The sequence below is a fragment of the Hypanus sabinus genome, chromosome 27, assembly GCF_030144855.1.
Source record: "Hypanus sabinus isolate sHypSab1 chromosome 27, sHypSab1.hap1, whole genome shotgun sequence".
Classification (NCBI taxonomy): domain Eukaryota; kingdom Metazoa; phylum Chordata; class Chondrichthyes; order Myliobatiformes; family Dasyatidae; genus Hypanus; species Hypanus sabinus.
The window spans coordinates 43,596,398-43,740,576 of NC_082732.1; the positions used below are offsets into that span (position 1 = coordinate 43,596,398).

General features: G+C 42.9%; 5 protein-coding genes across 11 annotated transcripts in view; 3 read left to right on the forward strand and 2 right to left on the reverse strand.

Annotated features, from left to right (window-relative positions):
* Positions 1-8,083: 8,083 nt before the first annotated feature.
* On the forward strand, positions 8,084-53,121 carry LOC132382273 (trypsin-3). Of its 7 annotated transcripts, XM_059952351.1 has the most exons (8): positions 8,212-8,349; positions 19,513-19,597; positions 27,201-27,262; positions 27,392-27,472; positions 44,545-44,695; positions 44,799-44,940; positions 49,542-49,808; positions 50,498-53,121. In XM_059952351.1, exons 3-8 carry the CDS (start codon positions 27,211-27,213, stop codon positions 50,642-50,644), a joined length of 840 nt encoding a protein of 279 aa, XP_059808334.1. In that variant the 5' UTR covers positions 8,212-8,349; positions 19,513-19,597; positions 27,201-27,210; the 3' UTR covers positions 50,645-53,121. The 7 variants fall into 7 exon arrangements, with proteins under 7 accessions (XP_059808331.1, XP_059808332.1, XP_059808334.1 ...); XM_059952348.1 differs by lacking the exon at positions 19,513-19,597 and having other exon boundaries at positions 8,084-8,349; XM_059952353.1 differs by lacking the exon at positions 27,392-27,472 and having other exon boundaries at positions 8,219-8,349.
* zmp:0000001088 (trypsin) lies at positions 8,358-23,467 on the reverse strand. Its single transcript, XM_059952356.1, has 5 exons — positions 19,769-23,467; positions 19,427-19,574; positions 19,193-19,337; positions 13,548-13,814; positions 8,358-12,032 (listed from the first exon to the last, which is right to left on the reverse strand). Exons 1-5 carry the CDS (start codon positions 19,824-19,826, stop codon positions 11,883-11,885), a joined length of 768 nt encoding a protein of 255 aa, XP_059808339.1. The 5' UTR covers positions 19,827-23,467; the 3' UTR covers positions 8,358-11,882.
* A 5,820-nt stretch (positions 53,122-58,941) lies between the features above and the next one.
* taf10 (TAF10 RNA polymerase II, TATA box binding protein (TBP)-associated factor) lies at positions 58,942-70,301 on the reverse strand. Its single transcript, XM_059952357.1, has 5 exons — positions 70,143-70,301; positions 66,716-66,864; positions 65,539-65,603; positions 63,680-63,794; positions 58,942-59,857 (listed from the first exon to the last, which is right to left on the reverse strand). The coding sequence occupies exons 1-5, from the start codon at positions 70,198-70,200 to the stop codon at positions 59,768-59,770; spliced, it is 477 nt and encodes a 158-aa protein (XP_059808340.1). The 5' UTR covers positions 70,201-70,301; the 3' UTR covers positions 58,942-59,767.
* A 3,789-nt stretch (positions 70,302-74,090) lies between these two features.
* On the forward strand, positions 74,091-103,822 carry ppih (peptidylprolyl isomerase H (cyclophilin H)). The gene is made up of 9 exons (XM_059952358.1): positions 74,091-74,186; positions 82,292-82,356; positions 82,459-82,482; positions 85,026-85,070; positions 89,863-89,905; positions 95,247-95,339; positions 95,455-95,542; positions 99,976-100,016; positions 103,353-103,822. The coding sequence occupies exons 1-9, from the start codon at positions 74,121-74,123 to the stop codon at positions 103,419-103,421; spliced, it is 534 nt and encodes a 177-aa protein (XP_059808341.1). The 5' UTR covers positions 74,091-74,120; the 3' UTR covers positions 103,422-103,822.
* Positions 103,823-124,125: 20,303 nt separating this feature from the next.
* Positions 124,126-144,179, forward strand: part of ybx1 (Y box binding protein 1) — a 25,876-nt gene continuing 5,822 nt past the window's right edge. Inside the window, exons 1-8 of the mRNA XM_059952359.1 lie at positions 124,126-124,339; positions 127,414-127,477; positions 127,693-127,726; positions 133,665-133,754; positions 134,020-134,139; positions 136,171-136,362; positions 142,710-142,804; positions 143,089-143,254. Of these exons, the coding sequence (XP_059808342.1) occupies positions 124,141-124,339; positions 127,414-127,477; positions 127,693-127,726; positions 133,665-133,754; positions 134,020-134,139; positions 136,171-136,362; positions 142,710-142,804; positions 143,089-143,254 (960 nt within the window). The 5' untranslated portion in view covers positions 124,126-124,140. The remainder of the gene's footprint in view (positions 124,340-127,413; positions 127,478-127,692; positions 127,727-133,664; positions 133,755-134,019; positions 134,140-136,170; positions 136,363-142,709; positions 142,805-143,088; positions 143,255-144,179) is intronic.

Below are 144,179 nucleotides of genomic sequence, written 5' to 3' on the forward strand. Positions count from 1 at the left end.
GTTCCTCTGTACACATGTATACAGACAAACAAAACAACGTTCCTCTGTACACATGTATACAGACAAACAAAACAACGTTCCTCTGTACACATGTATACAGCCAAACAAAACAATGTTCCTCTGTACACATGTATACAGACAAACAAAAACAACGTTCCTCCAGACCAAGGTGCACAAGACAGTACATAATACTCACACTCAACACATTAAGTAACATTGCCACAAATAAATTAACAAATAACACAGTGCATTTATGACACAAGTTAAGAAATGAAAAATATTATGCTACAGGTGCTTCATACATAATGGGATCTAGTTGGCGGTAAGGTGAAAGAGTGATTGAGGATGAGAGGTGACTTGATTGAGGTGTACAAGATGATGAGAGGCATAGCTCAACTGGACAATCAGAGACTTATTCCCAGGATGGAAATTGCTAATACGAGTGGGCCTAATTGTAACGTGATTGGGGGAAAGTATAGGGGGGATTACAGAGGCTGTTTTTTACACAGAGGGTGGTGGGTACATGGAACACACTATCTGAGATGATGGTAGAGGCAAATACATTCATTTATTCATTCATTATATGTTGTATGATATGGGTGATCGTGGTCTTTCCATGACCATGATTGTTCCTGGCAAATTTCTCCACTGAAAGTCGTTTGCCATTGCCACCTTCTGGGCTGTGAAGTCAAGAGTCCATCTTAGACAAAATGGAAGAATGGGCAAAAAAAAAGCGGCAGTTGGAATGCAGTGTTGGGAAATGTGTGATAATGCATTTTTGTAAAAGGAACAATAGTGTGGACTATTATCTAAATAGGGAGAAGTTTCAAACATCAGAGGTGCACAGGGACTTAGGAGTCCTTGTGCAAGACTCCCAGAAGGTTGAGTCTGTGGTAAAGAAGGCAAATGCAATGCTGGCATTTATTTGAAGGAGAAAAGAACATAAAAACAAGGAGATAATGCTGAGCCTTTACAAGACACTGATCAGGGCTGCACTTGGAGTATTGTCAACAGTTTTGGCCCCAATCTCTTAGAAAGGATGTGTGGTCATTGGAGAGTCCAGAGGAGGTTCACGAGGTTTATTCTGGGAATGAAAGGGTTAACATATGAGAAGCGTGTTGCAGCTCTGGGCCTGTATTCACTGGAATTTAGAAGGATAGGGGAGATCTCATTGAAACCTACCGAATATTGAAAGGAATTGATGAAGTGGATGTGGAGGGGATGCTTCCTATGGTGGGGCTATCCAGAACCAGAGGGCACAACCACCAAATTTAGGGATGACCCTTCAGAAAAGAGGTAAGGAGGAATTCTTTTCAGCCAGAGAGCAGTGAATTTGTGGAATGCTCTGCCACAGGCTGCGGTGGAGTCCAAGTCTGTGGGTATATTTAAAGTGGAAATTAACAGATTCCGATTAGTCTGGGGACCTAAGGGTATGGCGAGAAAGCGAGTGTGTGGGCCTGAGTGAGATTCGCAATCAGCCATAATGGAATGACAGAGCAGACTAGATGGGCTGAATGGCCTAATTCTGCTCCTATGCCTTATGATCTAACACACCAACCTATCACATAACTAGAGTACTCAGGCACATATATATAGCCAGGGTGCCTAAGACTTTTGCACCGTACTGTAGTAATTTTATATATTGCACTGTACTGCTGCCACAAAAAAACCAACACGTTCCATTTTGATAAACCATTCTGTTTATTGGGGACTGAATGTGGTAAGGGGGCAGGGACAAAGGAATGGTGGTTGGGAGAGGGGATGGAGCCGAAAGCACCAGAGAGACATTCTGTAGTGATCAAAAAAGCAATTGTTTGGAATCAAATGACCTAGCCTGATGACCCTAACCCTGGTATTCCTTCTCTGCCACCTGTCCCACACCCTCCACCCTCACCATTCCCAACACCGTTTGTTCCTGCCAGATTTACAAACTCACTCTCCGCTCCATGTTGACAAATACAGTGCTGTGCAAAAGTCTCAGGGACCCCAGCTGTATATGTGCTGATGACTTTTGCACAGTACCATGTTTTTATATAATCACCTGTAAACATTTAATTCTTTAGTGAATTTTCCTGAAATGATGCTACAGTTGACTCTGATTTTTCTAGAAATTTCTGTCTTTCTGAAGCAAATGCCATGCATTGAATCGCTCTATTTGATAGGTGAATTAATGAAGGCAGAGCAGTAAGTATAGTGCATATGGATTTCAGCAATGCATTTGATAAGGTACCCCATGCAAGGCTTGTCGCATGGGATCCAAGGCGACATTGCTTTGTGGATCCAGAACTGGCTTGCCCACAGAAGGCAAAGAGTGGTTGTAGACGGGTCATATTCTACATGGAGGTCAGTGACCAGTGGTGTGCCTCAGGGATCTGTTTTGGGACCCTTACTCTTCTTGATTTTTATAAATGACCCGGATGAGAAAGTGGAGGGATGGGTTAGTAAATTTGCTGATGACACAAGGTTGGGGGCATTGTGGATAGTGTGGAGGGCTGTCAGAGGTTACAGTGGGACATCGATAGGATGCAAAACTAGGCTGAGAAGTGGCAGATGGAGTTCAATCCAGATAAGTGTGAGATGGTTCATTTTGGTATGTCAAGTATAATGGCAGAATATAGTATTAATGGTAAGACCCTTAACAGTGTGGAGGATCAGAGGGATCTCGGGGTCCGAGTCCATAAGACGCTCAAAGCTACTGCGCAGTTTGATTCTGTGATTAAGAAGGCATACGGCCGTCATCAATTGCAGGATTGAGTTTAAGAACCGAGAGATAATGTTGCAGCTATATAGGACCCTGGTCAGACCCCACTTGGAGTACTGTGCTCAGTTCTGGTCACCTCACTACAGGAAGGATGTGGAAACCATGGGAAGGGTGCAGAGGAGATTTACAGGGATGTTGCCTGGATTGAGATGATGAGAGGCATTGGTCGTGTGAACAGTCAGAGGCTTTTTCCCAGGGCTGAAATGGCTAACAAAAGAGGTCACAATTTTAAGCTGCTTGGAAGTAGGAACAGAGGAGATGTCAGGGGTAATCTTTTTATGCAGAGAGTGGTGAGTGTGTGAAATGGGCTGCCGGCAACAGTGGTGGAGGTGGATACGATAGGGTCGTTTAAGAGACTCCTGGATAGGTATATGGATCTTAGGAAAATAAAGGGTTATGGGTAACCCTAGTAATTTCTAAGATAGGGACATGTTCGGCACAGCATTGTAGGCCGAAGGGCCTGTATTGTGCTGTAGGTTTTCTGTGTTTCTATGAATTGTTGTCATTGGGATGTTGTTATCTCCAGTCTGAGTATGAGTTGACCACGGTTGTTTTCTCCTTTATCTTTGTTCTTTCGGATCCTCTTTCCTGTTCATTTTCCTCTTTTGTAACAATCGCAAGCAACATGTTCTATATCTCACTCTTGACTTCTGAAAAACTTTAGATTGCAAAGACATCAGGATCCAGCAGGCAGATTTATAAAACTTGGTGCAGGTGAGTGGGAACGTTCCGAGTCTGGTCTGGATTTATTAATGTTTACACATTTGAACTGTGCTGAAATTTGAAGTCAATTGCTAGGTGCCAACATTAGTTTAATTGTTAACTTCTTATTTATACAAATGGATAAATAAGTTCATTAAGAGTTAAACATACATCACTTCTGATTGCTTGAGCTCTCCATAGAGTCTCAAGTTTCACCGCAATCATTTCTCAGAATGACTGTATTGACTTAAGGCAACAAATTTTACTGAAAGCCCTTGTTCTCAAGGTATCAGATATCAGCGATCTTCCTGGCTAATGGACGCAGGTCTGAATATAGAGTGTGAGTGGGCACGGACACTGACGCAGAGAGAAGATCTTGCTTTGTGCGCTCAAGCAGTGATTATGTTACAATCTCCAATGACTTGCTTTGAAAATTGTCTCGAAATAAAAGGGTTTTTTTGGATTCCTGAGGGAAATGACTTTTGGGTCAGCTTTATTGATGTTTAGATAGAATGCTAAATGCACCTCGGAACCCCTCCACCCCAGTGAAGTTACCACGACAACGTGCATCTTTTGTACAAAGTCCAAAGACTAAATCTGCCACCTAATTGGTCTTTCCCAATGATTACTCAATGGAAATGCAATTTTAATTCAAACTGTTCCACTGAACCAAGTCTTCTTTCTCGACATCAAACCAACCTACAGTTGTGAAATTCTCATTATACTGTACATAGAGCAGTCCTGTGAATTCATTGCTACAGAGGACTATGGAGGCTAAGTCATTGGATCTATTTACAGTGAGGGTTGATAGGTTCTTGATTAGTTAGGGCATCAAAGGTTACTGGAGAAGGCAGAAGAATGGGGTTGAGAGGGAAAATAAATTAGCCATGATGGAATGGTGAAGCCAACTAAATGGGCCATTAAAACCCATGTCTTATGGACCTGTGAACATGCTTCTCAGAGAGATTATACAGATTCACTTTCCCCCTCTCCTGGGAGTTATTCATCATGAATTCCCTGTGGCTGGACAAGGACATCCAGCATCGTGTCAGTGAGAGACACCCTTCGGCCTGCCCAAAGCTTCTTGTTCTGCCAGGACAGTGGAACACCATTAACTGGACAGTCTGGGCAGCATGAGGACGTGCTGAGGGATGCATTGAACCCAGTGCAGCCACCACGAGGGCTCGTCGGTGAAGGACCACAGTGTAGGGTTCATCTGCTCGGATGAAGAGGGGCCAAAGTGGGCGAGGAAGCCCCTCAATTATTGTAATAATGAATTATCCCAGGGGATGACATTGCTGGCAGCAGTACTAATGTTTCTAAGGAATGTTATAGAACACTATTTAACATGTTAACTATGAATGTAAGAATGAAAAGACATTGCATGGTTTATTCTTGTTAATAATTTTTATTATGAATAAAATTTTGCTTAATTCTGAAGAAGATCCAACGTGACTGAGCTCAGTACAGGCCTCGAGTTTGTCTGTCATTGCGAATGAATTCTGTACACCTGATTCATTCATTTCCATCCCTCGCCCACCAAACTTTGGCAATGTGGTAGCGTGGAAGTTAGCGCATCAACTTACAGTGCCCGCGATTGGGCTTCAATCCCTGCTGCTATCTATAAGGAGTTTCTACGTTCCGCCTGCAATTGTGTGGATTTCCTCCAGGTGCTCTGGTTTTTTCCCACATTCCAGGAGTATACAGGTCAGGCTTTGTAAACTGTGGACATGCGGAGTTGGTGCCAGAAGCATGTCAACACTTGTGGGATGACCCCAGCACGTCGTTGGACTTTGGACATACTTTGAACTTTATAATGAGGCGGCCAGAACTAGAGACGATATTCCAAGTACCGTGACGGTAAGTAAAATGATTGATTGTATGGGAAAGCTACATAAAACTGCAAAGAGGAAAATTGTTGACGTGGTGCTTAGGCGCTATCTGCAACAACATTAGACCCGGGGCGTCTGGGATTTGATTTCATAATTCACTGCATTATTAGCCAATGCTGTTGTTAATATTTTCTTTGTTCTGAACCATTACAGACTGAGGTTAAAAGTGATTTCTGTTCAGGAATGGCTTGTTGCATCCCCTGGAAATGGGTTCAGTCTTTCTTTGTCCTGATTCATTGCTGCTATCTTATATTATAGTGAGATAATAGAGGGCTGTTAATGGGAACGTCTCTATGACAACTCGGCTTTCTCTGGACCTGAAAACACCCATTAAAGAGGTTTCACCTTCATCAAAAAGTGTTTGTTAAACACATGACACAAAGGCTTAAATTGTGTCAAAACACAGCCTCCCACCATTTATAGCAGGACATTATTATGACAAAAGTCATCCTCTCACTTGCCAAACAAAACGATAATCCTACCAAACCCTTTCCCCTGGACTCCATTTGGTGTTGCATTGTACAGGCGCCAGCTTGTGACTATCTGCAATTACTGGCAGAACACTTTGAAGTTTGAGAACAGTTAGAGCCCTCAGCCTATGATACCACGCTTAAAATGGTCACACGGAGACAAGGTGAATCAAAACAAAATTGACAGATGTAGGACTATTGACTGTGGCAATGGGATCAATCTAAACTGCACTTCCTTAGTATTAACAAGATGGACTTGTACCATCAGGTTCAAGAACAGATACTACCCCTCAACCATTAGGCTCTTAAACAAAAAGGGATAACTACACTCATCTATTGAGATGTTTCCACAACCAATGATCTCACTTTAAGGACTGTTTATCTTCTACTTCATGCTCTTGTTATTTATTGCTATTTATTTATATTTGCATTTGCACAGTTTGCTGTCTTGTATGCTCTACTTGATCTTTCATTGATCGTGTCTATATATTTACTGAGCAAGCTCGCAGGAAAAAGAATCTCAGGGTTGTATGTGGTGACGTGTATGTACTCTGGTAATAAATTTTACTTTGAACTTTGAACCCCTGCGGGGTCATAGGCTGCTAACAGTAGCTCGCTAGAGTCCTCTGTCCTGGGCCAATCTCCAGGTGCAGCCCATCTTCTCGACGAAGTTCCTTCCCCTCCCAGGGGTGAGACCTTTGCAGTTTCTGTTGGCATTTCTGTCGCTCTGGGTTTTATAGGATGGGGTTACTAGCTCCATGCCCAACCCTCTTCCTCTTGCAGCCGGGCTTGGGACCGTCCATAAGTGGAGTTATGGATTTCTGTGATGATTCTATTATTCTCGGTGATAGTTAAGCTGAATTTAAGTAAGAATTAGAATCTAGGTGAATGGGAGGTAGGAGGTACAGGGGTTAGAAGACCTGCAGTGTTTTACAAACAGCTTCTTCCCCACTGCCATCAGATTCCTGAACCATTCATGAACCCGCGTACAGCAGCGTAATGGTTAGCACAACGCTTTATAATACTACTGGTTTGGGTTCAATTCCCTCCATTGTCTATAAGGAGTTCTCCCTGTGATCTCGTGGGTTTCCTCCAGGTGCTCCAGTTTCCTCACACAGTCCAAACTCGCACCGGTTAGGTTACTTGGTCATTTTAAATTGTCCTGTGATTAGGTTGGGGTTAAGTTGGGGGAATTGTTGGGCAGTGCAGCTATTCTGTGTGGTATCACAATCAATCAATAAATAGATAGATAGATAGACAGCCAAGACCCATGTACACTCATGTGTTATTCTTCTTTTGCATTTTTTTTGCAATTTATCATATTTTTTATGTCTTGCACTGTACAAGAACTGTTAGGATGGGAATCAGCTTCTTCCTGCAGACTGTGATACAACAGAGCTCCCTGGCACCGCCCAGCTCTCATCAGGTATGAAGCTGCAGTGGCGTGGTAATGTTTACTTTTTAACGTGTGTTGTAAATGCACCTTATTATTTGTTCATTTACTAGTGGTAATATTATTTTATGTGTTGTGTGTGAGTTATATGTACTGTTTTGTGCACCTTGGTCCAGAGAAATGCTGTTTTGTTTAGCTGTCTGTATACAGGTTGAATGACAATAAATTAAACTTGAACTTGGCACGGTAGTGTGGGTTCAATTTCCACGGCTGTTTATGAGGAGTTTGTACATTCTCCCTGTGACAGTGTGGGCTTCCTCCAGATGCTTCAGCTTCCTCTCACCCTCCAAAGACCTTACTGGTTGGTAGGATAATTGCTCATTTTAAATTGTCCCGCGATTACGCTAGGATTAAATTAGGGGATTGTCAGGCGACATGGCTCAAAATACCAGAAGGGTTATTCCGTGTTGCATCTGAATAAATAAAAACTTGAGTTTAATTGTTGAAATATTATTGTTGGGAGGATTGGAATTCCTATATTTTGCGAACATCTATTTTCATATCACTTTTCATTCACTGACACCAACTCAGAAATCTGAATTCCTGGAAAGAATTTCAGATTATGTTGAAGGGCTTTGGCCTGTAAGATAAACTGTTCATTCCTCTCCACAGATGCTGCTTGACCTGCTGAGTTCCTCCAGTATTTTGGGTATTTTCCTGAAAGAGATGTGTCTTTAAAGACCAACTAAGTGAGTCACTGGATCGGATATCTTAAGTGAAGAAAACTCTTGTGAAACCCAATCCCAGCTCGATTTAAAGATGAAAGGTCAGTCTGTGAATTTGTGTTGCATTTTCATGTCCTGGAGCCTAAAAAGCATTGATGTCGAGAGTAAATGATTCATTAAGGATTGAGTTAATTGCCAACTCTCTCAGTTGCAACATTACACTACCAGATGAGGAAAAGGATGTGTGGAAACTTACAGGTTTTGTTGATCCAGTTTCTTGGGGTATTTTCAGAGCAACGTACACTGTCCACAGGACGCTCTGCAGCGACTCACCGAGGCACCTCAGACAGAACCTCGCAAACCCACCTCCTCTACCAAGTGGAAGGACAAGGGCAACAAAAGCACGGTAAGACCACTTGGAATTTACCCTCCAACCGCACACTATTCTGACGTTCCTTCACACCATTGTTGAGAACGGAAGGTGTGGCCAGTGGTGGGATCTCATTAAAGATGGCAGAAGTCGTTAAATGGTAAATTGGATTATTATTGTCACTTGCACCAAGGTACAGTGGAAAACTTGTCTTGGATACCATTTGTATAGATCCATTTATTACAACAATGCATTGAGGTAGTACAAGGGAAAACAATAGCAGAATATAGAATAAAGTGTTACAGTTACAGAGAAAGTGCAGTACAGGCGGACAATAAGGTGCAAGGCCATGACAAGATGGATTGTGAGGTCATCATTCCATCTAGGAACTTGTCAATGCTGGAAACTCGAGTCTGGAGCTGCATGCTTTCAGCCTTCCATATCTTCTGCCTGACGGGAGAGGGGAGAAGGGAGAAAGTCCGGGGTGGTGGGGTCTTTGATTCTGCTGGCTACTTTACCAAGGCGGCAGGAAGTGTAGACAGAGTCCACGGAGGGAGGCTGGTTTTGTGAAATGCTGAGCTGTGTCCACAACTCTCTGTGGTTTCCTGCGGTCACACAAAGGATGATAAATGACAAGGGATTATGTACTGGGTGTGGAGGCTGACGGGGAGAAGGTTCAGGAACATTGGAACTTGGTTCTGTCTGGGGAGAGGCAGGGTGAGGGCAGAAGTGTGGCAAATGGAGGAGATGTGGGTGAGGGCTCCATGGGCTGCACTCAGGGGAAGCCATGTTTTCTCATCAGATTCTTAATGCTTGATTGAGGGATGACCATCTGAAAAGTTAATACAACTCTATCCAATGTTTGAAGTAAATTTATTATCAAAATAAATACATGTCACCTTATACAACCCTGAGATTCATTTTCTTGCAGACATTCACAATAGGGCAAAGAAATACAATAGAATCAGTGAAAAACTACAGACAGAGACTGCCTGACAACCAGTGTGCAAAAGAAGTCAAAACTCTGCGAACACAAAAAAAAAATAAAACAGTATAAATAATACTGAAAACATGAGTTGTAGAGATCACAAAAGTGAGTTTTCAAAACCACCCAGTCTATCTTTTATCATTTCCCTATTCTAATCATACCCAGAAAATCAATAAGGAACATTTGATTGATTAACTGAGGAGAAATATCGATACATGAGGAAGGATCAAAGGGGTGGATTCCCAGAGATTTGAAGTTCTTGGAAAGATAAGTTAGAGTCGAAGGCAAAGTTTCTGATTCAGATTCAGACAATTTATTGATCACATGTACATACATTGAAACATACAGTGAAATGCAACTTCTGCGTTAACAGCCAACACAACCGTAGGGTGTACTCGGGGCAGCCCACTAGTCTTGGCACAAACTCTGGCACCGACAGACCTCACCCATAATGCTTGGCAGAACACGACAATGCAGAACAACAGCCAAACAAAACTGTTATCTTTCACCCATGCGCGCACTTGCACACTCCGATGGTCTGCGTGGGTCAAAGGGCCTGTATTCACGTGCTTTGTCTCTAAATAAATACTTAAGTGCTGTGATGCTAACTCAACCCATATTGTAATATGTAAATACACTCAGTGGCCACTTCATTAGGTACACCTTGTATCCCTGCCCGTTAATGAAAATATCCAACCAGCTGATCATGCAGCAGCAATTTAATACATAAAAGCATAAATGTTGTCAAGGGGTTCAGTTGTTGTTCAGACCAGCCATCAGAATGGAGAAGAAATGTGATCTGAGTGACTTTAACTGTGGATTGCTGGTGCCAGACGGGGTGGTTTCTGAGTATCTCAGAAACTGCTGATCTCCTGGGATTTTCACGCACAACAGTCTCTAGAGTTTACAGAGAATGGTGCGAAAAACAAAAATCATCTGGTGAGGGGCAGTTCTGTGGGCAAATGTGCCTTGTCAATGAGAGAGGCCAGAGGAGATGGCCAGACTGGTTCGAGCTGACAGGAAGGCGACAGTAACTCAATAACCACACGTTACAACAGTGGTGTGCAGAAGAGCATCTCTGAATGCTCAACACGTTGAAGTGGATGGGCCAAAGCAGCAGAAGACCGCACCGGGGTCCATCCTGTATCTAATGAAGCGTTCATTGATTGTAAGTGCAAATGCAAAGCTTTGATTCATGTGACTCCAACAACATACAGATATGTCAAGATTAATGCCCTTCTGTGTAAAAATTGAAATAAGAGGAAAGTTTTATCAAAACAATTGAAGAAAACTTGCTTGTAACAGACACTTTATTTTCACAAAATTCGATACAAAAGTCACCCTGAAATACAACATAAGCTCCATAACTAAATGAAACTTCAGCAATGTCAAGACAATTGATGTGACTTTCTCAGTCAAAAGTAAATCTGCTACCTCCAGTTTAATTTCAATTAATTCTGCTTTGAATCATTAATATTCAGAATCCTTTTTCCACAAATGCGTATTTTCAGTTGTGGCATGTTAATGGGTACCACCGCACATGACTTGAATAAAACTTTCCAACTATTGACACCATTTCAGTCTCAAGAGGCAGTACAGCTGCCTGGATGGTTTCAACAAGGATCTGTCTCGAATCCAAAAGGCTGAAATGGATTCCTCCACCTTGAATCAATCTATAATAATATGGTACTTTCAATCTGAGGCAAACTGACATAATGTTGTGGCTTTATAAGCTTTTGTTCAGCTTACGTTTGGAGTATTGTGAGCAGTTTTGGGCCCTGTATCAGAAAGGATGTGGTGGCATTGGGGAGGGTCCAGAGGAGGTCTGCAAGAATGATTCTGGGAATGAAAGGGTTAACGTATCTGGAGGTTTTGATGGCTCTGGGCCTGAACTCACTGGAGTTTGGATGAATGGGGTTGATGTCATTGGAACCCACCGAGTGTTGAAGGGCCCAGGCAGAGGGGAAGATGTTTCCTGTAGCAGGGAGACCAAGACCAGAGGGAGCAGTCTCAGAATAGAGCCTTAGGACAGAGATGAGGAGGAAGCGAATCTGCAGAATTCATTGCCACAGGCAGCTATGGAGGCCGAGTAAAGCCGAAGTTAATAGCAGGGTTTCAAAGGTTACAGGCAGAAGAATGAGTTGAGAGGGATAATAAAACAGCCATGATGGAAAGGTGGAGCAGCCTTGATGGGCCAAGTGGCCTTAATTCTGCTCCTATGTCTGTTCTGTCTTCACCCTCTATCCCACCCCTCCACCACTATTTCCTGTTCATCTAATGTACAGACACTCCTGTGCCTAGCGTCACTTTATGGACATACAATCAATCTCTGTATAGAAGCTATCTTAAGTATTTATAGTGATTGTATTTTTATTATTATTGTGGTATTTATCTTGTTGTGGTTTTTTGTGCTGCATCAGATCTGGAGTAACGATTATTTACACTTGTGTACTGGAAATGGCATTAAACAATATTCTTATATAATAATCTTGGTCTTATTTGAGCAGTTAATTGTGTAAATATTTTGTCAGCCAGAATGGGAAGAAATTTAACAAAATTGACAAGAGGGGTACAAATTAATTTATGATCTGTTGATGGTTCTGATAATCCAGTCACGGAACTTTGCCACAGCTGTATATACCCCAGGGTATCTCCTGTCTCCGCAATGCTTGCCCCATGATACTATCCCGTATATTCTGCCCTTACAGACCAAAGGACCACCAGAATCCCCCTGTTAAAGAAAAAATAGAATACCAGGAATGAGTTAATAGGCAGGACCCCGGATGGACATTAGAAAACAGCAAACACACAATGGCAGAACTTGCGGAGAGTAGGGAGCAAGAACGTCTTCCTTTTGCAGATCCCCCATTCTCAACTTGCTCCTGTGTCACCTTCCTGTGCTAAGTGAATACAGTCCTCACACCAGCAGAGTCTTACATGGTTGTGTCATAAAGGAGTTAATCCCATAGACACTAATTAGTCCATAAGAAAGCAGCATCCATGATCAAGGACCCTCCCCCTCCCACCGCCACCATCCAGGCCATGCTCTCTTCTTTCAGGTGCAATTGGGGAGGAGGTTCAGGAGCCTCCGGTCCCACACCAGCAGGTACAGGAATAGTTACTACCCTCCAACCATCAGGCTCATCACCCACCCCAACTCTGAACTGATTCCACAACCTGCAGACTCACGTCCAAGGATTCTGCAGCTCTTGTTCTCAATATTTATTTCTTTCTCTCTTTATTTACTTATGTATGTATGTTTGTATTTATTTGTCTGTTTTTTACTTGCACATTGGTTGTCAGTCTGTGTAGTTTTGCATTGATTCAATCGTATTTCTCTGTTCTATTGTGAATGCCCGCAAGAAAACAAATTTCAGGGTAGCATATGGTGACATATATGAGCTTTGATAATAAGTTGACTTCGAACTTTGAACCACGTGGAGTATTGTGTTCATTTCTGGTTGCTTATTAATGGAAGGATGTGGGAGCTTTAGAGAGGGTACAGAGAAGACTCACCAGGATACTGACTGGATTACAGAGCGGGTCTTATGAGGATAGGTTGATCGAGTTAGGGCTTTTCTCTTTAGAGCAACAGACGATCAGAGGCAACTTGATCAAGGTGTGAAAGAAACTGAGAGACACAGCTACACTGGACACTACCTCACTATTTTTCCCATCTCTTTTTGTACTACTTAGTTAATTTAGTTTTTTATATGAACTTCTTACTGTAATTTATAGTTTGCTGTGCTGTTGCTACAATTTCACAACATATTTAGTGATGTTGAACCTGATTCTGATTCTAAATCTAAAATATTTTTGAAACAGCTAAGAGCATTAGAGCCAATTCGATTAATTCAGAACCATGCTCACGTTATACACACTCTCCCAGCTGCAGTACATCTCTCTGCGTCAGTCCTAACCTGGTGTGGGTCCCCAGCATTAGTGATGGCAAATTGAACCAGTTTGTTGACACGCAAGGGATGGCAGATGCTGGACTCTGGAACAAAACGTCATCTGCTGAGCTGGAGGTCCCTATAACCCTGTCCCAAGCCCGGCTGTGAAAGGAGGAGGGTTGGGTATGGGGCTAGCAACCCCATCCCGTAAAAACCCAGAGAGCTACAGAAACTCCAAAGACCTCACCCCTGGCAGAGGAAGGAGCTTCTAAGATGGGCTAATATTGGCCCAGGACAGAAGACTCTGGCAAGCTACAGTCAGGCTTAAGAGAAGCAGAAGGAAAGTCTTGTACCTGGCAGGAATCCTTGCCTCCCATTTTGAATCCAGCGCAGATCATGTTGGCTGTGATGTTGCCGTTGTATGAATCAGTGTGGTTACACCGTGAATTGGACACGATGGGCAGTCTAACTGCTCTCAGCATCCTGGGTATGAACTTCCCATTCGGACTGACGAAACCCCATCCTGATACTTGGCATAATGTGTCTGCCTGCAGACTCGATCTTCGGCGGGGCAAGGGTACAATACCCACAAAGTAGTTCAACCTGGCGGGTCGAGACAGCTGTTTATGAGACAGGACATAGTATGGTCAGACAGTGACATCGTTCTCAGCTGGTGTTAGTGATAGAAATGTGTGTGGGCACACACACTTGGGTGAGAGAGAGTGAGTGTGTGTGTGTGTGTGTGTGTGTGTGTGTGTGCTAGTGATCATTTTGTAAGCTGAATTTAAGTAACAGTCTTTCAAAGTGTTTGACAAAAATATTACAAACAACACTTGGCAGCGCGCCATGTGATGTTTGTTGAACAGACATTTGGACAGGCACTGGCCATGGACAGGTACTCTACATGGACAGGTACTCTACGTAGACAGGCACTGGCCATGGACAGGTACTCTACGTGGACAGGTACTGGCCATGGACAGGTACTCTACGTGGACAGGTACTCTACGTAGACAGGCACTGGCCGTGGACAGGTACTCTACGTGGGCAGGTACTCTACATGGACAGGTACTCTACGTAGACAGGCACTGGCCATGGACAGGTACTCTACGTGGACAGGTACTCTACGTGGACAGGCACTGGCCGTGGACAGGTACTCTACGTGGACAGGAGAGCTTTCAAATTTGGGTCCAACATGTGCACATGCATTAGGCTCAGACAGCAGTCTTGGTCAGCATTGGCAGGTCGGGCCGATAGGCCTGTTTCTGTGTGGTGTGACTCTAGAAGTCTAGGATTTGATGGATTACAGTCAATTACTATGCAAATTGGCAGGCTTGAGATGTGAGCATCGCAAACAATGTGTGCAGTTAATTAACAGGCTCTTCATATACTGTCGCTGGAACTTAAGACCAGAAGACCATGAGGCACAGGAGCAGAATCAGGCCATTCAGCCCATTGAGTCTTCTCCATTATTCCCTCATGGCTGATTTACTATCCCTCTCACCCCCCCCCCCATTCTCCTGCCTTCTCCCTGTAACCTTTGACACCCTAAATAATCAAGGACCTATCAGCCTCCACATTAAATATAACCAACCTGGCCTCCACAGTCAGGACTTAGACAAGATTAAAAGAATGGGCAAAGAAGTGGAAGATCAAAGTGTAAGGTCATGCACTTTGGCAGAAAAAATAAAACCATAGACTATTTTCTAAATAGAGGGAAAATTCAAAAATCTGAGGTGCAAAGGAACTTGGAGCCCTTGTGCAGAATTCCCTGAAGGTTAATTTATAGATTGAGCCTATGATGAGGAAAACAAACATGATGTTAGCATTTATTTCAAGAGGATTAGAAATATAAAAGCAAGGATGTAATGTTGAGGCTTTATAAGACACTGGTGAAGCCTCGCTTGTATTGTGAACAGCTTATTGTGAACAGCTTTAGCCTCCTCATCTGAGAAAGGATGGGCTGACATTGGAAAGAGTTCAAAGGAGGTTTACAAAAATTATTCCAGGATTGAAATGCTTTTTATATGAGAAGAGTTTAATGACTCTGGGCCTTTACTCACTGGAATTCAGAAGGGTCTCATTGAAATCGAATGTTGAAAGACCTCAATAGTGGATGTGGCAAGGATGTTTCCTATTGTTGGGGAGTCTAAGACCAGAGGACACAGCCTCAGTGTAGAGGGATGTCTACTTAGACAGATGATGAAGAATTTCTTTAGCCAAAGAGTGGTGAATTTGTGGAATTTGTTGCCATGGGTAGCTGTGGAAGCCAGATCATTGGGTATATTCAAAGCAGATGTTGATAGCTTCTGACTAGTCCGGGCATGAAAGGTTACAGGGAGAAGGCAGGAGATTGGGGCTGAAAGGGAAATGGATCAGCCATGATGAAATGATGGAGCAGATTGATGGGCCAAATGGCCTAATTCTGCTCCGATATCATGTAACCTATTGGGTTGTTGAAGTATTGTCCATCTCTGAGTGAGACATCAAGAACACCAATCAGTCAAGCCAAAAATATCTTCATTGTGGCTGTGGATGGCATAGTAGTGTTGCAGTCGACACAATCCTCTGCAGTGCCAACAATCCACATTCAATTCCCACCTCTGTCTGTACGGAGTTTGTATGTTTTCCTCATGGCTGTGTGCAATTCCTCCCACATTCCAAAGATGATCAGGTTAGCTTTAGTAAGTTGTGGGAATGTTATGTTGCTGCCAGAAGCACCGTGACTCTTTTGGTCATTGACACAATACGATGCATTTCACTGTGTGTGGTGAACTACATATACCTGTCTGGACACGCCCCCTGCTGACTGCTCCTGTGGCTCCTCCCACAGACCCCTGTATAAAGGCGATTGAGACCGGAACCTGGCCTCTCAGTCTCCAGGATGTAGGATGGTGGTCACTCACTGCTTGTTCCTTCTTCCAGTCAATAAAAGCCGATATCTCACCTTTACGTCTCAGAGTTATTGATGGTGCATCACTGTGTGTTCTGATATTTTGTTGTACCAGATACCAAAGAAATTTAGCAAGATGTGTGGTTGAAGAAGAGAGTGGAGCTGGTTTGTGCCCTTTTCTATTTGATTCCCCCTTCTCCAGCCCTGTATCTCTTTCACCAATCAACTTCCCAGCTCTTTACTTCATCCTTCCCCCTCCCGGTTTCACCTCTCACCTTGTGTTTCTCCCTCCCGTCCCTCCACCTTCTAACTCTGACTCCTCATAGTTTTTTTTTCTCCAGTCCTGCTGAAGGGTCTCGGCCTGAAACATCAACTGTACTCTTTTCCATAGATGCTGCCTGGCCTGCTGAGTTCCTCCAGCATTTTGTGTGAGGAGCTGGGTTAAGTTGAATTTGAGTCTTGGAGTCATAGAATACTACAACACACAATATGTCCTATGGCCCATCTAGTCAGTACTAAATTGCTACCCTACCTTGTCCCATCAACCCACACCCGGACCATTGGCCTCCGTACCCCTCCTATCCATGTACCTATCCAAATTTCTCAGAAATGTTACAATCAAACCCACACCCACCACTTGTGCTGACAGCTTATTCCACACTCTCACCACCCTCTGAGTGAAGAAGTTCCCCTCATTTTCCCTTTAAACTTTTCACCCTTCACCCTTAACCCATGGCCTCTAGTTCTAGACCCAGCCAGCCTCAGTGGAAAAAGCCTGCTTACTTTTACTCTATCTAAACCACTCATAATTTTGTATACCTCTATCAAATTCCCCCTCATTCTCCTGTGCTGCAGGGAATACATCTCTAACCAATTCAGCCTTTCCCTGTAACTCAAGCCCTTAAGTCCCATCAGCATCCTTGTAAATCTTCTCTGCACTCTTCAAATATTACTGAAATCTTTTTTGTAGGCACACAAAACTCCAAGTTAGACCTCATTCAACATAACACCCCGACTCCTATACTCAATACTCTGATTTATGAAGGCCAACAGACTAAAAGTTATCTTTATGACCCTATCTACCTGTGACACCACTTTCGACAAATGATGGACCTGTATTCCCAGATCCCCCTGTTCTACCACACTTCTCAATGCCCTACCACTCACTGTCTAAGTCCTACCCTGGTTTGTCCTCCCAAAGCGCAAAACCTCACACTTGTCTGCATTCAATTCCATCTGCCATTTTTCCTGCTGGCCCAGATCCCACTGCAAGCTCTGATAGCCTTCCTCTCTGTCTACTTTGCTTACATGGGCATATAAGTGAAAACTGATGGCCTCAGTCCTTGATATAAGGAAATATCTAGCAATATTTTATAGTGTCCTAACCATAATGCATACATATGCCAGGTATATTGGTCCTCTGGCACTCCCTAGCTTTCACAGCTATTGGATGCTTTCGTCCAACCAGTAACCAATGAGGCATTGCATTTAAATTAGAAATTGAGCATCCTAGATGTGAACGAAAAGGAAGCAGCCTCCGAAGGCAATGCCACCTGGCCAGGAAGTTTACCCACACCTTCAGAACCAACGCAGGTGAGTGAAATTATGTTTATACCTTCGATTTGAACAAATGTGCCACATTCAGAACGTTTGAGTGTTTACTTGTGCGTCTGTCAGTGCAAATATTTCAAACCCAGACCAGGATTTGGAGATTTTTAAACAATTATTTAAGTAATCTTACTGTCCTGATGATTATAACGAGGCATGGGTTTTCCAGCCAGCAGTGTCCAAAGACAATACTGATTATAATTGTTAATGAAGGGAGAAATAAACATTTAGTTCAGATCAGCAGTAAGGCTGATCAACACCTCCACCCACTAACCCACCCCTCCATACCCCCAAACACCACTACTTTATCATTTCCTGTCAGAGTCACCTTATGTAGACACTCCTCTGCCGAGCATCACTTTATGGACATACAATCAAATCCATTAGATATAACCTATCTTATAGATTTGTATTTAATTATGTTTTTTATTATTATGTTCTTTATCTTATTGTGTTTCTTTGTGCTGCATCAGATCCAGAGTAACAATTATTTTGTTCTCCTGTACATGTGTGAACAGGAAATGACATTAAACATTATTGAATCTTGAATCGTGAATTAATATAAATCATAAATCAGTACACAGAGGAAACTGAGTACACAGAGTACTCTGGCTTTGGGCAGTTCTCGTGAACTTTTCCACAGAGATAACAACTCAAGTGAAGAACCCTTCAGTTTTAAGCAGCATGCAAAATGTGGCGGAAATACTGACTGAAAAGGCCAGTTCAGTGGAGAATACATATTATGCAGCTCCACGGATTGATTACACCGTAAATAGGTCAGCAGAACCGGTTGTCTGTCCCTTCATCCTTTGAAAGTACTGTGGAAGTTTTGCAAGTTGCCCCACTGTAAAGTTATGCTTACTTACAAAATCACTGCCTGTCTAAAGATGATTAAAACTCACTTATCCAGATGTTTGTAGAAGCTCTGGATCTTTGTAACAGACCATCCTGAAGATAAGTGACCAGTGCACAAAAGGAAAGACGAATGATTTTAACATGTTTTTGTGACAGATACATCCCCAGGTGATAGTATGTGCTGAGCAACACTCACAAAACTCTGGAGGAACTTAGCAGGTCAGGCAGCGTCAATGGAAATGAATAAACAGTTGATGTCTTGGCCCAAAACAGCAACTGTTTATTCATTACCGTAGATGCTGCCTGATGTGTTGAGCTCCTCCAGCCTTTTTTTGTGTGTTGCTCTGGATTTCCAGCATCTGCAGAATCTCTTGTGTTTATGATTGTGTATCCTGGATTGTGACAATGTGTGCTGCGTGTGACTTTATGTTCTGTCTTTTGCACAGAGGAACAATGTTTACAATGTTTTGTTTAGCTGTATAATTGTGTATGGTTGAATGAAAATAAACTTGAATTTGAACTTGATTATATTATCATAAATTAGAACCTTTAAGATTGCTCTGCAGCTCGTAAACATGAGGGTCATTCACCATTTAACACTTCCTAAACTTGAACGCTCCGAAACTTCACACACAAAAGATGTACCTTAATCAACATGATGTCAGAATCTTTGCTCTCTGGATCATACCGAGGATGTGGAATCATCTTAGATGGGCAAAACGTTTGTTCGGTCCCTTCATATCTGGTGATCGAGTGCTCCCCTGCAACTATCTGTACAGACTCAGTCCCTCTGTAATGAGACATGAACACACAGCCATGCGTTAATGCCACCTCTTCATTCCTGTGGTTGGAAGGTGTTTAGTACAGAGATCTACAAACCCAACTTTGCAGTGTGCGGCAGTCACAACCCATCGGCGATGAATCAAAGAGCCTCCACAATAATGAATTCCTCCCGGTCTTTTCAGAGACACCTGGTACCTGATGGAGTGAGGCAGTACTGAATACCCACCAACAATTCGCAACTGCCCTGGAGGTGAAAGAAACTGCCAGGTTATACCGTTTATCATATTCTTACAAAATCAGCAGATACTGTATATTTGAGCTAACTTATTATGACCCACCTCTGCTTGAAGTTGCCCACAGATGTACTATCGTACATCAAAATCTCTCCATAGCAGTGGATATATTATAACATGTATAACTGAATAAGCGAACACTCACCATAGGTTGCAGGTGATTTCAGGAAGAGCAGGAGTATATAAAGGTTGGAGACATTCATTTTGTGTTCAGGGAAGAGCAGGGCTAAAACTACTGCACCTACCGCTGCTTAATAGGAAAGTCACTGACTCAGAGCTGTAAGCAAACAACAGAATGTCAAGTGTTCTTTTATCCAGTTACTGAGTTCCCTCCAGCAGCTTTCCTGGTAACATTATATATTGTAATTAACTTTAAATGGGAATCATTGAAACTGAAATCACGTACAAACAGCAGAGGCCCTATTCAGCTGCCTGTGTGTGTTAGAGCTGAAAGTGATCACGTTCAGTTTCACATCAACACCGACTCCATTGGAATTAATTCCTTAAGATCCAAGATTAATATTATCAAGGATTCCTCACGTCTGTCCAATAATCTCTTTGCTCCCCCCCACCATCAGGCAAGAGGTATCATAGCATGAGGGCAGGAAACGTCAGGATGGGAAGCAGCTTCTTCCCCCAGACCATCAACTCCCCGCCAACACGCAGGTCTCATCATGCAATAAGTGCCAGTAGCATTATACTGTTCATTTTCTAACTTGTGTCATAAATGCACCTTACGTTAAACATCAGTCTTCTGGAATATACTTTATTATTTGTTAACTTATTTGTGGTAATCACACTTTATGTGTTGTGTGTGAGTTATATTGAAAAGGTCAGGGTGTCAGGGCCAGAGGCGAGAAACGGGCCAGTTCACCTCGCTACTCTGCGAGATTTACGCTGAACTGAGGCTGTGGCCTGTAACTGGACCAGCTGCAGTGATGGCTGGCTTTGTAGCTGTGAACTTGTTGATTACTTGCTTATATCGTTTACATGATTTGTACTTTTTGCACATTGCGTGTTTGACAATCTGTTTTTTCAATGGCTTCTGAAGGGTTTCTTTATTTTGTGGCTCCCTGTAAGGAGACAGATCTCAGGGTTGTATACCCACATGTGCTTTGAACTTAGTACTTTGTTTATGAACTGTGTTGTGCACTTTGGTCTGGAGGAACGTTCTTCCATTAGGCAATATACATGTGTGCAGTCGAGTAGCAACAAGCTGAACTTGAACTTGAAGATTGTTTATTGGCATTCTTCAGTGATGGGTGTATAGGAGAACAAAATGATTGTTGCTCTAGCATAACAAACACAATGAAAACTCCACAGCTCGTGTTCTCAAATGTTATTTATTATTTATTTATTATTGTAATTTTGTTTTACTTTTGTATTTGCACAACTTATCATTCTTTGCACATTGGTTGTTTGCCCGTCTTTGTGTGTTGAATTTCATTGATTCTATTGTGTTTCTTGGATTTACTGAGTATGTCTGCAAGAAAATGAATCTCAGGGTTGCATATGGTGACATATTTGTACACTGATAATAAATTTGCTTTAAACATTTGAAAAATACTATAAATATCAATCTAAAATCAATCCTATAAAACACAATGTACAAGTAATTGTTATATACATACACTGATTGTATGACTTCCTGTCCACCATAGTGCAGTTTCCGTACCATACAGTGATGCAACTTGTATAGTTTACATTAATTGAATTTGATAGTTTAATTTATACTTTTAAACTTTGCAAAATAGAAGAATTTTCATGTACACACAATCAGTGGCCACTTTTTTAGGTACACTTGTACTGTATCCAATCACGTGGCAGCAACTCAATGCATAAAAGCATGCAGACATGTTCAAGAGGTTCAGTTGTTGTTCAGACCAAACATCAGAATGGGGTAAGAAATGTGACCTAAGTGACTTTGATCATGGAATATAGTTGGTATCTCAGAAACACACCTGTACCTGATTGCCTGGGATTTTCATGCACAACAGTCTCTAGAGTTTACAGAGAAAGGTGTGAGAAACAAAAATCATCCAGTGAGTGGCAGTTCTGTGGGCAAAAATGCCTTGTTAACGAGATGAGATGCAGCCCTCTTCCCCCACCCCCACGTTTACAATCTGGAGTGATTTGCTCTGACATGGGAAAATCTCCTTCACTTTTCAGTTGATGTCAGTCAAAATGCAATAGAAAAGAGCACAATGCGTGGGGAAAACTAACTATCTGTTGCCATGGTAAACCTGCTTCATTACTTAAACTACAGGCCAGGAGTCAGCCTAAGGCTGGAAGTGACAAGAAAGCAGAAGACTTTCAATAAAATACTGGTTGATGGTGTGAAAGCAACTGAAGTGTCTTACCGTAACACGCCTTTGTAATGGCTGCTTTGGCCACTCTTTCACTTGTATATTATACTGACAGTCTACAGACAGACTGACAGACACACTCACACACACATGGAGACACAGACACACACACACACACACACACACACACACACACACACACACACACACACACACAGGCACAGACAGAGACACACACACAGACACGCACACGAGCGCATACACACACACACGGACAAAGACACGTGCACACACACACACAGACACACACACACACACACACACACACACACACACACACACACACAGGCACAGACAGAGACACACACACAGACACGCACACGAGCGCATACACACACACACGGACAAAGACACGTGCACACACACACAGACACACACACACACACACACACACACACACACACACACACACACAGGCACAGACAGAGACACACACACAGACACGCACACGAGCGCATACACACACACACGGACAAAGACACGTGCACACACACACACACACACACACACACACACACACACACACACACACACACACACACACACACAGGCACAGACAGAGACACACACACAGACACACACACGAGCGCATACACACACACACGGACAAAGACACGTGCACACACACACAGACACACACACACTTGGACATATAATCTGTGACCACTTTGCACTAAACTGGACATTTTTGTTCTTCTTGCTTGTTTCATTGTGTACAGTGCATGTTTATGATTTTCCTGTGACCATTGTGTATCTGAAGCGTGTGCCTGTGAAACTGCTGCAAGGAAGTTTTTCATTGTATCTGTGCACATGTGTATTTGTCCATGTGACGATAAACTTGTCATTACGTGGCTGTAATCGCCAAATTTGAAAGTTCACCCTTGACTTCCGAAGAACCTTTGGATCCGATAAACACAACCTCTCACTCCGCAAGGTTTGTGGAGTTAGGCACTGAATAACTAACGTCTGCTGCTGGCTGACCCATCCCGAGCCAGTGGACCAGGTTTCCAGATGTGTAGCTGGGTCAACAAGGCTGGGCCTGGGGTGACACCCGGCGTCAGAACCGGAAGCCCCATGATCGGCAAGTCCTGGGGTCAATTCCAGAGGTGGAAGACCTTACGAAGTAAGTATAGAAGGCAGGCCTCAGGATGGGGAGGCCAGAAGTCAAAGGCATGATGTCTCTGAGTTTGGGCCAGGGACAGGGTGCTGGGGCTCAGAGGTTACCTGTCCCAGGGTAGGGGACCTGCCTGGGTATGTATGAGTGAGTGGGTATACTATGTTAATCTATCAAACACTGTGGGTATACTATGTTAATCTATCAAACACTGTGGATACACTATGTTAATCTATCAAACACTGTGGGTATACTATGTTAATCTATCAAACACTGTGGATACACTATGTTAATCTATCAAACACTGTGGGTATACTCTGTTAATCTATCAAACACTGTGGATACACTATGTTAATCTATCAAACACTGTGGATATACTATGTTAATCTATCAAACACTGTGGATACACTATGTTAATCTATCAAAAACTGTGGATATACTATGTTAATCTATCAAACACTGTGGGTATACTATGTTAATCTATCAAACACTGTGGGTATACTATGTTAATCTATCAAACACTGTGGGTATACTATGTTAATCTATCAAACACTGTGGATACACTATGTTAATCTATCAAACACTGTGGGTATACTATGTTAATCTATCAAACACTGTGGATACACTATGTTAATCTATCAAACACTGTGGGTATACTATGTTAATCTATCAAACACTGTGGGTACACTATGTTAATCTATCAAACACTGTGGGTATACTCTGTTAATCTATCAAACACTGTGGATACACTATGTTAATCTATCAAACACTGTGGATACACTATGTTAATCTATCAAACACTGTGGGTATACTATGTTAATCTATCAAACACTGTGGATACACTATGTTAATCTATCAAACACTGGGTATACTATGTTAATCTATCAAACACTGTGGATACACTATGTTAATCTATCAAACACTGTGGGTACACTATGTTAATCTATCAAACACTGTGGGTATACTATGTTAATCTATCAAACACTGTGGATACACTATGTTAATCTATCAAACACTGTGGATACACTATGTTAATCTATCAAACACTGTGGATACACTATGTTAATCTATCAAACACTGTGGGTATACTATGTTATTCTATCAAACACTGTGGATACACTATGTTAATCTATCAAACACTGTGGGTATACTATGTTAATCTATCAAACACTGTGGGTATACTATGTTAATCTATCAAACACTGTGGGTATACTATGTTAATCTATCAAACACTGTGGGTATACTATGTTAATCTATCAAACACTGTGGATACACTATGTTAATCTATCAAACACTGTGGGTATACTATGTTAATCTATCAAACACTGTGGGTATACTATGTTAATCTATCAAACACTGTGGGTATACTCTGTTAATCTATCAAACACTGTGGATACACTATGTTAATCTATCAAACACTGTGGATACACTATGTTAATCTATCAAACACTGTGGATACACTATGTTAATCTATCAAACACTGTGGGTATACTCTGTTAATCTATCAAACACTGTGGATACACTATGTTAATCTATCAAACACTGTGGATACACTATGTTAATCTATCAAACACTGTGGGTATACTCTGTTAATCTATCAAACACTGTGGATACACTATGTTGTTGAGATCAATAAATCTGAATCTGATTCCTAAGTATTGTCTGGAGTTATAGGAAGAGATTGGCCAGGCTAAGTGTTCATTCACTGTAGTGTGGGAGAATGAGGAGTGACCTTCCAGAAATATTGAAACGATGAGGTGTGTAGATCTGGTGGATGGTAACGGTCTTTTCCCTGGGGCAGAGGAGTTCCGATCTGGATTCTTCCACGCATTCGTGAAAGAATGGAACTTAGAAATAAACTCACACGCCAATCCTCAGCTGTTGATTGGCTAGTGACCCTCTATGAAGTCAGACACACACGCATTGCAGTACATGATAGAATTCTCATCCCAGCCTATTATACATTTTATTTTTTTTCCCGAAATAATACTCCCCGCCTTCACACTTGGGAATAAGAGGATGTAACTCTAGAAAGCTGTACATTTATGAGGGTCCATTTGAGTTTGTTTAGCCTGAGGCTACCCTGACCAGGGTGGGAACAAAAGGGTTACCCTGGTAATGCCAGAGTGTAGAGTTACTGACATATATAATGCAGCAAGTATGAAGCTTGTCGGCTTTCACATCAGGGTAGCTCTCAAGGAGGCTGAAGGTGTGCTTGCCGGTTGGCCATAGGAGCATCATCCTTCCCTTGAGGTATGTCTAACTCATAAACAGGATTTAAATCAAGGGTTGCCAACCTTTTTTATACCATGGAGACTTACCTTTAACCAAAGGTGTGTGGACCCCAGTTTGGGAACCAAATGGAGATTCATTTAATATTGTTGTATTATGAAATACAGTAAAGAACACTGGCTCGCGATAAGGCACTGATCTCCATGGATTTTGTTCTTGGTATATTTGACGGGATTTGCTGGGGTCCACGGCATTGGAAAGTAAAATGCTTTTAGCGGCTAATCGCCTCAACTCTGAACTGATTTCACAACCTACAGACTCACTCTCAATGAATCTTTACAATTCGTGTTCTCAGTTATTTTTAATTCTTACAATTTTCCTTGCTTTGCACATTGGTTGTTTGTCAGTCTTTGTTTTACTTATGATTTTCATAAATACTATTTATTTTTATTTTTCTGTGAACGTCTGCAGGAAAATGAATCTCAAGGTAGTATATGGTGACGTTTACATAGTTTGATAATAAACTTTGACTTTGACCATTAAATGTAACCGAGAGTTTGAAAATTCTGTGAGGGCTGGGTATGCAAATTTGACTTAATTCTATTTGTATTATTTGATTTTTAATACAAAGCCTAGTTTCCTTCTTCTATAGCTCTGCTAAACTTCTTGCGGATTACCTGGATCTTTTCCTCAGGTTTATCGCACTGAGTTTAGGCATGTTTTTCTCCAATCTGGGGCAAAAACCCCTTCCCACATCAAAGTACTGGTTAGAAAGCAAGATCAGGGCTTCAAAGCTGAAATAATTACCCTAAACAGAATAGATTCTGCGGATGCTGGAAATCCAGAGCAACACACACAAAATGCTGGAGGAGCTCAGCAGGTCAGGCCATTACTTTGGAGAGGAATAAACAGTCAATGTTTCGGACTGAGACCCTTCAAGTTTGATTGTCTGTGTTCAGCTGACTCAGTGTGAAATGAGGAACTGCTTTGTGCTTGTTCTTGCAGAAACACGGCTCCAGGACAACATCCCGTGCACCGTCAATCTGCAGGCCATAACACTCTAGGACATGCTAATATTACTTTGTGACTGTATGTGCTATATGTACCGTGTGCTGAACATTTCTGTATGTACTGTGTTTTGCAGCTTGGCCCCAGAGAAAGCCTGTTTCATTTAGCTGAATAGGGTATGTGTGTATAGTTGAAAGACAATTAAACGAACATAATAATTTTCCTGGGCTTAATCCAGAACTAGTTTTTCAATTTTATCAAAGTCATGCAGGTCTGTAATGCTCATCTGCTGATGAGAGATAATAATTATGGAGCTCTTTCCATACAGACGATGTAGTTTAAAGTGTTTTACAATGTGATAACTTGCAAGCATAAAAGCAAAAGGCAAAATGATATTAGCTAAAAGTAAAGTAAAAAAAAAACAGGTTTTGATCTGGCTTTTAAAGGTGTCAACTGAGTCTGCATCCATTATGGTTATAGAGTTCCACAGATTAGGAGCAGAGTTCAAAAAAGCTGACTTGCCAATTATCTGCTGAGGGAGATTGTTTAAATTTAAGAGACTGGCTGAAGAAGAGCTGTGAGCTTGAGCAGGATTATAAAACAAAAATGATTTTGTGATGTACTCCAGTCCCAGACCATTAAGAGCTTTAAAGACGAGTAAGAGAACTTTAAAATCAATTTTAGAAGATACAGGAAGCCAGTGCAGAGTAGCTGGAATGACAGTGAAACTTCATCCTGGTTTTGGTTAGAAGTCTAGCAGCTTGACGGAGGTGAAATTGAAGTTGTAGTTTGGATGAAGTTTAGATGAATTATTGAACTCCTGGTGTCTGAACATATCTTTTCTGTGCTCGTTACAGATACCACACAATGGGATCTCTTACATACATCAAGATTCTGGTGTTAATGGCTATTGCACAAGGTAAGGTCAGATTGACAGAGTCTGATATTGTGAAATGCTTGGCAGAATTTAGTTTTTATTATTTAATAATTTCTTCCATTTGTTTTTATTTTTTCACCATTCATTTTGCTTTTTTGCTGATTTATACAGATCTGCCCAGACTTCAGGGCAGCCACAATGGCCCAGCATTATTTCAGCTCAGGTCGTCAGAGTTCAATTCTGGTGTCATACGTAAGAAAGTTTGTACTTTCCTCCCGTGAGCATGTGTCTTTTCTCCGGGTGCTCCGGTTTCTAAAGACATGTGGGTTACTAGGTTGATTGGTCATGGTAAATCATCCTATGATTAGGCTCGGATTAAATCAGTGGGTTGCTGGTGGTGCAGCTCATTGGGCCCAAAAAGATTATATCTCTAAATAAATAATTGCACAATTTATCAATGACAACATCAGTCAATAACTTGCTTTAACCAATTTAGTTCATTGGCAGTATCTGATACTGAATTTCAAAATGACATGTAAAAACTGGGACAAGGTTACACTGAGTAGACACTGGGGGAAATCTGCTCAAGAGGGAGCTGTGTCATGTGAGAACGATCTCTACTGTATCACAGAGAACAAATGGCAGCTGTGAAAGGAGAAACTGAACAACTAAACTACCCAAATACCAACCACAGTCACCACCTACTCTTGCCCACATTGCACCAGAATATGTGGATCCCAGATCGGCCTCTACAGTGACCTGAGGACCCACCAATAGACAATCCCTACAGTCACCTGAGGTCCCACCAATAGACAACCCCTACGGTCACCTGAGGACCCACCAATAGACAACACCTACGGTCACCTGAGGACCACCAATAGACAACCCCTACGGTCACCTGAGGACCCACCAATAGACAATCCCTACAGACACCTGAGGACCCACCAATAGACAATCCCTACAGTCACCTGAGGACCCACCAATAGACAACCCCTACAGTCACCTGAGGACCACCAATAGACAATCCCTACGGTCACCTGAGGACCCACCAATAGACAACCCCTACAGTCACCTGAGGACCCACCAATAGACAATCCCTACAGTCACCTGAGGACCCACCAATAGACAATCCCTACGATCACCTGAGGACCCACCAATAGACAACCCCTACAGTCACCTGAGGACCCACCAATAGACAATCCCTACGGTCACGAGGACTCACCAATAGACAATCCCTACGGTCACTTGAGGACCCACCAATAGACAACCCCTACGGTCACCTGAGGACCACCAATAGACAACCCCTACGGTCACCTGAGGACCACCAATAGACAATCCCTACAGTCACCTGAGGACCCACCAATAGACAATCCCTACGGTCACCTGAGGACCCACCAATAGACAATCCCTACGGTCACCTGAGGACCCACCAATGGACAATCCCTACAGTCACCTGAGGACCCACCAATAGACAATCCCTACGGTCACCTGAGGACCCACCAATAGACAATCCCTACAGTCACATGAGGACCCACCAATAGACAATCCCTACGGTGACCTGAGGACCCACCAATAGACAATCCCTACGGTCACCTGAGGACTCACCAATAGACAATCCCTACAGTCACCTGAGGACACACCAATAGACAATCCCTACGGTGACCTGGGACCCACCAATAGACAATCCCTACGGTGACCTGAGGACCCACCAATAGACAACCCCTACAGTCACCTGAGGACCCACCAATAGACAACCCCTACGGTCACCTGATGACCCACCAATAGACAATCCCTACAGTCACCTGAGGACCCACCAATAGACAACCCCTACATTCACCTGAGGACCCACCAATAGACAATCCCTACGGTCACCTGAGGACCCACCAATAGACAACCCCTACAGTCACCTGAGGACCCACCAATAGACAACCCCTACAGTCACCTGAGGACCCACCAATAGACAATCCCTACCGTCACCTGAGGACCCACCAATAGACAATCCCTACGGTCACCTGAGGACCCACCAATAGACAATCCCTACAGTCACCTGAGGACCCACCAATAGACAAACCCTACGGTCACCTGAGGACCCACCAATAGACAAACCCTACGGTCACCTGAGGACCCACCAATAGACAATCCCTACGGTCACCTGAGGACCCACCAATAGACAATCCCTACAGTCACCTGAGGACCCACCAATAGACAATCCCTACGGTCACCTGAGGACCCACCAATAGACAATCCCTACAGTCACCTGAGGACCCACCAATAGACAATCCCTACAATCACCTGAGGACTCACCAATAAACAATCCCTACAGTCACCTGAGGACCCACCAATAGACAATCCCTACGGTCACCTGAGGACCACCAATAGACAAACCCTACAGTCACCTGAGGACTCACCAATAAACAATCCCTACAGTCACCTGAGGACCCACCAATAGACAATCCCTACGGTCACCTGAGGACCACCAATAGACAATCCCTACAGTCACCTGAGGACCCACCAATAGACAACCCCTACGGTCACCTGAGGACCCACCAATAGACAACCCCTACAGTCACCTGAGGACCCACCAATAGACAATCCCTACGGTCACCTGAGGACCCACCAATAGACAATCCCTACGGTCACCTGAGGACCCACCAATAGACAACCCCTACGGTCACCTGAGGGCCCACCAATAGACAATCCCTACGGTCACCTGAGGACCAATAGACAACCCCTACGATCACCTGAGGACCCACCATTAGACAATCCCTACGATCACCTGAGGACCCACCAGTAGACAATCCCTACGATCACCTGAGGACCCACCAATAGACAATCCCTACGGTCACCTGAGGACCCACCAATAGACAATCCCTACGGTCACCTGAGGACCCACCAATAGACAACCCCTACGGTCACCTGAGGACCACCAATAGACAACCCCTACGGTCACCTGAGGACCACCAATAGACAATCCCTACGGTCACCTGAGGACCCACCAATAGACAATCCCTACGGTCACCTGAGGACCCACCAATGGACAATCCCTACAGTCACCTGAGGACCCACCAATAGACAATCCCTACAGTCACCTGAGGACCCACCAATAGACAATCCCTACGATCACCTGAGGACCCACCAATAGACAACCCCTACAGTCACCTGAGGACCCACCAATAGACAATCCCTACAGTCACCTGAGGACCCACCAATAGACAATCCCTACGGTCACGAGGACTCACCAATAGACAATCCCTACGGTCACCTGAGGACCCACCAATAGACAACCCCTACGGTCACCTGAGGACCACCAATAGACAACCCCTACGGTCACCTGAGGACCACCAATAGACAATCCCTACAGTCACCTGAGGACCCACCAATAGACAATCCCTACGGTCACCTGAGGACCCACCAATAGACAATCCCTACGGTCACCTGAGGACCCACCAATGGACAATCCCTACAGTCACCTGAGGACCCACCAATAGACAATCCCTACGGTCACCTGAGGACCCACCAATAGACAATCCCTACAGTCACATGAGGACCCACCAATAGACAATCCCTACGGTGACCTGAGGACCCACCAATAGACAATCCCTACGGTCACCTGAGGACTCACCAATAGACAATCCCTACAGTCACCTGAGGACACACCAATAGACAATCCCTACGGTGACCTGGGACCCACCAATAGACAATCCCTACGGTGACCTGAGGACCCACCAATAGACAACCCCTACAGTCACCTGAGGACCCACCAATAGACAACCCCTACGGTCACCTGATGACCCACCAATAGACAATCCCTACAGTCACCTGAGGACCCACCAATAGACAACCCCTACATTCACCTGAGGACCCACCAATAGACAATCCCTACGGTCACCTGAGGACCACCAATAGACAATCCCTACGGTCACCTGAGGACCCACCAATAGACAATCCCTACGGTCACCTGAGGACCCACCAATGGACAATCCCTACGGTCACCTGAGGACCCACCAATAGACAATCCCTACAGTCACCTGAGGACCCACCAATAGACAATCCCTACGATCACCTGAGGACCCACCAATAGACAACCCCTACAGTCACCTGAGGACCCACCAATAGACAATCCCTACAGTCACCTGAGGACCCACCAATAGACAATCCCTACGGTCACGAGGACTCACCAATAGACAATCCCTACGGTCACCTGAGGACCCACCAATAGACAATCCCTACGGTCACCTGAGGACCCACCAATGGACAATCCCTACAGTCACCTGAGGACCCACCAATAGACAACCCCTACATTCACCTGAGGACCCACCAATAGACAATCCCTACGGTCACCTGAGGACCCACCAATAGACAACCCCTACGGTCACCTGAGGACCCACCAATAGACAACCCCTACAGTCACCTGAGGACCCACCAATAGACAATCCCTACCGTCACCTGAGGACCCACCAATAGACAATCCCTACGGTCACCTGAGGACCCACCAATAGACAATCCCTACGGTCACCTGAGGACCCACCAATAGACAAACCCTACGGTCACCTGAGGACCCACCAATAGACAAACCCTACGGTCACCTGAGGACCCACCAATAGACAATCCCTACGGTCACCTGAGGACCCACCAATAGACAATCCCTACAGTCACCTGAGGACCCACCAATAGACAATCCCTACGGTCACCTGAGGACCCACCAATAGACAATCCCTACAGTCACCTGAGGACCCACCAATAGACAATCCCTACAATCACCTGAGGACTCACCAATAAACAATCCCTACAGTCACCTGAGGACCCACCAATAGACAATCCCTACGGTCACCTGAGGACCACCAATAGACAAACCCTACAGTCACCTGAGGACTCACCAATAAACAATCCCTACAGTCACCTGAGGACCCACCAATAGACAATCCCTACGGTCACCTGAGGACCACCAATAGACAATCCCTACAGTCACCTGAGGACCCACCAATAGACAAACCCTACGGTCACCTGAGGACCCACCAATAGACAAACCCTACGATCACCTGAGGACCCACCAATAGACAATCCCTACGATCACCTGAGGACCCACCAATAGACAATCCCTACGGTCACCTGAGGACCCACCAATAGACAATCCCTACGGTCACCTGAGGACCCACCAATAGACAACCCCTACGGTCACCTGAGGGCCCACCAATAGACAATCCCTACGGTCACCTGAGGACCAATAGACAACCCCTACGGTCACCTGAGGACCCACCATTAGACAATCCCTACGATCACCTGAGGACTCACCAATAGTCAACTCCTGAGGAGAACTTCATACCCACCTTAAGTAATTATACTACTATATTTTCTATTGACAATAAAGAGGAAATGAAATGCAAAGAATCTTGAGCGCTCAAGATCCCGCACATGGACTGTCTGTCCCACTCCCATGAGGGAGGAGGCTACGTAGCATCCACACCAGGATCACCAGGCTCAAAAACAGGTACTTTCCCCAAGCAGTAAGGCTGATCAACACCTCCACCCACTAACCCACCCCTCCACACCCCCAAGCACCACTATATCATTTCCTGTCAGTCACCTTATGTACAGACATTCCTGTGCCTAGTGTCACTTTATGGACATACAATCGGTCTATATGTATAAATTATTTTACATATTTATTGTGTTTTTTGTACTGCCTTGGATCTGGAGAAACAATTACTTTGTTCTCCTTTACACTTGTGAACTGGAAATGAGATTAAACACTCTTCGTTATACCTCTTCACACCCTGCCAAATGTAAAAATTCTATTCCCTATTCCCAGTTCCTCCGTCTCCGCTGCATCTGTTCCCAGGATGATGCTTTCCGTTCCAGGACATCCCAAATGTCTTCTTTCTTTAAGAATCGTGGTTTCCCTTCTGCCATCATCAACGATGCCCTTACCCACATCTCCTCCATTTTCCGCACTTCGGCCTTCACCCCATCCTCCCGTCACCACAACAGGGACCATGTTCCCCTTGTCCTCACCTACCACCCCACCAGCCTCCGGATCCAGCATATTATCCTTCGCAACTTCCACCACCTTCAACAGGACCCCACCACCAAGGACATCTTTTGCTCTCTACCCCTTTCTGCTTTTCGCAGGGATCGTTCCCTCCGCAACAGCCTGGTCCACACATCCCTCCCCACAGATCTCCCACCTGGTACTTATCCCTGTAAGCGCAAGTGCTACACCTGTCCCTACACCTCCCCTCTTACCACCATTCAGGACCCCAAACAGTCCTTCCAGGTGAGGCAACACTTCACTTGTGAGTCTGTTGGGGTAATCTATTGCATCCGGTTCTCCCGGTGCGGCCTCCTCTACATCGGCGAGACCCGACGCAGATTGGGGGACTGCTTCATTGAGCACCTCCACTCAGTTCACCAGAATAGACAGGTTCTCCTGGTTGCCACTCACTTCAACTCTGCTTCACACTCCCATTCGGATATGTCCATACATGGCCTCCTCTACTGCCATGATGAGGCCAAACTCAGGCTGGAGAAGCAACACCTCATATACCATCCGGGTAGTCTCCAGCCCCTTGGTATGAACATCGAATTCTCCAACTTCCATTAATTCCCTCCCTCTCCCTTCCCCCATCGTACCTTCACTCTGTCTCTTCTTCAAGCTGCCTATCACCTCTCTCATGATTCTGCCTTCTACTACCCATAGTGCTTTCCCCTTAGATTCCTTCTTCACCTCTACTGCCTGTCCCCTCCCTGCTTCCCCTCTCCCACCCCTTGATCTTTCCTCTGATTGGTTTCCCACCCTCCCCCCACCTTCTTCATGGGGCCCCTGCCCCCTCCCTCTTCAGTCCTGACGAAGGGTCTCAGCCCGAAACGTTGACTGCTCATTTCAACGGATGCTGCCCGATCTGCTGAGTTCATCCAGCTTGTTTGTATGTGTTGATTAAACACTCTTGATTCTTGAGTGCTTTGTTAGTTACAGGAGGGAGCAGGTTAATGAATTTTTGTTCTTACAAAGGAACATAATTTTGGTGATCTGTGAACAAGAGGTGAAGTGAGTAAAAGTTGAGAATTTGATTGCAGGAGGTTGGAGCGCAGTTACAATTATTAAAGTTCTAAGGTTTTGAAAGTTCTTCACAGTACAATGTATGTTTTACCTGAATCACATTTAGCTTCAGATTGTTGGCCCTAAGACATTGACTCCTAATGCAGTCTACAAGTCATTGCTTCACTCCAGAAAATCATTGTTCTTTGTTCGAGCTGAGTTATTAGAGCCCATAGCGGCTGAACAGGACTTCATGATCAGGGAGGGAGTTCCCAAATGCAGCTCCCCCCAACTCCTTATTCTGGCTTCTGCCCCTTCCCTTTCCAACCCTGATTACCGAAGGCCAGAGTGGTTTCATTTTGCCAACAATTAAGCAGATATGAAATGATTGAAAGGAAGTGTCCATTCGGTGTGAGTTATTTAAAAAGTAGAAATATAAATGAATGTGAATATAAAGGAGTAGGGTAGGAAGTTGGGCCAAGAATTGAGCATTGGGTACAACACAAAGCATCATTTAATTCTTTATGGATTAAGTTTGACATTGAAGAAACTGTTCGGCCTGGATGATGTGTGAAGGCAACAACTCTGAAATCCGCCAGAGGATCATAAAGCAGTTCCTTCATTTGTTCTGTGTCATGTTGAATGACGTGGATGATCACAGTCTTTCTACGGCTATGATTGTTTTTGGCAAATTTTTCGACAGAACAGGTTTGTCATTGCCTTCTTCTGGGCAGTGTCTTTACAAGACGGGTGATCCCAGCCATTATCAATACTCTTCAGAGATTGTCTGCCTGGTGTCAGTGGTTGCATATCAAGGACGTGATCTGCACCGGCTGCTCATAAGACCATCCACCACCTGCTCCCACGGCTTCACATGATACTGATCGGGGACTAATCAGCTACTACATGATAGCAGAGGGACTGAGTGCCTCACATCTCCTTTGGTAAAGACATACCTTCACCCTTCCAGTCCCAAACTAAATCCTGAAAAAAAAACATGAATTTATGAAAATAGTTCAGTAAACAAAATTCCAAAGCTAATTAGTTTTATAGATCATATGGTCATAGTCATAAAGTACGACAGCACAGAAACAGACCCTTTGGCCCATCTAGTCCTTGTTGACCTGATCTTCCGCCTAGTTCTTTCGACCTGCTCCCAGATTATATCCATCCAAATCCCTCCATCTCTCCAAACTTAGTTTAATGTTACAATTGAACCCACATCCTCCACTTCCGCTGGCAGCTTGCTCCACAATTGCATGACCCTCTGAATGAACCAGTTTTGCTCAGATTTCTCTTAGAGATTTCCCCTCTTACCCTAAACCCATGACCTCTAGTTCTTGTCTCATTCACCCTGAGGGGGAAAAGCCCGCTTGCATTCACCCTGTCTATACCCCTCGTATCTGGTATCCCACAATGTTCAGCAGAACAACAGCCCCTTTCCCACCCATCCAGCCACTCTCACACATATAGAGTCCTCCAACTCCAGGGAACAGGCTGCCTCCAGGCCTCCAACCATCATTCCTCAGACTTGCAGAGATCTGGCTTCCAATCAGAAGCACGAGGGAATCTGCAGATGCTGGAAATGCAAGCAAATTGCTGGTGGAACTCAGCAGGCCAGGGAGCTTCTATGGAAAAGTATAGTCTGCGTTTTGGGCCAGTACCCTTCATATGGACCATTATCTGGCTTCATCCTCTTTTGTCTGGTCCAAACTCAAAGACTCGCAGACCTTCGACCTCTAGACATGCTGATCCCTAGACTTTCACTTCCAGCTTCAACGTCCAGACTTCACTGACCTCTGGGTATCAGTCCCAGGACTCATTGATCATGGAACTTTGATCTCTGGACTCTAGACAACAAATGGGACAGAGACACAGGAGATTCTGCAGATGATGGAAATCCAAAGCAACGCGTACAAAGTGCTGGAGGAACTCAGCAGGTCAGGCAGCGTCTGTGGGGGGAATAAAGAGTCGACATTTCAAGGACAGACCGTTCATCAAGACTGAGCTATTCCAACAAATGGAACAGAGATGTATCAGTGCACTAGGAGACACCCAAAATGATGGGTTAGACCCACATGCCACATGATCACCAATGCCTCTACTTTCTGAGGAGACTGAAGACAGCTGGACTATGCATATCTATAGTCTACATATCTATCGTTGTATCTACTCTACATATCTATCATTGCATCATTCTACAGACGTGCAGTAGAGAGCATCCTGACAAACTGTGAAACTGCACTGTGGTGGACAGGAAGGATCTACAATCGGTTGTCAAATCTGCCCAGCACATCGCTGGCACCAGCTTACCCCCCCCCCTCCCCCCATCAAAGACATATATACAGAAAGGTGATGGAAAAGGGCCAATAATGTCAGAAAGGATCCCACACACCCTGCTCATGGACTGTTTGTCCTATTCCCATCAGTGAGTAGCACCCACACCAGGACCACCAGACACAAAAAGAGTTACTCTCCCCAAGCAGTGAGGCTAATCAACACCTCCACCCACTAACCCACCCCTCCACACCCCCAACCACCACGACTTTATCATTTCCTGTCAGTCACCTTATGTACAGACACTCCTGTGCCTAGCATCACTTTATGGACATACCATCAATCTATATAAGCTACCTTTATGTATTTATATTCATTGTGTTTTTTAATTATTGTGTTCCTTATCTTATTGTGTTTCTTTGTGCTGCATTGGGTCAGTTCTCCTTCACACTCACATACTGGAAATGACAGTAAACAACGTTGAATGGTATAACGTTAACTTAGTGTACACTGCATAGTGAGAGGTAAAAACAAAGTGGCCCCCCAACGAAATAAAAGAATGCCACAGAGGAATGAGGTAACATTACTTTCACATTGGAATTGGTTTACTATTGTCACATGTACGGCGATACAGTGAAAAGCTTGTCATGCAAACTGTTCACACAGATCAGATCATTACACAATGCATTGAGGTAGAACAAGGAAAATCAGTAACAGAATGCAGGACGAAGTGTAACAGCTACTGAGAAAGAGCAGGTAAACAGTAAGGTGCAACTGCCAGTTATGCCGCTGCCATTTAGGGCAGCAATGAAGGTCCTCCATCTTTGGCAGAGTTCAGGGCTTCCTTCATCAGTCAGTAACTTCCCCTCAGTTTTCACTACTACAAGTCCCGGGTGAAGGCTCAGGAATATCGTCACACTCAGATGTAGAAGGATTCTTCATTGCTGTTTCCATCACAATTTTGTTTTACCGGTCAGGGTTATTTGCCCTGAGTTGAACCCCCAAACCTGGAGGACCAGTTGACCACTCTTCGTCTGACCTCTACCCTTTGACCTGTTTTGCATGAGTGAACCTACCAAGAGCCAAGGCATAAAGCCTTGACTGCAACCAACAGAGCTCTCTGGGTCATTGAGACATACAAGCCTCCAAACCACAACAATGTGTGGTCCTCTTGGAGGAAGCAATGAAGTGCAGGATCATAATGAGATAAATTGTGAGGTCAAAGGTCTACCTTATCATATAAAGCAGGGGTTCCCAAATTTTTTTATGCCATGCACCCCTGCAATTAGCCGAGGTTGGGAACCACCGAGATAAAGGAATCATTTAATAGTCTTATTGTGGGGTAGAAGCTGCCCTGAGTCTGGTGGTAACTACTTTCAGGCTTTTGTACCTTATGCCCAATGGGAGGTGAGGGGAGGAGAGAGAGTCCCGTGTTTGCCCATTATCCATTAAATGGGAGGGCATAGTGGTGTAGTGGTTAGCACAACGTTTTACAGTACCAGCAATCTGTGTTCTATTCCTGCTGCTGCCTGTAAGGAGTTTGTAGTTCTCCCCATGACCACGTGCTCCGATTTCCTCCCACGGTCTAAAGACATACCAGTTAGTAGGTTAATTAATCATTGTAAATTGCCCCATGATTAGGCTCGGATTAAACTGGGGGATAGCTGGTGGTGCAGTTCAAAGGGCCTGTTCCACACTGTATCTCAATAAAAAAATAAAATATCCGAGGTGGGGCATTTTGATGATGCTGGCTGCTTTACAGAGGCAGTGAGAAGTATAGACAGAGTCCATAGAGGGGAGGCTGGTCTCTGTGCTGTGCTGAGCTGCGTCCACAACTCTCCGCATTTCCTGCGGTCACCAAGCTGAGATACATCCAGGTAGAATGCTGGTGGAGATGAAATAATACAGTAGGTAAAGACATAGTACTGAAAAGGAGATTAGTTTTATTTATCACGTGTATATTGAAACATTGGAACACAGTGAAATGTGTCATATGCATCAATGACTAACACAGTCTGAGGATGTCACCACACCTCTGGTTACTGGGCCACACACACGTTACTGGGCCACACACATGTTACTGGGCCACACACACATTACTGGGCCACACACACACACATTACTGGGCCACACACACACGTTACTGGGCCACACACACATTACTGGGCCACACACACTACTGGGCCACACACACATTACTGGGCCACACACGTTACTGGGCCACACACACACGTTACTGGGCCACACACACATTACTGGGCCACACACACTACTGGGCCACACACACATTACTGGGCTTCCCACAAAGGATGTTGACAAATAAAAGTCAGTCAAATTTCCTAGAACCAGGAAAAATCGATAATTGCCCCAGTTTTCCAATCCCCCTGGATACTGTAGATTGTTCAGAGTACTGGAGGATGTAAGTTCTGTTAGGGTTGTGGTGACGCAATGGTTAAGTTACTGGACCACCACTATCTGTAAGGAGTTTGTACCTTCTCCCCATGACCGTGTGCGTTTCCTCTCATAGTCCAAAGACGTGCCGGTTGGTAGGTTAATTGATTCTTTTAAAATAGTCCTGATGCACCATCAATAATTCACTCTGAGATGTAAAGGCGAGATATCGGCTTTTATTGACTGGAAGAAGGAACAAGCAGTGAGTGACCACCATACTGCATCCCGGAGACTGAGAGGCTGGGCTCTGACCTCAATCACCTTTATACAGGGGTCTGTGGGAGGAGCCACAGGAGCAGTCAGCAGGGGGTGTGTCCAGACAGGGATATGTAGTTCACCACAAATCCCATGATTGGGCCAGTGTTAGATTGGGGTTTACTGGGTGGCTTGTCTCAAAGGGCCGGAAGGGCCTATCTCAATGCTAAAAAATAGAAAGGTGTGATCCACTGATGCACGGAACTGACTTTGAATCCCTTTGTTGAAGGGTTAAAGAGTGTTAGAGATCTATGAGAACAGCAGTGAACTGTCAGGAAAGTTCATTGGCTGCATTCTACCATCGCTGCAGGGTTTGTGTGTGTCCAGAACAAAGACACAGGCAGGAAAAAAAATCATTGCAGACACTACCCACCTTGCAAACTGCCTTTTCCAAACGCTCTCTCTGGAAAGTGCTGCAGGGCTAGTAAAGCAACAGTTAGAAGTTTCTTCCCCCAGACAGTTCATCTGATCAATCATTCTAGTAGCTTCCCACCTCCCTCTATCTCACTGCACTGAGCTGTAAACACTTTAAATCACTTTTTATAATACTGTTTACATTGTAAATACATGCTGGTATTAATGTATCTATCCATATTTCATTCCATACTTTAACCTCTAACTTACTTTAAAATAATTCTTTATTCTTTATCATTGCTGAACATAAAGCAGTCCAGCACAGGAACAGACCTTATGGCCCACAGCGTTGTACAGAAACAATTAAATTAGTTATCAAATGGCCAACTAAATTAATCTCTTCTTCCTATACGACGTCAATATCCTTCCATTTTCCTCACATTCGTGTACCTTTCTGAATATCTCATAAAAGTCTGTAATATTTCTGCCTCTACCACTACCGCAGGCACTCACCACTCTCTGTGCAAACAACTTGCCCTTTGAAATTACCCCCTCTCACCTTAAATGCATGCCCGCTGGTATTAGACATTTCAGCCCTGGAAAAAGATTTTGTCTGTCTACTCTATCTATGCCTTATGAATCTCTATAAGATCTCCTCTCAATCTCTCTCGTTACAGCACACACCCTCTAATCCAGGCAGCATCCTGTTAAATCTCCTCTGCACTCTCTCCAAAATCTTGACATCCTTCCTATAATGGGGTGACCAGAATGTATGCAATGCTCCAGATGCGGCCTAACCAGAGTTTTATAAAGATGCAACATAACCTCCCGACTTTTGAACTCAATGTCTTGACTAATAAAGGCAAGCAGACTGTATGCCTTCTTAATCCCCCTTTTATCCCGTGTAGACACACTTATATTGTTTTTTGTTGCATGTCAGGCCCTGACCAACACTCCATAACAAATTCTAATACGTGTACTCTGAATTTCCAGCATCTGCAGAATCTCTTGTGTTTATGATAAAGTAGTGGTGGTTGGGGTGTGGAAGGGTGGGTTAGTGGGTGGAGGTGTTGATCAGCCTTCCTGCTTGGGGAAAGTAACTGATTTTGAGTCTGGTGGTCCTGACATTGATGCTACGTAGCCTCCTCACTGATGGGAGTGGGAAAAATGGTCCATGAGCAGGGTGGGTGGGATCCTTTATGGTATTACTGGCCATTTTCCAGAACCTTTTTATATACGTGTGTGTCCTTGATGGTGGGTAAGCTGGTGCCGGTGATACGTTGGGCAGTTTTGACTGCCCGTTGTCGAGCCTTCCTGCCCATTACAGAGCTGTTTCTGTATCACGCAGTGATGCAGCTTGTTAGAGTGTTCTCTACTACGCATCTCTAGAAGGACAGATCCATTTTCTTAAAGATTACAGTCTCGACACAGCTGTAAGTCATAATGCTCTGCAATTTTGTAGAGTAAGATCTTTTTCAACTCTGCCTTTATCAAGACCTGTTCTATACCTATTATTATATCAGCTCTGTGAAAGGTTATTTTTGTATTCACTTTAACAGGTACCAGCATGAAAAGACGCTGATCGTTGTTGATCAGCAAGAAAACAGAATTTTCCACAGGAATCACTCTTCATACACTGGATTTATTTTGATGTAGAGTCAAAGGGTCATATAGCACCACAGCACAGAAACAGGCCCTTCAGCCCATCTAGTCCATGCCAGACTATTAATCTGCCTAGTCCCATCGACCCAAAGTTTTTACAGTTATATAAAGAGTAAAAGGAAAGTGAGATTTGATAGTGGAGCAATGGAAAATTATGCTGGTGAGGTAGTAATGGGGGACAAATAAATGGCAGTTGAATGTAATGAGTACTTTGCATTAGTCTTCAGAGTAGAAGACACTAGTAGTGTGACAGAGGTCAATGAGTGTCAGGGAGCAGGAGTGAGTGCCATTGCTATTACAAAGGAAAAAGTTCAGGGCAAACTCTAGGGTCTTAAGGTGGAAAGTCACCTGGACCAGATGGATGACATCCCAGAGTCCTCAGAGAGGTTACTGAAGAGATAATGGATGCATTAATCATGATCGTTCAAGAATCACTTGATTCTGGCATGGTCCTGGAGGACTATAAGATTGTAAATGTCACACCATTCTCAAGAAGGGAGGAAGGCAAAGTAGGGGAAATTATAGGCCAGATAGCCTAACCTCTGTGGTTGGGAAAATGTTGGAGTTGATGATTAAGGATGAGGTTTCAGAGTACTTGGAGACTAATGATAAAATAAGTCAAAGTCAGCATGGTTTCAGTTGAGGGAAATCTTGCCTGACAAATTTGTTAGAGTTTCTCGAGGAAGTAACAAGCAGGGTGGACAAAGGAGAGACAGTGGATGTCATTTACTTGGATTTTCCGAAGGCATTTGATGAGGTGCTGCACATGAGGCTGCTCAACAAGATAAAATCCTGTGGTGTTACAGGAAAGATACTGACATGGATAGAGGAATGGCTGACAGGCAGGAGGCAGTGAGTGGGAATAAAACAGACCATTTTCTGGTTGGTCCGGTGACTAGTGGTGATCCTCAGGGGTCAGTATTGGGACCACTACTTTTCATAGTGTTTGTCAATTATTTGGATAATGGAATTGATGGTTTTGTAGCAAGGTTTTCAGATGATATGAAGATAGGTGGAGGGGTAGGTAGTGCTGAGGAAGCAATGCATTTGCAGTAGAACTTAGACAAATTAGGAAGAATGGCACAGAAGTGACAAATGGAATACCGTGTTGGGAAATGTATGATCATGCATTTTGGTAAAAGGAACAGTAGTGCGGACTATTATCTAAATGGGGAGAAGGTTCAAACATCAGAGGTGCAGAGGGACTTGGGAGTCCTCGTGCAAGGCTCCCAGAAGGTTAATTTACAGGTTGAGTCTGTGGTAAAGAAGGCAAATGCAATATTGGCATTTATTTCAAGGGGAATAGAATATAAAAACAAGGAGATAATGCTGAGCCTTTATAAGACACCAGTCAGGCTGCACTTGGAGTATTGTCAACAGTTTTGGGCCCCATATCTCAGAACGGATGGGTTATCATTGGAGAGAGTCCAGAGGAGGTTCATGAGGATGATTCCAGAAGTGACGGGGTTAACGTATGAGGAGTGTTTGGCAGTTTTGGGCCTGTGCTTGCTGGAATTTAGAAGAATGCAGGGGGGAATCTCATTGAAACCTACCAAATCTTGAAAGGACAAGATAAGGTGGATGTGGAGAGGATGCTTCCTATTGTGGGGGTATCCAGAACTAGAAGGCACAGCCTCAGAATTGAGGGGTGAGCTTTTAGAACAGTGATAAGGAGGAATTTCTTTTAGCCTGACAGTGGTGAATCTATAGAATGCCCTATCACAGACGGCAGTGGAGGCCAGGTCTGTGGGTATATTTAAGGTGGAAGTTGTTTCCTGATCGATTCGGGCGTCAAAGGATATGGCGAGAAGGCAGGTGTATAGAGTAGAGTGGGATCCGGGATCAGCCATGATGGAATGGCAGAGAAGAATCAATGGGCTGAATGGCCTAATTCTGCTCACATGTCTTAAATGTGATAGATTTATTTGTGGTGTGTGACATGGTGACAGTACAATGTAAAATAATTTCTGTCTTTGTGGAACTGCTAAGCAGCTTCAAGTTCCTACGTATCAACATGTCAGAGAACCTATCCTGGGCCCAACATGTGAATGCAGTCGTGAAGAAAGCTTGCTAGCGTTTCATGAGGGGTTTGAGGAGACTTGGTATGTCACCATAGACATTCGTACCATGGAGACCAGTCTAACTGATTGCATCATTGTCTGGTGTGGAGGGGCGACTGCACAGGATCAAAAAAAGCTGCAGAAAGTAGCAAACTCAACCATCTCCACCATGGGCACCAGCTTTCCCAGCATCCAGGACATCTTCAAAAGTCAAAGCCTGAAGAAGGTGGTATCCATCACCCAGGACACGCCCTCTTCTCATTGCTACCGTCAGGGAGGAGATACAGGAGCCTTAAGACACTAATTTTTTCCCCTCTGCCAACAGACTTCTGAACAGACAATTAACCAGTATGCACTCCATCAATATTTTTTCTCCCTTTTTGCACTACTTATTTAATTTTTTACTGTATTTTTTATCATAATTTATTCTATATTTTATGCTGACACAAAACAACATTTTTCACAAATTTTCTCTGCACTCTTTATTGATATCTTCCCTGTAGGTAAGTGACCAGAACTGCCAACAATACTCCAAATCAGGCCTCACCAATGTCTTATGCAACTTCAGTGTAATATCCCAATTCCCGTACTCAGTACTTTTGATTTTGCAGGCCAATGTGCCCAAAGCTCTCTTTACGACCCTATCTACCCGTGATGACACTAGTGATGGTGGAAAGGCATTTTGCCAGTGTCCTGTTAGGTAGCCATCAGCTGATCAAAGTCCTGAACTGCAGTTTCCTCTTTCAAGCTCTTTCCCCTCAGGTTTGGTGAGACTAGAACTAGAGGTCATAGGTTAAGGGTGAAAGGTAAAATATTTACATGGAATCTGAGGAGGGGAGGGTGGTGTGTGTGTGTGTGTGGAATGAGCTGCCAGCAGAAGTGGTGAATGTGGGGTTGAGCAGTTTGGGAGGGTTATGAAGAGCTATGGTCCAGGTGCAGGTTGATGGGACTAGGCAGAAGGACAGGTTGACGTGGACTAGATGGGCTGAAGGGTCTGTTTCTGCACTTTAGTTAGTTTTGATTCTACAACTCCGCAACCTGCAACCTCCCGCCATTGCTGGCTCACTGTACCTCACAGCAATGCATTGAGAATTGCGGCCGCAGTAGGTCAACGCAATTGTACAGTTAGAGTGAGGGTGTGAGGGGCAAACTCAAGGCACAAGGTGGGTCTGTATTGGCTGTGCCACGATGTGTGTGTTTTTTAAATGTTCAATATTTCCTTTGACCAGGTCTAGCCCAGGACAGGATCATCGGAGGCTCTGAAGTCGAGCCTCACTCCCTCCCATTCCAAGCCTCCTTACAGATACGATCCGTTCATTACTGCAGTGGGAGTCTAATTAACCTCTCCTGGATCCTCTCTGCAGCTCACTGTGTGAAACCGTAGGTTCCTTGCAAACATACCTCACATATTTTAAAATAAGAACTCATATTTTCAAAGGCCCTTGCTACAAAAGTGTAACCTGTAACTGTTCTGCTGTTTTAGTCCGTATCTCATCACAGTTGTCCTTGGTGAACACAGTCTGTCCAAGTCCGATGGTACTGAGATGTATTACATGGTGTCCAAACTTATCCTCTTCCCCTATTACCAGCCTGCAACGTTTAAACACGACATCATGCTTCTGAAGGTAAGTGAGTGTGTGTGTAAGCTGGGTGTGTGCCGTCCTCACTGTGCACACGCACACGGCTGTGCAGTGAGCTAAACACCTTCTTAACCATCACTTGAGGCGGCCGCTTTCTCCAGGGCTTTTAGTGAGATCACTTTCCTGTGAATCTTGGGCACCACACAATGTGTAGCAGTTAGTGGGACACGACTACTAGTGGGGTGTCAGAGTTCAGAGTTCATTCTCAGGTCCTCTGGAAGGAGTCTCTGTACGTTCTCCCCAGAGAATGCGTGGGTTTCCTCTGGCTGCTCCAGTTTCCTCACACAGTCCAAAGATGTACCGGGTAGGTTAACTGGCCTGTGATCAGGTTAGGGTTAAGATGGGGTTGTTGGGGGGCGCAGTTCAAAGGGCTGGAAAGGCCTGTTCTGTGCAGTATTTCAAAATAAAAATAATATATGTACTGCAGAGAGCTGAGTAAAATATGTATATCATGCACCTGAAAATACTAATACTGTTGATTATTCTCACAATGTGTTAACCAAGGTAGTAGACACACGCAACATTCCATAACTCTGCCATGTAAACACGAGTAAGCTGGAGCACAATAATAAACTTCAACGGAATGATCCCTTTAAAATATATCCACTAAATTTTTACCAATATTACCTAAACTTCAGACTGTTTCAAGGGCAAATATAGAGAGGGTGAAAATGTATAGGCTTCAAATTAGAATAAAAACTATTCACACAGGAAATTATATTAAAAAAGGTTTTGCATACAGGAAGTGAAGTTCATTCAAAATGAATTATGTATTTAGAGGCCAGAACAGGGGCTTGGGGTAGTGGTAGGTGGGGTCAGGGGACATTGGGAAGCCAGAACAGGGGCTTTGGGGAGTGGTAGGTGGGGTCAGGGGACATTGGGAAGCCAGAACAAGGGCTTTGGGGAGTGGTAGGTGGGGTCAGGGGACATTGGGAAGCCAGAACAGGGGCTTTGGGGAGTGGTAGGTGGGGTCAGGGGACAATGGGAAGCCAGAACAGGGGCTTTGGGGAGTGGTTGGTGGGGTCAGGGGACATTGGGAAGCCAGAACAGGGGCTTTGGGGAGTGGTAGGTGGGGTCAGGGGACATTGGGAAGCCAGAACAGGGGCTTTGGGGAGTGGTTGGTGGGGTCAGGGGACATTGGGAAGCCAGAACAGGGGCTTTGGGGAGTGGTTGGTGGGGTCAGGGGACAATGGGAAGCCAGAACAGGGGCTTTGGGGAGTGGTAGGTGGGGTCAGGGGACAATGGGAAGCCAGAACAGGGGCTTTGGGGAGTGGTTGGTGGGGTCAGGGGACATTGGGAAGCCAGAACAGGGGCTTTGGGGAGTGGTTGGTGGGGTCAGGGGACATTGGGAAGCCAGAACAGGGGCTTTGGGGAGTGGTAGGTGGGGTCAGGGGACATTGGGAAGCCAGAACAGGGGCTTTGGGGAGTGGTTGGTGGGGTCAGGGGACAATGGGAAGCCAGAACAGGGGCTTTGGGGAGTGGTTGGTGGGGTCAGGGGACATTGGGAAGCCAGAACAGGGGCTTTGGGGAGTGGTTTGTGGGGTCAGGGGACAATGGGAAGCAAGCCTTGAAAATGCCAAATGATTAAAGATTAAAGATTAGTAGCAGTTCAATTCAAGTTCAAATTTATTGTCATTTCAACTGTATGCGAAACAACATTCCTCTGGCCAAAATGCACAACACACTACATATAATTCACACACAGTGCACATTGTAATATTACCACAAAAAATTAACAAGTATTGAAATACATTCCAAACCGTTAGTATAAGATGTATTTACGATACGTTAAAAAGTAAACAGTATAACGCTACAGGCAATTCATACGTGATGAGATCTGGGTGGTGGCAGGGAGTTCAGTAGCCTCATGGCCCAGGGGAAGAAGCTGTTTCCCATCCTCACAGTCCTTGTCGTAACGCTACAGTACCTCCTGCCTGATGGTAGAGGATCAAAGAGATTGTTGGATGGATGGGAGGGATCATTGACAATGCTAAGAGCCCTGCATATGCAGCACTTCTAGTAAATACCTTTATTTCAAGGTTCAGGATTGGTTGGGGGTGTGGAGGGGTAGATTAGCCCTACTGATCTAGAAGGCGGGGGAAGTGCTGTAACTGTTTTTGAGTCTGGTGAATGCTACCTACAATAGCACCTTCCCTGAAGTGAGTGTCACTTTCGTCACATGTACTTTGAGATATACAGTGATATGCGCCACTTGTGTCAAATGAGGACATGCTGGGGGCCACACATGGAATGGACACAACTTACTGACATGAACCCGTATGGCTTTGGAATGTGAGATGGAAGCAGAGCACCCAGAGGAAACCCACACAGTCACAGTCCTGGGCATCACTCTTTCAGTGATTTCCCTTAAATTTGGTCTAGAGGAGATTCACAAGCCTCTTTGATAACTCTGGGCCTGTACTCACTGGAGTTTAGAAGAACGGGGGTGCAGGAGGGGGGGGATCTCATTGAAACCTATTGACTATTGAAAGGCCTAGACACAGTGAATGTGGAGAAGATGTTTCCTATAGTGAGAGAGTCTAGGACCAGAGGGCACAGCCTCTTTGTAGAAAGATATCTCTTTAGGTTGGAGATGAGGAATTTCTTTAGCCAAATGGTGGTGAATCTGTGGAATTCATGCTACGGACAGCCTTGGAAGCCAAATTATTGGGTATATTTAAAGGCTTTTGATTAGTATAGGTACCACAAAGGTTGAAAAGTTTAAAGTTCAAAGTAAAATTAATTATCAGAGTACATACACGTCTCCACACACAACCTGAGATTCTTTTCCTCTTCTGCGGGCATACTCAGCAAATCTATAGAACAATAACTGTAAACAGGATCAATGGACAACAAACTGTGCAAATGCAATTATAAATAAAGTGCAATAAATAACAAGAGCATAAAATACGATTCAGAAAGTCCTTAAATAAGTGTTCTGTTCAAGAGCCTGATGTTTGAAGGGTAGTAACTGTTCTTGAACCTGGTGGTGCGTTCTCCTGAAGTCTACAATCAGACCCTTGGTCTTATTGACATTGAGTGAGAGGTTGTTGTTACACCACTCAGCCAAGTTTTCAATCTCCCTCCTGTATGCTGATTCATCACCACCTTCGATACAGCCCACACCAGTGATTTCAGGGAGAAAGCAGGAGAATTGGGATTGAGAGGGATAATAAATCAGCCATGATGGAATGGCAGCGAACACTCGATGGGTTAAATAGCCTGATTCTGCTGCTATGTCTTATGGTCTGGGTGCAGTTGATGAAGGCACGTCTGGTCCAGACAAGTAACTAAATATTCTGTAGAAGAAAGATAAGGGTGTTTGTGAGGAGATATTCCGGAGACAGAGAGATCTGCAGCACTTCATTGGTTTTAACAGTAGGCAATTTAGTAACTAGGTGGTGGGGTGGAGATGTGTATCTACCAAAGGAGGTGTAAGGTGCTCCTTCCCTCTGCTAGCCAGCAGGTCACCCTTGGGCAAGGTCACGTGAAGACTTGGGAGCAGGTGGTGGATGGTCGTATGAGCAGCTGGTGTATATCACAAGTCCTGGTTATGCAACCACTGACACAGGCAGACAATCTCTGAAGAGTATTGACAATGGCTGGGATCATGTGTCTTGTGAAGACACTGCCCAGAAGGAGACAATGACATGGCAAACTGTTTCTGTAGAAAAATTTGCCAAGTACAATCATGGTCATGGAAATGGAAAGGCATGCCCGCCCATGTCATATGACACAGCACATAATGAATGAAGTAATTCTACAAGAGGAAATCAAAGTTGTGTTTATTATCATGTAGACAAGACCTTGTGTGAAAAACTTACAGCAGCATCACAGGCTCAGAGCATCAGGCACTCAACATTCACAGGGAAAATCTCAATTAAACAAAAACCACAGTTAGACCAAAATAAAACACAAAATCCATTTTAGTACAAAGTGATAGGTTTGTGGTGATGAGGTTTGTGCCAGTTGCTTCGAGAACCGAATGGTTGAAAGAGTGTACCTGTTCCTGAACGTGCTGATGTGGGACTTCAGGCCTGAATGTGTACATGTAGGAGGGGACTAAGTTGAAAAATAAATGTGCTAGGTTTTCTAAAACTGACTCCTGCTACCTTAGGCCACGAACTTATAAATCACCCCCTGTATGTGTATAAGCCAGCTTATGTATTTATATTTTCTGTTTTTTTATTATTTTGTTCCTTATCGGGATTTTTTGTGCTATGCTGGATCTGGAGTAACAATTATTTTGATCCCCTCTACATTTGTTATTACATAATATAATATTATATAATCTTGAATCTAAAGTGTACTGAGACCCAGTGAATCAGATCTGCAAATTGCCTTCATGATAAATGAATAAAACTGGACATGAGTTGTTATTTGCTGGTTGGAATCAGATTTGAATAAGTGCCTTAAATGCACCCGGTGACCTGCCCTTCACAGCCACCCGTGTCAGTGAATTCCACAGAATCACCACCCTCTGGCTAAAGAAATTCCTCCTCATCTCTGTTTGAGTTATTTTGTTCTCCTTTACATTAAACAATCTCGAATCTTGCATGTAACACTTTTTTTGATATATATCTCAGATTAACAAGCCAGTGAGACAGAGTGCATACATCAGCCCTGTACCAATTCCAACGTCCACAAAGAGGGTGCCGAAAGACACGATATGTACCGTCTCAGGATGGGGCGTCACCAGTGTTTACAGTTACAGCCTGTCGGATGTGCTTATAGCAGTTCAGGTTCCAATCATTTCAAATTACGTGTGCAATAGACCTTCCTCCTACAACGGCAGAGTTAATCACTACATGATCTGTGCAGGATATCAGCAGGGAGGCAAGGATTCTTGTCAGGTATGTAATATTCACGGTACATATTTCTACATTACACAATTGTCGTGTGAAATCAGGTTTGTGGGTTCAGTGAGCGGGGGCGAAGACACACTGCTGGTCAGTAAGTTAGCTTTTTATATACAGGAGAAGGCAGACACTGAACCACAAACCATTCAAGCTACACAGTTACCAATACTTGGCTAAATTGAACACTCAAGTCGGCAGGACGAGACAAATACTAAACATATACACAGTGGAAAATACTTATGTAAAGTGTGCTCCCGGGGCCTCCTTACTGTAGCACACTGCCACTGTTTACTGTTTCCATGGCGACCCAGAAAGTGAAAACAGGACTTTGACAGGAGAGCTATCAAAGTTTAGCGTCATGTGCACAAGTACATGTGTATATGGATTCAAAGGAAAATGTTTTTACAGCAGTATCACAGGCATTTAGCATGAGATAAACCATGTTCACAAGACAGAAATGAAAGCCCCTCCTCCTTCCCCTCTCCGATAGTCCACTCTCTTCTCCTAACAGCCCTCTCTCTACCTTTTCCATTTATCTTATCCCTTCCCAACTTCTTACTTCATTCCATCTCTTCCTTTCCCCTCACCTCACCTGCCAGCTCGTGCTCCTCCCTTCTCACACCTTATTCTGCAATCAAAAATTTTTGACACCAATTCTGAATTTCTTCCTCGTCTCCTTGCAGGGTGACTCTGGAGGGCCATTGATCTGCGACGGAATAATTCAAGGAATCGTCTCCTGGGGGATCAGCTGTGCACATCGCAAATACCCAGGCGTTTACACCAACGTAGCTAAATACATTAAGTGGATAGGAAACAAAATAAGATTTTGAGTACAGCTCATCACTCATCATTCCTGGTTACTTGTGAAAATATTAGATGCCATCCAGTTAATTTCTTTTTTGCTTATGTTAGTCCTAAAAAAAACCAGAAAAAAAGTTTTCGAAATTGCCTTTTGTTTTAGAGCCAATTAATGCAATTATTTGCGCAATTTAAATCAGTTTTAATTGAATGTGACTAACAACTTGCCTCTAATTATAATCATTAAGTTGAACAGAAATGAGATTCCCCCTCCAACTCTTCTGAATTCCAGTGAGTACAGTGCTAGACCCATCAAACACTCATCATGTTAACCCTTTCATTCCCAGGATCATTCTCTTGAACCTCCTTCGAACCCTCTCCAATGTCAGCACAAAACTGCTCACAGTACTCCGTGAGCATCACTTCCTTGTTTTTACATTCAGAGGCCACTTTACTAGGTACACCTGATATCTAATCAGCTGTTCAATGCTAAAAGCATGCAGTCATGGTCAAGGGGTTCCGTTGTTGTTCAGGCCGAACATCAGAATAAAGGAAGCGTGTGATCTGTGACTTTAGCCGTGGAATGATTGTTGGTGCCAGGCAGGGTCGCTGGACCAGATCTCCTTCCTGGGATTTTCATGCACGATCATTTCTAGAGTTTACAGAAAATGGTACGCAGAACAAACAGTATCCAGGGAGCAGCAGTTCTGTGGGTGAAAACTCCTTGTCGATGAGAGAGGTCAGAGGAGAACAGCCAGACTGGTTCCAGCTGACAGGAAGGTGACAGTAACACAAATAACTACACGTTACAACAGTGATGTGCAGAAGAGCATCTCTGAATGCACAACACATCGAACCTTGAAGTGGATGGGCATGAAGATGAAGATGTACACTCAGTAGCTATTTAGTTCATTACAGGAGGTACCTAATAAAGTGGCCACTAAATTTATAATCTTGTCCTCCGGAAGTGAATACTAACTTTGCATTTGCCTTCCTTACCACCAACTTAACATGCACGTTAACCTCAAACCATACATCCAGTAACTTAACTCAAAACTAGAAGTTCAAAGTTCGAAGAGAAATTAAATTTAGTATCAAAGTACATATATGTCACTGTATACAACCCTGAGATTCATTTTCTTGTGGGCATTCACAGTAAATCCAAGAAACACAATAGAATCAATGAAATATTAAACACAAGAGATTCTGCAGATGCTGGAAATCCAGTGCAACACACACAAAATGCTGGAGGAACTCAGCAAATCAGGCAGCATCAATGGAAATGGAAAAACAGTTGACGTTTTGGGCTAAGACCCTTCTTCAGGTCTCAATGAAAATCCACTCTCTGCAACGCATGTGCACCACACTCCTTCCTTTCACAAAATGTCCGTCATTCTCTGAGCTCACTAACGGTGATACAAACTAACTGCTGAGGTTCAAGGCTGAAGCACGTGCCTTCAAATTGCTGAAAGTGAAATTTTATTAAAACCAGAAGCGTTTATATTTTATGGTCATTATGGGACTCTCCCGGTCCAGAATGATAAACCAGAAAGGAGCGGTTAGCATAAATGTGGGTCACAGCCTAAGTTTTTAACTCATTACAGAAAATTTTCTTTACCATTTTGCTTACAGAAAGCAAACAACAATAGAGTTTATCCTTTTAGAGCTGATTCTGAATTTATAGGTTAGAGCAGAGCAGTTACCTAATGGTAACCACTCCCATCTCTTCTCCACAACTTTTTTTTGTTTTCTCTTTCCAGTTGCCCTCTCACCCTATTCCTTTCCTCCCATGTCCTCAGGACCTTCCCCTTATTCCACTCTCCTCTCCAATCAGAATCCTTCTTCTTCAGCCCTTTACCCCTTCCACCTATCTTACTTCATCCCCCACTCCCCACCCACCTTGTCTTACCTATCTCCTGCCAGCTTGTACTCCTTCCTCCCCTCTTCCTTCCAGTCCTGATGAAGGGTCTCCACCTTAAATGTTAACTGGTTCTGAAAAGATAAAGATTAGCTTTATTTGTCACATTTACATCAATGCTGTTCATTGCCAGAGCAATGACGAGAGCTAAAAACATCACTGCTGACTCCACCCACCCTAACAGTCACCTATTCACCAAATTGGCATCAGGGAGATGCTACAAGTCCATCACCACCAGGACTACATGTCACCTCCAAAAGTCCTTTCCCATAGCTACCCAGCTTCTCAACAAGACTCACTCAGGTGTAATACCCTAACTGTCCCTGCACAACATCCGTTAAATGGTCTTTCAGCTCTCCTTGTTCTGTTGATAATTATTGAGTCTGTTTGTATGTTCACATTTATTAAAGTTTGATTATTGACATTTGCACGTGTGACCCTTCTGCTAATCATTGATTGCTCATGCCAGTCTGCTCCACTGTCTTGTAAATAGTTGTTTGCTCTTGTGTTGTCTGTTACGGTATTGTCCTTTGTTTTATGCTTGGCACCAAATCACAATCAATTCTGGCAATAAAGTGATTCTGATTCTGATTCTGAAGCATACAGCAAAATGTGTCATTTTCATTAAATTCAGTCGGTGAGGATTGATTTGACGATGCCAGCAACACATTTCACTTTTATTCCCCTCCATGGATGCTGTCTGACCTGCTGAGTTCATAGAACATAGAATAGTACAGCACATTACAGGCCCTTCAACCCACAATGCCATGCCAACCCTTAAATCCTGCCTCCCATATACCCCCACCTTAAATTCCCCCATATCTAATAAACTCTTAAATTTCACTAGTGTATCTAAAACAAAGGAGCAAGTAAAGATTGAAGATGGTGCTTTTGAAAAATCTATCACCACGATCGTCTAGATAACACAAATTCCTGAGATAACAGAATCCAATCAAAGTTCACACAATTAAATCACATGTGCAATGTGCTGACACTTAGCCAATTATAGATGACAAACTGTCGAGTAACTGCTAAACCATGTTTCTGCCAGTAGGTGGAGATAAAATGCCACATACTGTATTGAGAAAAAATATGCAATTGCTAAAAATGCAAATTGTTACATTAATTCAAATAATATCTTATAAAAAGTATTTTAAAAGCAACCGATTCTAACAATACCATCACTTCTGTATGATCCAGGATCAACTTTATTTGTATTATACACTCAATGGCCACATTATTAGATACACCTGCTCATTGTTTCAAATATCTAATCGGCCAATCATGTGGCAGCAACTCAATGCATAAAAGCATGCGGACACGGTCAAGAGGCTCAGTTGTTGTTCAGACCAAATATCAGGATGGGAAAGAAATGTGATCTGAGTGACTTTGACCGTGGAATGATTGTTGGTGCCAGACAGTCTCAGAAACTGCTGATGTCCTGGGATTTTCATGCACACTAGTCTCCAGAGTTTATAGAGAATGATGTGAAAAACAAAACAAAAAATTCCTGGAGAGGCAGTTCTGTGGGCAAAAACGCCCTGTTAATCAAAGGAGAATAGCCAGGCAGGTTCAAGGCAACAGGAAGCTGACAGTAACTCTAATAGAAGTGGTGTACAGAGAGCATCTCTGAATGCACAACATGCCAAACATTGAAGTGGATGGACTACAGCAGCAGGAAACCATGAACAAACACTCAGTGGTATCTCCTGCACCTATTAGAGCAGCCACTGGGTGTACAGCTGTCGTATCAGAAATTTGCTGTGGGGTGTTGGTCAGAGTGCAACATTCAACAATTATGAAGAATTATATAAAGAATTATGAAGAATAGAATAAAATATAATATATTATAAAGTTAGAATTGTGAAAATTGAATAAATATGCATAAATACATCTATACCAGCATGCATTTACAATGTAAACAGCAGTGTCAACAGTGATTTTAAAGTGCTTACAGTGCAGATGGAGGAGGTGGGTGGGGCTAACTAGTTTGATCAGATTAACTGCCTAGGGAAAGAAACTTTCAAAATGATATGAGATTTTTGTTATTATATCCCTATAGCACTTTGCAGAAGTGAGCTTTTGGAAAAGGCAGTTTGCAGGGTGGGTAGTGTCCACATTAATTCTTTCCTGCCCACTCCTTTGTCCCAGACACATACAGTGATGATAATCTGCAGCCATTGACCTTTTCTGCTGACGTGACAGTTCACTGGAGTTTGTGTACACTGTGAGGGGATGCCACACCAAACCAGACAGTAATGGCTGATGTGAGGATGCTCTCCATGATGACAGTGTGGAATTGCACCAGGATGTTCCGGGGAAGATGGAATTTTACCAACTGCGGCAAGAAGGACATCCTCGGCCGAGCCTTTTGTTAATGAAAGAGATATGAGGTCCTGTGAAATAATGATACCCAGGAACCTGTTAATGTTCAGATCAATATGAAGTAAAGTCATGTGACATACTAGATACCCTAACAACAACGATCAGGGATGACAAGCAGGATAGTGGAATGGCGCTCTTGTAGGATGTGGGAGGCCTCCCGTGTCTCTGACCACTACAACTGAGAGAAGTGCATCCAGCTGCAGCTTCTAAGAAACGGCGTTAAAGAGTTGGAGCTGGAACTGGATGAAATCTGGATAATTCAGGAGGCTGAAGGGGTGATAGATAGGACCTTTAGAGAGGTAGTTACACCCAAGGTGCAGAACACAGGAAATGGGTGACAGTCAGGAAGGGGAAAGTGGTTAAGGAGCCAGAGTAAGCTGTGGTGATAAGGGACTCAGTGGTTAGGGGAATGAACAAGAGGATCTGTAGGTGAAAACAAAACTCCAGGATGGTACGTTGCCTCCTGGGTGCCAGAGTCTAGGACTTCAGGAAGGGTAAGACAAAGGAACACACACCAATCCTCATAGAGGGACCAGAAGTGGAGAGAGTGGGTAGTTTCAAGTTCCTGGATGTCAAGGTCTCTGAGGACCTAACCCACTCCCAACATACACAAATACACTCACAAAAACTGGGCTGAGAAGTGGCAGATGGAGTTCAACCCAGATAAGTGTGAGGTGGTTCATTTTGGTAGGTCAAATATGATGGCAGAATACAGTATTAATGTTAGGACTCTAATGGCAATGTGGACGATTAGAGGGATCTTGGGGTCCGAGTCCATAGGACATTCAGAGCTGCTGTGCAGGTTGACTCTGTGGTTAAGAAGGCGTATGGTGTACTGGCCTTCATCAACCGTGGGATTGAGTTCAACAGCTGAGGTAATGTTGCAGCTGGTCAGACCCCACGTGGAAGTACTGTGCTCAGTTCTGGTCGCCTCACTACAGGAAGGATGTGGAAGCCATAAAAAGGGTGCAGAGGAGATTTACAAGGATGTTGCCTGGATTGGGGAGCACGTCTTATGAGGATAGGTTGAGTGAACTCAGCCTTTTTTCCTTGGAGCGACAGAGGATGAGAGGTGACCTGATAGAGGAGTATAAGATGATGAGAGGCATTGATTGTGTGTATAGTCAGAGGCTTTTCCCAGGGCTGAAATGGCTAGCACAAGAGGGCATAGTTTTAAGGTGCTTAGAAGTAGGTACAGAGGACATGTCAGGACATGTCGTTTTTTATGCAGAAAGTGGTGAGTTGTGGAATGGGCTGCCACCGAGGCGGATACAATAGGGTCTTTTAAGTGACTCCTGGATAGGTATATAGAGCTTAGAAAAATATAGGGCTATGGGTAACCTTAAGTAATTTCTAAAGTAAATACATGTTCGGCACAGCATTGTGGGCTGAAGGGCCTGTATTATGCTGTAGTTTTTCTATGTTTTCATGTTTCTAAAAACTTCTATAGATGTACCATGGAGAGCATTCTGACAGGCTGGAGGAGGAGGGGTGAAGAGTTGGGAAGTTGATTGGTGTGGAGAATGGGGAGTCTGACAAGTGAAGATAGAAAGCCTGGAAGGAAGAAAATGGGGGAGGGGCTCCATAGGGAGGCGAGGCAATGGGCAGAGAGTGAAAAGGGGATGGGGACTGGTGAAGGAGAGGGCGGAGGAGGAAATCAGTATTCATACCATCAGGTTGGAGGCTACCCAGACAGAATATAAGGTGCTGTTCCTCCACCCTGCGTGTGGCCTCATCGCACAGTGGAGGAGGTCATGGATTGACATATCCAATGGAAATGGGAAGTGGAATTAAAATAGGTGGCAGATCCTGCTTCTTCGTAGGTCTTTGGCAAAGTGATCTACATTGTGTCTCACTGATAATACAGGAGGCCAGACCGGGAGCACCAAACACAGTTTCTGACCCCAATGGACCCAAAGCTGAAGTGTCACCTCACCTGGAAGGACTGTTTGGGGCTCTGAGTGGTAGTTGAGGGTGGAGGTGTAGCACTTGTTCTGCTTGCAAGGATAAGTGCCAGGCAGGCAATCAATATTCTAAGTGTGGTCCAAACAGTTTTAATAGAGCTGCAACATTACTTTGTGGCTCTTGAACTGAGTTCTTCAGAGGTTTTGAACACATTCTTTCATCTTTACCTGTATCTGCCTGGTAAGCTCTCTCCGAATACGATCAAATCTCAAATACGAGGAAATCTGCAGATGCTGGAAAAGTCCTGTCAAAGGGTCTCGGCTCAAGACGTCGATAGTGCTTCTCCTTATAGATGTTGCCTGGCCTGCTGTGTTCCACCAGCATTTTGTGTGTGTTGTTTGACGATCAAATCTAGAGTCCGTGTCACCGAAATAAACCCAGAAGTAAAAGAGGCTCTACTGAGACACCCAGTGGCCACAGAGTGAAACTGCAAGCTAATTGTTCAATTGTATCAAACTAAGCAAGAATAGAATCAGAATCATTCTGACATACGCGGTGAAATCTGTTGTATTGCAGCAGCAGTACAATGTAGTAAATAACAAATACTATAAGTTACAATGTGCAAATGAGGAATAGTGAGGTAGTGTTCATGCACCATTCAGAATTTTTTTTTTTTTTTTTTTACAGGATTATTACAAAAATCTAATCAGATTGATTATCTTTGACTGAAGTGACATGAAACGTGCTGTTTTGCAGCAGGGTACAGGGCAAAGCTATCACATTACTATAAAAAATTACAGAAATAGCAAACAAAGAAATAAAGTGTTAGTGTCTGTGGAATGATTGCCAGATGGGGTGGTTTGAGCATCTCAGAAACTGGTGATTTCCTGGAATTTTCATAAACGGTCTCTAGAGTTTACAGAGAATGGTACAAAAAGCATAAAACTTTAAGTGAGTGGCAGTTGTGTGGGTGAAACTGCCTTGCTGATGAAAAAGGTCAGAAGAAAAAAGCCAGACTGATTCAAACTGATAGAAAAGAAGCAATAACTCAAGTAACCACACATTACAAATTTGGTGTGCAGAAGCTCATCTCTGAACGCACAGCACATTGAACCTTGCAGCAGCAGAAGACCACACCGGGTTCTATAAGTGGCCGCTGAGTTTATATTTCTTATTGTAACTTATAGTATATTTTATGCATTGCACTGTAATGCTACCACAAAACAACAAATTTTAGTGATAATAAACCTGATTCTTATCCACCTTACAGTAAGAAAACCCATGGCAATTCAAACCAAATCAAATGAACACCAGAACACTTAAACAGTATTGAAGTAAAATTAGATTAAAACCATAAGTCATAGGGCCAGAATTAGGCCATTCAGCCTGAGACTGCTCCATCATTCCCTTATGGCTGATTTATTATCGCTCTCAACCCCATTCTCCTGCCTTCTCTCTGTAACCTTTGACACCCTTACTAATCAAGAATTTATCAACGTCTGCTTTAAATACACCCAATGAATTGGCCTCCTCCACAACCGTCTGTGGTAATGAATTCCACAGATTCACCACGTCTGGCTGAAGAAATTCCTTCTCATCTCTGTTCTAAATTAACATCCAACTATTCTGCGGTTGTGCTCTCTGATCCTGGATTTACTACCATTAACTATCTGGATTCACCTATGTCTTCTCCACATCTACTCTAGCCAGACCTTTCAGTATTTCATAGGTTTCAATGCAAAGCCCTTCATCCTTCTAAACTCCAGCAACTACAGGCCAAGATCCATCAAACATGCCTCATGCAAGAGCCCTTTCATTCACAGAATAATTCTCATGATCCTCCTGTGATTCTCTCCAATGTCAGCACATCCTTTCTTAGATAAGGAGCCCAAAACTGCTTACATTACTCCAAATACAGCCTGACCCGTGCCTTATAAAGCCTCAACATTACACCCTTGCTTTTATATTCTAGTCCTCTCGAAATGAATGCTAACATTGCATTTGCCTTCCTCACCACCGACTCAACCTGCACATTAACCTTTAGGTATAATGTATAAATCAGCATAATTCAGTTGAAACAAAAAAATTCACAAAATACGTCAGTGATGTTAAACCTGATTTTAAAAAAATTCCAGTTCTGAGGGAGGCTAATATTTTTATTGAGTTTTATATAGAACCAGACGTGTCTACATTCTGATAAATGTATCTGCAATAGTAGTTTGATAAAGGCTTCTCCCTCACTTGTCTACAGTTAACGTCATTCAAGATGAACAGGAGGGGCACAATGCAATACTGGAGCGGAGTAGAAAGGGCTTGATTGCATCCACACACACCCCTCTCCTTCCAGTGCACATAAAAGGATTAAGAGTATCCTTTCCCTTTAATTGACTACACAAATCATTTATTTTGCTCTATAACTATAACACATTTACAAGTAGACACTTTTCAAATGCATCTATTGCAAAAAAACACACTATTGCATCTGAATATAACATTACTCTCTTCTTAATGAATGACTAGACTTGTTATTTTAAAAAAACTGTTATACAGATCAATCCTCCAAAGGCCATCAGATGTAGTTATAATTTTGATACTAATCTCATTTTAATTTACATCCTATTTCAAAATGGATCCCAACAAAGCTTCATAGAAAGGAAAATAATACTTCGCAAACTCATTCTGTAAGATTTAATAGAAACTTCAAATCTTTTAATCAGCTTAACTAATAATTCAAAAAGATATGATGCCATAAAGTGAGAAAAATAAGCAATCCTTCAAACAATAAACAATGTTGGATGGAGATTCAAAAATACTACAGCACTTGTCACACTGGGAAAAGTCCGAGCCAGCAGCATGAGTCCTGTCACACTGCCATTTGCTGACGGTATACAGTCCTTCTCAGACGTTGGCAAGTAGTCAACAGTTTGCTGAAGGTGCTTTCAGATCTTTATGTGAAGTAGTGAGGTTTCTTCACATTTATCCCGTATTCAGAGAGAGCAGGAATTAAATCCTCCATGGTGAGGGTGTATTTTTTATCCTGAAAAACAAAAAAAAACTTAAGCATCATACAAGACACAATTTCCTTCGAATCACCAATTTAGGTAATTTCTTCTATGCCTCTTCCATGAACGCAAAACAAAATGGAACAGGAAATAACAGCAAATGATTTAGGACGCCACGGTAGCACAATGTTATTGTATCTCAGAGCATCAGAGCTCAGAGTTCAATTCCAACACTGTCTGTAAGGAATTTGTATGTTCTCTCCATAAACTTTATGGGTTTTCTCCCACAGTCCAAAGACGGATTGGTTAATTGTCATTGTAAAGTCTCCTGTGATTAGGCTAGCACTGAAAGTAGGTGCTGATTTCCAGAGAGCTTATTTAAAGCAAGATAGGAGAGATTCTGAGTATGAGAGTTGTACTCCTGACCTGCAAAATAGTTATGATACACCAAAGTACGAGGAGAAGACAGGAGAATGGGATTGAGAGCGATAATAAATCAGCCATTATTGAACAGTGGAGCAGATTCAATGGACCAAGTGGCCAAGTTCTGTTACTACGTTTTATGATCATAGTAGGAGTTTTTATAATTACATGAGAAAAGATAAAAGGATTGTTTGATAGATGTCAGGATTACAAAAATGAAGCAACATAACTGTATGCATTAATGAATGGATTTAATACTATTAAGATAAACATTTATTTCTTATTTATTTAGTGATACAGTACAGCTCCAAGCGTGGCAGAGTTCAATTCCAACACCGTCCAAAGCGAGTCTCTTGTACGTCCTCCCTGTGGAATGCATGGGGGCTTCCCCAGGTGATTCAGTTTCCTCCCAAATCCAAAGACGTCACTGTAACTTGTCCCGTGATTAGGTCAGGGCAGGGGTTCCCAAACTTTTTTTATGCCATGGACCAATACCATTAAACAAGGGATCCATGCATCCCAGGTTGGGAGCTTGTGTTCTAAGACATTGAAGCAGCAATTAACTGAGAGTAGAGAGCTGACTTGCTGATAGAACCTCGCAAATGCCAAGTGCTGAGGTTGTACTCCTGAGCTGCATTCACACTACGACAATGAAAATGTGACACAGTTGAGTACTGAGCCTACATTTTCATTATAAATCCGCTGGAGTTCACTTTAATAGTTTCTTTTGTCTCGATGCTTCTGTAAGCTGTTCTAAATAAGGTCAGAAGCATGAGCAAGGGAAAGGCTGATGATCAGAAACATGAGGTTTTTCTGTTTATAAGTGCACAGAGCACTTTGAGACAGTGTGATGAATAGCAGAGTTCACCACTGAAGAAAAGAACTAGTGTAACACTTGAGTTAGAAAGGTTAAAGGGAATGAAAGGGTTAATGTGTGAGGAGAGTTTGATGGCTGAGCCTGAACTCACTGGAGTTCCCCTCTCCATTGAGAGAGAAAATCTCATGAAACCTATCAAATATTGGAAGTCCCCAATAGACTGGATATGGAGAATGCTTCATATAGAAGGAGAGCCTATGACCAGAGGGCACAGCTTCAGAATAGAGGGACATCCCTTTAGAACAGAGATATGGAGGGATTTCTTTAGCTAGAGGGTGGTGAATTTGTGGAATTCATTGACACAGATGACAGTGGAGGCCAAGTTATTGGCTATATTTAAACTTAGGTTGATAGGTTTTTGTTTAGTAAAAGCATTGAGGGGAAATAAACCAGCCATAATGGAATGGCAGAGCAGATACACTGATCCAAATGACCTAATTTATTCCTATATCTCACAATTTTATTGAGGAATTAAGGGATTGAAAAACATGCCAGGTAAATGTGATTAGGGCTATTGTTTGTGAGGAAGGCACCAAAATGATCATGTAAAATGGTGGAAATCTCCATCTGGTTGAGCACAAACAGAAACTATTCCAGTTGAATTCTGCATGGAAATTTGATGAGAAGGGCAGTCACTTAAGTTTTAACCAATAAATGTCTGAGGTACTTTGTTTTTGTTTCAGATTTATCAATTCTGCAGAGCTTTAATTATCTGCCAAAATGCTGCGGGTGAGCCAGAAGGTCTGTCTTCATCTTGTAGGCATGTGATGCGGAGGTTTTATAAGGTACTGGTGAGACCTCACCTTGTGCATTGTGAACAGTTTTGGGTTCATCATCTAAGATAAGATGTGCTGGCATTGGAGAGGGTTCAGAGGAAGTTCACAAGGATGATTTTGGGAAGGTAAGGGTCATCATATGAGGAATGTTTGATGGCTCTGGGTGTACTCACTAGATGGTGGGGGGGAATCTCATTGAAACCTTTCAAATGTTGGAAGTCCTAGACAGTAGATGTGAAACAGATGTTTCCCCATGGTGAGGGAGTCCAGGACAAGAGACCACAGCCTAGGATAAAAGGGCATCCATTTCAAACAGAGATGCGGAGAATTTGAATTTGTGTAACATGTTCCCACAGGCAGCCGTGGAGGTCAGGTTGGTGGGTGTATTTAAGGCAGAGCTTGATCAGTTCTTGATTGGACATGGCATCAAAAGTAATGGGGAGAAAGCTGGGGAGTGGGGCTGAGGAGAAGAAATGATCAGCTACAACTGAATGGTGGAGCAGACTGAGTGGCACAAATGGCCCAACTCTGCTCCTGTCTGACGGTCTTTCTGTTTAACCTTCTGCAAGACAAGGCCAGGTAATCCAATTCCAAATGGCCCAATTCTGCTCCTGTCTGACGGTCTTTGTTTGATCTTCTATAAGACAAGGCCAGGTAATCCAATTCCAACACAATTCAACCAAAATCATTTCAATTCGGAGGTTAATATAGGAATATTCACTGACGTGTAATGTCAGCAGCACGTTACAATGCATAATAAAAACTATAAATTACAATAAAGTACTGTACTATATCAAAGTCTTAAGCACATATAGATAGCTTGGGGGCCCCAAGACGTTCACACAGTACTGTATTTGTTAATGTGGTGCAGAGAGCAAGTTTGTAAACCTGGCTGGAGCAAAGGATCATGGGAATGGTGAAGGTGGAGTGCTGTGGAAGGGGTGTGGGACAGGTGGCAGAGGAGTGCCAGGGCAGGGGAGACTGATGCAGACACACCCAGCCCTGAGACACCAGGCAAGGTCATTTGATTCCAAATAATAGGTTTATTGATCATTACAGAATGTTTCTCTGGTGCTTTCCATTCTCTCCCTAGTCCCAACCGTGATTCCCCTCTCCCTGACCCCTTCCCACTTGCAGCCCACAACAGAGACCCAGATCAGAATCATGTTTATCATCACTCACACATAATAATTGTTTTATGCAGCAGCAGTACAGTGCAATACATAAAATTACATATTTATAATTAGAAAAAATTTAAAGAAAGAAAAACTACCTTTGAGAATACTTTCTCAATGAAAAAGTAGTCCCGTATGAATTCACAGGTAACATGAAAATTTAACACCTGGCAATTTCCTTGGCCTCTATCTATGAACACACGTTATGGCTAAGTGTTGTAACTAATAAAGAACAACAGATCAGGGACTCAGTAACTCCGAATTACAGGACTAACACACAAAATGCTGGAAGATCGCAACACATTAAGTAGTATCTCTAGAGGTGAATAAACAGTTGATGCTTCAGGTTGAGATTCTTCAGGTGTTCTGACCTAATGAAGGGCCTCAGCCTGAAACATCGATGCTGCCTGACCTGCTGAGTTCCTCTGGATGTCTGAGTCGGTGTTGCTTTGGATTTCAGGATCTATCTCCTGTATTTATAAATTACAATATAAACATTTTCAAAAGCTGAAACCTGCACATCCTATTCCTAGAATATTTAGATGGACAGAGACAGCCTGCAGATGTTCACAATTGTTTGAAACATCACCCCAAGAATGAACAAACCTTGCTTTTGTTTCTGGAGCTTCCCGATGCAGTTCCTTTCATTTTGCAATGCTGCAAAGCATCATTTGCAATGTCTGAGATGAACTTTTGTGCAGCCAATGATATTAAACGAATTCTGTTAAGAAAACAATGTGATCAAAAGCCTGTGCATAGACAACCAATTTCATAGTAAATCAATACAAAGTGTTCATGAATATATAGTGGTGTGCAAAAGTCTGAGGCAAACATATATTTGCACAGTACTGTATTTGGGGTGAATGGGATGTCCAGGGAAGGCTGTTGAAGGTGCTTGTCATGTCTATTCTGGGGCAGTTCACTAACCTTTGTTCCCTTCTGGACACTCAGCTCTCACCTGCTTGCATGTGACAGCGGCCACACCCCATACACCGCTTTGACAGCCAGGCGATACCAGGTAAGGGAAGCTGGCAGCCTCACACCCCGGTAAGATAGGATCATGTCTGTCCAAGTATGTGAAGTCAGCTCCAGTAGACTGGGCGGATGAGATCTGTAGTGAGATCCAATTGCCAAGGCGGAACTGGAATGCTCCATGGAGAGCGAGGGGCATGACAAGCATAGATGATGGCATGGTCATCCCCTGCAACAAAGATCCTGGTTTGTGACACTTGTTCGTACCACTGGACCCGAACTTCAGAGGTTGGAAGAAAGGAAACTGCCCCAGTGTAATAGCTTTTCTGCTTTAAAAACTCTCCCACACAGATTTCCAATCATTGTCGGGCACAATTAACAACCACCATTGTATTCATCAACATAGAGCAAAGAGCAAGTTTGTAAATGGATTTTGGGAATGGGAAGGGAGTAGGACAGCTGCCAGAGGAGAGCCAAGGGTGGGGGTTGGCAGAGGTGCAGACTCACCAGGCAAGGTCATTTGATTCCAAACAATTGGTTTATTGATTATTACAAAATGTCTCTTTGGTGGTTCCTGCTCCCTCCCCTCTCCCTGCCCCCTTCCCACTCTTGAACCACAACATATCAGAATCAGGTTTATCATCACTCACATATGTCATGAAGTTAGTCGTTTCCTTATGTGGCAGCAGCGCAGTGCAACACATAAAGTTACTACAATACTGTATGAATGTCTTAGGCATCCTGGCTAAATATGCACCTAAGACTTTACAGTACTCTATTTAAAATTAACAAAACAGCTTTCTGAATCAATATTCTTTCATATTACTAAGCAAAAGGTGTAGCTTAAACTCCCTAGTAATGTTCCATGAGGGAACATTTCTATTACAGCTCAGGGCCCTGAAGTTCAGAGTTCAATTCTGTTGTCACCTATAAGGCGTTTGTATGTTTCCCCATACATGTTTCCCATTTGTATGGCTTTCCTCCCACAGTTCAAAGAAACACTGGTCAGTAGGTTAACTGGTCTTTGTAAATTGTCCTGTGATTACGCTAGTGTTAAACAGGTGGATTGCTGGGCAATCCACAAGTGCTGGGCCTGCTCCACACTGCATCTATAAACCAGGGGCTCCCAGCCTGGGATCCACAGACCCCTCTGTTTATATATAAAAAAAATTGGGAACTCCTGCTCTAAATAAATAACATTCAATTAAATGCCAACAATCATGACCAACAACCTTTGGATATCTATTCATAGTCAGACATTGGGGGGGGGGGGAGAGAAGGGGGCAGGGATTTCTTGAAATTCTGTAGCCATTGAGCAAAATTTTGTTACAAAGATAGGCACAACAGGGTGGGAAGAAGGGCCACTGTGTTGTTCTGTGTGGGCCTAAAATTAAAACAACTATGTGAAACTGAAGATTACAACAATTTTGAAGCATTTTAAAGGGCTCTCACTGTAGAAACATTACTACTGGAATGTCAAAAAACTAACTTACATGCGAGGATCAGAAGCCTCAAACCCTGCTCGATTCAAATAGTATCCTGTCACAGCATCTGGTATCTAGAGTGTTCGAGAAATAAACGGCACGTTCAAGTTTATTGTCACCTGTCTGTACATATATACATCCAAACAAACATCCCTCCCATCACAGTGCACCCACAAAATACACATCACACAGCACATAAGAGAATATATTACCACAAGTTAATAACCTATAATTTTATAATTATGTAAAAAGTGAATTAACTATATGGTAGAAAATAGCTGCCATTTGAGAAATGCTTTATTGCCAAATGTCAATTTCCTAGGTAAAGACAACTCAATAGAGAGATTTAACAAAGTCAAAACAATAACAAGTAATTTATACATTCTGAAACTGCTAGAACATCCCTTCCCAATTAGTATAGTGTAGCTCAGATCACCCCAGGTTCAGACAAAGCATGCTTTCCAAAATGTCTGTATTTATACTAACAGGAATTCCAACACCAAATTTTTAAAAGATTTATTTCCAAAATAAAGAGTGTGGAACAAGTTGCCGGTGGAACTGGTGGAGAATTTTAGATAAGAACATGGATGGGAAGACTGTGATTCAAGTATAGGTCGATGGATCAAGGCAGGATAAAAGTTTAACACAGACTAGATGGGCCAAAGGCCTGTTTCGGTTCCATGACTTTATAATACCATGTTTAACTTGTGTGTAGTGAAACAGGGAATGCTATGTCCACCCCCATGGTTCTGTATTGTGGGTTTACTTTAGCATTGGCAGAGGATAGTAAAGTTTAACCCAAAAAAAAAAATCACTGAAGTGACAGGAGTCAGCCTTGTCAAAAGTTCTGCTGATTTGAGAATGAGCAGACGCAACATTTTGCATGCACTATTTTGTTTGTTTACTGCACAGGGAGATTATGCCTTAAACCAAGCAAACAAGATCCACACTTCTCTTCATTGTCTTCATTTTCAATCCCTCACGCATGTCCACCTGTAGCCCAGTGTTTTAACTTCACTGATTGGCACCTGGTTTTTCACTTATTCTTCAACAAGAATTAGAAGCTTGGCCTGACACACACAGTAAAGTAGAAAAACTTGCCAAACCTTCCAGTTTATTTACTTAATTGATATTATGAAGAGAAAATGGAGTGCAAGCCACATGATTGAAATGAAGAAAAACTTACTGTTGGTGTATAATCTTCTAATTGCATTAGGAAATCTGCCAATGGTGTTGTTGATATAACAGGTTTGACATCCCCATTTGCAATCCCTTGAGGAACGTAGACACCATTTGAAACAGATGTATCTGTGGCAGAGGCAGCAGCATTTGGAACTAAAGATACAGGGAGCAAAGAGGCACTGATCAGCACATAGCAAGAGAAATCTAAACAGAAACAAATGCACTTTCCTCATACTTTCTGAAGCTAAATGTTACCTGTCTACTTGTCTTCTTAAGTTAGGATCAACTTTATTTACCATATCCATCTACATGCATTAGAAATTTGTGAGTGTGTTGGTCCGGGCGTGACATGCAAAATTATATTTTTAAAATTTTAGAGGTGGGTAGCGGGGTGGAGATTCATCTCTACCAAAGGAGGTGTACGGTGCTCCTTCCCTCCGCTAGCCTGCAGGTTGCCCTTGGGCAAGGTGTAGCACCTGTTCAGCACACCCCCCACACCCAATAAGGATCACATGAAGCTATGGAAGAAGGTGGTGGATGTCATATGAGCAGTCGGTGCACATCACAAGTCCAGGTCATGCAACCACTGATACCAGGCAGATAATGGCTGGGTTCACCCATCTTGTAACAACACTGCCCAGAAGGCAAAGGCAAACCACTTATGTAGAAAAAAATTTGCAACAGCAATCATGGTCACGGAAGGACCATGATCACTCATGTCATACAACACATAACAAATAAACAAACGAAAATTAGAGGTTAAAGTACAGATATGGAGTAAAATGCTTATAAATACCAGCATGTATTTACAATGTAAACAGCATTATAAAAAGTAGTTTAAAGTGTTTACAGAGCAGTGATGGGGTAATCAATAGAGAGGGGTGGGTGGGGCTAGCTAGAATGGTTGATTGGATTAATGGCCAGGGGAAGAAACGTTTGAGATAATGTGAAGTTTGTTTTGCGAGCCCCATTTCTAGAAGGGAACTTTTGGAAAAAGACTTTTATTGGGTGGGTAGCGTCCACAATGATTTTGCCTGCCTGCTTCTTTGTCCTGCACACATACGAGTCCTGTAGTGATGGTAGGCTATAGATCACAACCTTTCCTGTAGTCCTGAAGAGTTGGCTGTAATTTGTGTACATTGTGGACAATGCTGCACCAAACCAGACAGTAATGGCTGATGTGAGGATGCTCTCCGTGATGACAGTGTGGAATTGTACCAATAGATTCTGGGAAAGATGGAATTTGACCAACTGCGGCAAGAAGGACATCCTCGGCCAAGCCTTCTGTTAATGAAGGAGATATGGTTCTCTCACATGACTATCACAACTGATAGGGCCCTGCAGATGAGATTATTGAAAAACAGGTGCAAAGCCTTTTGTAACTCTCCAGACCAATTGGAAAAAAAGCCAGAAAATGCTGGTAACATTCATCAGATCATGCTGTGCCCATCAGGAACAAAACACTTTGCAACTCGTTCATTTGCAGCAATATTTGAACCTTGATGAAGAATGCCACATTACCCATGACGGCAGCAATATTTGGACCCTGATGAAGAATGCCACGTTACCCATGACGGGAGCAATATTTGGACCCTGATGAAGAATGCCGCATTACCCATGATGGTCTGGGCCATATCCACTACTCTTGGTTTGATTTTCCATTCAAGGGCACTGGTGTTTCCTTACCAGGCTGTGCTCCCCACCACACACCTATACGAGTTTATCAAAGTGTTTGACATCATGCCAAATCTTTGCAAACTCCTAAGGAAGTAGAGAGGCACTGTCGTGCTTTCTTCATTTCACCCCCTCCCTGCCCCCCATGAGGACTGGCTTGGGGACCTCTGGTTTCCTCCTCCTGAAGTCAATGATCAGCTCTTGTTCTGCTGCCATTGTAAGGGGTTGTGGCACCAGTCAGACAGATTTTCAATCTCCCTACTTTATGCCAATTCGTCACCACCTTTCATTCAGCCTCCAACAGTGGTGTCAGCAGCAAATTGGAATATGGCATTGGAGCTGTGCTTAGCCACACAGAATCAGAACTAGGTTTATTATCACTGGCAAATGTTGTGAAATTTGTTAACTTAGCAGCACCAGTTCAATGCAATAAATACTATAGTAGAAAAATAAATAAATTATGGTATATGTGTATTGAATAGATTAAAAATCATGCAAAAGCAGAATATATATTTAAAAAGTGAGGTGTTCGTGGGTTCAATGTCCATTTAGGAATCGGATGGCAGAGGAGAAGCAGCTGTTCCTGAATCGCTGAGTGTGTGCCTTCAAGCTTCTGTACCTCCTACCTGATGGTAGCAGTGAGAAAAGGGGCATGCCCTGTGTGCTGGGGTCCTTAATAAAAGATGCTGCCTTTCTGAGATACCACTGCTTGAAGATGTCCCGGGTAGCACCCAAGATGGAGCCCATTAAATTTACGACCCTCTGCAGCTTCTTTCAGTCATAATTGTAAGACAAGTAGAGCAGGGGGCTGAGCACACAGCCTTGTGGTACACCTGTGCTGATGGAGGTTGTAGAGGAGATGTTGCCAATCCAAACTGACTAGAGTCAGTGTGAGGAATTTGAGGATCCAATTACACATGGAGGTAGTGAGGCCAACAAATTGAAGTTTATTAAATAGTTTTGACGAGGTCATAGTATTGAATGCCAAGCTGTATTTGATAAAAGGGTTCCTGATGTATCCATCTTTGCTGTCCAGATGTCCCAGGATTCCAGGCATAGACTAGATGGGCTGAAGAGCCTGATTCTGTGCTGTACTTCCCTGTGACTCTGGCACTTCACTGAATGAGCTGGCATCTGCTGTGGTCCTGTTGCTCCAGTTGGCAATTTGGAGCAGATCCAAGTCATTTCTCAGGCAGGAGTTGATATGCTTCATTACCAACCTCTCAAAGCACTTCATCACAATGGATGTAAGTGCTGCTGGACAATAGTCATTGAGGCAGGTTACCACGTTCTTAGGCACCAGTACAATTAAAGTCTGCTTGAAGTGACTGGGTACTTCAGCCTGCCAAAGCGAGAGGTTAAAAATCTCAGTGACCACTCAATTGATGACCATCAGTCAGGTACACCATCTGTGACAAAGTGTTGCTGTTTGACAAGAACCACGGTGGCTGGAGTAGACAAGAGTATAGCCTGGAAGGACTCAAACTATATAGCAAATCAAAATAATAAGACTACGAAAAACTTTTAAAAGGAAAACAGGTCAATCCCCTTAAAGGCCGTCCCCGACCTCCGACCGCTACCCCCTACACGCCCCTTAAACACCAGCCATCCATCACTCTCCCACACCGGGGTGAACTCTAAGCCAGTGACCCAGGCCCAACCCACACACAACTCCTCTTCCCTTACTTCCCTCGGGATATAGGCCGCAAGCGCGCCCCCCCATCCATCTATACCCCCGTCCCTCCGTGCGCACTCACCATTGCCAGCCGTGGTACTAACAGCCGCGCCGCCAGGCGGCCCTCCCTCCGCGTTCATGGCGCTCCCGCTCACTGAGCTACCACCATCCTCAGGCCGCCCCACATCCGGTCCGTCCCGCAAACCCTACCGGCTCCTCCCGAACACTTTTAAGCGCGAGCTCAACAATGGCGTCCCGGCTCTTCCTTTAAATCCCTCCGGGCACTCACGCAGACCGAGGTGTCAACACTTCGTTCCACCTGTGAGGCTACTGTCGGTGGGAAAGTGTAATGCATTAAGTATTCACATCAGAAAAAATAAATTTAAAATACCGTCCACATTCTGATGGTAATTAGATACTAAATTATTAAACAAACCAGTTGAAAGAGTAAACTCCATTAGGAGAGACTCTGCATTGAAATAGTGGATGTGGGTTCAGTTGTAAAATTTAAGAGAAGGTACATAGATGGGAGAGGTGCGGCGGGCTATGGTCCCAGTGCAGGTAGCTGGGACTACGCTGAAAACCAGGCCAGCATGCAGTAGATGGACCAAAATGCCTGATTCAATGTTGTAGTGCTTTATGACTCCAAAACATTCTCCAATGTCACAAATGGATGGTTAACAACAGAAATGGCCAAATCTGATACAGATAGGAAAATAGAGATTTTAATTCTCTTTCTTCCCTCCCTCGCATGTCTAGTATTTACCTGTCATCCATTTATCACCCACCAGACGTTGTCCCACTCATTTCCGAACCCCAAACCACACTTGCATACCTTTCTAAGCTAGCTCTCTCCCCTTTTCCAGTTCAGATGAAGGGTCTCAACCTGAAATATCTACTGTCTATTTCCTGCAGAAGAGGCTTTAAAATGTAGAGAACATGGGTGGCTAGGACAAATGTTTATTCCTTTATTTTATTGAGATACAGCACAGAACAGGCCCTTCCGGGCCCAATGAGCTGCAACACCCAGCAAACCACCTACTTAACCCCAGCCTACTCACAGGACAACTTGCAATGACCAATTAAACTACCAAGCAGTATGTCTTTGGAATGTGGGGGGGGGGGGGGGGGGGGGGGCTAGGAACTGGAGCACCAGGCCCTCACAGGAAGGACATACTTTCTTACAAAAAGTATTGGATTTGAACTCCAAATTACAGCATCACACTAACTGTATTGCAGCTGGACAAGGTATTGATGAGGCTGTGCCTGGAGTTTCATGTACACTTTTGTCACCCAGTTATAGGAAAAAACATCATTAAACTGGAAAGAGTGCAGAGATTTTCAAGGATGTTACCAGGGCAAGAGGGCCTATGTTTTAGGGAGAAGTTGACCAAGCTAGGTCTTTATTCCTTTGAATGAATAAGAATACAAAACAACTTTACAGAAGTGGTTAAAATGAGAGGCGAGGTGGAGAGTAACAGTCTTTCTCCCGGGATAGGGAACTCCAAAACTCAGAAGCACAGGTTTACAGTGAAAGAGGATAGAGTTTAAAGGATCTGAGGGGCAAATTACTTATGCAAAAGTAGTGAATATACAGAACAAACTGCAGGAGAAAGTGGTTGTGGTCGATGCATTGGGAACAATTAAGAAGCACTTGGGTAGCCATGTGGAGTTCAAAGTACATTTATTATCGAAGTATGTACTGTATACACTATGCAACCTTGAGATTTATCTCCTTACAGGCAGCCACGAAACAAGACCCTCAAAAGAAAAAGATGCATAAAAAACTGAAGAACATCCACTGTGCAGAGAAAGAGAGAGAAATAAAAGAAATAATGCAAACAATAAATAAAGCGAATAGTATTTAGAACAAAAGTGAGTCTTCATACATGAAGCCAGGAGCAGGCCTATCATCTCAGCCCATTACAGAGTAAACGTCGTGGAGCCGGTTGGCTCACGGCCCCAGCTTCAGTGCAGAGTAAATGTCGTGGAGGGGAGCAGCTTGAGGGAACACGGGAAATTGCTGGGCACGGACTGGCCTGGCTCCGTGCTGCATTGCTTTATAACTGCAAGTTGCTCCCCGTGTGAAGGTGGCTGATAGAATCCCAGGTAAATGATGATAAAAATGTGAGGGAGAATGAGGAAAGGGATGGGTGAGTTGGTGGGCTAAAAAGCCTGATTCCATGTTGCACACCTCTCCACTCAGTGGCCATTTTATTAGGAACCTCCCGTAACGAATAAAGTGGCCACTGAGTGTATGTTCGTGGTCTTCTGCTGCTGTAGCCCATCCACTTCAAAGTTCGATATGCTGTGTGTTCAGAGATGCTCTTCTGCACACCACTGTTGTGATGTGTGGTTATTTGAGTTACTGTCACCTTCCTCTCAGCTTGAACCCGTCTGGCCATTCTCCTCTCACCTCTCTCATTAACAAGGCATTTTCACCCACAGAACTACCGATCACTGGATTTTTTTTGTGTTTTTGCACCATTCTCTGTAAACTCTAGAGACTGCTTAAAATGAAAATTTCAGTAGGTCAGCAGTTTCTAAAGTACTGAGTCACCCTGTCTGGCACCAACAATCATTCCATGAGCAAAGTCACTCAGTTCACATTTATTCCCAATTCTGGTATTTGGTCTGAACAACAGTTGAACCTCTTGACTGTCAGCATGCTTTTATGCATCGAGTTGCTGCCATATGATTGGCTGATTAGATATTTATATTAATGAGCAGGTGTACCTAATAATGTGGCTACTGACTGAATGACTCTTTTTCCCTGCCTCTTGAGAAAGACACACAGCCCTCTGACAGACTTATAAAACTTTGCTTTCCATTATTGCTTTTCTATTTGACTACCTCAATATGGGTGGCAGGGTGGAGATGTGTCTCTATCAAAGGAGGTGTAAGACGCTTCTTCCCTCAGCTAGCGCAGGTCACCTTTGGGCAAGGTGTAGCACCTGCATAAACCCCCACCCTCGGATCAGGATCATGTGAAGCCATGGGGACAGGTGGTAGATGGTCATATGAGCAGCTGGTGCATATCACAAGTCCTGGTTATGCAACCACTGACACAGGCAGACAATCTCTGAAGAGTATTGATAATGGTTGGGGTCACCCGTCTTGTTAAGTCACTGCCCAGAAGAAGGCAATGGCAAACCGCTTCTGTAGAAAAATTTGCCAAGAACAATCATAGTCTGGAAAGGCCATGCTTGTTCATATTGGATGATGTGGCACATATCCATCAAAGGAACCTCGGTGTGATCCTGTTTGGAATGAACTGTTTGGATAGTATGGAAAACCAAATGATTCACTGAACCTTGGTACATCACAATAAAAAACAAACGGACCAATTCCTTCCGATGGAAGCAGAAAGTCTCTCAAAACTGTTCTATTATTTAGTAAGGTCATGGCTATGTGCCAGGAACTTATAACTTGCATTACTGCTAGCTCACAATAATCATTCACACCGTGTTTGTGAAGTGCTTCTATATTCTGGTTTTGTAAATGATCTAGAGGATGGCCTGTGGTTCAGAGTGAGACCCTCTGCCTCACGACGCTGGAGACCTGTGTTCGACCAATGTTGATAGGGATGGTGATGGAGTGTTTGGGGGGAAGCAACCGAGTTGGAATGAGGAAGCATTTACATCAGCCTGTGAGAGTTGGGCCAGGGTGGGGAAGAGGGAGGTCCAGGACCAGCACAGTGTGTGTTGGCGTGAGGGATCAGCCTCTGGGGTGGTAATGAGGGATTCTCGGGACCAGCACAGTGATGGAGCGTCTAGATTAGCCTGGGGTGGGTGGGAGAGAGTATCATCAGCTCTGTGGGGGTCGGCGTGAGGGAACGCTGGGATCAGGTTGGGAGGGGAAAGTGAGGTATTACTGATCCTGGAGGGGTGTAGGAGGTGAGGGAGCGCCCGGCCCGATGTCGGGTCAGAGTGAGGGAGCGCCCGGGCCAGCCCGCGAGAAGGCAAGCGGGGCGGGGTCTTCTCCTGTCAATCAGACGGGCGAGCGGAAGTCGAGTGACGTCACCCGCGCCCGGTCCCGCCTCTTTCCTCGTGTGGCGGTGATGGCGGCGCCCCCGAGCAACCCCAGCAACCCAGTCGTTTTCTTTGATATCACCATCGGCGGCCAGGTAGGGGGCCTGGGGCCGAGGGGTGGGGTGATGAGGCACTAAGGGACCCGGGGTCGGGGGATGGGGCTGCGGTCAGCCATATTGGGGTTCCTGGAGCGAGCCGGGGACGGGGCTGATGGGGACCATGTCCGTGGCTCCTGGGAGTGGGTTAAGATTAGATATGTTTGTCTGCTGCCGCAAAACGACAGATTTCTCGGTGGAAGATCAAGCTGGACCAGGCCAACTTGCCATCAATCTACAGTCATGTCACCCAGGGACTTGGGATATATATTATATTCTTTATGGCTATGTTTTTTTCTGTAATCAGAATTATTTGTGCAGTGTGCTGTTGGTTATGTGTTTTCACCTTGGTCCCCAAGGAACACTGTTACGTTCCTCTATTTTCTTGTATTTTGAATGATATTTCAACTTGAACTTGACAGTGATATTAAACCTGATTTGGATTCATCACTAAGCCCTAAGCTGTTGGCAACGTTAGATGTGTGTCACAATATTTGGTAATAATTTGCTTTATGTGGTCTCTGTGATACATGTTTTGTGGGAGTACCGTGGTCCCGAGGAACATTGTTTTCATTTGGTTGTATATAAGTACGATCAAATGATAATAAACTTGAACATGTCAAGGACTAGGTATTATAACCTTTATCCGTTTTATAACAGTAATAAATTGGGAGTATGATGCAACTTCTCCACTTTTCTGTATGAGATCGGCTTCAGCATCATGCAGAACATAACATCATTCCTATACTAACCCTTCCACCGCTGGTGAACTGTGGCTGTTGGATAATCCATGTGGTTACTCACTGAGGCTTATACCATACCACATTAGGCCATTCAGCCTATTAGTTTGCTATGCCATTCCACCCACTGTCTCCTTCCTTCTTCCGTAACCGTTGACGCCCTGACTAATCAAGAATCTAACAACCTCAGCTTTAAGTATATCCAAAAACTTGGTCTCAGCAGCCATCTGTGGCAATGAATTTCACAGATTCGCCGACGTCTGGCTAAAGAAATTCCTCCTTATCTCTGTTCTAAATGGACATCCCTCTATTCTGAGGCTGTGCCCTCTGGTCCTGGATTCCAACCCTATAGAAAATATCCTCTGCACATCTACTCTATCAAGGCCTTTCAATATTCAACAGGCTTCAATGAGATCCACCTCCATCCTTCTAAACTCCAGCGAATACGGGCCCAGAACTATTAAAAGCTCCTCATATGTTAACTCATTGTAAAAGACATAAATTTGGGAGTATAATGCAAGTTCTTTACAGTTCTGTATGAGGGCATCTTCATATCATGCAGAGCATAAAATCATTGGCTATCAATGCTGAAAATGAACCTCGCATCACTGGCGCAGTGTGGCTGCTGTTGAACTAGCTGTGAACTGCAGTGTGTTCACTCAGCAAGTTGCCAGCCAAGCCTGGCAATTGTATCACAACAAAAGGCATGGAGAACAGTCGAGTAGGATCATCACCAACTGAAAATCAGAATCAAATACATCGCGGAATTTGTTGTTTTGCAGCAGCAGTTCAGTGCAATACATAAAATATACTATCAATTATAAGAAATACATAAAAATTTAATAAGTAGTGCAAAAGAGCAAAAATAATAAGGTAGTGTTCATGGGTTCATGGACCATTCAGAAATCTGATGGTGGAGGGAAAAAAACTGTTTGTAAAACATTGAGTGTGTATCTTCAGGCTCCTGTTCCTCTCTACTCGTAGTAATAAGAAGAGGACAAGACCTGGTTAGTGTGGTTCCTTAATGATGGATGCTACCTTCTTGAGGCATCGACTTTTAAAGATGTCCTTGGTGGGTAGTCTAGTGACATGATGGAACTTTCGGACATGTCACACAGCACCCTGAGCTGTAAATATATCTCCATTTCTTCATCAAAACCCTGGAATCTCCAAACTAATAGAACTGTGGAATACTTTCACCTTGGTCAAGAGTGCCCTGACCACAGCATTCTCAAGGATTGCCAGTGATGCTCTAGTTTAAAGTTCAAGTTCAATTATCATTCAACCACACATGAACACCCATGTAAACATATAATCACACAAAAAATATAGTATAGGCCAAGTCCCTGAGTGAGCTCTCCTGTAAGTTGCTGGTGCATGGGTATTATTGGCAAGAACAAGCAATTCTCAGTAGTCTGTAGATGAACCAATGCAAGCATACTTGCAATCTGCTTGTCGTGCCACTGATCAAACTCTGGGGGGTGGCACCAATGGGAGGGGCCAGCACAAATCCTCTCACCCCCACAACCCCCGAACCCAACATAGACAAAACAGTACACCGTCTCTGACATCTCCTCTCCTGGACTGCTGCAACGGGCAAGCCCACAGCTTGAGGCCTATCTGTCTCGCCAATAAAAAAGGGAAACGGCCTTGTAGCATTTAACATTATCAATGTTCAACAGCTTCGTGCAATTGCAAGAGAAATGTCCAAGACACTCACTGAATTGAATGATCTTTATTGTCACTATACATAGGCACAATAAACTTATAGCAGACAGCAACATGGTCTGCACCAAGCCCAGCTCTTCTGCCAATGAGCAGATCACAGATGGGGTAGAGCTGCAGTACCTGAAGTTCTTTGTGTCCAGCATTGTCCAGTGATTATAAAAAAGACATTTCAAATCACCTTTGATTAGCCCCCCCCCAAAAGGTCACTGTGCCTGAATGCACCATCTTCTTACCAAAAGTCCCTCAATAGTCTTAATTGCCTCAAAATTCAGAAATGCTCCAGGATAAGCATGTATTTTCATCTTCATTTGATTTGGTAGCTAGTCTTACATCAGTAACAAGAAGTACAAAAAAGCTGGATGAACTCAGCAGGTCGGGCAGCATCCTTTGAAAGAAGCAGTCAATGTTTCGGGCTGAGACCCTTCGTCAGGCCTAAAGAAGGAGGGGGCAGGGGCCCTATAAAGAAGGTGGGGGGAAGGGTGGAAAACCAATCAGAGGAAAGATCAAGGGATGGGGGAGGGGAGAGGCAGGAGAGTTGAAGAAGGAATCTAAGGGGAAAGCACTAGGGGTAGTAGAAAAAGGCAGAGTCATGAGTGGTGATAGGCAGCTAGAAGAGGAGACAGAGTGAAGGTGGGGTGGGGGGAAGGGAGAGGGTGGGAATTACCAGAAGTTGGAGAATTCAATGTTCATACCAAGTGGCTGGAGACTACCCAGACGGTGTATGAGATGTTGTTCCTCCAACTGAAGTTTGGCCTCATCATGGCAGTAGAGGAGGCCATGTATGGACATATCCGATTGGGAATGTGAAGGAGAGTTGAGAGCAAAAAGTGAGAGCCAAACTTCAGTTGGAGGAACCAGAGCATGCCGAGGAAAGCCGCACAGTCATGGGGAGAACGTACAAACTGCTTGTATTCAGCTGTGAGAATTGAACCCTAATTAAAGTGTTGTACTAACCACATAATGGCAGTGTATCTGTCTGGTGCTATCGATGGGAGAAGCTGTAGTAGGTACACTTAATCCTGATAAGCACTGAAGGTTGTACAGGTTACTGTTGTTAAGTCTGTCACAGCTACAGGGGAACAGGCCACCGACAGTAGCTCACCAGAGTCCTCTGTCATGGTTCAGTCTTTGAGTGGTCCTGCTGATGGAAGCTTGATTAGCCCATTCGCTTCCAGACTAGCTGCTCGCACCATACAACTTCATCTGTCTTTTCGGCAAAGTTCGTTCCTCTACCAGGGATGAAATCTTTGGAGTTTCTGTAGCTGTGCACTTTTTACAGGATGTTGTTGCTAGCCTCATGCCCTTTTGCAGTCGGGCTTAGGACTGTCCATGCCAGAGTTACAAAAGGGAAGGACTATAAAGATGGTGCATACACCAGTCCAAGTCTTTCAACTCAGCTGTCTTTTGGGAGCTTACTCATCATACTACATTGATATCCAAATTGTCATTGATTTGGTCTGTATACACTATGCAAGGCAAGCTTTCAAAGTATCTTGGTACCTAAGACATAGGAACAGAATTAGGGCACTCAGCCCAACGAGTCTGCTCTAACATTGCATCATAGCTGATTTATTATCCTTCATTCTCTTGCCTTCTCCCTGACTAACCAATAAACTATCAACCACCGCTTTAAATATTCTCAATGACTTGGCCTCCACAGCCGTCCATGGCAATGGATTTCCCTCTATTCTGAGGTTGTGCCGTCTGATATTAGACTCCCCCACCATAGGAAGCATCCTCTCCACATTGACTCAAACTTGCCTTTCAGTATTCAATAGGTTTTGGTGAGATTCCCCCTTATTTTTCTAAACTCTAGCAAACATAAAAGCAAAACCAATACAAGGGATGGTAGTAACACACACAAAATGCTGGAGGAACTCAGCAGGTCAGGTAGCATCTTTGGATAGGAATAAACAGTTGATATTTCAAGCTGAGACCCTTCATCTGGACTGGAAAGGAAGGGGAAGAAGCTAGAATAGATGACGGGGGGGGGGGGGAGAGCACAAGCTAGAAGGTGATAGGTGAAGGTAGAGGAATGGTGAGAATTGGGAAATGGAGGACTGGAGATGGTGCAGAAGATATTCATTGGGATATTGCCTGGGATGGAGAACTTCAGTAATGGCAAGAAATGAAATGTATGGTTTTTTATTTCAATGGTACAGTCTTGTGCTGGAGAGGGAATACAATAATGAGGGGTATAGATAAGATGCAGTAGATAGTTAAAATCCTCTTAGCAATGAACCTCATTTACACTTAGGGCTAGGGAGTTCAGATTAAATCTAAGGAACAGTTTTCACTCAGAGTGTGGCTGTCAAGTGGATGATGGCAGAGTAACTAAGCGAGTACTTGAATTCCCACGGCATAGAAAGCTACAGACCAGGTCCTGATGAAGGGTCTCGGCCTAAAACGTCGACAGTGCTTCTCCTTATAGATGCTGCCTGGCCTGCTGTGTTCCACCAGCATTTTGTGTGTGTTGTTTGACCAGGTGCTGTAAGTGGTATTAGTATAGATTTAGACATGGCGGCAAGTATATGGGTTGATGCTGTTTCTGTGCAATGTCACTCTTATTCCAAGGACAATCAGATTAATGCATATTGCTTTTGTAAGAATTTCTAGCAACTTACTCATGTTCTCTAATTGATTCATCCTGCCCTTCTAATTCTAAACTGTTTCTTATCCAATTATGCTAACAGCACGTTTTAAAATTCTCCACTTTTTGATGTCTGAATACTAATAAGCATAGAAAATAGGTGCAGGAGCAGTCTTTTTGGCCCTTCGAGCCTGCACCGCCATTCAGTATGATCATGGCTGATCATCCAACTCAGAACCCTGTACCTGCTTTCTCTTCATACCCCCTGATCCCTTTAGCCACAAGGTCCATATCTAACTTCCTCTTAAGTATAGCCAATGAACCGGCCTCAATTGTTTCCTGTGTCAGAGAATTCCACAGATTCACCACTCTCTGTGTGAAGAAGTTTTTCCTCATCTCGGTCCTAAAAGGCTTCCCCTTTATCCTTAAACTAGAAAGTTTAAAGTAGAAAACAAGTCAGTGAATATTAGGCAGCAGTCAATAGACAGAAGATGTGCTTTTGAAAATTCAACGTTATAGGTGAGAGAATTAATGAGCAAGATCGTTAAATGCTTAATGAACATTGAGGGTTTCGAGAACAGATCAAAATCTGTAATCGTGTAATAGATTTTCTATTGTACTGTATGTCTATAAAACTATCATAGATTTTAAAATTGGATTTTTTTTTTCATTTTGTTATGTCCTTGTCTTAAAGTGGACCTCCTACACAACGGGAAGTGTTACTCAGACAGTTTATAGCAGGGGTTGGCAAACTTTTTGCCTCTGTGGGCCAGATCGTGTATTAATGAGTGGACAGTGGGCCAGATAAATGCCATAAAAAACTTGAAATATGGGAATTATCCATTTATATGCATCTAGTTATGTTTTGCCTCAAATTAATGAAAAGCTCATGCTTGAAAATCATCTGTACCCCTGATTTATAAAATAGCTGCCTTGTCTGAAATTGAATATATTTTAAAGCAGATGATTTACTTGGAGATGGGTACTGGTCTGGCTTATATTTCCGCTTCTAAGTACACTATTAATCAGCTTCACATACATTTGTGTTCAGATATTTCACTGTATTCATTAAGGTAGTTCATGCAGTAATTAGTGTCTGACAGAAGAATTATACGATAACTTTACAGTTGAATAGAATTAGCATTTAATTGCCCAAGTAAACGTGTTAAGTTCTTAATCATTTGAACGTACACAGAATAATTTCAGCTCCACTATTTGTTATTATTTTGAATCACTATAATTTTAATTGGAAGTATTTTACTTAAAGACCACTGTTATGAAAGTATGCATGTGGTTCAATTAAGTTGAGTTGGAAAAACAATAGCATGTTTCTTGACTTTATTGATTAGTCATTATTTCTTCCAAAGTAAATAATCCAGTCATGTTAGAAGAACTTCTTAGTGATTAGGATAATTGCTTCAGTAGAGATTGTCCCAATCCATTTACCAGAAGGTGGGCCAACTCAGAACTAACCCAAAATGGAGAGGGGTTGCAGAGGTTAGTAATCTCATCCACCGTTAATACAAGTTACTGTGCTTTTCTAATTACTGGATTCTTGTAAATACTGCCTTGCAGCAATTCATAATCTCTGAACTTGTAGGAATGTTCTTAGATGAGCTCCTTTCAGATTGATGGTGAGAGAGGTACAAGAATAGGCACTTCTTTTGCTGGTTATTTACTATAGTCAGAATAGAACTGCCCTGATATCTAGACGGGTGATAGCTTAACATTTTCTAATGTTGTGATCTTGTTCTAGACACTAAACATTAAAATTTATGAATTATGTTGTTATTTTATAAAGCTGTCAAACTTTCATGGAATCCTTCATAGAAACATTTGAACAGTAATGATTTTAAGAATAGACCCTCATAAGTATTTCACTTTTGACATTTGAAAATTGTATTTTAATGTTTGACTGTCAATGTGGGGAAGACTAACATAACATCCCCAGTAGCCTAACCTGATCCAACAACAAAGGTGCCACAGCCAAGAAAGCTCACCAGCACCCCACTTCCTCAGAAGGCTGAAGAAATTTGACCTGCCCATTTCGACCTTCACCAATTTTGATCACTATTTCATTAGAAAACATCCTATCTGAATGTATCACAGCTTAACATGGGAGCGTTGCACTTGCTTACTTTTTTCTACATGAGATCAGATATTTCCCACAGCATTCCAAGTGTATTTTCACCAAAGCCCTACAATAAGACATCTTTACTCTTTCTCTAAAAACATGCGAATGCTTATGTATTTATGTGTTTTTTGTTCCATATCCATAGATAAACTTCTAACTTTATATAATTATTTATTCTTGTTGTTTTTGTCGCATGTCGTACCAGCACATCACCACAAATTCCTAATACCTGTTAATATATGTGGTGAATAAAGTTGATCCTTGATCATCTCATAGAGCTGGGGTTCCCAACCTTTTTTATGTTATGGATCCCTACCATTAACCAAAGGGTTGGGAACCCCTGACTTAGAGTGAAGTTCACCATAGGGCTTACCTTCCTAACCAATTGTGCACCTGCATGTTTACTTTCAGCAACTCATATACAAAAGCATCCAGATCCTTTTGAGCATTCACATTTTCCAATCTAACGTTAGAGTAATACTCTGCCTCAATCTTCATATTAGTGTTTGCATCAGCTGGCTGGCCATCCCAATGTCATATCCTGAATTCTTTGACTTTTCAACTCTCTGCAGTTTGTTTTGTTATCCCACTGAAACCTCCTTGGTAATGATTGTAATGGTGTTGCAATCATAATTGGGATGCAGTCATAGAATGCACCAACACAGAAACAGGCCCTTCAGCCCATCTAGTCATGCCTAGTCACATTGATCTGCATCTGGACCTCCATTCCCCTTCTACTTATCCAAATGTATCTTAAAAGTTGCAATTGAACTTGCATCCATCACTTCCACAAGCAGTTTGTTCCACTCTCTCACCATCCTCTGAGTATTGATGTTTCCTTTAAACATTTCAGCTTTGCATTTAACCTATGACTTTGAGTTCTTAGTCGAATGATCTCTTTGTTCTATAACAGGAAGTAGGTCGGATGAAGATAGAACTGTTTGCAGATGTTGTTCCCAGGGCAGCAGAGAACTTCAGGTAAGATGCAGTTAAATTAGCCACTTTATTTCACTTCCATATTCTATAAACTAATTCATTGTTATGCTGTTACTAATTCAATACTTTTTTTCTCCATTTTAGGCAGTTCTGTACTGGAGAATTCAGGTGAGTCCAAGCTTTGGTTGCATGTGGATTATTTGGCCTTGATTTGGTGTTCTTAAGAGTTTTGAAAACTAGATGCAGTACAATGCAATTCTGTGCTCAGGTGAAGCTTACAGAGTAAGAAATTTCATTGCAACCTGCAGTATATGACAAAAAATTTAATCTGAGTTTGGTTCACAAACCAGTTATTCAGTTTACCCAGTTCTTTTGGTTCTAGGAATACTTAATGTATTGACTATGAAAGTAAGAAAGAATGAATTGTAGTTTATTTTTATAATTTTCTTATCAAGAATAAAGTTTTATTTGAAATATATAAAAAATATATTCACAGTAATGAAAAGATTTTCATTACCTGATGAAGGCCTTGGCCCAAAATATCGGCTGTTTATTCCCCTCCATTGATGCTGCCTGCCCTGTTGAGTTCCTCCAGTATTTTGTCTGTGTTGCTCTGGATTTCCAGCACCTGTGGAATCTCTAGCATTTTTGATCAGTAGATGAGCTGGCACTTTTACCTTGAAATCAATAATGCAAAATTGCCAGATCATATTTCCTCGAATGGACTAATAACTCAATGACTACATATGTACGTATTATTTCACTTTCTTTCCTGAAATTGCTCATTGTCTGTCCTTGGGTGAACCAAATTGTTGAGCTTTATTCTGTTCTGCAGGGATGATGTAGAGGTTATTGCAGGGAGGAGTTGTTCAGTGGTCAAAGACCTGCTGCTTGATGTTGATGTTCTACTTTCACCATCTCCTAATCCCCAACCGAGGCTGCAGGGCTAAAATCAAAATGACGGATTACCAAACTTCACACAGTGCAGAACACTATGTACAGTATAAGAAGAGTTACGTCACTCAAGTCAAGTATGATCTCCTAACGGGTTATCTTGGTGGGTCCTCAGCTGATCGTAGAGGCCAATCTGGGATCCATCCACATGTTCTGGTGCAGTGTGGGAAAGAGTAAGTGGTGGCTGTGGTTAGTGGTCAGGTCTTTTGGTTGTTCAGTCTCTCCTTTGCAGTTGCTGCTTGCACTCTGGCATAGTGGAGGTTGCTCTCAAACAGATTTCCTCCAGGAGAATCGATTGAGTGCAATGTCTTCCCAGTTTTTCTCTCCATTGTTGAAATTCTTCAGGCTGATATTGATGTTATCTTTGAAGAGTTTTCTTTGCCCACTAGGGGCTCACTGACCGCCCTTCAGCTTGGAGCACGGAATCTGTTTGGGGAGACGTAAGTGAGGCATCCAAATAACGTGACCTATCCATCGGAGTTGGAGTGATTTATCATGATGGAGATGCAGTTCGTTGACCTCCCCCAGTACGCTGGTGTGTCTGTTCTTTCAGCTGATCCTCAAAATCTTTCATAAGACTCTTTGGTGTTAATTGTTTCAGGGCTTTTATGTGCTAACTGTAGGTGATCCATGAATCAGCTCCATACAGACCAGAGGATCTATCTGTCACCACAGCAATGAAGTCACCACTTCAGTCTTATTCTACCCACCTTCTTAACTACTGACCTCATGCAGATTAGCACAAAATAATTAAGAAATGCCATTGCAACTGGTTAAGTAATGGGATCTTTTAGAAACCGTGCGTCTGCGAGTCAGCTGGGGTAGTCGAAGGCCCAATGTCTGCGTCTGAATCAGAGTCTGCTGGAAGCCAAAGAATACAGACTATCTTGAGGTTGCATATGTGGGTGGGAGGAAAGGGGCTTGTTTTACTGTTGCTTGTTACTTGTTGTGTTCTGTGTTGTTTTGCTGAACGTAGTGGGCATGTTATGTTGACACTTGACACTTCTGTAACTTCCTGTTACAGAGCAAGGATCATTTATCTAAGAACTGGAAGTCATAGGTTAGTGCGAAAGGTACACTTCTCTGTATGTTTTGATGCCATCAGCATCATCATTTTGTGCCATGTGGTATGACATAGACAAGCATGGTCTTCAATCCTTGACCATAATTATTCTTGTCAAATTTTTCTACAGAAGTGGTTTGCCATTTCCCTCTGGGCAGTGTCTTTACAAGACAGGTGACCTCACCCATCAATACTCCTCAGAGACTGTCTGCCTTGCGTCAGTGGTCACATAACCAGGACTTGTGATATGTACTAGCTGCTCATACGACCATCCACCACCTGCTCCCTTAGTTTCATGTGACCCTGATTTGGGGGGAGGGGGGGGTTCTAAACAGGTGCTACACCTTGCCCAAGGTGACCTGCAGGCTAGTTTAGGGAAGGAACACATCTTACTTCCATTGGTAGACACATATCTCCACCCGACGCCCCTATGTTTTGATGTACGTGTGATAAATGAATCTTGAACCTGTTGCTGAAAGGAACATGACTAAACACCAACAGCTTTTCTTAAAAATGGTTTGGCTGCCTGTGCCTTATCTATTCAGTGCAATTATTTCATAGCCTTTTGCCAGCCTCTAATGATTTTGGGATGGAGTTACTTTAAGTTGGAAGTGCAAACTTAAAAGATTAACACCATGTTAGTTTCAAGAACCTGGGACTTACTGACTCTGTGATTTCTGTTTTGTTCCATCAGGAAGGACGGGGTTCCTGTAGGTTACAAAGGAAGTACATTTCACAGGTATGATATTGCATTTTAATTTATGGCACTGGATTTTGTATTGGCATTGTTTCATGACTAGAGATCAGAATCAATCACCATTCCATAAGAACCTGCATCCCTTCCAAGGAAAATTGCGTAAATACTGCAAGACACAACCCCCCTCCAGCAAACCCGTTTTCAAACAACTCCCTTTTGAAAAGCCCTAAAGCGCTATCAACGAATCTTGCCACCTAGCAACCCATCTATTTAACCCTGCCCTAATCATAGGGCATTTTCCACTCACCAATTAACCTTCTTACCGTAATGTCCTTGGAAACTCACATGTCAGGAAAGAGAGCTTACAAACTCCTTACAGATGGCATGGGAATTGAACTCCAAACTCTTGACACCACACAAACTGCTACCCTACAAGTACTGTTTCTTCCCTCAGACATGTAATCTAATCAACCATTCTAGTTATCCACCCCAACCCCTCTCTCTGTTACCTCCAGTACACTGGAATGTAAACAATTTAAACCACTTTTGATAAAGCTGTTTACCTTGTAAGTACATGCTGGTATTTATGTATTGATACATATTTTATTCCATATATAAGTATTTTTTACATAATTCTGTATTCTGCATCATTTTTGAATATTGTTTAATGTTGCATGTCGCAGCAACTAGATGAGTTAGTAGGTTAATTGGTCAGTTATTTATTGCAATTTTAGTTAATATTGTGTATTACCATGTACTAATGCCGCAAAACAACAAATCTCATGACATCTACTGGTGATATTAAACCTGATTCTGATTTGGCATTTGTCCGTCAATCTGAAACTGGCAACAGTCTACTGGATAAGTCAACCTCCACAACCATCTGTGCAATGAATTTCACATTGAACCACATGAAACCCTTAATCAGGGCTTTTGACCAGAAACACCATCCCCAGTGCTGAATGCCTCCAGCAAATTCTTGCTTCAGGCTCCAGCATCTACAATCTCCTGTGTCTGCTTTGAGTCTGTGCTCTCTGCTCCTCAAGCTTTTCACTAATGGCAACACTCTTTACCTTTTTAATCCCTTTTTGCCTTTTAATAAAATGCAAAAGAAATCTCTGCATTTTATTTATTCCAAGCAGAGCACCACCGGCTTCTCCAGTCTAACTTGCAGCTGAAATTCCTTCAATCTGAAGCGTTTGCTCTAGGATTTTTCCACAGGCTCACCATGATTTTTTTCTGTTAAATAATTCATGAGGAATAAAGGCACAGCTGTATATACTTTATCAGTTTACCTTTGCAGTGATTCTGATCTGCAAAAAATAAAGTCAGTGTATGTTCATTTTTATTCAGCTTGTCGGACATTCTTACTTGGGTGCCTGGTGTGTCAGCATCACCATGTTAATCCTGCAGCTGAACTCAATGTATTTAACCAGTTTATTGAGCGGGCACGTACGGCTGGCAACAAGAGGTGGTAGAAGTTGTATAGCATCAGTTTGATTCCTTGGTTGTCAGGACTCTTGTTCATCCATTTCTAACAAAATACTGGCGACATGGTAGCATAGTGGTTAGCATTACACGATTACAGCGCCTTCCTTAAAGTCAGTTCTCAACTCCTGCTGCTGTCAGTAAGGAGCTTGACTGCATGGGTCTCCTCTGGGTGACTGACAGGAGAAGGAATGGGATGGTGAATGGGCAGTTAGTGCAGAGCACCCCTGTGGTTATTCTGCTCAATAATAATATACCGTTTTAGGTACTGTTATGAGGGAATGACCTCCCAGGGAAATGCCATGGAGACCAGGTTACTGGCACTGAGCATGATTCTATGGTGTAGAAAGGAATTAGGGAGAAGATGGGAGTGGTAGTGATAGGGAATCTGTAGTCAGAGGAACAGACAGGAGATTCTTTGGGTGTGAATGGAGCACCTAGATGATATGTTGCCTCCCAGTTGCTAGGGTCAGGGGCATCTCAGATCACATCACAGTAGTTTGGAGAGATGGGGGGAGCCACCGAATGCCTTCATACATATTGATACTAATGGCATAGGAAGGAAATGCAAAGAGGTCCTGAAGAGAGAATTTAGAAAGTTAGGCAGAAAACTGAGAACCAGGACCTCCAGTGTGGTAATTCCTGGATTGCTACCTGTGCCATGTGCCAGTGGGGGTAGAAACAAGATGATTTAGCTGATAAATGTGGGGACAGGACTTCAGGTTCTTGGATCATTGGTATCTCTTAGTGGCTGAGGGATGGTTGTAGTTGGGAGCTGAATGTTCAAGGTTACTGGTTGGATAGGAAGGTGGGTCGAGGGGCTTGGCTCTGCTGGGAAAGGGTAGCATCAAATCATTAGAAAGGTGTGACATAGGATCGGAAAATGTTGAATCCTTGCAGGTTGAGTTAAGAAACTGCAAGGGTAAAAGGACCCGGATGGCAGTTATATACAGGTCTCCAAACAGTAGCTGGGATATGGACTGCAGAATACAACAGAAAATAGAAAAAGCGTGTTAAAGGGACAATATTATGATCGTCATAGGAGATTTTAACTTGCAAGTAGATTGGGAAAACCAGGATGGTAATGGATCTCAAGAGAGAGAAGTTGTTAAATGCCTACGAGATGGCTTTTTAGAGCAGCTTGTTGTTGAGCCTGCTAGAGGGATCAGCTACACTGGATAGAGTGTTATGTAATGAACTGGAGGCATAGATCACTATGTGATTGAGTTCAACTTAAAATTTGATAGGGAGAAAGTAAAGTCTGACGTAGCAGGAAGGAAATCACAGTGGTATGAAAGAGGAGTTGGCTAAAGTAAATTGAAAAGAGATGCTGGCAGGGATAACAGCAGAGTAGCAATGGCTTGAGTTTCTGGGAAAAATGACAAAGGTGCACGATAGATATATTCCAAAATCAATGAAATACTCAAATAGCAAAATAGTACAATGTGGCTGACGAGGGAAGTCAAAGCTAATGTAAAAGCAAGCGAGAAGGCATGCAACTAAGCAAAAATTAAAGGGAAGATAGAATATTAAGCTTTTTAAAAACCTGCAGAAAGCAACTAAAAGAATCATTAAGAGAGAAAAGATGAAATATGAAAGCAAGCTAGCAAACAACATCAAGGTGGATATAAAAAGTTTTATCAGTGTATAAAAATGAAAGAAATGAGAGTGGATATAGGACTGCTAGAAAATGAGGCCAGAGAAAAAATAATGGGGGTCAAGAAGATGGCAGATGAACTAAATGAGTATTTTGCATCAGTCTTCGCTGAGGAAGACTCTAACAACGTGCCAGGTGTTGAAGGGTGTGAGGGAAGAGAAGTGAGTGCAGTTACTATTACAAGGGAGAAGGTGTTCAAAAAGCTGAAAGACCTAAAGGCACATATGTCACTCGGACCAGATAACGGCAGCCAATTGTTCTGAAAGAGGTAGCAGTAGAGGTTGTGGAGGCATTAGTAATGATCTTTCAAGAATCATTGGTCTCTGGCATGGTTCCAGAGAACTGGAAAATTGCAGATGTGACTCTACTCTTTAAGAAGAAAGGAGGGAGGCAGCGGAGAAGAAATTATAGACCAGTTAGCCTGACCTCAGTGGCTGAGAAAATTTGGAGTCAATTGTTAAGGATAAGGTTATGGAACTACTTGGTAACACAGGAGAAGATAGGACAAAGTTAGCATGGTTTCCCAAGGGAAAATCTTGCCTGAAGGAACTGTTGGAATTCTTTGAGGAGATTACAAGCAGGATAGATAAAGGGGATGCAGTGGATGTTGTATATTTGGATTTTCAGAAGGCCTTTGACAAGATGCAACACATGAGGCTGCTTACCAGGTTAAGAGCCCATGGTATTACAGGGAAGTTACTGGCATGTATGGTTAGAGCATTGGCTGATTGGTAGGAGGCAGCGAGTGGGAAGAAATGGATCCTTTTCGGGTTGGCTGCCAGTGACTAGTAGTCTGCTGGGGTCGGTGTTGGGACCACTTCTTTTTATGCAGTATATCTATGATTTAGATGATGGAATTGATGGCTTTGTTGCCAAGTTTGCAGATGATATGAAGATTGGTCGAAGGGCAGGTAGTGTTGAGGAAACAGGAAGGCTGCAGAAGGGCTTAGATTGGGAGAATGGGTAAGAAAGTGGCAAATGAAATACAATGTTGGAAAATGCATGGATATGCACTTTGGTAGAAGGAATAAATGTGCAGACTATTTTCTAAATAGGGTAAAAAATCTAAAATCTGTGATGCAAAGGGTCTTAGGAGTCCTTGTGCAGAACACCCTAAAGGTTAACTTGCAGGTTGCGTCAGTGGTGAGGTCTAGAATACAAGAGCAGGGATGTGATGCTGAGGCTTTATGAGGCACTGGTGAGCTCTCACCAGTAACTTGGTTCATTATCTAAGAAAAGATGGGCTAGCATTGGAGAGGATTTGGAGGATGATTCTGGGAATGGAAGGGCTATCATATGAGGAGCGGTTGGCTCTGGACCTGTACTCATTGAAATTTAGAAGGATGAGGGGATCTCATTAAAACCTTTCAAATGTTGTGTTGGTTGTTAACGCAAACCTATGTTATGTACATGTGATAAATAAATTTAAATCTGAACTTACATTACCTTTGTTCAGTTTTAAATCCTGTTCTCCAATAATTCCACATGAAACATTCTGAGGGCAGGTACTAACTCACTAGCTGAGTCATTCTAGTAGTTTTACAATCTTTTAATTTTGCATCATGCTCATTAGAATTTTGACTACATTTATGAGTATTTCTAATAGGACATGTAACTGAACAGGAGTGCTTCTAACAAGTCATGTTTCTGCAGTGCCATTGAACTGTGCTCTTCATTCAATTCTTTCAGAGTCATCAAGGATTTTATGATACAAGGAGGGGACTTTGTAAACGTGAGTAATTCACTTCAGCAATAGCATACTTTATATATTGTGCTTCAGATATTACACTTAATTGCCTGGTCACATCGAGGGTCGGGCTGGACTTGTCATTGTATCGCTTGAAAATTTTTCTTTGTTGCCCCAAAATGCAGTTAGTAAATCAGCTGAAATAAGGTCTTGGTCCTGGTCTGTAAAATCCAATTCTAAAGCAGCAGTTAGCAGTATCAGGCGAGGAAATGTGTTTTCTGTTAGGAACCCCACCGTCTAGGTCATGCTCTCTTTTCACTGCTACCATTGGGTGGCAGGAACTTTAGGTCCCTAACAACCAGGTTGAACAGTTATCATCAGCTCTTGAGCCAGTATGAATAACCTCACTCACCTGAACTCCAAACTGATTCTACAATCCACAGACTCACTTTCAAGGACTTTACAACTTATGTTCTCAGTATTACAGTGCCTTGAAAAAGTACTCACGCAACTATTTTATTGTCCCATTTTCTAAATTTAAAATATATTGAAGTAGGATTTTTTTGAGCTATTCTACAAAACATTGGCATCATGTCAAATTTTAAAAATCCAAAACTTGTCAATGTTTTACTGAAAGTTAAAAACAAAAATTGTGAGGCTGAAAAAGTATTCATCTCCTTTGTAATTACTATGCTAACTTTTCTCAGCAGCAATATTTGCCTTATCTACTCACCCAGTTTGTTCATGTTGAGAAGTGGTGGATCACCTGTTTTCAATCAATTTATAAGAATAAATATCCCCTCTCTCTATAAGGTCTAATAGTATAGTGGATTTTCAACAGACTAAACCAAAATGAAGACAAAAGAGCATTCAAGACAAGTCAATGAAATGATAATAGAGAAGCACAAATCTAGGGATAGGTATAAGAGCATCTCAAAAGCACTGAACGTCCCTTAGAGCTCAGTACAGTCCATCGTGAAAACCCACAATGCCTAGGTCAGGCTGCCCTTCCAAGCTTAGTCGCCAGTGAAGAATGGCGCTTGTAAGAGTGGCTACAGTGATGCCAACAATCACTGAGTGAACTGCAGAAGTCAGTGGCTGCAATTGGAGATGAGGTTCCCAAAAAGAGTATTTATGGAAGAGTGACAAGGAAGAAGCCCTGGCTATGAAAAAGGAGCATATCATTGCTCGTAAAAATTTTTCAAAGTGTCACATTGAAGATACTGTAAAGATGTGGAAAGTCTTGTGGTCAGTTGTGACTAAAGTGGAACATTTTAGCCTCAACACTAAGCAGAACATGTGGCGTAAATCTAATATTGTGCGTCAGCCAGGTAACATCATCCCTACTGTAAAGTGTGGTGGAGGTAGTATCATGCTGTGGGGATGTTCTTCAGAAGTAGGGACTGGAAATTTAGTCAGGATTGATGGGAAGATGAATGCTAGCCTCTTTCAGAGAAACTTAAACTGTGGAGGAAGTTCATCTTTCAACAGGACAATGAACCAAAGCATACTGCCAGAGAAACCATGGAATGGCTTCAAATGATCTCCTTGAGTAGCCCACTCAGAGACTTGACCTTAACCAAACAAACTTCTCTGGCAAGTCCTCAATATCACTGTCCACCACCCTCCCCAACTAACCTGGCACAGCTTGAGCAATCTTGTAGAGGAGTGGGCAAATCTTGCACTATCGTATAATAGCTGTGAGAGGTGGTTAAAGTAAGTACTGAGCAAAGGGGGATGAATATTTTTGAACTGCTGGCATGTCCATTTTTGAATTTTTAGTGCTTCATGCTTTACAATTTTCCCTGTTTTTATTTGAGCTCTACTGTGAAAAAAGAATATGTGATTCACAGATAAAAATTCTCTGTTAAATTGATCAAAATTTCTGATTATAATCAGAATCAGGTTTAATATCACCAGCATATGTTGTAAAGTTTGTTGTTATGTGGCAGCAGTCCATTGCGATGCATAATAAAAACTGTAAATGACGGTAAGAAGTTTGTGTGTGTGTGTGTATAAATAAAAGTTAAATTAAATAACTAGTGTAACAAAGGGTTGTGGGCTGAAAACTTTTCCAAGGCACTGTCTTTATTATTGCTGTTATTATTTCTTTAATATTTGCGCATTGGTTGTCAGTCTTTATTTGTATGTATTTTCTCATTGTTTCTATTGTACTTCTTTGTTCTACTGTAAATGTCTGCAAGAAAGTGAGTCTCGGTAATACATTGTGATGTATACAGTACGTACTTTGATAACAAATTTACTTTGAACTTTATTCAAAATCCTTGCCATGTGGTAATGAAGGGAAGCACATATGAAAGGCTGTTCTCAAAATATTATATTTGAGGTGAACGATGGCTTAAAACTAACCTGGTAACTCCTCTGTAGCAGCAGTGCCCTAACAAAGTGCATTAAAGACAGGTCCTTTCTGTGGACTTCCCCAGGATATCTGCCGTAATCTCCTTATAGCACATTAAGGTTCAAACAAGTGTTGTGTTTCAGATACAATGCTTTTACAAAAATGAAGGCTGTACCAAGTCCTATCTTCTGTTCATCCATGTACTGACCTACATTCTGTCCCATCTAAGCAATATTGTCATTTCAGTTTCTCATCCTTTTCAACTCTCTCTGTGGCTTCCCCTTCACAACTGTAATCTGCAGCTTTCTAAGGCAGTATTAGATCTCTTAAACTCAACCCAGTTTCTGATTAGCCCACCAGAGGTTGCTGAAGTTCAAAGTAAATGTATTATTAAAGTTACCCTATACTACCTTTAGATTTGGTTTTTTTGGAGGCATTTACAGGAAAAATTGAAAAATACTGTATACTCAAATTTATGAAAAAACTATACATAAACAGACAAAGGCTGACAAATAACCAAAGTGTAAAAGAAGACAAACTGTGCAAATAAAGAAATAACAACTAAGAACATGAGTTGAAAGTGAATCAGAATTTTCTAACTGTGCAATCACACTGGGCTGAAGTGAGACAGGTCATAGAATCACTTCAGAATGGTCGTCAGTGAGTGTCTGAATCCTGAACCATCTGCCGGTGCTGCCAACTTCAGGCAACTTTGGACTTTTATACCAGTATCTCTTTGAACTTCAATATTCCCTAAGGACCAATCATTCACAATATATATCCTACCTTTATTTTCATCCAAAATGCATCACCTCACACTTAACACGATTAAATTACATTTTCCATTCATCTGCCCTGCTTTCCAGCTGATCAATATCATTCTGGGACTTAAGTTTGCCCTTTTCTATAACAAACCCACTACCAATTTTGTGTCTTCTGCACATTTGCTCATCATACTTCCTACGTAGACATCCAAGTTGTTAATGTGTACAACTAACAGTGCAGGTCCCAGCACCCATCTCCGGTAGATGACTGGTTACAGAGCACTTCGGAGATGGGAAGCCTGAGGTATCTCTTTGGAATAGGAATAGGTAAACGCAGCAGAAGAGGCAAGGACAGCAAGGCTTATACCTGCACCAGATCACAAGTAACTGTTCTGTTACAGAATTGGTAAGTTTGCTTTTTCTCTGATAACACAGTAATTGCAAAGATAATTACTAATGACTTTGCACTAAATTGGTCTTTGTTTTTCTTGTTCTAATGCGGTTCTTGTAAAAATTTAATTAGTTTTTTTCTTATGAATGCTGCTTATCTGATGCTATGTGCCTGTGGTGTAACTTTTCGTTGCACCTGTGCATACATATGTCAATAAACTTGACTTTGACTTTGAATGTCTGAAATGCATAAGCATATAATCTTGTGCCTAGTTTAGGGTATTCTTTATCATAGAGTATGGAACACTGCAGCACAAAAACATGTCACTTGGCTCATCTAGTCCCTGCCAAACTATTATTTTACCCTGTTCCATCAACTTGCACCTGGACCATAACCCTCCATACCCCTCTGATCCATGTACTTATGCAAATTTCTCTTGTATGTTGAAATCATGCCCACATCCACCACTTACAGTAAAAATTTGTTTTACTCTCTTACTGTCCTCTGAGTGAAGAAGTTTCCTCTCATGTTCCCTTTAAACATGTCACCTTTCACCCTTAGCCTGTGATCTCTAGTACTAGACTCAGGCTACTTCACTGCGGGGAAAAAGCCTGCTTGTATTTACTCCATCTATACCACGCCTAATTTGGTATACCTTTACCAAATCTCCCCTTATTCTTCTATGCCCTCATGCCAGGGTTTCCCAATCTGAGATCCACAGACCATTTAGTTAATGGTAGGGGTCCATGGCATAAAAGAGATTGAAGCGCCTATTCTATGCTCTGGGGAATAAAGTTATGACCTATTCAACCTTTCCCTATGACTCAGGTCCTCAAGTCCTTGTAAATTTTCTCTGTGCTCATTCAATCACATTATCATTAGTAAATGGTCTATTAGCCAGATGTGGCTCTGTTTGTTGTGTCCAGATTTACCATAATTATTTCCGTTGTTAGACATCATGCAGAAATTTGTTATATGGATAAATACTAAATACCTGAAAGCCCAGTGTGATTACATGCACTCAATTAGAAAAGTGCAACTTCTTTCTCAGTGTTTGTTGAGGCAGTTCTGAAACATGGCCTTCTATTCCACTAAAGTCCATGGCTGTAGGAGTTCGGCACTCCTCTCCCTGCTGATTGGTCTGTGGCAACTGTCACCTAGGTAGAGTGCTGCCAGCTAGCAGATGAGCATCTGTCAAATCACTGCCCAGGCATACGTCCACAACTTCCAAACAAAAGCTACTCTCTGTAAGAAAACTCCAAAGATGGCAAACTGAAGGACTGAAAACAGTTGGAAAAGCCCAAGTCTTCAACGGTAAAATAAAAGTTTGATTATGTAGATATGCATCATCATGGACTCCTATCACTTCATTAGTACCATCAAGGTAACAATGAAACAAAGGCATGTCTTCTCATTGGAGACACACTCTCTTCAGTCAGATACTCACTCAGTGCTTCAGGAACAGCTTATAAAGTTCAAAGTAAATTTATTATCAAAGTACCTATATGTCACCATATACAACCCTGAGATTTGTTTTCTTGCGGGCATTCACAGTAAATCCAAGAAACACAATAGAATCAATGAAAGACCTCACCCAGCATTACAAACAACCAATATGCAAAAAAAACAAAATAAACTGTAAATGCAAAAATAATTAAAATTACAATGAATAGCAATAAATAACATGAACATGCAATGAAGAGTCCTTGAAAGTGAGTTGTTTGGTTGTGGGAATAGTTCAGCAGTGGAACAAGTGAAGTTGAAAGAACAAATATAATTTTTACTGAAACGGACACTTCCTCCTTTGTGTTTGCTGATCCTTTATTTTTCTGTCTACATATCATAGTAATGCTGGCATCGTCTTGCCCACAGGGAGATGGGACTGGTGTATGTAGCATATACAGAGGACCGTTTGCTGATGAAAACTTCAAGATAAAACACCTTAATCACGGTCTGTTGTCAATGGTAAGAGAGACTCGTGTTGTTTATGTAACATTTCAAGCATTTTTATTTTTAGGATTAAAGCTCCAAAACTGCATTCTATTTAATGTCTATGGTAACTATGTTTCTGTTCTAACAGGCAAACAGTGGCCCTAATACAAATGGGTGCCAGTTCTTTATTACCTGTGCTAAATGTGACTGGCTCGATGGGAAGCATGTCGTTTTTGGTAAGGAATCTGCATCTCTCCACTTGGCAATATGATGGCAGCAGTTGTCCACAGAGTTAGCAAATCATAAACACCAAAGATTCCGGAAATCTTGGAAAGAAAGGGGGCAGTAGCCAAAATAATGTGGGGAGAGGGGAAGGGGGGGAGGAGATGAAGTAAAAAGACGGGACGTAAAGGACTGAAGCAGATGGAATCTGATAAGAGAGTGGACGATGGGAGAAAGGGAAGAAGGTGTGGAAGCAGAGGAGGTAATGTGCAGGTGCAGAGAAGGGAACTATAGTGGGGAATGGAAAAAGAGAAGGAGGGAGGGTGCAGAAATTACAAGCAGTTAAAGAAATCAAGCAGCTGGATGCTTTCAGGACTGTCTGGGAGGGTGAAAATTCCATAGAGGTGGTCACACCCAGCGTTCAGGCTTCAGATGGTAGATGGGTGACCAGCCAGGGAAGTAAGGTGAGTAAGCCATCAGTGCAGGGTTCCCCTGTGGTTATCCCCGTCAGCAACAAGTATGACTCTTTGGATACTGCTCTTGGGGATGATCTTTCGGGGCTCAGCAGGAAAGGGTAAAGTCAGGCAGAACGGTAGTGATTGGAGACTCGGTAGTTCGGGGGGCAAACAGCAGATTCTGTAGCTGCAAAAGACAAGTCAGAATGGCGTGTTGCCTCTCAGATGCTAGAGTCCGGGATGTCTTGGAGCAGCTTCAGAAGGTTCTCAAGAGGGAGGGTGAGCAGCCAGAGGTCGTGGTGTACATTGACAACAGTGTCATGGGTAGAAAGGGGGAAGAGGTCCTGTGAAGTGAGTATAGAGAGTTTGGAAAGAGGCTGAGAGCAGAATCTCCAAGGCAGTAATCTCAGGATTACTCTCAGTGCCTTGTGCTAGTCAGGACAGGAATAGAATGATATTACAAAGAAGGTCATAGTTAGGAGCTTAACATCCAAGAATATACCTTGTAACAAATGAACAAGCATGTAGGCAGAGGTAGTGGTGTGGCTCTGTAGGTAAAAAAGACAGTGAAACTAAATCCTTAGAAGAGGTGACATAAGTTCAGAAGACGTAGAATCTTTGTGAGCAGAGTTAAGAAACTACAAGGGTAAAAAGACCCCTGATGGACTTAAATACAGGCTCCCAAACAATGGCCAGGATCTGGGATGTAAATTTCATTGAAAAATAGAAAAAAAATGTAATAAAGGCAGTGTTATGACAGTAATTAGGGATTTCAATATGCAGGTAGATTGGGAAAATTAGGTTGGTGCAGGATCCCAAGGGAAGGAATTTGTAGAATGCCTTTGAAATGGCTTTTTAGAGCAGCTTATTGTTGACTCCACTGGGGAATGGCAGTTCTGGATTGGGTGTTATGTTTTGACCCAGATTTGATTAGGGAGTTATGGTAAGGGAACCCTTGGGAAGCAGTGATCATAATATGATAGAATTCAACCTGCAGTTCGAGAAGGAGAAGATAAAGTCAGATGTATCAACATTAAAGTGGAGTAAAGAGAATTACAGAGGCAAGAGAGAGGAGCTGGCCAAAGTTGATTGGGAAGGCACACTAGCAGGAATGATCGCAGAGCAGCAACGGCTGGAGTTTCTGGAGGCAACTCAGAAGGCACAGGATAGATGCATCCTAGAGATGGAGAAGCGATTCTTCGTGCCACTGGATCCTGACTTCTGAGGCCGAGAGAGTGGGACTGTTTCTGTGCAAGGCTTTTCCACTTTAATATCTTTCACGCACTGGTTACATTGTGCAACAAGGTCAGCTGGTGGCACAGCGAGATCAGTGCTGGGCTCGAGTACGGAGGTTCTCGAGTTCGAACCAGTGCAAACCGCCCCCAAGCGCATTCTCCGTCCGTGCCGGGTTGATGTCGAGCTCGCAACTCAGCCTCATAAAAAACACTGCCACCCTACACAATGTAGTCTTCCTCGGACCCTGAGAGACAACCATATATAGAGATGGAGAAATATTCAAAAGAGGGGATGAGACAACCATGGCTGACAAGGGAAGTCAAATACAGCATGAAAAGCAAAAGAGAGGGTATGTAGTAAAAAATTAGTAGGAAGTTAAAGGATTGGGAGGCTTTTAAAAAACAACAGAAGGCAAGTGAAAAACATAAAGAGAGACAATGAAATGTGAAGGTAAGCTAACTGATAAAATCAAAGAAGATACAAAAAGTTTTCTTAAATATATAAAGAGTAAAAGAGACAAGAGTGGATATTGGACCAATGGGAAATGACGCTGAAGAAGTAGTAGTGGGGGGGGGGGGGGTTAAAGAAATGACAGAGGAACTGAGTACGTATTTTGTGTTGGTCTTCACTGTAGAAGATACTAGCAGTCTGCCAGAAATTCAAGATGTGAGGGGGCAGAAGTGAATGTAGTTGCTATTACTCAGGGGAAGATGCTTGGAAAATTCAAAGGTCTGAAGGTAGGTAAGTCACCTGGATCAGATAGTGTACATCCCAGGGTGGTGAAAGAGGTGGCTGAAGAGATTGGGGAGGCATTAGTAATGATCTTTCAAGAATCACTATTTTCTGGAATAATTCTGGAGAATTGAACATTTGCAAATATCACTCCACTCTTTAAGAAGGGAAGGAGGCAGAAGGCAGGAAATTATAGGCCAGTTAACCTGACTTCAATGGTTGGGAAGATGTTGGAGTCGATTGTCAAGAATGAGGTTTTGGGGTACTTGGAGATAAGTGATAAAGTAGGCCAAAGTCAGCATGATTTCCTTGAGGGGAAACCTTACCTGACAAATCTGTTGGAAATCTTTGAGGAAATAACAGACAGGAAAGACAAAGGAAAATTGATGGATGGTGTGTACTTGGATTTTTCAGAAGGCCTTTAACAAAGTGACACACATGAGTCTGCTTAACATGTTAAGAGCCTATGGTATTACAGGAAAGATGCTAACACGGAAAAAAGATACGCTGACTGGCAGGAGGCAAAGAGTTAGAATAAAGGGGGCCTATTCTGGTTGACTACCAATGACTAGTGGTGTTCCACAGGGGTCAGTGTTGGGACTGCTTTTCACGTTATATGTCAGCTATTTGGATAACAGAATTGATGGTTGGGTTGAATTGTTCTCTGGTCTTGGCAATTTAATTGTAAAAGTTTAATCATCATACAAGGAGACATCATCAGTCCACTGTTGTTTGTGGTGTGTCCTCCGAATGTTTGACCTTTATATTCTTTTCAATCAGCCGATTGGTGATAAACTCATTGGAGTTTAGAAGAGTGAGAGGGTGGTCTCATTGAAACTTATCAAATATTAAAAGATCTGGGCAGAGTAGATGTGGGGAGGACATTTCCTATAGTGGGGGAGTCTAGGACCAGAGGGCACATCCTCAGAATAGAGGGTCATCCATTTAGAACGGAGATGAAGAGGAATTTCTTTTGCCAGAGGGTGATGAAGCCGTGGAATTCATCGCCACAGGTGGCTGTGGAGGCCAAGTCATTGGGGGTATATTTAAAGCAGAGGTTGTTAGGTATTTGATTAGTAAGGGCATCAAAGGGTATGGGGAGAAGGCAGGAGAATGGTTGAGAAGGGTAATAAATCAGCCATGGCGGAATGATGAAGCAGGCTCAATGGGCCAAATGGTCTAATTCTGCTCCTTTGTTGTATGGTTTTGTGGTCTAAGTCGATGTTCCGTTTGAGTGTGGTCTCATTGTGGCAGTAGAGGACTGCCACGTGGCAGACTGATATATGGGAACAGAAAGTTGAATTGAAATGGGTAGCCACCAGAAGATCCTACCTTCTATGGTGGATCAATCTAACGCTTCCTTCCTACCTATCACTTGATTTTTCTATCATTTATGTGGCTATTGAAAAATCTCTTAAAAATCTGTAATGTATTTGCCTCTGACATCTCCCACCCCTCACCATACTACCCTCCAACCACCTTAAACTTATGCTCCCTTGTCTCAGCAATTTTCACCCTGGGAAAATGTCTCTGTCTACTCAACCTTTGCTTCTTGTCATCTTCTACGCCTCTTTCAAGTCACCCCTCATCCTCCTCCTCTCCAAAGAGAAAAGCCCCAGCTCACTCAACCTATCTTCACAAGACTGGATAGAGCAGTATCAGCAAGGTGTTCAGAATAGGGAAAGGGTGGTAAAGCTGCCTCTGGGTCTTCCACAGAAACACTGCCTCATCTGTAAGGTTATCAATAAAGCCTTGATATTTCATTTAGTCTTTCTGCAAACGATTTTGAAAATCATCCCCTCTCCCACCCACCTGGCTTTACCTTTCACCTTCTATCTTGTACTCCTTCCCCTCACCCCCTTCTTATTCTGTCTACATCTCTCCTCTTTTCCAGTCCTGAAGAAGGGTCTTGGCCCAAAACGTCAACTTGTTTGTTTATTTCCATAGATGCTGCCTGGCCTGCTCAGTTCCTCCAGCATCTGTGTGTGCTGCACTGAAAATATTGTTTCTTTTTTTTAATCCAGGTAAAATAGTTGACGGATTGCTCGTAATGAGAAAAATAGAGGTTAGTAATGATTTATTTGAATATTTTCTTAGCTGAGAAGCAAATAACGTCATGAAGTTCAATGTTTGCTCTGCAAGTTGTTTACATTCTATCTGCTGCAAATATTTTTACTTTATATCTAATGTGCACTTAAGCTTAAAATAAACTGCAGGGTTTTTTGTAAGGAATGTGCAGCCTCGAAGCAAGGTGCTTTACGATGCCTGTTCTTCTCCACTTCATTAAACGTACACAGGTATGACTCAACAAGGTGTGTGCTCTCCGACAAACTGTGATTGGCCACAAAGGAATTTTTCGGCATCTGTTTTCAGTTTCACACCCAGGTGGACATAATAGTACAAAAAGATAGACCTTGTCAAATCTCAACACATTCCCTCTACAAATCTTTGAGCAATAAACCATAATACATAGGAGCAAAACTGAACCATTCAGCCCATCGAGTCTGCTCTGCCATTACACAATAGCTGATTTATTATCCCTCTTAACCCCATTCTCCTGCCTTCTCCCTGAAATCTTTGATGCCCTGACTAATCAAGAACCTGTCAACCTCCACCTTAAATATACCTAGTGAGCTGGCCTGCACAGCCGTCTGTGACAATAAATTCCACAGATTCACCATCCTCTCGCTCGGGTTCCCAGCCTTTTTTATGCCATGGACCAACACCATTAAGTAATACTTTCTAGCTAAAGAAATTAAGCCTCATCTCTGTTCTAAATGGACGTCCCACTATTTAGACGCTGTGCCCTCTGGTCCTAGATTCCTTCACCCCCACCCACACACTATAGGAAACATCCTATCCACATCTACTCTGTCTCAACCTTTTAGTATTCGATAGATTTCAGTGAGAGAAAATGACTGGAGCTCTTGCCATTTGTATTTGCAATGACTGAAGAAAGAAGTATTTACTGTTGCTACAAAATGAAAGTGACAATGACATCTGAAACAGAAAAGCTGCAGCACAATACAGGCCCATCGGCCCACAAAGCTGTGCCGAACATGTCCTTAGCTTAGAACTACCTAGGCCTACCCATAGCCCTCTATTTTTCTAAGCTTCACATACCTATCCAGGAAGACCCTATCATTTCCACCTCCACCACTGCCGCTGACAGCCCATTTCACCACTCTCTGCGTAAAAAAACTTAACCCTGACATTTTCACTGTATCTACTTCCAAGCACCTTAAAACTATGCCCTCTTGTGCTAGCCATTTCAGTGTTGGGGAAAAGCCTCTGACTATCTACACAATCAATGCCTCTCATTGTCTTGTACACCTCTATCAGGTCACCTCTCATCCCCTGTCACTCCAAGAGAAAAGGCTGAGTTCACTCAACTTATTTTCATAAGGCATGCTCCCCAATCCAGGCAACATCCTTGTAAATCTCCTCTGCACCTTTTCTATGGTTTCCAAGTCCTTCCTGTAGTGAGGTGACCAGAACTGAGCACAGTACTCCAAGTGAGGTCTGACCAGAAGCAGCTTACCGACTGCATGTCGTTATTTCAGCGCTGTGTGTAGCACATCGCTACATTGGTGACCCCAATGGTCCAAACGGGATTTGGACCAAAGATGACCGACTCTTCATCTGTTCACGCAGCTTCACTAAAACTGCCGACTTTCTGGATGCTGCGACCACACATGTGGTTTAGCCAAGCAGAAGCCCAGTTCCAGATTCGGCAGATATCCTCTGATTCCACACGTTACTACCACGTGGTGAGCGCCCTTGACCAGGAGACAGCCACCCAGGTTGCGAATTTCATACAGTCGCCCCCGGAAGAAGGCAAATATGAAGCATTCAAAGCGCTGCTCATTGGGACCTTTGGCCTCTCACGGCGTGAGCGGGGTGCCTGCCTGCTTCACCTGGACGGTTTGGGAGACAGGCTGCCATCAGCATTGATGAACGAGATGCTGGCCCTGGCTGACAGACACAAGCCCTGCCTCATGTTCGAGCAAGCATTCCTAGAGCAACTGCCCAAGGACATTCATCTGCTGCTGGCTGACGCAGACTTCAGCGACCCCCGGAAGGTGGCGGCCCGGGCAGACGTGCTGTGGAAAGCCAAGAGGGAGAGCGTGGCCTGCGCCTGAGCACTGATTGCAACCTGGGTAGCGCGCTTCGGGGTACCAGCCCACATTACCTCCGACAGAGGCGCCCAGTTCACCTCCAGCCTGTTGGGAACGCAGCTACACCACACAACTACCTACCACCCACAGTCGAACGGACTGGTGGAACACTTCTACCGAAACTTGAAGTCAGCTCTCATGGCCCACCTGAGAGGACCTAACTGGGTGGACGAGCTTCCCTGGGTCCTGCTTGGAGTTCACACAGTGCCCAAAGAGGATCTGCATGCCTTGTCGGCCGAGTTGGTGTACGGCGTGCCCCTGGCCGTCCCAGGAGAGTTCATACCAGCCCCAAAGGGGCAAGAGGAAGAACCCGCAGCAGTCCTGGTCAGGCTATGCGAAAGGCTCGGCAACCTGGCCCCCGTACCAACTTCACGGCACGGACGGACCCCGATCCATGTGCCCAAAGACCTGCAGAACTGTAAGTTTGTGTTTGTACGAAGGGGCGGACACCAGGCACCGCTACAACGGCCATACGAGGGGCCGTTCAAGGTGATCAACAACAACGGGTCCACGTACGTTCTGGACATTGGGGGGAAAGAGGAGGATTTCACTGTGGACCAACTCAAACCAGCCCATGTGGACTAGGCGCAGCCGGTCGAGGTTCAGGCACCGCGGCACAGAGGCAGACCTCCCAAACAGAGGCTGATCCAAACTGTGGACATTGGGGGGGTGTATCACTGGTTCTGGGGGGGGGGGGAGGGTTATGTGGCGACCCACTTTCCGTGCAGGCAAACCGGCTCACAAATAGCCAGCGCGCGGGGAGAGACTTTGGTAATGTGCCTCTGATGTCATTTCCGCCCTGAGAGGGCGGGCGCTAGGGATTAAATGCCAGCGCCGCGAAGTTTGAATAAACTAGTCTCGAAACGGCTTACCAACTGCGTATCATTATTTCAGCACTGTGTGTAGCACACCACTACAGCAGCTTCTTTTTAACTGTGATAAGTGTGCTGAATGGATCCCAACCCGGATCTGGGCCGTACCTTCCAAATATCCGGACCTGGCTGTCAGTTTTTTTGTGCACTACCTTACTTACCCTTTTCTATTTTTTATTATGATTTATAATTTAAATTTTTAATATTTTATTATATTTACTATTGATTTGTACTCCAGGGAGTGCGAACTGCAGAATCAAATATCGCTGTGGTGATTGTATGCTCTAGTATCAATTGTTTGGCGACAATAAAGTAAACTAAACTAAACATTTCTTAACCTTCTACCTGCAGAATGTTCCCACAGGCCCCAGCAATAAACCCAAGCTTCCTGTGGTGATTGCCCAGTGTGGAGAGATGTAGAGTGAGCTGACGAGAGAAGGGCATCCTCTCTGTGCTGCACCGCACTGAGAGAAGCTTACAGTATGAGCTGCATACTCCTCAGCTGGGAAAACAGCAAGTGGCTGATCAGGCTGATGTGGATGCTTCCCACTTCATCAGAAAGAAATTTTATGTACTACGTACATCAGCTAGCTCAAACCATATTTTTATTGGTGTAACTATTTGATGCCTAGTCTTAAACCTAATCAGTCGCAGTATATCAACACAGCCGGCTTTTGATTTGATACAGACATGCACTACCCTTCCTTTTTCCAAGTAAAATATTGGTTTACTCGCCTTTGTGACAAGTTTAAAAATCTTAGATTTTGATTTTGAAGTAGTCTGCTTGCTGTGAGAGATATAATAAATTACAATAGAAAGTGGCTTATTGGAGTTCTTATTAACTGTAATTTTTATTACACATTCAGTTACGTTTACAGTTTTAATCAGACCAGTTTTTTGAAGAACCCTTTATGTATTTTGTATGAAAATAAATGTAAAAGGCTTTTGACTGCGGTGTTTATTGGCAGGGATTGGTGTAATTTGCAGTCTGCAAACTACACGGAGTCCTTTCTGTGAAGTTTTAATGCACCAATCCCATGTGTGCAGACAGTTCAGGGCAGGGGTGGCCAACCTTTTACATTCCATGCATCAAGTTTTTTCACGCATGAGTTCAGATGTGCCATACAACTCTTGTGCCCCCACAATTCTTGTAAAATTGTGTTAATATAGAACCTGTGCATGAAATAATCGCATCTGAACTCATGCGTGAAAAAATTGACGCATAGAATGTAAAAGGTTGGCCACCCCTGGTCTAGGGTATGTGCGCATGCACGTGGACAGTCCAGTGCTTCTAGGTGTGTGCATGGACAATCCTATATGAGTGCGTGTGTTCGTGTGGACAGTCCAGTGTCTGTGTGTGTGGATAATCCCGCATGAATGTGTCCATGTGTGTGTGTTTGTGTTCGTATGGACAGTCCAGTGTGTGTGTGTGGATAATCTCCTATGAGTGTGTGTGCGCGTATGCCCTGACAGTCCAGTATGTGTGGACAAACACTGAATTTTATTTGTGATATTTATTGCAAAACCATCATAGCGGCTGGATTTCTGATTGAAGTTCAGACAATGGCAGCAAGAAAGGATCCGCTCCAAAATCACAGGGTTGCAGTATGTTCAAATGTGCTGATAAACACATCAAGTCCAAACTCAGCAAACTCGAGGAAATCTGCAGATGCTGGAAATTGAAGCAACACACACAAAATACTGGTGGAACGCAGCAAGCCAGGCAGCATCTCTAGGGAGAAGCACTGTCGACGTTTCAGTCCTGACGAAGGGTCTCGGCCCAAAACGTCGACAGTGCTTCTCCCTATAGATGCTACCTGGCCTGCTGAAGTCCAAACTCAGGTTGGAGAAGCAACACCTCATGTTCATACCCTCCAACCTGATGGCATGAAGATCGATTTCTGTAACTTTCTGTATTCACTCCTCTCTCCCTACCCCTGCTTTTTCATTTGCCTTTCTGGGTATAGCATGGTAGCAATGCGGTTTGCATAATGCATTTCGGGTTCAATTCAATTCAATTCCTGTCACTCTCCATAAGGAGTTTGTAACCTCTCCTTGTGACTATGGCTTTCCTCCAGGGGTTCCAGTTTCCTCCCACATTCCAAAGACATAAGGTTAGGAGTAGTAAGTTGGGGGTTTTATAATTGGCTATCCACTTGATCTACGACTCATATACACCTCTGTCAAGTCCCCTTTCATCCTCTATCTCTCCAAAGAGAAAACCCCTAACTGAATCAACCTACCCTCATAAAGGCAAGTTCTCCAATTCAAGTAAATCATAAACATGAGATACTGCATATGCTAGAAAACCAGAGCAACAGACGCACACAATGCTGGGGGAATTCAGCAGGAGAGTCAGCATCTATGGAGGGGAATAAACAATCGACATTTTGGCTAGTTAATCTCTGAACCCTCTCGAAAGTTTCCACATCCTACTTATAATCAGGCAACCAGAACTGAACACAATGTTCCAATTTTTATAGAGCTGCAACATTACTTCACAGCTTTGTTAATTAAAGAGAAATGGGCTTTGGAATGTTCTAGTTTGCATGAGTCCTTATTATTCATGATGGAAGGAGAGAACCTTCTGTAGCTGAGGATGCCATTCCTGCTAACAGTGACACAAGGATAAATCTACAGCCATTATAGTGGGTAATGGTGAAAGTCATTGTTTTTTTCTTAAGGTGGGATCATTGTGTGGGTACAGACACCAAATGGAAGAGAATTTCATGGGAAAGTTCTAGTGTAAGGGGTTCCGAAGGGTCTAAAACGGGGCAATTCCTTGGTGCAAGAGGAGGGTGAGAGAAAGAGGTGGGGAGAATCTTCTCTTAGTGGTATAGTTGAGAAGATAATGGCAAGTTGGGGGGATTGTGAGTACATTGGGAGAGAGACGGCTGCATAGAAGTTTCTGCACCTCGGCTCGTTCAGTAGATGGTGAGTATAGTGTGTTTTCTGTACTGCTTACTTCATTAATCATTTGTTTCCCTTTTCTAAGTTTAAAGTAAATTTATTATCAAAGTATATACATGTGCATAAAGTACAAATCTCGGAGTTGTATATGGTGAGTACTTTGATAGTAAATTTACTTTGAACTTTGATGAAATTATCTGGATGTTGTGCAAGTTTTTCCACTTCTGCAGTACTGTACATGTGATCATATACTACCCTGCACGTTTCATATAACTATATAAAGTGATTTCTTGTGATATAACCTGCGTACAGTGCCTCCTTTGAGACTGCATAAACAAATACTTATTGCTGAATCAGGAAAGAACACAATGAATTTTAAAATAATTTTTGTTACACCTAGTTCAGTAAAATGGATGTTGGACCTCACAATGTATCTCATTATGACCTTGTACTCTATTGTCTCCCTGCAGTGCACTTTCTCTGTAGCTGTTACACTGTATCCTACATTCTGTTAGTTTGTTAGGTCAATTCACCGAGGTGATGAACTTATCTATCCACAATAGTATGCAGAGATAGTATACTTCAGTACGTTTAATAATAGACCAACTTTTTCATTAATATTGAAAAATTTGCTGAGACCCCACTTGGTAAATTTGTTTCATTTTAAGCACTAAATATCCATCATGGTTCAAGGTTCAGGAACAGTTAATACCCCTCAACCATCAGGCTCTTGAACCAAAGGAGATAACTTCATTCACCACAGTACTGAATTTTTTCCATAACCTATGGGCTCACTTTCAAGGACTCTTCATCAAATGTTCTGGATTTTTTTTTTTGTATCTGCATACTTTGTTGTTTTTTACACATTGGTTTTCTGCCTGTCCTGTTGGGTGAGATCGTTTATTGATTCTATTGTGTTTCTTGTATTCACTGTGTATGCCACAGAAAAATTAATCTCAGGGTTGTATATGGTGACATGCTATGTACTTGGATAATAAATTGAACTTTGATGAAATTATCTATGCAAGTTTTTCACTACTTCAGTACACGTGACCATAATAAACCAACTTATTTTACTAAATGTTTCACTTGTTTTAATATTGGAAATTGCCATTGAGACCCTAGGAAAGTTTGTTTTCTTTTCAGTGTTCAAGCTCCATGCTGGTATAATGACCAATATATTACATCTCTACATCATTGGTTTTACTATGAGAGTGTTGTTTGTCATGATTGGAGACAGACTGCTGGCCAGTGCAGTTTGTTTGTGTGATCCAGTGGTAGTCACACAAGAGTTGTAATTCTCAATGTGCACACTGTACCATCAATTCAAGATACAAGATTGTTTAATGTAATTTCCAGTTCACAAGTGTAAAGGGGAACAAGGTAATTTTCTGCCCTCACCAGCAGAATTAGACCATTTGGCCCATCAAGACTGCTCTGCCATTTGATCATGGCTGATCAATTTCCCTCTTAACCCCAATCTCCTGCCTTCTCCCTGTATCCCTTCATGTCCAGAACAATCAAGAATTTATCAACCTCTGCCTTAAATGCACCTAATGACCTGGCCTCCTCAGAAGCCTTTGGCAACAAATTCCACAGATTCACCACTCTCTGGCTAAAGAAATTCCTGCTTAACTCTGTTCTAAAAAGACCCCCCTCTATTCTGAGTCTATGTCCTCTGGTCTTAGACTCTCCATCAGAATCAGAATCAGGTTTATTATCGCCCGCATGTGACATGAAATTTGTAAATTTTGCAACACCAGTTCAATGCAATACTACATAATATAGAAGAGAAAAAATAATAAATAAAATAATCATAATAAATAAATCGATTACAATATAGGTATATTGAGCAGATTAAAAATGTGCAAAAATCAGAAATACTGTATATTTTAAAAGTGAGGTAGTGTCCAAGGGTTCAATCTCCATTTAGGAATCGGATGGTAGAGGGGAAGAAGCTGTTCCTGAATCGCTGAGTGTATGCTTTCAGGCTTCTGTTCCTCCTTCCTGATAGTAACAGTGAGAAAAGTGCATATCCTGGGTGCTGGGGGTCCTTAGTAATGGACGCTGCCTTTCTGAGACACCGCACCCTAAAGATGTCCTGGGTACTTTGTAGGCTAGTGCTCAAGATAGAGCTAGTCCCAACATATCGATGTGCCTTCCACAGTGAAGACTGATGCAAAATACTCCATTCGCCATTTTGTTGTCCCTTATTACTCCCTCTCTAACATAATTTTCCAGCAGTCCGATATCCACTCCACCTCTCTTTTTACACTTTATGTATCTGAATAATCTTTTGGTATCCTCTTTATCATTACTGGCTAGCTTACTTTCATATTCCACTTTTACCATCCTAATGCCTTCTGTTGGTTTTTAAAAGCTTCCCAATCCTCGAACTTCCCACTAATTTTTGCTCTTTTATATTCCCTCTCTTTGGCTTTTATGTTGGCTTTGACTTCTCTTGTTAGCCACGGTTGTGTCATCTTACCTTTAGAATGCTGCTTCCACTTTGGGATGTATATATCTTGTGCCTTCTGAATTGCTTCCAGAAATTCCAGCCATTGTTGCTCTGCCATCATCCCTGCCAGTGTTCTTTTCCAATCAATTCTGGCCAGTTCTTCTCTCATGCTCTTAATAGTTGGTGTTTTAAAGCCTCCCAATCCTCTAACTTCCCACTAACTTTTGCTGTATTATATTCCCTCTCTTTCGCTTTTATGTTGGCTTTGACTTCTCTTGTCAGCCATGGTTGTGTCATCCTGCCTTTAGAATACTAATGCCTTTTAAATTGTTCCCAGAAATTCCAGCCATTGCTGTACTGTTGTCATCCTTGCTAGTGACCCCTTCCAATCAACTTTGGCCAGCTCCTGTCTTGTGCTCTGTAATTCCCTTTACTCCACCTTAATACTGATAAACTTGACTTTAGCTTCTGCCACTCAAATTACAGGGCAATTCCGTCATATTGTGATCATTGTCCCCTAGGGTTCCTTTACCTTGAGCTCCCTAATCAAATCTGGTTCACTACACAACACCCAGTCCTGTGTAGTTGATCCTCTAGTGGGCTCAACCAGGAGTTGCTCTGAAAAGCAATCTCGTAGGCATTCTACAAATTCTCTCTATTGAGATCCAAAATCAGCACCAACCTGATTTTCCCAACCTACCAGCATATTGAAATCCGCCATAACTATTGTAAAATTGCCCTTTTAACATGCATTTTCTACCTCTTGTGATTTGTAGCTGACATCCTGGAGACTGTTCAGGGGTTTGTAACTAACTCCGATCAGGCTCTTTTTACGCTTGCAGTTCACGTTGGCCGCTCTGACCACATCTCCATATGTTAATCCTGACTGCTGCTAAAAATGGGGAAACCATTCACGAGCACCATCACTGTATGGCCTAATGAGGCAATCTCCATGCTTCAGGACTGTTTACAATACATTTTTTAACTTAATTCTGGTTTATAGAGGTCAATCTTTGGTGTATCTCTGGACTGAAGCTTAAATAATTGTAAAATACATTTTGCCAAATAGTAATATCTGTGAAATGGCATGTTAGGCCAATTAGATCAAAGACAATTAAAGATGGACAATAAACGATAAAAGAAACATTTCAAGCTACACGTGTAATTGAATTTCTCAGTATAAGTACTTGATGGTTCAATTGAAACATTCAGTGTCTTTCCTCTTAAAGATATTCTCACCAGCTGAAACTTGTAACGGATAAAATAGTTTGGGAAACAATAGAGGTTACAAAGTATCTATGTTACAGAGTAGCAAGATTTCCTTCATCTTTTCAATTGCCGTCTGTATCTTTAATCTCATGAAAGTTTCAACAGCTGTACACATTTTTCTTATAATGTAGCATTGTGTATAAACTCAGGTCAGCCGACTTAGATTCAAGATACAAGATTGTTTGATGTCATTTCTAGTACACAAGTGTGAAGGAGAACAAAATAATTTTCTGCCCTCGTCATAAGACCATAAGATCAAAAGACTTGCAATAATAAAAAAACACAATAAATATAAATCCATGTGGTAGTTTATATACATAGATTGATTGTATGTCCACAAAGTGATGCTGGACACAGGAGTCTCTGTACGTAAGGTGACTCAGCCAGGAAATGAGAAAGAAGTGGTTGGGGGTGTGGTGGGTGGGTTAGTAGGTGGAAGTGTTGATTAGAAAGAACAGGTTTCCACTTGCTGATTAGGAATATGATTTTTCCTAAAGATCTTTGAAAGAATTGGAAAATAAGTTCCTGAAACTTAGTTTGAACAAGTACTTTTTATTGGTGTTTATTTCCCAATATATTTTCATGAGCTGAATTTGTGAACTAAAGCTAAGCTAGTTTCTTCTTCAGAGTTAGAAGAAAGGGTTTATAGAGAATTTATTACTGTGGCAGATTCAGTTTAAGAATATTGCTTTCCTGAATTAATGACTTTTTAAAGCACTTATAAGATTTTGTCCCAATAATTTATATTTGTTAGAGACTGCAATTCAGCAGATTGAGTCATAATACCCTCAATATTCCTTCCAGTTTTCCCAGTTAGAGAGTACAAACATGAAGGTACACTCAGTGGCCAGGAGTGGAAACCAGTGCGGTCTTCTGCCGCTGTAGCCCGTCCACTTCAAGGTTCACCGTGTTGTGTGTTCAGAGATGCTCTTCTGCACACCACTGTTGTAACGTGTGGTTATCTGAGTTACTGTCACCTTCCTGTCAGCTTGAACCAGTCTGGCCATTCTCCTCTCACCTCTCTCATTAACCAGGCATTTTAACCCACAGAACTGCAGCTCTCTGAATGTTTTTTTTTCGCTTTTTGCATCATTCTCTGTAAACTCTAGAGAGTGTTGTATATGAAAATCCCAGGAGATCAGCAGTTTCTGAGATACTCAAATAGGGGTAGGTAGGGGTTAGTGCGACAATATTACAGCTTGGGGGCATTCCAGAGTTCAGAGTTCAGTTCTGTTAGGAGTTTGTACATCCTCCCTGTGAATGCATGACTTTCCTCCAGGTGCGTCAGTTCCCTCCCAAAGACATGCTGATTGGTCATTGTAAACTGTCCTGTGATTAGACAAGGGTTAAACTGGTGGGTCGCTGGTGGTGTGGCTCACTAGGCCAGAATGACCTGTTCTGGGCTGTATCTCTAGATAAAATAAAATAAAATTTCTTTAGCCAGGGGGTGGTGAATCTGTGGAACTTAGTGTCACAGGTGGCTAAAATGTCAGTATGTAATTCAAGATTGTTTAATGTCATGTCCAGTACACAAGTGTAAAGGACAGTGAAATAATTGTTACTCATGATCTGATGCAGCCGAAAAGAACCACAATAAGATAATAATACTTTTCAAAAAGCACACAATAAATATGATTACATCAGATAGTTTATATACATAGATTGATTGTGTGTCCATAAAATGACACTAGGCTGTACATAAGGCAACTCATGGGAAATAATAAAGTAGTGATGGAGTTAGTGGGTGGAGGTGTTGATCAGTCTTACTGCTTGGGGAAAGTACCTGTTTTTGAGTCTGGTGGTCCTGGTGTGGATGCTACGTAGCCTCCTCCCTGATGAGAGTGGGACAGACAGTCCATGAGCAGGGTGAGTGGAACCCTTCATGATGTTACCCTTGATGATGTGGGATCCTTCATGATGTGGTCCTTGATGATGTGGGACCCTTCATGATGTGGTCCTTGATGATGTGGGACCCTTCATGATGTGGTCCTTGATGATGTGGGACCCTTCATGATGTTACCCTTGATGATGTGGGACCCTTCATGATGTGGTCCTTGATGATGTGGGACCCTTCATGATGTGGTCCTTGATGATGTGGGACCCTTCATGATGTGGTCCTTGATGATGTGGGACCCTTCATGATGTGGTCCTTGATGATGTGGGACGCTTCATGATGTGGTCCTTGATGATGTGGGACCCTTCATGATGTGGTCCTTGATGATGTGGGACCCTTCATGATGTTACCCTTGATGATGTGGGACCCTTCATGATGTGGCCCTTGATAATGTGGGACCCTTCATGATGTTACCCTTGATGATGTGGGATCCTTCATGATGTGGCCCTTCTCCAGCATCTTTCTGTATGTACAGTTTGTCCTTGATGGCAAATGGGCTCTTGCCAGCAACGCGTTCGGAAAGTTTTGACTACCATTCCTGTCTGCCGCAGTGCAGTTCCCATACCACGCAGCGATGCAGCATGTCAGGACGCTCTCCACTGCACATCTGTAGAATGACGTGAGTACAGATGTGCAAAGTCCGGCTCTCCTCAAACGTGGAGGCATTGGTGAGCTTTCCTGACTGTGCAGGGTGTGTTCTAGGAGCATGTACACTCTCAGGAGTTTGAAACTGCTCACAGTTTCTGCTGCTATGCGGTTAACAGAATACTTTGCCGAAAGCTGACTAAAGTTTGTATTTCAATATCTGATCATTGAGGAAACATACCTGAGGGGCAGTAAGGAGCTTTGAATTTATATGAAGAAGTGGCCATGCCATACCCTAATGAGCAATATGTCAGATACCTCCTGTAGCAAATGAAGCAGCCACTCAGTGTTTGTTCATATCCTCTGCTGTTGTAGCCCATCCGCTTCAAGGTTCGACATGTTGTGCATCCGGAGATGCTCTTCTGCACAGTTGTGATGCATAGTTACTGTCTGTGAACTTGTCTGACTATTCTCCTCTGACCTCTCTCATTAACAAGGCATTTTCACCCACAGAACTGCCACTCACTGGATTTTTTTTTTGTTATTTTTTGCACCATTTTCTGTAAACACTCTAAAAACTGTGTGAATGAAAATCCCAGGAGTTCATCAGATTCTGAGATACTCAAACCACCCTGTCTGGCACCAACAATCATTCCACAGTCAAAGTCACTGTGATCACATTTCTTCCCCATTCTGATCTTTGGTTTGAACAACAACTGAACCTCTTGACCATGTCTGCATGCTTTTATATATTGGGTTGCTGCTGCATGATTGGCTGAGCAGATATTTGCATTAACAAGCAGCTGTATAGATGTACCTAATAAAGTGGCCACTGAGATTATACCAAGGTTGGTGTGAATGTAGAATAATCAGGAACTCATCTTGGCAAGAGTTCAGAACTGAAGTTGAATGATGTAATAACAGCTGGTTTGTTTCACTTTCCCAACTTCCTTCGTAGTGAATAAAATTGCCTTCAATGTTTTTTCACCTGTGGCTGAATGGTGTTCCTTAGGGTTGGAGAAGTACTTGATGGCTCTGGGCCTGTACTTGAATGAGGAGGGATCTCACTGAAACCTATTAAATATTGGAAGGCCTAGATAGAGAGTTTATTAACAAAGAATGTTTATGTCACCGATTCATTTTCTTGCAGGCATGCACAGTAGAATAAAGGAATACAATAGGATCAATGAAAAACCATATACAGAGACTAACATATTGCACAAATACAAAAAGAATCAAGTAATAATAAATACATAAATAGATAAATAATACTCATAATTAATAATAATAATAATAATAGATAAATAGTAGTCCATAAGTTGTGGAATCATTTCAGAGTGTGAAGTTATCCACACTGGTTCAGAGCCTGATGGTGGAGGGGTAATAACTGCTCCTGAACCTGCTGAGGTGGGACCTGAGGCTGCTGTACCTTCTTCCTGATGTTAGCAGCAGGAAGAGAGGAGATGTTTCCAGTAGTGGGTGAGTCTAGGACCAGAGGGCACAGATAGAAAGGATGTGGAGAGGATGTTTCCTATAGTGGGGGAGTCTAGGACCAGAGGGCACAGATAGAGTGGATGTGGAGAGGATGTTTCCTGTAGTGGGGGGAGTCTAGGACCAGAGGGCACAGATAGAGTGGATGTGGAGAGGATGTTTCCTGTAGTGGGGGGAGTCTAGGACCAGAGGGCACAGATAGAATGGATGTGGAGAGGAGATGTTTCCAGTAGTGGGTGAGTCTAGGACCAGAGGGCACAGATAGAGTGGATGTGGAGAGGATGTTTCCTGTAGTGGGGGGAGTCTAGGACCAGAGGGCACAGATAGAATGGATGTGGAGAGGAGATGTTTCCAGTAGTGGGTGAGTCTAGGACCAGAGGGCACAGATAGAGTGGATGTGGAGAGGAGATGTTTCCTGTAGTGGGGGGAGTCTAGGACCAGAGGGCACAGATAGAGTGGATGTGGAGAGGAGATGTTTCCTGTAGTGGGGGGAGTCTAGGACCAGAGGGCACAGATAGAGTGGATGTGGAGAGGAGATGTTTCCTGTAGTGGGTGAGTCTAGGACCAGAGGGCACAGATAGAGTGGATGTGGAGAGGAGATGTTTCCTGTAGTGGGTGAGTCTAGGACCAGAGGGCACAGATAGAGTGGATGTGGAGAGGAGATGTTTCCAGTAGTGGGTGAGTCTAGGACCAGAGGGCACAGTCTCAGATTAGGACATCCCTTCAGAACAGTGATGAGTGACGGCGATCACTCTTGAGACTCCGTACCTGAGAGGCGGCAGACACGGGAATTAAAAACAAAAAAAAACAAACTGCTGGAGGGGCTGAATGTGTCGAACAGTGTCTGATGAGGTAACAGGGGTTCCCAGCCTGTGGTCCACGTACCCCTTGGTCAGTGGTAAGGCTCCAGAGCATACAAAGTGTTGGGAGCCGCTAAGGTAGAGGATGGTTGACGTTGTGATTCTGAGGATGTCAGCATTCAGTTTGTGACCACTAGATTATATTATATGACATAAATCGTGCCTTTTTGCAGCAACTGTGCACTGCAATAATATAAAATTCGCCTAGAAGGCATGAAGTTGTGTGGTGAAAGCAGAGGCCACAGGACCAATCAACCTGCAGCCCAGGATGGACATCTCTAGTGAGCTGTTGTTGGTGGCCTATGCCCCAGTAGGGCCAATCGGCTTAACAAGATGAAGACCAGGCAATGGAGGAACTCAAACGGTCAGCAACCTCTGTGGATGGAAAGGGACAGTTGGCTCTTTGGGTCCAGATGAAGAATCTCTACCTGAAACGTTAACTGTCAAGTTTAAGTTTAATTGTCATTCAACCATACACATGTATACAGCCAAATGAAGTATCATTTCTCTGGGGCCAAGGTACAAAACACAATACCAGCAGTCACACACAGCTGATGCAGAATAGTCACAATCGCACATACAGCGCGGTCACAAAGATAAGATTAGCACAAGTCCCTGAGAGGCATGGCCTGAAGATTGATAATGCGTGGGTTAATTTCCCTCCACAGATGCTGTCCAAACTCCAGCATCTTGTTTGGATGTGACTGTAATTGGAAGATGGCAGTGTATTTGAAGGGTGTGCTAGCTAGCATGATAGGTAGGTTGCTGTCTATCCTGACGTCTGGTGAAATCATCCAGAGAGATGTGACCCACCAGGACAGCTGGGGAGGTTAAATCCAATGAATTAACTAGCCAGAATTTAGAGTCATTATTGGTGATAGAACTACCATTCTGCTGTAAACATCTCTCTGGTTCACTGGAACCCTTTAGTGTGTGGGAGCTGCCATTCTCACCCAGTCTGGTCTGTGTCTGTCTCCACACCTGGAGTAGCGTGGCCACCTCTGTACCCTTCCCTTTTATCTGAACTGCAGCTGCTGAGTTTTTAATGTTGTTTCCATTTAGAGATTCAGCACCATAACAGGCCCTTCCAACCCATTGCTTAATTACACGCATGTGACCAACTACCTGCAAACCCATATATCTTTGGAATGCGGAAGGAAATCGGAGCACCTAATTTATAGTCAACAAAACAACGTTATGAAGGTTTAAGCTTCCTAGATCCAATAAAACAAACTAACAAGCACAGGAGTCGTACTGTGGAGATTTCTATTAATCACAGGATGGGTTTGTGACTACCCTGTTGAGGAAGGGAAAAAGGTATGTCAAGATTTAAAGATTAGCTTCATTTGTCACATGTACATTGAAACACAGAGTGAAATATGTTACATCAATGACCAACGCAGTCTGAGGTTGTGCTGGTGGCAGCCCGGAAGTGTCACCACTGTTCCGGCACCGATATGGCATGTCCCCAACTTCCTAATCATTGGAATGTGAGAGGAAACCGGAGCACCCAGAGGAAACGCATGCGGTCACAGAGAGAATGTATAAATTCCGAACTGAATCCAGCTCACTGCTGTAATAATGTTACGCTAACCACTATGCTGCCATGCTGCTCTAGTAGAATCGAACTGCTTCTTGTGAATCCAGAAAGAATGTTCCTCATCACCTTCTCTGGAGTGACCCGGACAAATACCATGCATAGAAACAGCATACCAGAAAGGAAAACAAAATTCCCAAATTCCTAAATTCCCATTCTTTTTTGGTTGTCCATCTGAATCCGATGAAGACGTCCACTCCTTTAACGGTGAGATCTTTGATGACCTTACAATCCTATCCTGGACCCACAAGCTCTATTGCAGGTGGGACATGTATATGTAGTAGTGATGGCAACCATGGCTGCATTTCTCCTGGCTCTCTTCTGCTGCCTTCTGGTTGTTCTTTCCATCTCCAGAATACGAACTCCATCCCTACACAGCTGTCGCCAAGTGTTACGGTCAGCAAGCAACATCCTCCATTATAATTTCAGGGACTGATGTTATTTCAATGGATGATGATTCTAGTCAAAGTCAAGATAAGATTTATTATTGAAGTACCTATGTTACCATAAACTACCCTGAGCTTCATATTCTTGTGGGCATCTACAGGAAAATAAAGAAATACAATAGAATTTATGAAAAGCTGTATACAAGGCCTAGCGTTGTGGTCAAGCTATGTGGTGCCAGAATATACGGCGACACATGCGGGCTGCCCTTAGCATGGTTCTTGGATATGTTGATTGTTAACGTAAATGATGCATTTCACTATATGTTTCGATGTACAAGTGACAGGTGAACATGAATCTTGAATCTTAAACAAAGACTGACAAACAACCAATGAGCAAAAGAATACAAATTGTGAAAATTCAGTCTTGGCATCCTTTGCGAGGTGTTTATACGCCCTCGTCAGCTGTTCTGGTTTCCTCCCACAGTCCAAAGGCGTATCAAGTAGTACGTTAATTGGTCATTGTAAATTGTCCCGTGATTAGGCTCAGGTTAAATCAGTGGGTTGCTGTCTGTGTACTGGAAGTGCTGGAAGGACTATTCTGTACTGTGTTTCTAAATAAAAATACATCAATACAGTAAAGATCACCAATGTCACTGTTTCCCGATCTAGCCTGTCATTGCATTAATTGATTCTAGAATGCTTCCTCATCCAGGTCAACTAGGGACAGAGAAAAAATGTAGGAAAGGCCAATGAAGAACTTGCTTAGAAGATTGTGGAGATTCAGTATGACACATAAAACTTTGGCAAACTTCTATAGGTGTGTATTGGAGAGTACATTGACTGGTTGCATTACAGCATGGTATGGAAACGTCAGTGCCCTTGAATGGAAAATCCTACAGAGAGTAGTGAATTCAGCCCAGTACATTGCTGGTAAAGCCCTCCCACCATGGAGCACATCTACATTGAATGTTGTTGTAGGAAAGCAGCATCCATCATCAGGGACCTCCACCACCCAGGCTGTGTTCCCTTCTCGCTGCTGCTGTCTGGAGGAAGGTATAAGAGCCTCAGGACTCGTATCACCAGGTTCAAAAACAGTTATTACCCCACAAACATCAGGCTCTTGAACACAAGGGGATAATTACAATCAACTTCACTTGCTCCTTCACTGAAATGTTCCCACAACCAATGATCTCACTTTCAAGTTCTCTTTATCCCTTTATCTCATGTTCTTGTTATTGTTATGGTATTCCTTTGTAAACCAAATGGGGATTAATGTTCTTTCTTCTGAGTCTGTAAGCTTTTGTTGACGGGCTTTTGGGCAGATCGGCGCGAGGGGGTCGAGAGAGAGGACGCAATGGTCTAAGCTGGGCAAGGATCGGACCCCAAAGGGGGGTCCGAGGCCGGGAGATTCTCCGAGGGGGGGGGATGAAGCTAGATGTGCTTGGTTGACCACTCGGAGGGTCCTGAGCTGTTTGGAGATTCGAGGAGTTCGGAGGGTCCTGAGCTACGAGTCGAGGAGTTCGGAGGGGAGCGAATGGTGGCCAGAAGACTTCAGTAATTGAGCTCCAACGGCTGTGCACGAAGTGGTTTGGACTTTGATAAGTTTGGCGCCTTTTCTTTAATTTTCTCTTCATATATACTGTATTGTTATTAATCACTTAGTTATAGTAACCTTTATAAATTGTACTCATTTAATCGCATATGGTGTACTGTTTGTTTTTGGGCGAGGCGGGGACATCACACACCATCCACACCAGTTTGGCGGGGCCGAAGGCTGCTCCCCCTAGTCGAGAACGAGCTGAGCGAGCCTGAGGTGACCCAGGGGGTTACATTATTTATTGCTATTTATTTATATTTGCATTTTCATAGTTAGTTGTCTTCTGCACTCTGGTTGATCTTTCATTGACCCTGTTATAGTTACTATTCTATAGATTTATTGATGATGCCTGCAGGGAAATGAATCTCAGGGTTGTATGTGGTGACATATATGGACTTTGATAATAAAATTTACTTTGAATTTTGAACTTTGACTTTGGTGTTCATGTTCCATTAATGAATACATATAAAAAAAGTATTGAACTTCTTATCAGACATGAGAAAATTGTCTAATATGAACAGAAGAGGCTCTGCAGATGCTGGAAATCCTGAGCAACATACTCAAAGTGCTGGAGGAGCTCAGCAGGTCAGGTAACATGCATGGAAATGGATGAGCAGTCAGTGCTCCTGGCTGAGACTCTTCATCAGGACTGGAAGAGGCCAGAATGAGACATTGGGGGGGAGGGGGGAGGAAGACAAGCTTGAAGATGATAGGTGGAACCAGGTGGGTGGGGGAGCAGGGACAAAGTAAGAAGCCAGGAGGTGATAGGTGGAAATATGACAATATGAGATTCATGTCAGGGTCAGTGAAGCTATGTCATACAGCTGTGACTATGCTGTCATAAAGGGTCCCTGTGTGAGGCTCTGCCAAGCACTCAGTGTGCCTCAGCTTTCAGGAGAGCACATCCACGGGACTGTTGATCTGTGGGACCAGTTCAGAATTCATAGGAGAGGCTGATCTATTCAGTGAAGACCCAATGAAAGGTAGTGTGACATTCCAATGTATTGATCATGTGACTACTCTCTTGGAATCTGTCATGGGCCGTCTGAGTGGTCTCCAACCTGAACATCGATTTCTCCAACTTACCTCCCTCTTCCCTCTTTCTCCATTCCTCATTCTGGCTCCCTTCATACCTCCTCCCTTCTCATAAACTGCCCATCATCTCCTGTTCCCCTCCTCCTCCCCCTTCTCCCATGATCCCCTCTCCTCTCCTCTCAGATTCCCTCTTTTTCTTGTTCTTCCTGTTGTTCAGACTAAACATGAGAACGGGGAAGAAATGTGATCTAAGTGACTTTGAGTAGCCAGGGCATCAAAGGTTATGGTGCGAAGGCGGGGGAGTGGGACTAAATGGGAGAATGGATTAGCTCATGATAAAATGGCGGAGCAGACTCGATGGGCCAATTGGTCGACTTCTGCTCCTTTGTCTTATGGTCTTATGGACAGTGGAATGATTGTTGGTGCCAGATGGGGTGGTTGGAGTTTCTCAGTAACTGCTGATCCGGGATTTTCACACACAACAATCTCTAGAGTTTACAGAGAATGGTGCAAAAAACAAAACAAAAAAAAAAATATCCAGTGAGTGGCAGTTCTGCGTACGAAAATGCCATGTTAATGAGAGTGGTCAGAGGAGAATGGCCAGACTGGTTCACGCTGACGGTAACACAACTACATGTTACAAAGGCAGTGTGCAGAAGAGCATCTTTGAATGCACAACACATCAAACCTTGAAGTGAATGGGCTCCAGCAGCAGAATTCTGCCATTACCTATAAGGAGATTGTACATTCACCCTGTTATCACATGGGTTTCCTCTGGGTGCTCCTGTTCTCTCCCACAGTCCAAAGACCTACCAGTTGATAGCTTATTTGGTCGTTGTAAACCAGCTTGTGATGAGGGGATTGATGGGCAGCTTGGTTCGAGGGGCTGGAAGGGCCTATTTCGCACAGTATGTCAATAAAATTTTAAAAGAGATCATGAATATCCATTCAGTGTGTGTTTTATATGTGTAGAAGAGAGCATCCTACACGATGAATCACTGACTGCATGGTACGAAACCTGCACTGTGGCAGACAGAGAGGCTCTACAATGGGCAGACAAAACTGCCCAACACATTACCAGCACCAGCCTACCCACCACCAGGGGTATATTTGAGATTCTGAACCAAAGTCCTTGGATCCAAACCCCAGAGCAGCCCAGAGTGGGCCCAAAGCCTCACTTATCAGTTCTTCATAATCGTGAGTACGGAGTACAGGAGCCTCAACACCATGGAGACGACCATCGTGCAGAAGGAGCAACATCGGCTCTCATCCAGGATCCCAACACCCTGATCTCTCAATCTATTTGGGCTGACCAAAGAACAGACAGTGAAAGACTCCCCATCCTGGAGAGAGGAGTGAATACCACCTCCGATCTAACCCAACGCTTAAATTGTCTAAGCAGTGAATCGTACCTCGCACCAGGACCCAGCTGCAGCAAAAGGCTCTGGGCCTAGACCTCGCCACCCAGTGACTCGCTCCAGGCCCAGACTTCACCAACCAGCCCAAAGCCGAATCCAACATACAAACAGAAAGATGCCAGAAAAGGGCCAGTAACTTCACAAAGAATCCCACCCACCCGACTCATGGACAGTTTGTCCCACTCCCATCAGGGAGGAAGCTGTGTGGCATCCAGGCCAGGACCACCAGACTCAAAAACAGTTACTCTCCCCAAGCAGTGAGGCTGATCAACACCTCCACCCACCCCTCCACACCCCCAACCACCACTACTTCATAATTTCCTGTCAGAGTCACCTTATGTACAGACACTCCTGTGCCTGGCATCACTTTATGGACACACAATCAATGTATGTTTATAAACTATCTTAGGTGTTTACATTTATTGTGTTCTTTATCTTGTATTTTTTGTGCTGTGTTGGATCCGGAGTAACAATAATTTTGTTCTCCTTTACACTTGTGTACAGGAAATGACATTAAACAATCTTGAATGTACGCTTAAGCTTTTGTTGGACTTCACTCGAACAGTAGGTTAGAGAGGAAGTTAGAAGTTTGGATCAGCCTTGCAGGCTAAATCCTCCAAGAGGACTACAGCCTTTTCGTAGGATTTCAAGGCTTGGATGCCTCCTTGACCCAGAGAGCTGTGTTGGCTGGAGTCAGGGTTTTATGCTTTGACACTTGGTATGGTCAGCCATGCAAAGCAGGTCAAAGGGTAGAGGCCAAACGAAGCAGTCCTCCAGGTTTGGGGTTCAGCTCACGGCTAACGACCCTGACCGGTCAAACAAAACTGCAACACAAACAGCAATGAAGAATACTTCCACACCTGAGTCTGATGGCATTCCTGAATCCCCACCCGGAACTCGCATGGCTGACAGGATTGAAAGCTGAGAGGAAGTTACTGACACAGTAGTGGAAGCCCTGAACACTGCCAGGGATGGAGGACCTCCATTGCTGCCCTAAACACAAGCAGCATACCGGGCAGAAAGTAAGTTGCTGCCTAAATAGGGGAGTTTCTTCAAAGTGTTGTTAGATTGTGGCAATGTAGAGGAATTGTAATGAAAGATTTTCTCTGAATTTGGAGGAAGTTTGAACTAGAAGACTCACAGACATCGCACCTCCAAAGCTTAAAGATTAAACAGATTAAAGATTTGCTTTACTTGTCACACGTACGTGGAAACATACCGTGAAATGCGTCACTTGCACACAGGTGTGAGGAGGTGCTAGGCCAGTCTGCAGATGCTTCCAGCCCACAATTTACTACCCTCAGGGCAGTGGGAGGAAACCAGGGGCACCTGGAGGAAACCCAGACTGCCAAGGGGAGAAGGTAAAACTCCTCACAGAGAACGGCAAAATTAGTGCTGACCATCACATGACAGTGCCACCTTTAGCTGGATTGTGTTGGAATGCGCTGGGTGAGGAGAAATGATATTGCACCTGCTTCTTTGCATCGATATAGTGGGCCAAGGGTCTGTTTCTGCACTGTGTCGATAAATGAATAGTGGGGCTGGGGGAGAGCAAACATCTCTCTGGGACATTGAAAGCAGAGGTGAGGTTGGGGTTGTGATGTGGGTTTTACATTGAGTCTGATCCTGTCCAAGTGGAGCTTTGGTGGTATAGGCATTGGGAGCCCATCCTTGCCCTACGGGTGGGAGGACTTGGACTGAGGACCGAAGCATGGGAAATGGATTGGACGGGGTTGTCAGCTCAGTCAACAGTGGATCATTTTTTACAGCTGCACGGACCAACCATTGCTCTGAGCAGGAAATTTTTATGTGGCCTGAAAACTGCAGTACTTTAAATATTTTTTAAAAATATGTGTCGCGGGTTTGTTAACAATGATCTACTGTCTTCCATTCTGTGTTTATTGTCACAGTTTGTAACATTGAAGCTCTAAAATGTTCCAAAGTGAAGGTTGTATATGTTTATTTAAAAAATTTATAGATTACATCATTAACGTAATTAATTATAGGGTATTTCACAGTTATATAAATATAGATTTCAAAGTTATCTTAGCATAATTTCAAAAATATATTAACATCATATGAAAGAAAATTCCAACTGTGCAGCAACAAAGGCAATGTGTGTGGGAGCATTTCAGTTAATGCACAGGCCGTGCGCTCACTTAGCTCAGAGGGAAGAGTAATCAGGAGAAGCTAGGAAGCTGCCTCAAGGAGAAAGAAAGATGCGTTGAAAGAAATGGTGTGGAAAGTGACTTCTATTCGTCTGGTAGCTGATTAATGGTGTTCTGAGCAATGTCTTTCCATATCATATTTCAATAACTCCACAACTATTTGATCAAGTTTGTCTTCCTTCAGAAAGATTTTTTTTTATTGAACACAGAATCAGAATCAGGTATAATATCACTGGCATATATTGTGAAATTTGGTGTTATGTGGCAGCAGTACAGTGCGATACAAAATAATAAAAGAATGATAAATTACAATAAGAAGAGAGGAAAATAGTCTATTGATTAATTATGTAAACACCAATGCCCCTGAATGGAAAATCCCACAAAAAGGAGTGGATATGGTCCAGTCCATCACGGGTAAAGCCCTCTCCACCATTGAGCAGATCTACATAAATCGTTGTCACAGGAAAGCAGCATCCTTAATCAGGGACCTCCACCACCCAGGACGTGCTGCTCTCTTCTCGCTGCTGCCATCAGGAAGAAGGTACAGGAGCCTCAGGACTCACACCACTAAACTCATAAACAGTTATTAACCCTCAACCATCAGGTTCCTGAATCGAAGGGGTTAACTTCACTTCATTGAACATCATTGAAATGTTCCCACAACCTATGGCCTCACTTTCAAGGACTCTTCAACTCATGTTCTCAATATTTATTGCTTATTTATTTACTGTTATTTATTTACTTTTGTACTTGTCCAGTTTGTTGTCTTCTGCAGCCTGATTAAACACCCGGTTGTGCAGTCTTTCATTGATTCTGTTAATATTCGATAGTTGTATTGAATGTGCCCACAAGAAACTGAATCTCAGTGTTGTATCTGGTGACATACAGTATCTGTACTTTGATAATACATTTAATTTGAACGTTAGAATCTATTCCTGAAACATTGAGTGTGTGTCTTAAGATTGGAGACGGCATGTCTTGGTTAACAGGAGTTCTTTAATGATGCATATCTGCATAATTAAACTTTTATTTTACTGGTTTTTGACTCGAGGTTTTCCAACTATTTGCAATCCTTAGACTTTATTATTTCTAATAGAGAATAGTTTTTGTTTGTTAAGTTGCGGACGTGTGCCTGGGCAGTGATTGACAGGTGCTCACCTGCTCACCGGCGGCACTCTACCTAGGTGACAGTTGCAACGGACCAATAAGCAGTAGGGAGGCGTGCCCTACTCCGACAATAGCTCGGCAGCCGGAGATAATTGACGTTGGCCCTCTCCAATGGGTGGCGGAATGTGGAGTGGAACTCCCCAATCATATCCGTTACGGGTGGAATGTTGGGCGCGAAGCATATTGACGGATGGCAGTCTTAACCAACCAACGCGTCGCCGGGTGCGAAGCCGTCCAATGGGCGTCGGGCTTGGGGGCGGGTTCCAGCGCGGTATTTAATTGAAATTCTCGCGAGAGGCCAGCCATGTTCTTTCAGCGGAGGGAAAGAGAGAAGAAAGAAGCGGAGAGAGCGCAGGAGCCCCCACCTCAGACCGGCCCGAGCCGCAACCACCTCACGCAGCCTGTCAACACCATGAGCGAGGCCGAGACGGAGCAGCAACCCGAACAGCAGCAGCAGCAACAGCCAGACAAACCTAAATCCCCCGGGGAGAAGAAAGTCATCGGTGAGGAGTTGGTTGGTGGGGGGGGGGGGGAAGAGAAAGAACGGCCGTTGCGGTTCAAACGGACGCTCGCGAAGTCGAGGCGCGTTCCCGCCGGAGAGGGGGTCTTTGCGCGGCCCCGATTAGAGGGGTGGGTGGTCGAGGAGGCGCGATCCCGTGTGCCCAGTTAAACGGCCACGCGCGCGAGCGCTTCAGTCAAATGTCAACGGGCGGCGGCGGCGCGCGGTGGGGGGGGGGCAATTGACCCCGAACCCCCCCCCCCCTCCGCTCCGATGAGGGAGATTCCCCCACCCCCCGGGGGCTGGGGTCGGAATTGACCCGGGAGGAGGAGAGCAGTCGGAGGCCTCGGCAGCCTCGCCCCTCGCTTCAGCTGACGGCGGCCGCCACGTGCTGCGGCCTCGGGCCCCGGCGCCGCTTCTCCCACCGTGTGGGCGGTTGGAGCCGGCCCTTGATTGGTGGAGCGCGCTTTCTCCGCGTGGCCGCCGCTCCCCTCCGTCCGTCCTCAACCGCCGCCCGCGGGGCACGGAACCCGGAACCCCGGTCCGGGCCCCAGAGTAGGCCTCGTCTCCTTTTCCCTGTCCAGGTGCCTTGCCTCACGGTTGGGGGCGGTGGTGGGGGATGTGGAGGAGAGAATGTCCCCATTGCCGTGGATCTATGCTTGTCAGTGAGGTGGTGGGTTAGCATGCTCCCGCCGAGGCTGTATGAAGGTCTGGGACTGCGGCTATCTGCTCCCAGTTTTCCCCAACAAAGTTGGTGGCGGAAAGTGGAATCCGTTTGCTGCGCAGAGGGGGTCGTTACATGAAGTGTGCTCTCCAGGCAACGTGCTGGAGAGCAGAGTCTTGATGTTTCCTTCAGTCCTTAACTATTAGTTTTGTTTTTTGACATTGAGTCCATCAGCATCAGCCCAGCCCTCTGGCCGCTCTCTATTCTTCTGCTCAGTGATTCACGTTATTGTCATCTCATTTTAACATAGTTGTAAAGTAGCGTGAGCAGTTCCACAAGGAGCTGGTATCAGCAACGATACTGGGTGACGACATAATTACCATTGATGTCGTGGAACGTTTCTATTGTTTGCAAATAAGGAAGTTGTAATTGTTAAGATGATCAGAAGGAATTCATCTAAAGATCTTGGAAGAAGATTTTCATTTAGGCTAACTTACCATATTGAACAGTCATTCCATTCAATTTTTTCTGTTAATACCATCTTTCATCATGACATCCTTAATGTTATTTTTAAGTCTGGTTTGCATAGATGTTGGATCTCAGCATTTGTGCGATGTGGGGGACAGGGGAGCTGAAAGATGTTCCTTGGCTTTCAATACTGCGTGTTATTCCATCATTCTGCATTGTAAGGATAAGCTTGGGTGATTGTCCCTGACACAATTCTTAATTTCACTTGTCTCAGGTATGATAACTTTTGAATTCATTGGCACACGAAATCATCTCTCTTCTCCTCTATTCCCCTTCCATTTTTAAACCTAACTTGTCATGCTGAAACTTGATGTTTTATCTGCTTTCAACTCTGATCTCAAATTTTCTCCTATCTTTCCTCATGTATGCATTTGAGTTGAGTACCATTTTCCTGCTACTATGATTCAAATCCCGTCAAAGCAGTGGCCACCTAGCTATTTTTGCCTCATCTTTTTATCTGGTGCTGGTAGTGCCTCTGGTTGGGGCATCATGTACCAATTTCATTTTTCAACTGTCTGAAACTTCACTAGGCTGTTTGAAAATTTGTTTCTAAATTTGTGCCAAATGCATTTCATCCTTGTCTTTCCTGTCTCCAAACCACATTTTTATCTGTATTTGTCATGTGTGAGTTTGCCACAGCTTGGCTAATGTCTCTTTGTGTTAACTCTTGATAATCCCAATGTTTGTCAGGCACCCGTGTTCGCCATAAACTTGACCTTGTCCATTTTATACATCAGCTTCCCACATTGTTTGCTAATCCTCAAAACCTCTGGTTGATTGAGCAACACCTTGATTTTAAATGGCCCTGAAGATCATCCATTTGTGCTATTCCCTTTGGATAGGTTCTCCAGATACTAGGGATAATTTACAGTGGCCCGTTAACCTGCTTGTTTTGGCATTTTGCTAGAAACCATAACGGATAGCGCGGGAGGTCAGGATTGTGCTGAGCTCCTGGGAGCTATGTGGCGGACAGTTCTATCTCTGCTGCCCAGATTTATACCTTAAATCCCTCTAGGTTTCTCCCTTAATCTTCAGCTCCTTTGTAATCATCTGCACTGTCAGCCTTGGTAATGTTATCCTCCAATTCTGCCCTCTGCTGCATCCCCTAATTTAATTATTTCTCCACCTTTGCCTTGTTTTAACAGTTCTTGTTTCATTGTCTCTCCTTAAAGAAGTTGGCCATTATATAAACTTTTGATCTACTGGTTTCCTTTATAACTTGGTATTCAGTGAGCCAAAGCTTTATACATTGGCTGGCTTAAAACTTTGTAAAATGATTTGAAAGAAAGGTGGGTGGAAAATGCTGTTACTGGTGATGACTGCTGTATGTTGTTTGTTTGGGTTTGTTTCTGGGGTGGATTATTCAAAGTACGTCACTGCCATATTGTGAAATGATTTTCCTCAACTCTCATTATTTCAGTTTGGTTAAATGCCATTTGCTCCTGCTTTGGGTTAAGTGTCTAGATTATTTTCATGGCTGATCTGGATCCTGTTGATCGACTAAAGTGAAAAGAAAAACACCAAGTGGCAACTCATCTTGGCTGTTGCACCTCTGAGATCTGAAGGTCCAGATGCCATCTACCGTCTCTAAACACTGCACCTAACATAAGTTTACTGTACCTATGTTTTTTGATCAATTAGTCTTAATTGTTAGCAGTATATTGAGGTTCAGGTAGGCCACTGACTAGTTATTCCATAAGTACTTTTTAGATGTATTAGAGCAGAGATCTCACCATTTTGCACTAAATTTAGGACTTTCATTATGAAACTGCTTTGTTTTTTTTTCCTCCACCATTGTTTCCTGAAAGTGATCAGAAGTCTGTCCATTAGAAATGAAGTCTGCATGGTAATATTGAGACTCATTAGGGCCCGTGTTTTTCTTTCAGCAACAAAGGTTCTTGGAACAGTAAAGTGGTTCAACGTACGAAATGGATATGGATTCATCAACAGGTGAGTATGTAGTATTTGTAATCTTGTACTATTTTCATTACTGGGGACTGCTACATAAAATACTGTTTAAACTAAGAATATATTGTATGTTTCTCCAAAACTGTTTTCCTATGAGTTAAATTATGATTGGTAAACCTTTTTCTGTGATGAGCAGAAATTATTTTAGAATATTCATTATCACAAATATGTGAAGTATAATTCTTTTTCTCCTGTAGGAATGATACAAAGGAAGATGTGTTTGTACATCAGGTGAGTGTACATTCTAAGAAATGCATTTGTCTATAACATTTAATTCATCTATCATTGTTTACCTTGCAAAGTAACATTTTTTTTAATATTCTAGTATTTTTGATTTTTATATCTTGTAATTCCTCCAGTCTGCAGGACTGCACAATTCTAATTGCTCCACTAATGGTCTTGTGTATTGCTCCTAAGCCCTAAGTTTTCTTGCTTTCTTTTCTTTTTTGAATTTTTTAGAACATCTTGCAATGAAGAAACTGGATTGTAGGTTTAAACCTCATTGCTTACTACTGATTTTAAATAGTCCTGTGAGTGCTGGGAAGTAATGCTTTACCACACAGATGGTGCTACAAAATACTAGTTTTTAGTACAACATTAATGTAGTAGCTATTTGCTTTAATTTCGCCCTATAAACATGCTTGAATAGCTCCATTTTTAATGTATTCATTTTTTTTATTTTTAACCACCATGTGCATAAGGCAGAATTCATTAGAAATGTTAAATTTTGGAATCAATGCCTTAAGTAAATCCACTGAGTGTGGGATGTTAAAAAATGTAGGAAATGCCTTTTTAAGATCTTGAATCCCAAAATTCTTTCTGTGGTTCTTTTTGAAGTATAGTTGGAATTAAATTCAAGGATATGGTGCACAGGCTCTTGAGCTCTCTCCATCTCTTGGGGCTAGTCCTATCAATCTTGACTGACTGTAAAATTGTTGCAGATCTTTACATTTGTGTGGAGGTTTAACTTTGAAATCTCAGTGCTTAATCGGTTATCTGTTGAGTTTCTGTAAATGCTGTAGACACAGTGTAGCAGTTAGCATGATGCTATTACAACTCAATTTCAGTGTCCACTGTAAGGAGCTAGTGCGTTCTCACAGTAAAATGTGTGTGTTTCCTCCCACAGTCCGAATACATAACCAGTTAGTAGCTTAATCGGTCATTATAAATTGTCCTGTGATTAGATTAGGATTAATAATCTGTTTGTTAGTGGTGTCGAAGGGCTGGAAGGCCTGTTCTGTTTTGAAATACAGATGTATTTGTTGCTCATAATTGAATTTGGTAACGAACAGCTGCCTTAAATTTCTGCAATCCTATCAAAGGCATTGTTTCAGCACTGGTGGTAGCATAGTGATACATTTTGGAACGAGAATTAGGAATTTTGAGATGTTGTCATGCATCTGTTGACCCCTCAGGTTTGGTAGGTGCTATTGAATTAGTTATGTTATGGCATGACATTGTCTAGGTGTTGTTCACTCGTCATCGTGAACTGGATGGTAGTAGTTGGGGTGCCATACAAGCTGGATGCCATGCTTTTTGCTTGTGGATAGTGGAAATGCTTTAGTAAATCAGTAAGTGAGTTACTTGTCATGTCTTTCCCAGCATCTTAAAGCAATTGCGTATTGAGGCTGGTTATGTTTGTGTTCCATTCTTGCGCTCCACTATACAAGTGGGCTGTTGTCAACGTTATTGAATGGCAGGAGTAGGTGGTTGCCTTTTGAAGCTGGTGCTCACTTGCCTTTCATTTCTCAATACAAGTGGTTATGGGCTTCAGATCCCAAAGTTTTCTTTGTACATCTCCCTGTGGCCTTTATGGAAGTACTGTCACTGGTGAAGCAGCTGTGGATAATTGGATCCAGCTCTAAAGAGCATAGTGATTATTTTAGAACTGAGAAGTCCTTTCCCAACAACTACAACAATCTTCTGCAAAGCTGTCCTTGGGCAGTGAAGTATTCTGCTAAGTTTGTTTACCAAGCTGCCTTGTATAAGGTTAGTGTTACCTCATTCAGTTCCTTGATCCATTTTTAAACCCAAGTCAGTTTAGGGTTTCAGCAATGATCATTTGTCCGCAAATTCTGTCAGCACCTTCCTTTGCTTTAGAACTGAAATCAGTTTGTTTTTGGGTAGTTGTTGGGTAGATACTCATGCCATAACTGACCAGCTTGTGAAATTCTGGATCTTGTCTTAGTCCTAAACTAATGTTTTCTGCATTCCTCTGTTTGCTGTCCACTGAACTTAGTTGCTTGATACTATATTGATTTGGTTCAAGGCCACCTGTGGAGGTGCCTTGTGAGCAAGTTCACATTGAGATTTGGGGAACAACTGCATTTATGGTATGATGCTTTGCTCCATGTCCCATTCCCTCTTCAATTTACCACTCTGACCTCTTGCCTCATCTAGCCTGCATATCATTTTCCTCTGATTTCCCCTCTTCATTCTATACCACATTCTACTCTGGTATCCTCAAGTTCTTTGCTTTTTCTACTTCACCTTCAGCTTCTTGCTTCACCCCTCCCCCACCCACCTGGCTTTATCACCTAGCTTGTCATCCTCACCTTTCATCTTCCCCTTTCCAGTCTGAAGAAATGTCTTGGTCTGATGTGTTGATAATTTACTCGTTCATAGATGTTTCCTGACTGGAGTTCCTCCAACATTTTGTGTTGCTCTGCATTTCCAATATCTGCAGAATCTCTTGTTTTCAGAAATACTGTTGGAAGCTTAATGTCTTTACACATCCCTGTTGAAAACTTAGTATAATTTGCATAGTTATTTCTCCTTGACTGTTCCCCTTCTAGGATTATTAGGTGTTGCCTGCAGCACTTAGCAGCACAATATTGTGGGTAATTCACTAAAAGCTGGTGCCCATGCTTTCAGGAGTAATGAATGTTGTGGCTCAGTCAGGAATAGTATAATCCTCTTCCTTCGATTCCTGCCACTTAATGACAGACTTGGTTGTGTATGAGGGCCATGGCAATAGACATGCCCTTCAACGTCAGGGTGTCCCAACCTGGGGCCCACAGATAAAGAAGGGTCCATAGCAAAGAAGTTACAGAAACCTCTAGCTGAAATGGTCCAAGCAGATGTAATTACTACATTTTCCTTGTTACTCCTGATACTGTTAAACACTTGCATCAGTTTTGCTTTTTTAATTGATTTAAACAGCTTTTGCTTTGTGAAAAACATGAGATTTATACCACCTTTGTCAAACTCTTCTTGCCATTAATGCATCTGTTGACTGGAGAGGCTACTGGATGTTGTACAGATTGGAGCATTTAAGTTACAACAAGAAATGGGTTTGTTTTCCTTTGAGTAGGAGGCTGAAGGATTACCTGAAGGTCTTTTTTTTTTAAAGAAAGCATAGATATTTTTTTAAGGATTTATTTTAATGGGTTTATCTAAGATGAGCCTATATGTTTAAAATGAGAGATGAGATTTTAGAGGAATCTGAAAGGAATTTTTTAGTGGGGAATTGTTTTCTGAAGTCGTGGGGAAGGCAGATGCTCACTCTAAAAGGCATGAAGACAAGCAGTTTATTAAACCATAGTAGGATGTGATCCTAAGTGGGATTGGTAGAGTTATGTGTGTCAGTTCTGTGTAATTCTGCTCTAAATTTTTTTGTGCTTGAAAAAGGCCTTATTTGATTTGAGATATTGTCCAAGGAGTTGCAAGAAAATCTTTATTACCAGTATTGTCCCATTTGGCTATAACAGTTTCAGTGGAAGTATCGTGAGTTTAGATATGGCTGTTACTCAGTTTTATTCAGTTGAAGCGTGGTCCATTATAAATAGGGCGTAGGAGTTTGCAGGAGTAAAACTGGGAAGAGCAGTTGGTGTATTTTGCATCTTAAATGGATGAGTGAAAATAATTGCAAATATTTGGAGAAGTAGCTGATAGTTATACAGTTCAATTTTATCTGCATGTCTGTTGTTTGTTTCCTGGGTTTGAATTGTATATTGGAACATTATTTGCATTTTGCTCATTTAAAATATTCCTCAGATTGTTCTGGATTTTGAGGGGGGGGGCTGTTGAAGAATGTTGAATGCTCATCCATCGTGATAAAGGCACAAGAAATTGAGCAGAGGACCAGTTGCCTGTCTGTAATGCAGTTGGCAGTGGTGATCTTGTTGGTCATAACTTGGGAGACGGTGCAATTTCTCCTTAGTTTTGTATGGGTGACATCTAAGAAGCTAGATATGCATACAAACCTTGTACTACAGTAAGATCGAAAAAGATTCTTGGCTGAAGAGAATGAGTTTACTTAAAAAGAGAATTTAAGATTCAGAATTTTTTTCCAGCAGCTGGGTAGGGATACAAGATCTTTTAGGAATATTTGATGCTTGATGGTACACGATCAGTGGAGAAGTTGAACTAAAATGAACCTACACTAAATTGCTGGAAAAAGTGCAAGGTTTTTCATAAGTTGTCATTTTCCTTTGATTCGTTGGGCAGGAATGGTTTTGGAGATGGAGTTAAGGGTCAGGTTACTATTTAGGGATAGGATGTGGGTGAGTTAAAGGTCAGGCTGGAGTCTAGCCCCTCTACCTCTGGGTTTGAAGGACATTTAAGTTTGGATGTCAGTCCTATAGACTGGTGAGAAGAGCTGGCGGCATCCTCATAACTTTCTGGGATAGTTCTCTGCTGGCATGAGGGCCAGTGACACCAGGATATGCAAGCTGGCAAGACCAGACTTTGACGCCTAGTGTTCAGGGTCCTGTTATTGGAGAATCTGAACTTCAGGATCCTTGTTTGTCCTGTCCTGGATCAGTACCAAAGATTGAAGCCTGAGGTCAAGGCCCAGTGCGAGTCTGCTGGAGGCTGTCGCTAATCTATCCTGGGGTTGGAGGACGCTATGTAAGGGTGCGGGGGAAGATCGGGCTCATTTTGCTGCTGCTTTGTTGCTTGTGGTGCTCTAGATATTGAGCATGCTATGTTGGCACCCGATTGTGTGGTGACACTTGTAGGCTGCCCCAGAACATCCTTGATATAATGAATCTGGTTCTGAATCAAGATATCTTGGAATAGTTTGTTAATGTTGGCAATTGTGGTATTATTTCCAGCAGGATTTAATTACCCTACTATTGACTTGTTAGATAGCCTATTTGTTGCTTTAATTGATAGTAAAATAAGTTTTAATTGCAGTAAATCCAAAATACATTTTATAATGTGATAAATTGGATTTTCATTCAGCTGGCTCAGAACAGCAAGGATTTAATAAAGAAATGGTACTGCTTACATCTGTATTACCTGTTGTCAGTCTTCCTATGATCTCTTGAATACTGAGATAGGTGTCTAAACTAATCTATCCTCTAGAAAGTCACAATAGAATTATTAGCTGTCTTTGTTTATTTCTACAGATGCTGCTTGACCTCATTGTCTAGATATAGGAATACTCAGCTCCTGCCTTCATATCCCTTCATCCAAACTTTTGCTCTTTCACTACTTCATCCATTATATCTCTGCTTGATGACCAACACTGGCTCCCAGTTAAGCAAAGTTTAATTTTAAGTGACTTCTCAATTTCTTCAATGACTTCCCCTCTGAGATAATGGCTGCTTCATGTCTGCACTCTTGTTTCAGTGACAGTCGTGCCTTCAGTTGACAAAATAGTTACTTAACCATCCTCTCCACGATGCTTTTTTAACCTATCTATTTGACCTAGGCTTTAGTTATTGGTAATATGATTTGGTTGACATTGTTCCCAGGAGAGTGGAATACTGGCTTGAGAGATGTTTAAAGGCTACTGGTTACTGATGGAATGTATCCAGTTATTGGAATGAGGCAATTGATATAAAGTAACCATGAAGAAATCTTGGAGAAAGTTCTTTCAGTGTGGTGAGAACTGGAACTTGATACTAGTGATTGTTGTATATGCTTATAGATACACTGCATGAGAAGCTCAGACAGGGAATAGGGGGTTATACTGATTTGGATGAGTGGGAGCATTCTGAATTATATTATTAACTTATGGGAATATTTATTCTGATGTGATGTTTTGTGGGTGCAGCTGGCCTGGAGGAAAGTTGTTTCATTTGGTTCTTTATTTTTTAGTCACATAGCAATAAACTTGAACCTGAAAACTGGTTTGCACATTAATGCTGGCAGTGAATGTATTTGTGCTGTACATTAATTATGAACAATGACTAAAATTTAAAATTTGACCTCTTTGCAGACTGCTATAAAAAAGAATAACCCACGGAAATACCTCCGCAGTGTTGGAGACGGTGAAACTGTGGAGTTCGACGTAGTGGAAGGCGAAAAGGTATTGAAATGTTGCAATAGTGTTTCAGCAACCATGGTCTTCCCCTTTTCAAAACCACATTTTGTTGCAATGAGATACTGAAATGTCCAGAAAGAGATTTTAACCTGTCTGACATCACGTGATGTTAATTTTGTAGTAATTAAGTCTGACACCATTTTCTCTGGTTTTCAAACTTGGTCTTAAAAATTTGCTTTGATGTAATACTTAAACTCATTACATACTGAGTAGTTTACCTCTGTTTGATTTTAATGTTGGTCTTTTCTAGGGTGCAGAAGCAGCAAACGTAACTGGTCCCGGAGGAGTTCCAGTCCAAGGAAGCCGATATGCCGCGGACAGAAATCGTTATCGTCGCTACAACCCTCGCCGCCGAGGTCCACCACGTAATGTTAGTATAGAATGCTTTGCGGGGATATTACTCATCAGAATGTGTGCCCTGTTGTCTGTACCAGCTCTCTATTTTCAATAGTTCCCTTATGTTTAATTTCCTATGCCTCTGCTATGTGCTCCTTTACTTCATTTTCTCTGTATATTTTCCTCTTGCACACTAGAGCAGTGGTGGGTTACTTGACCTTCTGTAGGTAGTTGGCAGAGTAGGATGCCACTGTAGTGTAGCATAATTATGGCTTGGGGCATTCTGGAGTTCAGAGTTCACTTCCATTGTCCTCTAAGCAAGTTAAGTTCTTTCACCATGGGTTTCCTCTTGGTGCTCCAGTTTTCTCCCGTAGTCCATAGATGTACTGGTTAGTAAGTTGATTGGTCATTGTCCTTAGATTAAACTTGTGTCAAATGGGTGGGTTGTTAGGTGGTGCAGCCTGTTGGATTGGAGAGGTCTGTTCTGTGTTGTATCTCTAAACATTAAAAAAATTGGGGAGTGGGTCAGAAAAAGTTACTCAACTATCAAGCTCTTGAACAAAAGGGGATAACTACACTGACTTGCCCATCCATTAATGTTCCTAGAACCAATGAACACTTAAGGACTCTTCATCTTGTGTTCTTATTTGCTATTGATACTTGCATTTGCACAGTTTGTTTTCTGCACTATTTGATCTTGCATTGTTCCTGTTACTATGCTGTCAATTGACAGAGAACACCTGTAGGAAAATAAATCTCAGGGTTGTGTGTGTGGTAACATATGTACTTAATAATACGTAAATTCCTTTGAATTTTGAAGAAAGTACTATTGGTATAGGTGGGTATTTTCTGACCAATTTCCTCTTTGCACCTACACTAAAGGGTTTCACTAAAAATAGCTACTTGGAAAGCCATGTGATCTTGGAGATAACATGCCAATTGTGCAGTCAGCATGCAAGGTTGGGATTTAATCAAAGTTCCTGCAGCTTTGAGGAAATATTTTTGGTGGTCTCATAGGAAATTCACACTTATGAGGGCAGCTAGGTGCTGAAATTGCTGTCTTGCATCTTGAAATGGTAAATGGATGTACTGATGGAGGCGGTTGAGCAGTTTGACTTGGATAATGTATATCAGATTTTTATTACTTCTGCCTGTTGCATCAAGCCAGAGGAATGCTTAAGGACCATTAGAAATTAGATGTTGCACTTTGAAATTGGTTGTGTGTATGCATCACCCTTGTGAAGATGCAATCTGACCATGGATGTATCAGTTAATGGAGATGTCTGTGATCTATTTAAATACCACTAAGCATTCTTTAGCATTTACTGATGCACAAATTGCTTTAAGATGTATTTTCCTTCATAATACTGACTACCAAAGCTAGTTTCAAAGATGGTTTTCTGAATGATTAAACTCCAACATTGGCTTAGTTCAATTTTATATAGGTTTCAATCTGGTCATAGTTCCAAAGAAATGCTTTAGTTTCCTCAGAAAATTGGCTTATTGGTTTGTGCATTCTGGATACTCATTACTGTGAAATAAGGTAAGTGGGAATATGTTAAGGAACAATTGCTCAGTTTCCATTAAGCACAGTGTTAGAAGAACTTCAGGCAGAGACCCATCATCAGGACTAAAGTGCCTGAACTCTTCATAGATGCTGTCTGACCTATTGAGTTTACTTAGTGATACAGCATGGTCACGGGCCCTTCCAGTCCAATGAGTCTGCCCTGTTCAGACACACCCAAGTGACCAGTTAATCTACTAACTGATACGTCTTTGAGATGTGTGAGGAAACTGTGTGAGCTCCTGGAGGAAACCCATGCAATCTTGGGAAGAGTGTACAAACTCCTTACAATAAGTAGTGTGAATTGGCCCTGGGTCACTGGCTGGCTGCTATGCTACCATACTGTTCCAAAATTGAAATTTTTTCCAGCATCTGCAGGATCTCTTGTTTCAGTTTCCAATACCATTGCTCTGGATTTCAAGTTCCATGTAGTGATATGCAATTGGACATGATTGTGTATAGCCTTCAAAGACTAAATATCTTCCATGTATTTTTGGTCAGTACCAACAGAACATTGAAGGTGGAGAGAAAGGAGATGGAGCAGAGACAGCAACAGATGGAGAAAACCAAGATTATCAAAATCAGCAACATCGCCCTCCCTACAGAAGACAGCGTTACCCACCTTACTTTGTTCGTCGTCGCTATGGTCGCCGCCCACAATATAGCAACCAGCCTCAGGGAGAAATTACCGAGGTAGCAAACTGAGATTTGGTTTATTGTTGCTGTAGTGGTATGTTGTAACCATATAAACAATTACAGCATGGAAACAGGCCATCTTGGCCCTTCTAGTCCGTGCAGAACACTTACTCTCACCTAGTCCCACTGACCTGCACTCAGCTCATAACACTCCATTCCTTTCCTGTCCATATACCTATCCAATTTTTAAAAAATGACAATATCGAACCTGCCCCTACCAATTCTACTGGAAGCTCGTTCCACACAGCTACCACTGAGTAAAGAAGTTCCCCTTAAACTTTTGCCCCTTAACTCTCAACTCATGTCCTCTTGTTTGAATCTCCCCTATTCTCAATGGAAAAAGCCTATCCACGTCAACTCTATCTATCCCCCTCATAATTTTAAATACGTCTATCAAGTCCCCCCTCAACCTTCTACGCTCCAAAGAATAAAGACCTAACTTGTTCAACCTTTCTCTAACTTCGGTGCTGAAACCCAGGTAACATTCTAGTAAATCTCCTCTGTACTCTCTAGTAAATCTGCTGTACTCTTTAATGTTGTCTGCATTATTATCGGGACATGTCAAGATCTGAGTTGGAAGAAGAATGTTTTTTCAGTTTTCATAAAAGCCGTTTCTTGGATTGCTGTAACGTGGGGGTGGGGAGGGTTACCTGCGTTTGCTATTTACTTGCTTGCCATCCCTGGTAAAATAGCAGCCATTTAGTACATCAATGTGGGGCAGGATGAAAGAACCTTTATCAGAATTAGGCAAAGTTATCTGAATAAGTACACAAACCTGTTCCTGTATGAGTCACTTAATGTGCAAGAAGCATTCTTTGCTTCTAATGTTTTTTTGTTGTTGAGTGATTACCTATTTCTGATTATATTCTTTGAAATAACTTTTTTAAATTTGGTGATACTAGGTGGATTAGACCCCCACCAGGCCCTTCGTGCCACACTGTCCTTGCACTCCCTGACAAACTTGATTAATCTAACCTATTGGGCAATTTACAGTGACCAACTAACCCACCCAAGTACATCTTTCTCCTGTGGGAGAAAACCAGAAAACTCATGGAAAACTCATTCCATAGGGGGATGTACAGAGATTGCTTACGGAATGGTGCTAGAATTAAATTCCAAGCTCTGGAATGGTCCAAGCTGTAATAGTGTTGCACTAATGGCTATCTTACCGTGATGTGATTAAAACATTAGTCATAGATGCCAACTGATTTGGCTAATGTAATACTTGTACCTTGCGTTGCTTAGAAAGCTAAACATTTAAAGTAAAATTGGATAGGAAAGGAATGGAGGGTTATGGGTTGAGTGTGGGCCAGTGGGACTAGGTGAGTGTAAGCGTCGGCATGGACTAGAAGGGTCGAGATGGCCTGTTTCCGTGCTGTAAATGTTATATGGTTATATAAACGTAAAATTGGTTTTCCTCTTACTAGAGTATTTGCATGTCCTTTATTCTGGACTGCTACTGTGCATTACTAAATATCTTTTGCTTGATTTTCCCTTCATTCTAATCCTCATCATTTATCCACACTGGGTTTGCTCAGAATTTTTCACTCTAGTTGCCTGCTTTGAATGCATCATTAGCATCTTTGAGTTTGTATGTTTACTTTGTTAAAAAGAGGATTGGGGTACTGAAATCTTCACAGATGAATTTTTTAAGATTTCTATCTGAAAGTTGGTTTCTTGTGGCAAAGTGAAGAAAAATTTAAATTGTATTTGAGACATGGGAAAGGGATGTCAGCTAAGTAGTTCAAAGAAATTCCAGAAGTCACTACATGTCAAGATGTGAATGTGATGGTTTAGGGAAGGGACTTGGATAGAACGGTGCATAGAATGGATGTCAATGAATTGAAATGATTCGTTGACCTAGGTGGGCACTTTGCTGGTATAGAGGAATTGGAGCCTACCTCAATTGATGTGAGCTCCTAATTCCTGTTGCTTTTTTTAACCTTTTGTTTATTTAGTACAGGAGGTTCTGCTATAATGTGAGTCACCTTTTGAAGGAATGTCATTATAGAAAAGTGTTATCAAAGTAATTATGTGAATCACTTTGAAAGGGGCACAACTGCAAGCGAGTGGAGGTCGGCCAGTGAGAACAGTGGGAAGAGTTTTAAAAGACACCTTTACAGAGCTAGCACTGGAGTATTGGGAGACAGATTAGGAAGGCTTTGGCTCAGTGGGGCTTAAGTGATAACGGGTAGAGGTGAGGTACGTTGTGTAGCTTACAGGCAGGAAGTATCTGTGTGAGACAAGTTTTCTGTGCTTGGTGTCAGATGTGGGTGGTCCTGGAGACTCCCAGCCTTCCGGATGGCCACATTAGCACCAGGTGTATCGAGATGCAGCTTGATGACCTTCATCTGGTCAAGGAGAGTGACGAAGTGATATGAGAGGAGCTATAGGCAGGAGCTCTGGGGCCTCAGGAGACAGATGTGAAGCAGGTGATAGGGTACCCCAGTGGCTGTCCACCTTAACATTAAGTACTCCTGTTTGAGTACTGTTGGGGGAGACTGCCTACCTGGAGGAGGCAACAGTGGTCATGACTGGCACAGAGTCTGAGCCACAGGGCCGAAAGGGTAAGGTAAGGAAGTGGTTGGCAACAGTGATATGGGACTCTATAGTTAGGGGGTCAGTCAGGCAATTCTGTGAACGCAGGAAAGAAACGCTGATGGTAGTTTGCCTCCCAGGTGTCAGGGCCCGTGATGTTTCGGATCGCATACACAACTTCTTGAAGTGGGTAGGAGAACAGTCGGAAGTTGTGGTACATATCGGTACCAACGACATTGGTAAGAAAAGGGAGGAGGTCCTGAAAAGACTGCGGAGAGTTAGGAAGGAAGTTGAGAAGCAGGACCTCAAAGGTAGTAATCTCAGGATTATTGCCTGTGACATTGAGTGTAGGAATAGAATGAGGTGGAGGATAAATGCGTGGCTGAGGGATTGGAGCAGGGGACAAGATTCAGATTTCTGGATCATTGAGACCTCTTTTGGGACAGGTGTGACCTGTACAAAAAGAACAGGTTGCACTTGAATCTGAGGAGGGCCAATATCTTGGTGTGGAGGTTTGCAAAGGTTATTGGGGAGAGTTTGAACTAGAATTGTTGGGAGGTGGGAACTGAACTGAAGTGATGGAGGAAAGGAATTTTGGCTCACAAATAGAGAAAGCTTGGAGACCGTTAGAAAGGTGGTAGAGAAGGGATGCACTCAGACCAATGGTTTGAGATGTGTTTATTTTAATGTGAGGAGTATTATGAATAAAGCGGATGAGATTAGAGCATGAATCCATACTTGGAGCTATGATGTTGCAGTCATTAAAGACTTGGATGGTGCAGGGGCAGGAATAGCTGCTTCAAGTGCTAGGCTTTAGATGTTTCAGAAAGGACAGGGAGGGAGGCAAGAGGTGGGGGTGTGGCACTGTTGATCAGAGATGGTGTCATGGCTGCAGAAATGGAGGGGTTGTCTATGGAGTCTCTGGGTGGAAGTTAGGAATAGGAAAGAGTGAATAATTCTATTGGGTTTTTTTTTATGGACCACCAATAATAAGAAGGATATTGAGGAGCAGATAGGGAGACAGATTCTGCAAAGGTATAATAATAACAGGATTGTCGTGGGAGATTTTAATTTCCCAAATATTGATTAGCATCTCCCCAGAGTGAAGGGTTTAGATGGGGTGGAGTTTGTTAGGTGTGTTGACACTATGTAGATAAGCCTACAAGAGGAGAGGCTGTACTTGATTTGGTATTGGGAAATGAACCTGGTCAGGTCTCAGTGGGAGAGCATTTTGGAGATGGTGATCATAATTCTGTCTCCTTTACTATAGCATTGGAGAGGGATAGGAACAGACAAGTTGGGGAATTGTTTAATGGGAGTAGGGGAAATTGGAAACAGATGTTCTCAGGGAAATATACGAAAGAAATGTGGCAAATGTTCAGGGATATTTGTGTGGAGTTCTGTGTAGTTGCATTCCAATGAAACGGAAAGGATGGTAGGGTACAGGAACTCTGGTGTACAAAGACTTGATTATAAGGCTAGCAGGAAGGAGCTTAAGAATGAAATTAAGTGAGCATGAGATGGCCTTGGCAGACCGGATTAAGAAAAACCCCAAAGCATTTTACAAGTATCTGAAGAGCAAGAGGATAAGACGTGAGAGAATAGAACCAATGAAGTGTGGCAATAGAAAAGTGTATGGAACCAGAGGAAATGAATTTAATGAATCCTTTGCTTCAGTATTCAGTACAGAAAAGGATCTTGGCGATTGTAGGGATGACTCGCAGTGGACTGAAAAGCCTGAGCATGTAGATATTAAGGAAGAGGACGTGGAGGAGCATTTGGAAAGCATCAAGTTGGATGTCACTGGGACCAGACGGGATGTACCCCAGGCTTCTCTGGGAAGCGAGGGAGGAGATTGCTGAGCCTCTGGCAATGGTCTTTGCATAATCAATGAGGATGAGAGTGGTTCTGGAGGATTGGAAGGCTGCAGATGTTGTTCCCTTACTCATGAAAAGGAATAGGGATAGCCCAGGAAACTATAGACCAGTGAGTCTTACTTCAGTGGTTGGTCAGTTGATGGAGAACATCCTGAGGGGCAGGATTTATGAACATTTGGAGAGGCATAATATGATTAGGAATAGGTAGCATGGCTTTGTCAAAGGCCTTAGGTGCCTGATTGAATTTTTTGAGGATGTGACTAAGCACATAGAAGGTAGAGCTGTAGGTGTAGTGTATATGGGTTTCAGCAAGGCATATGATTAGGGTACCCCATACAAGGTTTATTGAGAAAGTAAGGAGGCATGGGATCCAAGGGGACATTGCTTTGTGGATCCAGAACTGGCTTGTCCACAGAAGGCAAAGAGTGGTTGTAGATGGGTCATATTCTGCATGGAGGTCGGTGACCAGTGGTGTGCCTCAGGGATCTGTTCTGGGACCCCTGCTCTTCGTGATTTTTATAAATGACCTGGATGAAGAAGTGGAGGGATGGGTCAGTAAATTTGCTGATGACAGAAAGGTTGGGGTGTTGTGGATAGTGTGGAGGACTGTCAAAGGTTACAGTGGGTCATTGATCGGATGCAAAACTGGGCTGAGAAGTGGCAGGTGGAGTTCAACCCTGATAAGTGAGAGTTGGTTCATTTTGTTAGGTCAAATATGGCAGACTATATAGCATTAATGGCAAGACTCTTGGCATTGTGGAGGATCAGAGCGATCTTGGGGTCCAAGTCCATAGGACACTCAATGCTGCTATACATTTTGACTCTGGTTAAGAAGGCATACAGTACATTGGCCTTCATCAATTGTGGGATTGAGTTTTAAGAGCAGAGAAGTAATGTTGCAGCTATCCAGGGCCCTGGTCAGACCCCATTTGGAGTACTGTGCTCAGTTCTGGTCACCTCATTGCAGGAAGGGCGTGGATACAATAGAAAGGGTGGTTAACAAGGATGTTGTCTGGATTGGGGAGCATACCTTATGGGAATAAGTTGAGTGAACTCTGCCTTTTCTCCTTGCAATGATGGAGGATGAGAGGGTACCTGATAGAGGTGTACAAGATAATGAGAGGCATTGATCGTGTGGATAGTCAGAAGCTTTTTTCCAGGGTTGAAATGACTAGCACGAGAAGGCATAGTTTTAAGGTAGGTACAGAGTAGATGTCAGGGGTAACTTTTTTAGAGTGGTGAGCGAGTGGAATGGGCTGCTGGCAGTGGTAGAGGCAGAAACAATAGGGTCTTTTAAGAGCTACCTGGATGGATACATGAAGCTTAGAAAAATAGAGGGCAATGGGTAAGCCTAGGTAATTCTAAGGTAAGGACATGTTCAGCACAGTTTTGTGGGCCATAGGGCCTGTATTGTGCTGTAAGTTTTCTATGTTTCTAATTGAGAAATGGGGATTTAGGGCTAGATTTTCAGGCTCAATAACAATTTTTATAGCATTCTTGAAAAATTTTAATAGCTATGTTAGTTACTACAAGATAAAAACTTAAAAGCTTATGAAATTAGCAGCCAATGTTTTTGAAAGTGTTTGACTAGGAAAGGAGGTTGCCTTTGATTTTTGATTCTTCGTATTTGTCCTCCTCCAACTTTTATTGTTGATTTCCAAAGGAACTCAACTGGCTTGCTGGTTCCCATTTATAAAATTTGTTATGAACAGTTCAGCTGGCATAGAGTTAATGAATTAGGGTATCCAATTTGATCATAGTGCACACAACACAATTTTGAGCAAGTCATTTTAGCTCTGATTTTTGTTGCATGTGAAATGTGCCACATTGTTGATCCTTGATTTTGTGCATTTTTGATGAAGAAAATAAAGAATATTTAAACTCGTGAGGGGAGAAATAAAGAACCTGATCTATTTTCTTTTTATAAAGGGTGGTGAAATAAATGAAAACCAGGTTGCTGGGGAAGAAGGTAAACCTAACAGAGGGCAAAATCGTTTTAGGGGCTACCGTCCACGCTACCGCAGGTATGTTGCATTTAACTTAAGGCCAAATACCAGCCTTGCTGTGAATGTATTATATGTGACTATTGACCTATGATTTTTACTGGTTGTTAGTAAAGAAATGCTGCTGTAAGTAGATATGTAGATTAAGCAGAATGGGTTATTACCAACAAAGAAATACTGGCATCCAACCCAAGTCAGCCAAGTCATCCAACCAAGGCTTGAAATGGAGGGATTTGATGTTTTTAATCTTTAACAATTTGCTGTTTGTTGATTGGTAAAAATTAATTTCAATTCTCCTGTTATAGAGGGCCTCCTCGCCCACGTCAACCAAGGGAAGGGAGTAGTGAAGAAGACAAAGAAAATCAAGGGGATGGCCAACAAGATCAACAGTCTCATCCCAGACGATTTCGCCGCAACTACAACTACAGACGTCGTCGACCACAGAACCCTAAACCAAAAGATGGCGAGGAGGTAGGGTTGCTAGGTTGAGTGCTCTTAACAACTTGTGTCTTCCTGTCTTTAATTGTTTTGTTTAGAATTGGTAAAAGATTTGTTGAGCGTATTCTATTTCTGCCATCACCTCTACCATTTCTTCATCCTAGCCCTGTATGTCTCTTTTTCTGACTCATGACTACTCCTGCTATGCTTTCATTGTCTTGTTGAGGTCCTCAATTGGTTGGGTTCGCTGATGTTGCGCCCTTGCTGTCTACATTCAGATAAGGTATGGAGAGCGAGCTGTTGGCCATGCAGCAGGCTCCTCTCCACAAAGCTGAAACCAAGGGAATGGCAGAGACAGATACAGTGGCATCGCATGAGATGCCAGTGTAGAACTCAGCATAGGACCACCTGAGGGACTCCAGCTCTGGAGTTTTCCTTGAGGAATGCTTCAGGAGTAAACCCCATGCATCGGCCGAGCCACAAGGCAGTGGACGTTTGAAATCAGTTTTCCTTCTAGATGGCTGAGGGGCCCCAGCTACTCAAAGCAAATCTCAACTATTTAGAGGTGGGATTTCCTGACTAGTGTGCGTTCTCAGTGTTTTTGTTCTGCTTACCTATCCTTTAACTACTAAACTATCCTTTATGCCACCTATCAAAGATTCAGTAGAGGAGTTGACATGTTCTGTAGTTACTGGGAAGATTCAAGTTGCTGTTTCTGATCCTCTGGCCCAAGTTTGTTGGTCATTAATTTCATGATGAACCTGGCTACACCATCTTTTATGACACCAGTCAGTTGTGGTTTGGCCATTTTTACTGTACATCAGTCAGTTGCCTGCTTTTCAGTTTCTGAAATTCATTGCCTGTATTCCTCATTACCTTAGTCTTACCATATCAGATCCAGGGTTGGATCTAGTTTCCAATCGCATTTTAAATTTTCTCCATTATGCTTCTGATTTTG

Coding starts and splice junctions, on each gene's coding strand:
- LOC132382273 (XM_059952348.1), top strand. CDS start 8,099: ATGTCGAGAGTAAATGATTCATTAAGGATTGAGTTAATTGCCAACTCT. Junction 27,473..44,544: donor GTTCAATTCTGGTGTCATAC/GTAAGAAAGTTT, acceptor TCCTTTGACCAG/GTCTAGCCCAGGACAGGATC. Junction 44,941..49,541: donor ACGACATCATGCTTCTGAAG/GTAAGTGAGTGT, acceptor TATATATCTCAG/ATTAACAAGCCAGTGAGACA.
- zmp:0000001088 (XM_059952356.1), bottom strand. CDS start 19,826: ATGAATGTCTCCAACCTTTATATACTCCTGCTCTTCCTGAAATCACCT. Junction 19,575..19,768: donor GAAATCACCTGCAACCTATG/GTGAGTGTTCGC, acceptor TTTCACCTCCAG/GGCAGTTGCGAATTGTTGGT. Junction 19,338..19,426: donor GCCGCACACTGCAAAGTTGG/GTTTGTAGATCT, acceptor GTCTCATTACAG/AGGGACTGAGTCTGTACAGA.
- taf10 (XM_059952357.1), bottom strand. CDS start 70,200: ATGAACGCGGAGGGAGGGCCGCCTGGCGGCGCGGCTGTTAGTACCACG. Junction 66,865..70,142: donor TAGTACCACGGCTGGCAATG/GTGAGTGCGCAC, acceptor CTGTATCTTTAG/TTCCAAATGCTGCTGCCTCT. Junction 59,858..63,679: donor GCTCCAGAAACAAAAGCAAG/GTTTGTTCATTC, acceptor TTTGTTTTTCAG/GATAAAAAATACACCCTCAC.
- ppih (XM_059952358.1), top strand. CDS start 74,121: ATGGCGGCGCCCCCGAGCAACCCCAGCAACCCAGTCGTTTTCTTTGAT. Junction 74,187..82,291: donor ATATCACCATCGGCGGCCAG/GTAGGGGGCCTG, acceptor GTTCTATAACAG/GAAGTAGGTCGGATGAAGAT. Junction 89,906..95,246: donor AAGGAGGGGACTTTGTAAAC/GTGAGTAATTCA, acceptor TCTTGCCCACAG/GGAGATGGGACTGGTGTATG.